Source organism: Loxodonta africana, chromosome 3 (genome assembly GCF_030014295.1).
Source record: "Loxodonta africana isolate mLoxAfr1 chromosome 3, mLoxAfr1.hap2, whole genome shotgun sequence".
NCBI classification, from domain to species: domain Eukaryota; kingdom Metazoa; phylum Chordata; class Mammalia; order Proboscidea; family Elephantidae; genus Loxodonta; species Loxodonta africana.
The window spans coordinates 53,263,686-53,406,733 of NC_087344.1; the positions used below are offsets into that span (position 1 = coordinate 53,263,686).

The following is a 143,048-nucleotide window of genomic DNA, read 5'->3' on the forward strand; positions in this document are numbered from 1 at the left end:
GATTGGAACTGCTGACCTTTTGGTTAGCAGCCCTAGCTCTTAACTGCTATGCTACCAGGGTTTCCAAGGCAAGAAAGATGGGGTCCCAAAACACAACCACATGCTTAGAACCTCCCTTAGAAACAACTTTACTTTACCTGTTTTTTTTTACAAGCCAAAGGTGGACCACACACAGGCCCACCTTCACCAAGACACACACAGATGGGATATAAACCCACAGCCATACACAAACACACTGATCTGGATGCGCCCGCAAGTAGCCTTGAAGAGGAGCCTTAAAAAAAGATTGGGGGGTCTTAGGAGTTGATTAATGTCGGTCTGGAGAGTGATTTGGGCAAGGGAGTTAGCAAGGGGCAACAAGACGAGGGGAGAGATTCTCCCTCCACCCTTCTCTTCTCCAAGGGAGAAGAGAAATTAATGGTGAATGAATGAATGAATGAACGTGCACTATACACACATATATATATAATAATATATATATATAATTATACATTGTAGATACATAACACATATTGTATATATCCACCTTTGGGGGTCTAGGCATCCAGGCCCCCTAGCAAAATTGGAAATGTAAACTGGGTTCCCAACTCCTATAACCTCATCTTTCACGGAAACACTGGGAAAGGCCCCTGTTATCCCTTTTCCAACTCTAAAGCTGCCTGGCCTCCCCCTCCTCAATTCTGGGACCACTGAAAGTGTAGGTTTAACAAGTTTTCAAGACGGCCCCTATTCCTAGAGAGCTCCCCCAAGAGACTACAGAACCCCTAAAGCAAGGAGAGAGGTGGGGGGGTCCTTGGGTTTGTCACATGCTGAGAAGGGCAAAGGTCACAGGTGAGGACGAGAGGGGAGGGGAACGCTGGGGCGTGTCTGCGGTGAGTCCCCCAGGCCAAGCCGAGGCTGACCCCTCCGCCGGGAGAGGGCAAGCTTGGGGCCGGCTGGGAGTGGGGGGTGAGTTTGAGGGCTGAGTTTATTTTATTGTATTTTGCCTCCCGAGCTGGGCCAGAGACGCTCTTTCCAGGGGGAGACAAAAGGCCCCGCAGTATTGGCGTCCCGCCCCGCTGGGAGGGCGTTTCGCCCCCAGGACTCCGTGTCCCGAGGAGGGGGCGTCTGGTCACTCAGGCCTCGGAAAGTGCAGAATTGCGGGACTTCTGATCACCCCACCCCCGCTCCAAACAGTTGAACTGGGGCATCCCGGGGTAGAACCTGTGAGCGAAAGAGTTGAGCAGCTCCAGTACCGGGTACCGAACTGCTCTCTCCGTCGCCCCGCCCACCCTTTTGGGCCCCCAGATCCCCAGTCTCAACTTGCTGTAGAGCCTGGGGCCACAGGACTATCTGCTGGAAAAGGGTCTGGATGGTGACCTAAGGGCCACTGAGGAGCGCGGCGTTTACACCAGGCTGCTGAACAGCGAACCGCGGGGGCGGGGAGGGAGGAAGAGACGCGTCCCTAAGGTTTGGCAGGTCCAGTTTCCCAAGCTCCAGACCCAGAAACGGTCACTCCGGGCTTCTCAGAGCTGCAGGAGGTTGGCAAGATCCGGACACCGAGGCTCAGGCATTAAACACAGAGAAAGTCATAAATCCCCCCCCCCCGCCCCGCTTGAAGTCACCGCGGGCTCTTCCCCGGTGAGCCCCACTCGCGGAAATTTCAGTGTGTGAGTGAGATGAGGGAGAAGACGTGAAATACAGCCGACTCGGACTCTGGGAGAGGCCAGAGAAAAGAGGAGAATTCAGGGAGGGATCGGCCGGAGGCAGACATTCCCACGGAGCCGGGACCGAAGAGAGCGGCCGTGGGCGACCCAGGGGCTGGGGACTCTGCGGATCCGGCCCATTCATCAAAGGAAGACACTTGGACAAAGTTGGCCTCCTCCCCTTCTCCCCCAGCCCCCAACTCCCCGGCCTCTGCTCCTTCTGTTTTAATGGACAGTTCAAATTCTCCCCTAAAACGAGGTCGAGCCTGGGATTAGAAAAGAGAAAAAAAAAAATTCGTTGACTATTTCTTTTCGTTATTGGTCCTCCGCTCCCTTCCGCCCTGGCCCCCTTCCCTCCTCATGAATAAAAGTCCGAACCTATCAGATCTCGTTCGCTGCCTCCTCCTCCTCCTCCTCCAGTTGGGCACTTGGCACAACTTACCCAGCTGATCACTCGTCCCCCTCGCTCTTCCTCTTCTCTTCCCCGATCCCGTCACCCCTCTGTCGCCTCTCCTCCAGCCCCGAAACCCGGGGAGGCACCTTCTCGGCTCCCCAAGTCTTCTAGGGGGAGCGAGTGGGAGAGCTGGCGAGTGAGAGGGTAGCGAGTGTAGTCTGGAGAGAGAAAGCGTGGAGAGGAGTGTGGAGAGAAAGAGGGAGGGCGGGAGAGGGACAGGGAGGGAGTAAATACATAAATAAACACGAAATTCACTCCGCAGCCTCTGCTCAGAAACTTTGGCCCCGAGCACGAGAGCGGCTCGCTGGCGGGTCCCAGGCTGGGGGCCCTGCTGCTGGCCACGTCCCCCCAGCCCCTGTCCGCCGCCCGGCCTCCTCTCCCAGTGCGGCCGGGCGCATCAGCCTCCACAACTTCTGGCTGAGCCAAGCCTGCCGAGGCGGACTTGGGGTTGGTGTGTTTGTTTGTTTGAACTTCCTTGTCGCCACCTTCCCTCCCCCCAACCTTCTCCCCCACCTCGCCCGCCTCCCCAGCTTCTGGACGCTTTCGGCTGCAGCCGGGGGTGGGGGGGTGGGGGTAAGGAGCGTGTGTGGAGGGGAGGGGGAAGAGGAGAAGAAAAAAAAAAAAAGGGGAAAGAAAGGGATCGCAGCAGGGGTAAAGGCAGCGGAGGGAAAGCGATTTTTGCCGACTGTGGATTCGTCCCCGACGTGCGCGAGAATGGCGGCCCTTCCCGGCACGGTACCGAGGATGATGCGGCCGGCTCCGGGACAGAACTACCCCCGTACAGGATTTCCTCTGGAAGGTAAGAGCGCCCAGACTTGCCTCGCCTTGATTCCTCTGCTGGGAACTCGAGGTCCTTGGAGAGGTGGCGACTACCAGGGGATGGTGGCAGTGGCGGCGGCAGCAGTGGGGTCCCCTTCTCCTCTGGGTCCAAGTCCCGGCACGCGACCCAGGAAGTTCCTGGGACCGACGCTTGTCAGTTTTCTGCGTCGGTTTCACCGAACCGCGGCCTGGGCTTCCCAGGTCGGGCAGTTGGCCATTCCCGGCAGGGTTCAATTCCCAGTAGACTTCTGCTCCAAAGGAAATTTCAGATCCCAGTAAATGTCGGCTTCTTCCACTACCTCAGATACTTTTTCCCTGATACTTTTTCTTGGTGTTCACCAGCTGCGGGCTTTCTACACTTGTTTTGAATTGTACCTTTCACCCCCAGGATGGTTTTCTAATCCCTTTTATTTCGAAATCTCAACAGACGCCAAAAATGTGTGATTCTTTGTATGTCTAAACTACGAAGGCGTATCCGCTTCTTCCAAAGCAGCCGCCAAAAACTCCTGCTTTTCGGCCTGGAAAGAAACTAATTTGAAAAAAATAAGTAGTAACGATTTTTCCCCCAAAACTTTTCACCCTGGGCTTTTGAACTCTGGAAATCTTCGGGGACAGAACCTTGAGACGGAGAGAGGGCAAGACAGTGTCCAGACAGGGGAAAAGTATTCATTTTGAAACGTGTCCTTGCTAAATATCGAGCGCCAGGAAGAGCAGAGAGGACCTGCGCAAGCGGATTCCCGGCTCGAGACAGAGCTGGAAGCGCACGGCCACCGAGATTCTCCCTGCGTTTTTTGTTTTTTTCTTTTTAAACTCATAAATGCCTTCAACCTGTCGCTGATGGAGTCTTTCTGCTTGTGGGGTTAGGTAGCCCAGGGTGTCATAAAGAAATGGTTAGAGATATGTGCGGCTTTTATTTTTTAATCACTGTTTTTGTAATTGTATGAGCCCCTTGTGCGTGAGAAAGAGGAGAGAAGGCAGGGAGGGGGTTGGCGGGCAGGCAGCCTGCGATCTGCGGAGGGGGTCCCTCCGGCTGCGAGACTGCACCGAGTCCCCGAATTAGACAGAGGCGAAGAGAGCGGCTCCGTGATCAAGTGCGCGTGAGCAGCCACGCAGGCGAGAGAGCGCACAAGCCCGGGGATTTGCCGTGGCACTCTCCTGTAGCGAATGAAAGTAAAACAGGCGGCCAAGGACGCGCGGCGGATTAGGACAATATTTGCCCAACATGACGAAGAATACTGAGGAGAGCCGAGTGCCGGTCGCTAAAGAGGCTCTTGAATATAAAGTTGGGCGCTCGAGAGCTCTCCAGCGCTAATGGCATATCCCGCCACGGAGACCGAGTGACTGATTTGGCGACGCACGATTTATGATTAAATCCGAGGGTGGCTTCAGACACCTACTTTTACAAAGAGAGATAGGGGAACCGGGAGAGCGAGGGAGGGGGCGGTAGGAACAGCTCAGCAGCCGGAGCCTCTCCTCGCCTCCTCTCCTCCAATTATACCGTCAGCTTCCTCCTCTCCGGCGGCTGTGAAATCGTTCTAATCTGCCAGATCTCCGCAGCCGCCGAGTCCCCAAATTGGGGGGATGGAGACCGGATTAGTGCACCGGGTGCCCCCTAACCTTCTGTGAGGAAATTGTGTAGACTTTGCATTAAGGCGTCCTCGGATGCTCTCCCCTCCCCAGCAGGCACCCGGAGAGCCTGTCTCCCTGGATGCCAAAGTCACCCACACTCGGGGACTCGGGCCCACCTATATATCAGCCTAGCAGGGCCTGGCGGGACAGTTCGTGGTTTTCAGAGGCCAAGCGGAGTATTTGATTTTGGAGCTAGCTGACAGTGGCACATGTCCCAAGCTTGTCCCAAAATGAAATTAAAGTTCTGAGAGGGGTTGGAGACAAGGGGAGTCCCCCAAGGGACAGCCAGGTGTCCCCAGAGGCAGTGGCCAATAGCATTATGTCACCAGTCCCTCGGCTTTGCCTGCCCTGCTGCCAAAGCCAGGGCGGTAAATGTTAGCGATCAAGCAGCCCCTCTGGCCCCCAATAAAATGGACCTATCTTGACCACTTGCAGCATGGAACTTACCAGATGGGCCACAGCTCACCACTTATTGGTCTCTTTGAGAGGAAGGCAGACCTTAGGCCCAAGCTGCTGCCCGGGGGACAGAGGTCCTAGGTTCTATCTGTCCCATGGTTTCTTGGCTTTCCCCCTTCAGGCTTTCCACTCTCCTTAGAGGCATTCAGATCCCCCAGGTGTGTTCTTATTCCCTGTAGTGTGGCAGGACTGGGGCCACACAGCATCTGGAGGGACTCCTACAGCTGTGACCCCTCTCTCCATCCCTGCAGGACCCTCCCTCAACTTTATGACTGTTGTTTCCTGGCCTCTGAGCTGCCAGAGCTCCAAACATGAGAATCTTGGAGATCCACTGTGCTTAAACAAAACTGGAGTCAGGGGAGCACCCAGTGTCCCCTCCCTATCCTTACCCTGTGCCACTCTTCTTCTTCATCTCCCCTCCCTTATCCAGTGTCCACCCCACTCGGACAAGGTCGGGTCAACCAGCTAGGTGGGGTCTTCATCAATGGGCGACCCCTGCCCAACCACATCCGCCACAAGATCGTGGAGATGGCCCACCACGGCATCCGGCCCTGTGTCATCTCCCGCCAGCTGCGTGTCTCCCATGGCTGCGTCTCCAAGATTCTCTGCCGCTACCAGGAGACCGGGTCCATCCGGCCTGGGGCCATAGGAGGTAGCAAGCCCAGAGTGAGTGTCTTTACCACGGAGGCTGGCAGTCAGCCTCCCCATGGTCAGGGGTCCTGGTTGTAGCCCCTCACTGCCCTGTGTCATCCAGTAGCAGCATGGGGATGCCTGTACGTTCCCTACAAAACTACAGTGGCAGAGTACCCCCTATTATTTTCCCTATTTTAAATTTCTCAGGGATGGGGATGAGTGAGGTCTAGGTGGCTCAAGATTGTGAGGCCAATGAGACAGATCGGGGAGATCCCTACATCTACCCTGTCCCCCTGCCACCATCCCAGACCAGGAGAAATTTTCCATCTTTCAGGCTCCCTCTCCTCTGGTCTTCGGTCTTGCCTGAAATAGTGAGGGGAGACATTGGGGGTCCTAATTAGGTTTCCCTTTTATTACCAATCATTACCCTTCTCCCAGCTACCTCCCTGGAAGCCAGGAACTAATTTCTTGAAAAGGTAAAGCCAATCTTAGAAGGGGGACATGGGTGCTCTTGGGAGGTTGATATTAAAAGTATCTCCCTCCCCCACCCTATCTTTCCACTCCGACTCTCCCACCTCCACCTCTGAAGCAGGTGGCGACTCCGGATGTGGAGAAAAAAATCGAGGAGTACAAGAGGGAAAACCCAGGCATGTTCAGCTGGGAGATCCGGGATCGGCTGCTGAAAGATGGGCACTGTGACCGCAGCACCGTGCCCTCAGGTGAGAAGGCAGCTGAGCCAGCCCAGGGCTGGAGGTCGGAGAGAGTGGAGAGGAGAGAGTGGGTGATGAGGAACTTGGAGGAAAGTTGGGAGCAAGAGGGCATTGGAGGGAATCAAACCAGAAGAGAGAAAGTTAGGAAGGAAGAGGGGGAAGGGGAAGACAGGGTAAAAGAAGGAAGGAAGGAAGGGGCAAGACATTAATCTAGAAGGTTGGTGAGAGAGAGCACCCCTTTCAGCTTTCTTGGAGACTTGGCCTAGAGAAATGGGTCTGTTCTAGGACAGTTGGTCTCTATGGGCTTCCTTGGACCCCCCTTCTTCTCCAAGACATTATTTCTGTTTTGCTGCCACCATCAGCCACCAAAGTACCTGGGGTGTGTGTGTGTGTGTGTGTGTGTGTGTGTGTGTGTACACGGGCATTCAGGCAGGTAGCGCCCGTGGGGGGACATACCTGAGTGTGGGGATGGCTGCTGCAGGGGCTACAGAGGCTTTAGGGTATGTGGTGGTGTAAGCTACAAGGACCGGGACACGTATAAGGATGCAACCAAGCTGGTGCCTCTGCTACAATCTTACCACCAAAAGGGGCCCAGGTGTGTGAGTCAGGCTTCCGTAAGTGGGTGGCTGTTCTTGTGCCTCCGGGTAGGGGTAACTGCTTAAGTGTGTGTGGGGAGTGAATAGGTGTGCATTCCCAGAGGAGGGGGCAGTTTCCCGCCTTTCTTTCATGGGTAGAGGCAGCATCTGGCTCCCTTGCCCCAGCAACTTATACTCGCTCTTTTGCCTTTGAATTTCTGAGGTTTAGTGAGTTCGATTAGCCGCGTGCTCAGAATCAAGTTCGGGAAGAAAGAGGAGGAGGAGGAAGCAGACAAGAAGGAGGACGACGGCGAAAAGAAGGCCAAACACAGCATCGACGGCATCCTGGGCGACAAAGGTAGGGACCCACCTGGGGCCTGCGACCTAAACCCGGCGATTCCGGCACTTGCGAGTGTGCAGGCCTGTAGTTTGCTTCCACCGCCCGAGGAAGGCGGACTGAACTTTAGCGGAAAACTCGCAGGCCCTGGGGCAGCCGAGTGCCTCCTGGGGTTTGCGGAGAGCGCCCCTTCCGTGCGCCCCAGGGCTGAGGCAGTGAGCGGAGCCGGCGCCTCCCTTGCGCGGGCAGAGCCGGGGCGCCAATGGCCTCTGTGTCTCCGGGGAGCTCAACTGCGGGTTAGTACGCTGTGCGCCGCTGACTTTGCAACCCCGGCGCACGCCTAGTCTAACCAAGGACCCCGGCGCGTGTGTTTACCTGGGCTGGCGTCTTGGCGGCTAGTCCAGGTCTAGATCAATTATTTATAGGAAACTTGGGCAAGGAGGAGGGGAGAGGAAGGAGGAGCCGGCCTGAGGCTCCCTAAATGAATTTGTTAACCAGACCCGCACTCTCTCTCTAAATGGTCCCTTGAAACCCCTCCTGACAGTTGACTGACCGCAGCAATCAATAAATATTAGCGAGGGCTGAGCGGGCCGCGGCTTCATGCACTCTCAGTCCCGCGTTGTTAGGGCCGGAACTGAGAGTTGGGGGCCAGAAGGGTGCCCTATTAGGACTCTTCCCTCTTCTGGTAGGCAGCCAGGCTGGGAGTTGAGTGCAAGCTCACCGAGGCACAGGGTAGGAGAATCCCAGTGGGGGAGAGAGATCCAGACCCAGCAACCCTCCCTACTCAACGCAGGCTGGAGTCTGAACCCATCTCCCTGCTTGTTTTCGTGATCAGCTAGGGAAGGCATGCATCTTTCAAGAGCCTGCACGCAGGGGAAGGGAATTATGGTTTTGTTTTTTTGACAGGGAAAGAAAATGTCTGTGGGTGCAGGAGTGTAGGAAGGGAGAGTCCTTCCCCACACCACCCCCCTCCCTGTGGTTCTCTTTGTGACTTGGGTAAGTGTGCACTAAGTGGGCATCTGCGGAGAGATAGAAATGGAAGACCCAGAGTCACAAAGACTGACCAGGAGCAAGAAGCAGGCCCCCAAACACACAAGGAGGCAGCGGGCAGAGAGAATTGGAAAGACATTGGCCTTGCGAACCTGCAAAACGGTGGCTTTGGAAAAGGTGGAGAAGTGCGCTGGAATCTCAGACTTATGAAAAGCATGTTTTGCTCCAGTTTCCTTCCAGAGGCTTCTCCCCCCACTCTTGTCCCCACACTCCTAGCCCAGGTCTCCCTTCAAGTTCTCAGTAGTCCCTCCCAACCTTGAAGATGAACTTCACAGACAAGCCTGCTTCCAATGACAACCCCCAGAGAGACCCAGTCCTGGGACAGGGAGTGGGGAGGGGGTACAGCTTGTGACACAGCGGCTGAGAGCAGGGGAAGGGGCGGGCTATTGACATTCAGGGCCCAGAGTGGGGCCTGCAGTCCTGCCGGGACAAAAGAGCCAGGGAAGAAAGCAGGCAAGCTGCGCGTGGCACCCCGCTGTGCTGGGCCTTTCGAGGGGCCTCGGTCTGCTTCAGGGAGGGAACCCTACCATGCCAAGTAGCCCTGGACTTTGGCCAGGCAGCCCGGGAGCCCTGAGACCCTGTGGGGAGACCCAGTTCTTATTTTAGTTTGTACTGGAAATAGAAAAGTGGGGCCTTTTTGTGGGGGTGGGAGGTACAGAACTTGAATGATCTGTCCTGGCCAGATTCTGCACAGCAGACACCCCCTCTGAGAGGTACCCCTGCCCCAGAAGCCGAAGGAGGTTTTATTATTTTTCGAAGAGACTTTAGAAGTGCGTATTGGGGCAGGGCAGGGCAAGGCAAGGCAGGGCAGGGCAGGGCAGGGCAGGGCAGGGCAGGGCAGGGCAGGGATGTCCAATTTGGTGAGTATACGTGCATACATTTCCTCTGAGAAAGAATGAGAGGAAAGGTAAGGAAGACTATGGAAAGAGTGTATGGTTTTGGGGTCCTTCTAACTCAGGGGAGTTCAGGGGCTCCCAGCGCTGGTCTGGGTTTGTAAAATTTGCTAATAGGCTCTTCGCTGGATAGAGGTTTTTCCTGCAGTGGAACCAGGAAGCTCCAAGTCTCCAGGGGCTTAATCAGGAGGCTGGTGTTTCCAGATGGGGAAGGCTGAGAGCACCAGAGCTGGGTCTGAGGAAGAATTGCAGAAATGAAATGATCTCAGTGAAAGCAGCTTGCCGTCCAGAGACCCCCGCTGTGTTTACGTGAGGGCAGTAATGTTGGGCACTGTGACTGTCATAGACTTCCCGTGTAGGCTCCTACGCCTCTCGGGACTGCTTGCCCATGGCCTTCGGAGCCCAGTGCCATGGGTTATAAGTCTGTGCAAGTGGGATTCTTCGTAGGTGTGTACTGTGATTGTAGATGGGTGCAAATGGGCAGTAGGGTTGTTCAAATGAGAGAGGGTTGTCCATCTGTGGACAAATTGTATCAATTCCTGATGTGAGTACCTGGGCCAGTCCACAGGCATTCCAGTGAACGGCCAAGCTGGAACCCATCATTTCTACTCCAGGCCCCAGACATCAGTTTCATTGCCAAATTAAAGGCAAAAAGATCTCCTAAACTCCAAGTCCACTAGATCTCCAGAAGCTGAGGTATTTCTTGGGTAAAAGGGCAGGCAGGGGGAGGGTGCACCCCTGCAACTTTGTTTTGGCTTCTTGCTCTTGACAAATGCTTTCTCCCAGGGTTGCCCCTTTCATGGCGGGGAGCCGCCAAAGAAGGGGTTTAAGAGCTCTCTTCTTTAAGCGCTAAAGAGAGATCCCTCCCTGAGTCCGTTTTTTTCCTATCGTCCGCTTGGCATTTAATAATGTTAAGACTTATTAGAGCTGGTAATGAAAACTGGGACTGTTGAATAGGAAACTGTGTTGGAGAGGGGTGTAATAGCTTCCAGGCATGGTAAGAAACTATTTATCCGCAATCAGTCCTCACTCTCAGAGTTTGAAGCACAAACGTTAAGTTGAAGGGTTTTAAAGCAGATTAAATTGAGCTTTTATTTCCGTGCACTTTCATCTCTGAACGGCTCACTCCTGCTCCCCTTGGGCTGATATTCATGAGGCTGTTCGTATTTTTTTCCCCCCTCTTATCCTTGTTAAGACTAAGTTATTAGGATTGTTAGTTGTGAGAATTCTCAGACCACTGCCAATAGGAGCTCCGGCCATGCTCTGCTCACCTGGAGAGGGATGTGGACAGCTCTTTGCCCCCAGACACTTGACTCTTTCCTCCTCGCTTCCTTATCCAAGGACCCGAGAAGAGGCCGGCCAGGCATCTGACCAGGAGAGGATTTGAGGGGAGGCAGGGAAACAGGAAAGGAAAAGATTTTCTCAGAATCTGAGTCCAGAGAAGACTCCTAGGGGAATTTGAGAGTGGTTTGCAAAGGGTCATACCATCCTCTGTCAAACCAGCTGAGGGAGTGAGTGTGAAGAAACAAACAATAATATAATAACAACAACAGTAAAATACAATAAGAACACCAAAGCCTCAGGCATTTGACAATACAGGAGTTGATGCTGAAACTGACCAGGTCAAGGGAAACTGAACAGGTCAGATGTGGGGTTTGGGGCTCCCTGTTGGCCACTGGGCTGGAAAGCCCAGCGGGGTCACAATTAATGTGAAATAAGGGGAGGAAACCCTGTCCCAAGATTAAAAAACAAAAAATCTGTGTTTTCCTCTGAGGGTGGGGGGAGGGGGGCCAGCCGGCATCAAAGTGGAGCAGGAGAATTCTCAGTCCTCCCGGGTCTGAAAGACCATTGGAGGTGTGGGGCGTAGAGGAGGGGAGGCAGGTTTGTTTTTCTTTGAGCTCTCCTGAATTTATTTTTAAAGCAGTTAATGTACAGGTGTGGACTGGGGGGGTGGCAGGGATGGATCGGGAAGGAGGGGAGAGCCCAAAGTGTAGGTTTTCGACACTTGTAAAAAGAGGTGGGAAACAATTTAATTTGGCAGCGGCGAGAGCTGCTAATGCGGTTTTCGGTCGTTTGCTACACTGGAGGAAGCTGTTTTGATTGTGTGTACAAGGACCTGCCAAATTTAATTAGGCTCCGGGGGAGTGAATGAATAGGGGAAGGGGGGCACTGCTCCCCTCAGCCCACACTGTTTCCCCCCTCCCCGCCCCCAGCTTCACACCTGGAAGGGGCATTGTTTACGGGACAGGCAGAACCGGGACAAGAGGAGGGGGAGGACAGGGACAGGGGACTTGGAAGAGGGATCCAGGGAGGGGAGGCAGAGTGTCCATTTATCAAGAAACAATCTGCATTGATTTAAACCAACAAGTTCCCTCCTCTGTAAATGTGTGTTTAGAGAAAGGTAACTGACACTCCACCAAATCAAAGGATTACCCCGGGTTGGCAATCTAATCAAACAGAGTCCAGGCGGGATTTGAGGCTGTTCAGAGTGGGATCAGCTTCGCATAATGGGGGCTCCGAGGAAGACGGGAGGGTGTCAGGCAATTCCCCCGGCTTTAGGCGACGCCCGGTGGTGGATATTCGGAGACCAGAGGGAGAGAGGGAGGGGGCGAGGGAGAGGCTGGGCGCGCCGGGGTGGTGGGGGGATGGGGTGAGCAGAGAGAGGGTGCGGAGGGGGGACTATCCTCGCGGAGGGGGCTCCCGGCGACCGGGTGAGCCCACACTGAGCTGACAAGGCTCCCCCTTTCTTCCCTCCATCCCCCCAGCCGAAGAAGAGCGAGGGGGAGGCGGGAGCTGAGCCTAACGAAGAACAACAATAAGGAGATAACTATTACAAAGGCAAACACTGGGGCTCGCGCGCTCGCAGCCCCAGAACCTGCAGTAAATAAACAAAGTCGGCAAACTGTTTGCCAGATAAACTCGTGCCTAAATCGAGTGTGACGGGCAAGGAGAGAAGAGACAGAAGGAGATAAGGTTGGAGGGGGAAGGAACGAACATAATCTAATAGAAGACATTTAGAAAACAAACTTGAAACAAGGGAGAACAGGCGAGCGGAGGGTAATTATCCGCCCCAGAGAGCTGGGGAAGCCGTTCAGGGCTCTAGGGTGTGGGAGCCGCGCAGGAGCCGTGTGCTGGGGCACAACTTTGGAACTCCACGGGGAACCAGGACATGGTCCCGGGGGCGGGGGGGCATGGAAAGGGGCTTGGATCCCCGATTGAGGTTCCCGCGCAGCCCCCAGTTTCCCGAATGGAGGCATTTCTAAACCGGGCGGGGTCCCCCCGCTGCGAGGGCGTTCGGGTTGTGTTCACCTCCGGGCACGCACCGCCACACACCGGCTGTTTCCAGGCGTTTGTATCTAAAGGACGCGTATGCGCGGCGCGGTGGTGAAAGGAATTAGGTATTTACCAGTTTGAAATAAGCCTGGCTAAGAAGAGAGAAGAGAGAGAGAGACATTGAAAAGATGAGGTTGGGGAAGACTTCAAACGAATTCATCATTTGGAATGGTGGAGGGGAGATTTACCAGACAGTATTGGGAAGTTATTTAGATATTAATAACACATTTTCCTGAGGCGCGACCACGGAAGCCATCTGCGCTGCTCTCTGAGCTATTTGGCTGGGTGAAATATGGGCGTCTCAAATGTTGGGGAGAGATAACACAATCAGGCTAACCCTGGTCCTAAGACTGCATCGCAGCGTTAAACCGGGATTAACCTCCCCCCACCCCCGTCACCCCCTCCCCTTTCACAGCTTTCCAAATTTTCAGTGGAATTTACATGGAGGGATTTAAAAGCACATATAACAGTAGCCTTAAAGCAGTAAGATGGTGTTTTTTGTTTTTGTTTTTTTTTTAGAATGCCTTTCTGAAAGTGATAGTTGTCATACACCACAGTATATATAGAAATATTGTATAAAAACATACTTTTTTTATATCGGGAGAGAGGACTGAGAAAATGAAATTTCCTTCCAGGTTATCTTCTTGGAGTTTCTATTTGCCATCATTCTACCACCATGTCGTTGAGGCTTCATTCCTACCAGGCTCTGTATTGGGCTCCTAAGGATATAAACATGAAATATACAAGGCCCTGGCCCTGGAAGCTCATGGTCTAAGGCCAGACAGAACTCACACCCCAGAAAAGATGCCACCTGGTAAGGGGAAGCGTTTGTGCTATTAAGGGCTCCCACAGTCAGGGAACGCTCCCCAGAGGCTTTGGGCCTTGAAGGCCACAACTAAGGGGGGCACATTCCAGGAATTCCAGAGAAATAGTCCTTCTCCCCCTTCCCACTGCAGGGCAATGGAGCCATTGGGAAGTCTAGTTGAGGATAAGGGTGATTTGAAGATTGGATGCGGCCCTTTTGCTGTCCTGGGCTTTCCCTCTCCTTCCCCCACTTCCCCCAAGTCTGACAGAAAGAGGAAAAGGTGGAAATGGGGTCAACGCTTTCTGACCTGCTCTGGAGCGATTTGGCCCCGGCTGGGGTCGTCAGGGGGAGGGAGGGAACTCGCCTTCCCAAATCGAATCAAGGCAGAACGGTGACCTAAGGGGGAAACTTCGCCATTAGTAGATTAAAAAAAAAAAAGAGAGAGATAGATCTCTCCAAAACTTCAAACAAAGGTGGGGGGTGCGAGGCAGGGAAGGAGTCGAGGAAAGAGGGGTGGGAGTAGGGTGAGGAATGGCTAAGAGCATGTGAAGGCGTGGGGCCTGGCAGAGGAAGAGAAAGGGTCGAGGGCAAAGGGGAGGTGGGGGGCAAAGGAAGGGGCTTAGGGAAGGGAATGTGAAGGGGAAATGGCTGCAGGGACACTTGGAACTTCAACCCCCAGGGAGAGGAAAAGCATTCGCAGTTGCCGCAGTCTTTGGAGGGATGAGGGGAAGTGGCGTGCTCCCCAAGTCCAGCTCCAAAGAGGCCTGAGGGCAACTGACCGCCACTTGGGCGCGCGTGCCTGGCCCGCGAAGCTCTCAGCACGCTGTCGCCACCTGGCCGTTTGGCAGCTGTTTGAGGGTAGACCGTGAGGCGTGTGGGGTCGGAGCGGGGCTCTGCATGCGGGCTGCGGATGGTTTGGCCCCATATCTCCCTGAGTCTGTGGGTCAGCTAATGCACCTTTCCAAGATTCGGTGGCCCGCGTCCGGGGGGTGCGCGGGGCCTTAGCCGGGGCCCGGACCAAGAGAGGGGTGGGCAGAGGCCACGGAGACAGGGAGCCACCGACATGGGACGAGGGAGAGTCAGAAAGGAAGAGCGCGTCAGCAGAGAGGGCGGAAAAATGCAGAGTTGAGAAAGACCGAGTGCGGGCTGTGATGACCTGCCCAGAGAGTTTGAGGACGCTCAGAAATGCTGAGGGACCCAGAGAGGCGCTGAGCAGCCAGAAGACAGACAAAGAGACGCAGTCACAGAAAGGCTGGCCTAGGGACCGGCAGATCAGGAGAGACAGCGGGACCTAGAGACAGAGCCCGCGGGAGAGCGCGGGCGGAGAGGGCGAGCGCGCAAAGCCGGGAGACGGCGGGAGGCAGGCGGGGGCGGGCGGGCCACGGCCGTTCTTTTGATCCTCCGCGGCTTCCCCTTATCAGAAGCGCTTTCGGTGACACCGGCACAAAGGCAGTTTATCATATTACAGCGCGCCCGGCGGCTCGCTGCGATCCCACCGCTTAATTAGAAGCCAGCGAGCCGGGCTGGCTGGGCAGGAGGGCGGCCGATCCCCACGCAGGGGCCCGGGCCCCGAGCTCCCGTTCCGGACGCTGGGAAGGGGCCGGCCCGAGAGCCTGGCCCGGCCAGGAAGAGGAGCAAGAGGTGCGGGAAACCCTTATTCAGGACGTCGCGAAATAAACAGGCCAGCCGGGTTTCACTCCGGAGAAAGAGATTTACTGCCTTTCAGTTTAGCAACCGCCCCTTCTAAGTTCTCGGCTTTGGGGAAGGGAGGGCACGCAGGCCACCATCCCCACTCCTCGGCTTCGGCGCTGCAGCCTGGAGGGCCATTGAGGGGTGGGCTCCTCTGAGTCCAGTTGGCACCCGCCAGTTCCCCGCAGTTGAGATTTTGTCTTCCTCCCCTCCCGCCTGCTCTTCGGGTCTCCATCTGAATGGGGGGAGGGTGCTCGACAGGAGAAATCCGGAGGGACAAAATGAGTGGTGGTGGGCCCCCCTCAGGAAGCCAGGACTGCAGTGTTATCTTGCCCCAGATAGACTCATTCTCCACGTAATCTTGGACAACTCATACAACCTCTCTAGGCTTCAGACTAAGACAAAAATTCTTATCCTTTTGGAGGATTCTGGACGCTCTTGAGAATCTGATAAAACCCAAGAAACTGGCTATTCATACGTGTTCACCCAGACAGAATTTTTCCGGCAACATAAAGAGGTCTCTGGGCCTTCAGAGGCTGGATCCCCCTAAGAACTTCATATCAGCATGGTCCAGGTGATTCCAGTATTCTCAAGGGTGCTTCTGATTCCCAGAGTGGGAGCCCAGGATGTTGGGATGGGTCCTCGGGTGGCGGGTGAGTGGGGCAGAGAGGCTGCCCTGTGCCTGAATCTTGCGGTGACCTCCTCTTTCCAAAACAGAGGCAGTGGACCCCCCCATTTGGTTGTTAGAGTGGTCCTTTCCGGGGTGTTTAGATGCTGTACTCCCTTGTGTGTCTACCCCACAAAAATAAATTTTCCTCTGGAGGTGAATTATGTGAATTTATTTATTCAATCTATAAAAATTTATTGACAACCTACTATGTGCCAGGCATTGTGTTAAGTGCCTGGGAACACCCGAAAGGTCCCTGCCCTCATGCGGTCCACAGCCAGGTCGTTAAGACAGAAAATAAACAAGCCGCCAAATACACAGATTGGTCTCAGTGTGTGTGTTTGTGTGTGTGTACCTGGCTGTCTGTGTGGGCTGGATGTTTGTGAATGTTGTGTGTGTATGTTTGTGAGTCTTTGTGTGTGTTTGTGCCTGGCTGTGTGTGAGCACAACAGCAGGGTGTGTATCGGCTGATGCTGGATTTGGCAGGCAGTCCCCAGCCTGACCTCCGGCAGCCCAGAGTTGCAGGCATTGGCTGGGACCTAGAAGGGCCTTGGTCTGAGAGACAGAGAGACAGAGACAGAGAGAGAGACAGACAGAGAGAGGTGGAAGGAGGAGCAGCCGGTCACGGGGCTCCCAAGCCTCTTGCCTTCACTGCGTTCTTTGTCCGATGTCGGCAAAAGACCAAAGATCAAAGAGGCCCCCCCTCACCGGACAGAAGAAGGGGTGGGGCGACAGGTGCGAGAAGTGTCTTGGAAAACTCCACCCTGAACTTTTCTGGGGTCCACTCCATTAAGACCCTGATCCAGCAGAGCCCCAGCCCAGCGGGTAGCCACCTTCTGTGGGGCCCTGCCACAGTTCAAGCCAGGACTCTGACAGGTGGAGAGGGATAGCTGTGGCTGAGGGTTCGAATCCAGACTCTAAGTGGCCGGGAAGGTGGAAAGAGGCAGCATTGGGGCAAAGTTTTATATGCATATATAGGTGGTGTGCTGTCTATACTTTTGCGTGGAGATTGTGGGTCCGAGAGCAAGTCCTGTTCCATGGAAACTTATCCTAGAGTCCACATCGGCTTTTGCTGGGCTGCATAAACAAAGAAATGGCATGCAAGCTAGAGTCCGACTTCAACAGGACAACTTCGGGGTTGGTAGGAGTCCGGAGGAGTCCTAAGGACATTTTTGGAACTGTCTCATTCCTCAGTGGAAATCTGCAGAAGTGCCTCTATGTCCCCCGCTCTCTTATAGTGGCCGACCCAACTCACAACTGTGGTCCAGCCGCAGAGATGCAGAACCCGGAGCTTTCCGGCCCCCGACTTTGAACTGAGAACCCCTCCCCACCATCCCTGCAATTTCCTTTCTCTCCTGGCTTTTGGGCTTAGATTTACCCTTTGGAGGGTCGAAATATTCTGTAGAAAATAGAAATTCCGATGTGTGTGTATGGGGGGAGAGAGGACACAGCAGATATAAACTCTTTCTTGTGCTTTTTGTCCCCCTCAACCACGGTCACCGTCCCCTCCTCCTCCGTCCTCCCCCTGCTGCCTGCAAACTTCCAAATTCAAAATCCCCGCCCCCTCCCAGCTTTGGCGCTGAACGAAGATTCTGAATTACTGAGCCGACGTTTCTAGAAGCCCTAGCTGGACTATGTTGGAGGTGCTGGGAGTGAATCCTAAGAGGCTCCGGGCCTTTCTTTAATAAATGGGCCCTGGACTTCCCTCCCTGGGGGGTCGAATTTCATTCGGGATAGGGCTTTCCCTGCGGTGGCCCCTGTAGACGAGCACCGAGAGGTTCAGCTGGAAGCGCTCAGGGTGGTTACAGCTTTAAATGCCTCTTTGCAAACCCCGCCCCCTCCAAAAAACAAAAACAAAACAAACAAAAGTCTTTTCTCTCCCGACTTGTCCTGGATTTGAATCCCAGAGCTGGTTCTCTGGCGTGGAGCTTGGCGTCAGGTCGTTCTGGTACCGAAGCCTCAGTTTCCCTATCCGATTAGTGGGGCTAAGCGCCCCTCCCCCGCTTCCCGGGGCAGGAGGGCACAGGGCCGGGAAGGCTTTTGGAACCCGGTCGTCGGGTCCGAGGAGGGGGACAGGGAGGCTCTGGCCTCGTCCCCTCCTCCCCCGCAAGCCCCCTCCCGCCGCCCTCTCCGGCAGCCCCGCTTGCTCCTCGCGCCTCAATGGCCACTTTAGAAATACAAACAACTTTAGAAATAAAGTAACCAAGCCCCCGAAAGGGGCTTTGAAGGGGCGAATGCCTGGTGGCGCTTTACTATGGTGTGGGCAGAGGCCCCGGCCTAATCCCGCTTTCATTTTCACCGACGGCCGCGGGGGAAGCGCTCCCGGCCTCCCGGCCCCTCAGGAGGCTGATTAGGCCACAAAGAGCCCCCATTATCCCGAGAAGAAAACCGGGGGGCGGTGAGGGGCGGCGGCGCTGGGGAGCGGCCCGCCCGCGCCCGGCCTATTGACTTAGTGGATGAAGTCAAGAGCGGGCACGCAGGGCGGGGGAGGGGGAGGGGAGGGGAGGGGAGGGGGAGGGGAGGGGGAGGGGCCGGCCCGTGCGGGAGGGGCAGGGAGTCGCAACAAAACGGGACGCTCAAAACCCCACAACAGGCCCGGGTGGAGGGCTTCGTCCGCTGAGCTACTGCTGGGTCAGCTGCCCCTCGCCCCCGGTCCGCGGGAAAGGGGGAACCAAAGGGCCAGCCCTTTGCCACCGCAGCCGCCTGGAGTCAGTTTTATTCTTGAGGGGCGGGGGGATTGGGAAAAAGAGAAACTTACAGATACTGAAGCAATGTGGCTGTCGCTAAGTGCTGCAGGGCTCGAGCACCCAGCGCCGCCTCTCTGACTTTTTCTTCCTCCTCTGTGAAACCGGGGAGTTGGGTCCCAAAACTAAAACCATTTTCGTAGAGTCTGAATCCGACTCATAGTGACCCTACAAGACAGGGTAGAACTGCTCCATAAGGTTTACAAGGCTGGGATCTTTTTCTCCTGCGGAGCGGCTGGTGAGTTCCAACGGCCGACCTATTCATTAGCAGCCTAGCGCTTAACCACTGCGCCATCAGGGAGCCTATAGAGTTGGGTCCAGAGGTCTCCAAAAGTCACCCAGCTGTGGCCAGCTGAGGGTTTATAATGGGTGATGTCGGGTCAGGCAAAGGTGCTCCTCTCAGATGCTCTAGAGGAGGTGCCTGAAACAGGGAGGATAAAGGAGATAAAGGAGGACCCCGGAGCCTGAAAGATCTGGCTAACTTTGAGTGAGGTCCTCTGAGACCCTCAGTGCCCTCTTCTGTTAAATATACCCATGATGACAACCTCAAAGCCTGCTGGGAAAAGTAAAAGATATAATTACAGAAAATGCAGGGCAAATCAGGAGGCTGGATAAATATTACTCACCACTCCCCACCGGCTCTTTCTCCTCCAAGGCCTCTTTCAATTAGAGGCCACTCCTCTATGACTGAAGAATAATAGAGGCCTTGAAACCTACAGGGCTATAAGTCCGTAAGTGATCACCAAATTTGGACAGAGGGCCCAGATGCTCAGCCATGTGAAGGAATGAATAGGGTGTTGCCTCCTTATCTAAAATCTGAGACAAGGAGAGAAATAAGTGGTCTCTGTGAGCCGTTCCTCAGCCAAACAGACAGGCCTCAGCCAAGGGGGAAGGCAGAAACAGACAGAGCCAGTTCTCAGGGCCCAGCAGATAGGGTTAGATGTGTGGAGGGACTTTTTTCCCCTGGTGGGTTCTGTCCCCTCCCAATAGAGGTTGGGCAGGGAGGCTGAGTCAGCCAGGCAGGGAGGGTGGGAGTGAGCACTACTGGGTGATTGAAGGAGACTATGGAAACATCCTCCATGTATAAAGGAGGCAGGTAAGGGTGTGTGACACACCCTCCCAGCACACCTGACTGGCCCCCAATCCCATCCCCTCCCCAACCATAGCTGCCCACCATCTCCTTGAACTAGGGACTAGGTGTAGATCATGCCTGGAGTGACTTGGAAGTGCTTTGAAGGCATCTTGGCTCTTCATCCATTCATTGCACAAATATGTGTGGGCTATGCTGGGCTTCATACCCCTAGAGTCCAGGTTGTGACTGAGTTAAGGAGTTTGGACTTACTCCAAGGACAACAGGGAGCCATGGAGGGGATTTCAGCAGGGGTATGACAGACTGAGCAGAGAATGTACTGGAAGGTGTGGGGAGACCTGCTAGAAGGTCAATGCTGTGGCAAAGGAGCGGAGTTGAGGTAGCAGAGGGGATAGAGAGCAGAGAATGAATGGAGAGATGTTCATACCACTTCAAGGTGAAACCCATGTGAAATTGTTCACCATAGATTAGTAAGTAAGCAAACCTAAGCCCGTGCTTACCTTGCTTATTGGATAATCTCCCCCTGCTACTAGGTCAATGAAAACAAAAACAAAGTAAAAATAAAACCCGTTGCCGTTGAGTCGATTCTGACTCACAGTGACCCTATAGGACAGAGTAGAATTGCCCCCATGGTTATCCAAAGAGTGGTTGGTGGATTTGAACTGCCAACCTTTCAACTTGCAGCCCAGCTCTTAACCACTGTACCACCAGGGCTAGGTCAATGAAAGGGACCTTGGAAATCCTCTCCAGGCTAAGATTCCAAAGGGGGGGATTAGGATTGAACAGGCCTTAGAGGTCATCAGGTCATTTCACAGATGGAAAAGCTGAGGTCACGAGGGAGTGACATGAGGGAGGCCAAAGGAGGGAAAAGTAACCTACCTCCCAGGTTTGCTGGCAGTTGTGCTCGGAGGGGAGTAAAATAAGTTGTAAGAAGCCTCAACCCTGGGAATTAGGAAGGCATGGAGGTGAGGGCAACCATGGGAAATATGGCCCATTGCCATTCCTGCAGTTTGTATTTAATCATTAATTAAATTTTAATGTGAGACATGCTCATTAGGTCCATTCCACAGAGGGGAAAACTGTGGCGTGGAAATAGGTTAGCCCAAGAAAGTAGGGGGAGGTGGGTTCTCCCTTAATGGGGTCTGCAGGACCCTGATGCCTTCACCCAGAGAGGTGTGAAGGGCACAAATCCAGCTGCTCTGCCTGCCCCTTTGGGGCAATTGAAGCCCCCAGCACCCTCCTCGTTCTTCATAGACTCTAGATCCTTAGACCCAAGAGAGACTGTGGCTCAAACCAGTACATCCCACTATCCCCTACACTCCCAACACCCATGAGCACCTCCTGGGTACTTGAGACTTGTCTTGGCCCTCAGAAAGGTCTATTCATCTTCCTGGGAGGAGCCCTTTTAGCAGCAAAGAAAAAACAAAGCCGGGAAGAAGAAGGACCACGGTATTGGGGCTAGGGTTGGAATCCGGACCCTTATGTGAATGGCCCAACGCATAGGCCCCGGCCCTAGCACCGTTTGCTGTGTAACCCTGGACATGCCGCTTCACTTCTCTGGTCCGGGCTCCGCTAGTCTGGACAAAGACAGAGCAGGATCAGCTTAGTGGTTTTCAAACTGTGTTCTTTGGAACCTTGGGGTTCCGAGCAAGGGTCTCGGAGGGTGATGCACTAGGCTAGGCTCCTTCCTCTGGGCACATTTGCACTGGACCAGGAAGCATTGTTTCCCTTTGGTAGAGGAAACTCCCATGAGGCTAGGCTTTGTACAAGGGAAGAACAGGGACCACCTTCCTTCCAGAGACAGCTCTGGCAGAGGGAGGATGGGGGAGAAGCTCTGTTTATCCTCCTGGGATCAGAGCCCCAGGCTGTGGTTATTGGTCTTCAGAGATAAGCTGATATTGCTTATCTGCTGACAAACAACTCCCCTCCCCTCCTGTTTTCCTGATTAGGGAACTTTCTCTCCCGGCTGCGAGGTCTCTTTGGAGAACTGGCAGGGCTGGTCTGCAACACTGGGGGCTGCCTCTGGAGTCACTGCCCACTTGTTGTGTAACCAGAGGAGGCAGCTACCCTCTCTGTGCTTTACTGGGGGGACTGGTGGTACGGCTGGGTCGCAGGGTCATTCTAGGATGGTCCTGGAAAGGAGGGTTAAGCATGGGAGGTGGAAAGACCCTTGAGCCAGGAGGGCAGAGTGGTGTGCCCCAGAATCACCCACATGCTTTTTGCAGACCACAACTACCTGGGCACTTTCTTGTTTGGGGGACACCTGAGGGCAGTGGCATTGGGCAAGCTGACTGGATCATTCTGATGGCTACCCCAAATGAGAGCCATTGATCTTGTACAACTCCTCGTTCTCCAGATGAAGCAACTAAGTCCAGAGCAAATTAAGAGCACTCAGAACAGGAACCTGGTCTCCAGACTATTAAGTCAGGCACCATGAATGGAACATTCTTTCAAAGTCCCTCACCTTTTATCATTGTCACCTCCACCTACCCCTACTGAGGGTCTGCTCTGCAAGAGCACCATACTAAAAAGAATGGGTCTGACCCTGTTCAGCTGACCCTAACCCCTGCCCACACCTTGGGGATGGTCTCCCAGAGACTCCCCTTTATCTCAGCTCTGGCCCTTTATATCCAAAGGCAGCTGCAGTGCCATGAAAGGAGCCCTGGATTTGGAGTCAGTGAGATTCAGGCTCAACATCCTGCGTGGGTCCCCTTAGCAAGTCACTTCCTTTCTCTGAGCCTTAGTTTTTTCATCCATCTAAAAAAAAAAAAAAAATTTTTTTTTTTAATGGGGCTAAGGATGGAAACCCTGGTGGCATGGTGATTAAGACCTATGGCTGCTAACGAAAAGGTCCGCAGTTCGAATCTACCAGGTGCTCCTTGGAAACCCCATGGGGCAGTTCTACTCTGTCCTGTAGGGTCACTATGAGTCGAAATCAACTTGACGGCAATGGGTTTGGTTTGGTTTGGTTTGGTTTAATGGGACTAAAGTTAACAAAAGGAGTGAATGAGTAAAATGCAGAAAAGGTGCCTGGCCCATCAAAAATGTGTGATTAAAATGAAATAAAAGACCTAAAAATGATTTGTATGGAGTAGGTAACACACAAAAGTACATAAAATGAGTATTTCCCAAGTCAAATGCACATTGTTTTATCAGGAATTCTAAGATAGTTATTGTGAGGGTGGCACAGGACCTCGCAATGTTTCGTTCCATTGTATATAGGGTTGCTATGAGTCAGAACCGACCCGACATCACCTAACAACAACAACAAGATAACAATAAAACCAACCAAACCCATTGCCATTGAGCTGATCCCAACTCACAGTGATTTCATGTGTTTCAGAGTAGAACTGCTCCATGGGATTTTCTTGGCTGTGATCTTTATGGAAACATCGTCAGGCCTTTCTTCTGAGGATCCACTGGGTGGGTTTGAACCGCCAAACTTTAGGTTAGGTCCACCCAGGGCCCCAAGATATAGTATATATGTGTTTTTTCATATATGTTATTTGAAAGGTTTATTACACTAATATGTGCTTGTAAGTTTTCAAATCACAAATAAAGTGTATAAGAATGTTGAAATGACAAATGTTTTGCTATATCTGTTTACCATAAAAAAAAAAATATATATATATATATGTATAATTGAGACTCTTCCCCAGTGATGACTGTGTTGAGTTTGGGGTATATCCTTCCAGATTTATGTATCTGTCTCTATCTTGATATATATATATATATATAAAGGAAAGTGACATCATGTTAACTTAGCCTGGGTACTATAGAGGCTCTAAAAAGTGATCATGAACCCCTGGAACTGAATTCCCAATCTGGGTTCATGTAGGAATGTATGCATTTCTTTGGGGGATGGATCCTTAGCTTTTATTGGGTCCACTAGGGCTCAAGGCTCTAAAAAGTTTAAGAATCCTGAGTTAGAAGTTTTGCAGGTGTTTGTGCTCTCTAGGAGGGGCAGGCAGAAGCCCCTTCCTCTCCGGCCCCTCCCCCATATCTCTCAGTTCCCCCCTCCCTCTCGTGCACCTGCCTGGGTTTCCGGCTGCTTCCCCTTCAAAGTGCCGGCTGGGCTTTACCTGTCTCTGCTGCAGTGAAAAGCGCATGGTTTGAAAGGGGAAGTGGCATTTCAGGCACTTAATTAGACCCAGGACAAGAATAGAGCCTGGCTCTCGGGTCAGACCAGCGGGGATTGTTGGGAGATTAACACACAGGTAAAAGCATCAAGGTTCACAGGCTCCTTGGCAGGAAGCCACCAGAGAATCCAGGGCAGTGGAAAGGCTGGGGGAAAACTGGGAATCACAGTCCCCAGGGAGGTGTGGGCAGGGAGGGCAGGGGTGGGAGGTGTGGGTAGGGGGGGCAGGGGTGGGATGAGAAGGGGGTGTGGGCAGGGAGGGCAGGGGTGGGAGGAGAAGGGGGTGTGGGCAGGGAGGGCAGGGGTGGGAGGAGAAGTTAAGGGCTCTCTAGCTGCACCGTCCTCTCCCCCACCACTGATGCCTGGGGAAGGTGGAGTTAGAGCTACCATTTTATCCCCATGACAGAAATTTACTGAGCACCTATTATGTCCCAGGTACTGTTCCAGGGGCTGGGAGCATAGCCGTGAGCAACATAAGGCCCCACTTTCATGGAGCCCGTGTACTCGGACTCAGGGAAGACAGGCAGTGAGCAAGTCCACAAAAAAGGAAATACTTATAGAAGGTGGGTAGAAGTTTGAAGAATATAAAGCAAGGAGCCAAGAGATGTGATAGAAGGGGAGGGAGTGATGTTAGACGGGTCATCAGGGTGGTCTACTTGAAGGAGGTGGTCTTTGACCTGAGACCTGGATAGCAGGAAGGAGGCAGCCAATTGTTGAGCACCCACTATGTACTTAGGATAATGGCAGATTGAGAGCTATATGCCAAGTACTGGGGGAAGTGCTTTGTAGAAACGAATTCATCAAATCCTCCCACCAACCGCTCGAAGGAGGGATTGTTAAGCCACCCATTTATAGATACAGAAGCCGAGACATGGGGGAGGTTCCTCTACCCTTTAGCACAGAGACAGCAAATAGTAGGTCCCTCTCATTAGAAGCCTGTGCTATCAACCCTGCCCACCTCTTGCTACGTGTCAAGAACTGTGCCAGGTGCCTTATACACTTCATCTCACTTAACCCCCAACCCTGCCACTTGGGTATCCGTTATCCCAGTTTACCCACGAAAGCAGAGCTAGAGCTGTTCACTCAGCTGCCTAGAGTCACACAGCCATCAAATGGCAGAGCCAGTCATCGAGTCCAGATAGCACGAGCTCTCCCCACTGCAAGGCACAGCCCTTTGTGCAGGCATCTGGATTAGGAAAGCCGTCTGCTAATTCCAAAGGGGCCTGTGACCCTGGGGTGTGGGTTCCCCTGTCTTCTCCAGAGTGAGGGGACTGTTCTTAAGAGAAGAGCCATCAAGAGGGCTTGCTGATTTGTTTTCTTTAGGGAGTGCCCCACCCATCTTTTTTACTTACATTTGGAATTATAAATTGAGGAGTTTCAGTTGGCCTTGGGAGTATGTTTGGAAGGTAGGTGTTGCAATCTCCTGTTAAGGGAGAGTTCTTTCGTGTGTGTTATTTTGTTGCACTGTTGTTGCAACTATGCCAAGTGTGCGTACATAATTGCTGGCGGATCACATTTTGGGCATCAGAAAGAGCTGGTTCCTGGTTTGATTTCAGATGGAGGCGTCTTCAGTTGAAGGTCCTTGAGTGGCGCTGGACTACTAACTTAAAGGTGGATGGTTCAAACCCACCCAGCAGCACCACAGAAGAAAGGCCTGGCAATCTGCTTCCATAAAGATTGCAGCCAAGAAAACCCGATGGAGCAGTTCTGCTCTGTAACACATGGGGTCACCATGAGTTGGAATTGACTCCATGGCAAAGGGTTTGTTTTTTGGTGTTAACGTGGAGGGAAATCTTGTGATAAAAAGATATGAAGTGTGACGATTGAGTTTGAATGTGTTCAGGGATGTGTGGATGTGTAGATATGGGTGTGCGTCTGTTGTGTGCCTGGAGAGCAAGGGCTATGTGAACCCGTGACTGCGCCATTTCCACCATGTACAAGTTCAGGTCTGTGAGTTTGTCCGTGGCTCTAAATGTGTCTGCCCCCATTTCACAGATAGAAAACTGAGGCTCAGAGAGGTCAAGGCATTTGCCTGAAGTCACCTAAGTAGTAAGTAGCTAAACCAGGAAGGGAAACCAGGGCTGTCTCCAGAGCCCAGCCCTTTTTCCCTGCACCCCAGGGAAGGTTTAAGCAACAACAAAAGGTTTAAATGCCAGCGCGCGCTGTCCTGGGGCCTGGCGGACGTGTGTGTGCTCACATGCTTGTCCCCCTCCTCATTCCAGCGTCTCAGCCCCTGCCCTTTCTCTGGGCCCCCAGCCCAGCCCTGTCGCATGCGGTCCTTTCTTTCTTGGGATTGCAAACTCGCCAAAGATTAACGCCCGCCCGCAGCTGGCTGCAGCCCTGAACAATGGCGAGACCTAGGAAGTGGAGAAATTGCCAGAGGAGCACAGCAGCCCTGTCCAGAGAGGCAGGTTCACGGGGTCTGCCCACTTGACTTGGAGTGACCTGTCCCCCTCCCCCCGCCCCCTTGCAAACTCCATGCACCCGGCTGGATGGCGAAAACAGAGCCACTGATGAAACTCTCACTAGAAAGAAAACTTCTCGCGAGCCCATCGCCTTGACCGGAGATTCGGCAAACGTTAAGGTAGGGGAAATCGCCAATAAATAATCGCCTGTGGAAGGAGGAAGGGAGAAGAAGAGAGGCCTGGAATCCCAGCTGGGCGCTGCGACCCAGCCTGAGCTGTGTCAGCTCCACCTCTGTTCCCCTTAACGGACGAGAAAGCAAGACAGAATCAGGAAAAACCTACGCACATGGGTGCAACACCTTTCTCTTTACTAATTCTCCATTCACCCACTTCCTCCTGGGGACGGGCAAGGATGGCAGACGCCACCTGAGAATTTTGTGGGCTGCTACCTAGGCTAGTGAAGGAAAAAGAAAAACATTGGGTAGGCTGAAAGCTAGTTTGTACTAATTTGCAAGGTTATCCTAATTTGAAGGAGCCCTGGTGGCGCAATGGTGAATTAAGCTACTAACCAAAAAGGTCGGCAATTCAAACCTACCAGGAGATCCAAGGGAGAAGAGGCCTGGCGATCTGCTCCCTGTAAAGATTACAGCCTAGGAAACTCTATGGGGGCAATTCTACTCTGTCATATGGGGTCGCTATGAGTCAGAATCAACTTAAAGGCACCCAACATCAACAGCAAGATATTAATTCAAGGTGAACAAATCATGCTCACTTCCAGCTGGGATGCAGCTCTGGAAAGCAAACTTGGAATTGGGGAGGGCTTACCACGTGCTGAACACAGCCTGCGTTCATTCTCACAGCCTGTGAACGGCATAGGTTTCACTAGTCCCACTTTACAGATGAGGAACTGAGGCATAGCGAGGTAAAGTCACTTGCCCAAGATCACAGACTAGAGAAAGAGGCAGAGGAGGAATTTGAACCCAGGGACCCCCATGCCCCACCCCAGCCCTGGGGGCTCAGGAGGGGCTTATCAAAGGGAAAACGAATCTTGCTTTGCACCTGCCTGCAATCCCACATTGGCATTTGCTCTTAGGCCAGAACCACGTGTTTGTTCTTTTCTTTTTGGCATAATTATTATTTAATTTTAACTCTATTATTTTGTCTGGAGCTGGTCAGGCTCATACAAGTTCCTTCCCAATTCGTCCCGCCACTTCAAAAAATTAAGAATAATATTTTAAACGAAGATGACATAACTCCTCTCTAGCAGCCAGAAGCCGGTCTCCCTGGATTCCACTTTCCACAGTCAGAAACAAGGGCTGTGTGGCCAGTCCCAGCCTGTGACTAGGGAGCTTAGAAATGCAGGTGGCCCGTCCCTCCGCAGATGAAGCCACTTAATTACCACGCAATCAATATGCAAACAAGTGCCAAACTGGGTTTGAATCAAATTTCTCATTGGGGACCCAGTAGGGGAGGAGAATCTAACAGAAGGGGGGCTCACCAGGGGTGGGTTGGCAGGGAGGGGGTCTGCAGGATGAAGAGATGGGCTTCAGCTGGGACCCAGTCACCCGAGAACCACACAGAGGCCCACGGAGTCCCCAGTGTCTGGCGTGGGGCCCGGCTTCCACTGAGGGGAGCTGGGGTCCATGGCTCAAGGCCGCAGTCGGGAGGGTTTCCAGGCCTGTCAGCTGAAGTCTGGCGGCCTCCACTAATTCATTTGACTCGGAAATCTCAACTTGACCAGGTTCCCCCTCCCCTCTTTAAAACAAACTCATTAAACTTGTCAACACTCATTAGGCCAGTAAAACATTGAACTAGAGCCACTGGGGAGGCTTGGAGTGTGTGTGTGTGTGTGCGTGCGCCTGGGAGCATGTACTCCAGAGCTGAGCCAGGCCCTGGGAGACCCATCTCCGAGGCATGGCAGGAGCAGGAGAAGTCACATTTGTTTGTTCATCGATTTCCTTCCTTCCTGCGCTTGCCTTTGATTGAAGGTGGAGCAGCGTAGGGGTTGAGGTGCAGGCACCAGAGTCCGACTTGGTTTGGATTCTGGCTTTGTCCTACTGGCTGCCTGAGTCAGCAAGTTCTTTATCCTTCTCTCTGCCTCAGTTACTTAATCTGTTATATGGGTATTATAATAATAGGACCCATTGCAAGTAAAGCTCATAACAATGCCTGGCATATTTAAGTGGCCAGCGATTGGCAGCCATTATCATCATGGTTATTGATGACTTAAAAGGTAAGAGGCAGATGACTTTCAAAGTTTGTTGTTAGTTGCCTTCAAGTGGATTCTGACTCATGGTGATCCCATTTGTTACAGAGTAGAACTGCTCCATAGGGTTTACTTGGCCGTAATCTTTTATATACATACATATATATATATACACACACACAGACATAATACATACATATATTTTTTTCCTTTGGTGAAAATATACACAGCAAAGCATATACCAGCTCAAAAATCTTCATATGTACAATTTATATTGATTGTACTCTTCAAGTTGTGCAACCATTCTCTCTCTCCTTTTCCAAATGATTCCACCACTATTAAGATAAACTCACTGCCCCCTAAGCTTCTCCTCTAACCTTTTGAGTTGCTGTTGTCATTTCGATCACATATAGATAATTCTTTAAAAGAGCACAGAGCTCAAGGCAGACATTTGCTACTAATTAAGTTAGACTATTGTTTGGTTTAGGAGCCCTAGTGTTGCAGCATGTAAAGTGCTGGACTGCTAACCAAAAGTTTGGCAGTTTGAACCAAACGGCTGCTCTGTGGGTGAAAGATGGAGCAGCCTGCCTCCGTAAAGATTAAAGCCTTGGAAACCCTATGGGGCAGTTCTACTCTGTCCTGCAGGGTCAGTAGGAGTCAGCATTCACTCGACAGCACTGCGTTAGGTTTTGGGTATTGCTTGGTTTCAAGATTACTTCAGGAGATAGTTTTGGTTTTAGGTTGAAGATTTAAAGAGTATCTCAGGGCAGTAGTTTCAGGGTTTTGGCTGTAATCTTAACAGAAGCAGCTCTCCCGGCCTTTTCTTACCTTGGGGACCACTGGGTGGGTTCGAACCACCAAACTTGAGGTTAGTAGTTGAGCACAAACTGTGTCACATATAGTAGTTGAGCACAAACTGTGTCACATATTTAGAGCTTTGAAATTTAGATTTGGAAAGACTCACGTTTGAACTGCAGCTTTGTGCTGCAGGACTCTGGACGAGGGACCGTTTCTCTGAGCCTCAGTTTCCCCCAGTAAAATGTATGTTAAGAAATAGAATCGTGGTGAGAAGTGAATTAACGCATGTAGAGTCAAAACTAGAGTGGCATCTGGCACCGTAGGAATCCCCTCTTCTTCGTGTACCCCCATCCAACACTGCCCCCGCCCCCGCCCCCGCCCCATGCAGCAGAAAATGCCAGGCCTCTGTCCCAATTGCATTCCTTTGGTGGGGAAAATCGGGCTTAGAGGGGCTAACTCCTTACAGCCCCAACCAAAACTAAGGAGGCTATAGGCCTCTAGAAGACAGGCTGGCGATTGGAACCCCACGCCAGCCTGAGGGAGGAGGTCCCTGTAGTTGGAGAAGGGGAATCCTCATTTAGAGAAGGAAAGACTGCTTTGGGGAAAAAAAACTGCCCCCACTCCAAGAAAAAACACCTCCAGTTTTTGAAAACTGCCTGTTGGGAAGGAAGCCAAGTAAGCCCCCAGTCTAAAAACGAAATGAGGGGGCAGGGCTCCCTGCCTGATGCTGCTTCCAGGCCATGCCATCCTTCTACGAAATTCTTCCCAATTCCTCCTCTTACCCGACTCCCTACAGCTATGAACACAGCCTTCCTGGCCTCCTCCGACGGGACCCAGCTCCAGCGGCCCCCGGGACACTTAAATGGAGACAGATTTCAGGGCCCTGATGAATAGTGGTTTTGTCTGGGCTCCCTTTTAGGATCTGTGGCTGTAGTTGTGGTGTGTTCTTTTTCCCTTTAAAGTGGGGTGTCTACAGACTCTCTCTCTTTCTCTCTCTTCCCCCTTCCCCTTCTTATTGAGAATGCCCCCTTTTAAAAAAAAAAAAAAAAAGCCGGCCTTCTGCTATTTTTCTTCTCTCTCTGAAAATGAAACATCAGCTATTGAAGCGGATTAATGAACTCTTCCCAAAAGTTTATTAAGGGAAGGTTAGACAAAGGCCCCAAGGCCCGCAGGCAACTGAGCAGTCAGTATATATACTGGGCCCTTTTGTCCCCCCAGGGCCGACGCATGAATACCTCTCAATGACCCTCTTCAGAGTGACAAGAACAAGCCAGACAACGGCTTGTTAAAAGGAGCTGTGAGCTGTTTCTCTTCCCCCAGCCGCAGCTCCGGCCTCCACTTCTCCTGCATTAATGTACAGCTGCAGCCAGAGGGATAATCGGTTGGAATTCTGTCGGTTTTGTGTGGGTTTTTCTTTTTTCTGAAATACACCCTGCCTCCTCCTCCTCCTCCCTGCCCCCACCTGCCCCTCCTACCCCATCCTTCTCCTCTCCCCTCCCCCCCAGCAGTCCCGGCGCCATATGTTGTTGTGCACAGCCTGCCTGGGTCTTTGAGGGACCCCAGGGTGGGTGTTTCTGGAAAAGACAGAGAGCAGGAAGGTTGGGAATGGGGTTCTTGAGTCTCTGCCCCTCTCCCCATCCTCAAAGCGGTAACTACCAACATCTACTATGTACCAGGGACTGGGGTAGGACTTTCTGTTCTGTCGTTGCTCACTTCATCTTTTACAAGGTAGCTGTTATCTGGAGTCCCTGGGTGATGCAGAGGAGCCCTGGTGGCCCAGAGGTTAAGAGCTCAGCTGCTAACCAAAAGGTTGGTGGTTAAAATCTACCAGCTGTTCCTTGAGAACCCTATGGGGCAGTTCTACTCTGTGTTGCTATGAGTCAGAATAGACTTGATGGCAGTGGGTTGGGTTTTTTTGTTTGTTTTCTTTTGGACAATATAAATGATTAAACATGCTCTGCTGCTTATCCAAGGGTGGGAGGTTTGAGTTCACCCAGAAGGACCAGGGAAGAAAGGCCTGGTGATCTACTTCTGACCAACCAGACTCTGCAATCCCGATGGAGCACAGTTCCACTCTGGCACACATGGGGTCGATGTGAGTTGGAATCAACTCAGTGGCAACTGGTTTTTAGGTATTATTTCCCCCGAGTTATAGACAGGAAGGGGCACTGGTGGTTCAGGTAGACTTCTTGTCTTCCCTGTGGGACACCCAGGTACAGTCCCTGGCCGCTGCGTCTCAGGCACAGCTACCACCCGTCTGTCAGTGGAGGCTTGTCTGTTGCTATGATGCTGAACAGGTCTCTGTGGAGCTTCCAGACTAAGATGGAAGAAAGACCTGTTGATCGACTTCCAAAAATCAGCCAGTGGAAGCCCTGTGGATCACGATGGTCTAATCTGCAACTGATCATGGGAATGGCACAGGACTGGCAGCATTTCGCTCTGTTGTGCATAGCGTTGCCATGAGTTAGGGGCTAATGACAACAGAATATACAGGAAACTGAGGAAAGGGAGGAGAAGTGACGTTCTCAAAGTTCCACAGCATGGACGAGCTGGGATTTAACTCCAGGCCCGGCTGACGCTTGAGTCCAGACCCTTGCTTCATGTCGCCCTGTGTTTCAGTTGCTGCATTTAGGATGAGGGCTGAGGCCAAGGCAGATCTTCACCCCACTTACATCACGGGCTTCTGGTGAATTGACCAGACATAGCTCGGTCAGCTCAGAGGGAATCCATGCGTTCTGAGATGAGGCTGTCCACAGGAGGCCTGAACCCTGGGACCCATGGCTGGACAACATTGTGGGAAAGATGTGGGGTGATCGGGGTGTTGGGGTATGAAGGGGCTCTGGGAGAATTCTTTCTGAACTATCAGTGCTAAAAGAGAGGGCATTGTAATTAGATAAGTCAGAAGCAGAAAAATCCAAACCTCTCTTCCACTGGGCTGGGGAGTATGTATGCATGTCTGTATGTACGTGTGCATTTGAGTACGTCCGTGGATGTGTGTGTACATTTGAGTATGTATATGGGCATGTATGTGTGGGCATGTATGTGTTTGCACATGTGCGCGTGCGTTTGAGTCTGTGCATGGATGTGTGTGTGCATGCATGTGAAGGTGTGCAAGTGTGTGTACAGTTGTGTGCCTGTGTGTGTGCTACAAAGTCCCTGACATGGTGAGTTTGGTTCTTGAGCTTCCACATTCTGTGCCAGGTTATACTTCTTTGGGGGAATTTTATTCTGTTTTGACCCCCCTTTTCAGTGCCTGAAGGAGCCTTGGTGGCACAGTGGTTAAGTACTCGGCTGCTAACTAAAAGGTCGTTGGTTTGAACCCACCAGCTACTCTGTGGGAGAAAGATGTAGCAATCTGCTTCCCTAAAGATTGCAGCCTTGGGAATGCTATAGGGCAGTTCTGCTCTTCCTGTAGGGTCTCTTTGGGTCAGAATCAACTCAACAGCAGTGGGTTTTACTCAGTGCCTGTGCAGTGCACTCTGCAGACTTGTTGTTTCGTGCCATTGAGTCAGTTCTGACTCATGGCGACCCTGTGTACAAGAGAACAAAACACTGCCTGGTCTTGTGCCATCCTCGCAATCATTGCTATGCTTGTTGAGCCCGCTGTTGCAGCCACAGTGTGAATCTATCACTTTGAGGATCTTCCTCTTTTTCAATGACCCCCTACTTTACCAAGCATGATGTCCTCCTCCAGGTACTGGTCCCTCCTGATGGCATGTCCAAAGTACATGAGACGAAGTCTCATCATCTTCACTTCTAAGGAGCATTCCAGCTGTACATCTGATTTGTTTGTACGTCTGACAGTCCAAGGTATATTCAATATTCTTCGCCAACACCGTAATTCAAAGGCATCAATTCTTCGGTCTTCCTTATTCATCGTCCAGGTTTCCCATGCATATGAGGCTACTGAAAACGCCATGGCTTGGGGCAGGTGCACCTTAGTCATCAAAGTGACATCTTTGCTTTTCAACACTCTGAAGAGGTCTTTTGCAGCAGATACAGCCAATGCAATATGGTGTTTGAATTCTTGACTGCTGCTTCCATGGGTGTTGATTGTGGATCCAAGTAAAATGAAATCCTTGATAACTTCATTCTTTTCTCCATTTATCATGATGTTGCTTATTGGTCCAGTTGTGAGGATTTTTATTTTCTTTGTGTTGAGGCTAGTCCAGACCTCTTTGCTTTCAGCAAGCAAGGTTGTGTCATCTGCATTATCACAGGTTGTTAATGAGTCCACCCCCAATCCTGATGCCCCATTCTTCATGTAGTCCGGCTTCTTGGAATATTTGCTTAGCATACAGATTGAATAAGTATGGTGAAAAGGTACAGCCCTGACACACACCATTCCTGCTTTTAAACCATGCAGTATCCCCTTCTTCTGTTTGAATGACTGCCTCTTGGTCCATGTACAGATTCTGCATGAACACCATTAAGTGTTCTGGAATTCGCACAATTTGTTATGATCCACACAGCCAAATGCCTTTGCATAGTCAATGAAACACAGGTAAACATCTTTCTGGTATTCCCTGCTTTCAGTCAGGATCCATCAGCAGTGATATCCCTCATTCCACATCCTCTCCTGAATCCAGCCTGAATTTCTGGCTGTTCCCTGTCGATGTACTGCTGCAACTGTTTCTGAATGATTTTCAGCAAAGTTTTACTTGTGTGTGATATTAATGACATTGATAATTTCCACATTCTTTTGGATCACCTTTCTTTGGAATGGGCACAAATATGGATCTCTTCCAGTCAGATGGCCAGGTAGCTGTCTTCCAAATTTCTTGGCTTGGACAAGTGAGCACTTCCAGCGTTGCATCCATTTGTAGAAACATCTCAATTGATATTCCGTCAATTCCTGGAGCCTTGTTTTTCGTCAATGCCTTCAGTGTAGCTTGGACCACTTCCTTCAGTGCCATCGGTTCTTGATCATATGCTACCTCCTCAAATGGTTGAATGTTGACCAATTCTTTTTGGTACAGTGACCCTGTATATTCCTTCCATCTTCTTTTGATGCTTCCTGTGTCATTCAAAATTTTGTCCATAGAATCCTTGAATATTGCAACTCGAGGCTTGAATTTTTTCTCCAGTTCTTTCAGCTTGAGAAATGCCCAGCGTGTTCTTCCCTTTTGGTTTTCTAACTCCAGATCTTTGCACTTTTCATTATAATATTTTACTTTGTCTTCTCAATCCACCCTTTCAAATCTTCTGCTTGGCTCTTTTACTTCATCATTTCTTCCATTCACTTTAGCTACTTGATGTTCAAGAGCAATTTTCAGAGTCTCTTCTGTCACCCATGTTGATCTTTTCTTTCTTTCCTGTCTTTTTAATGACCTTTTGCTTTCTTCATGAATGACGTCCTTGATGTCACCCCACAACTCATCTGGCCTTTGGTCATTAGTGTTCAGTGCATCAAATCTCTTCTTGAGATGTTCTCTAAATTCAGGTGGTGTATATTCAAGGTCATACTTTGGCTCTGGTGGACTTGTTTTAATTTTCTTCAGCTTCAAATTGATCTTGCATATGAGTAATTGATGATCTGTTCTACAGTCAGCCCCTGGCCTTGTTCTGACTGATAATATCGAGCTTCTCCATCATCTCTTTCCCTGGATGTAGTAGATTCGATTCCTGTGTATACCAACCAGCAGGGTCCATATGAATAGCCACTGTCTGTGTTGTTGTAAAAGGTATTTGCAGTGAATAAGCCATTGGTCTTGCAAAATTCTGTCACTCGATCTCCAGTGTTGTTTCTATCGCCAAGGCCAAAGCCATATTTTCCAACTACTGATTCTTATTCTTTGTTTCAAACTTACGCGTTTCAATCATCAGTAATTATCAATGCACCTTGATTACATATTTGTTTAGTTTCAGATTGCAGAAGTTTGTAAAAATCTTCAATTTCTTCATCTTTGGCTTTAGTGGTTGGTGTGTAAATTTGAAAAATAGTTGTATTAAGTGGTCTTCCTTGTAGGCATAAGACGATTAGCCTATCACGGACAGCAATGTACTTCAGGATAGACCTTGAAATGTTCTTTTTTGACGATGAATGTGATGTCATGACTCTTCAATTTGTCATTCCCGGCATAGTAGACCATATGATTGTTTGATTCAAAGTGGCCAATACTAGTCCATTTCAGCTCACTAATGCCTAGGATATCAATGTTTATGCATTCCATTTCATTTTTATGACTTCTAATTTTCCTAGATTCATAATTCGTACATTCCATATTCCGATTATTAATGGATGTTTGCATCTGTTTCTTCTCAGTTTGAGTCGTGCCACATCAGCAAATGAAGGTCCTGAAAGCTTTATTGCATCCATGTCATTAAGTTCGACTCCACTTTGAGAAGGCAGCTCTTCCCCAGTTGTCTTTTGAGTGCCTCCAACCTGGGGGGCTCATCTTCTGGCACTATATCAGACAATGTTCTGCTGCTATTCATAAGGTTTTCATTGGACAGTTTTTTTAAGAAGTAGGCTGCTGGGTCCTTCTTCCTAGTCCGCCTTAGCCTGGAAGCTCCGCTGAAACCTGTCCGCCACGGGTGACCCTGTTGGTATTTGAATACTGGTGGCATAGCTCTCAGCATCACAGCAATATGCAAACCATCACAGTACAACAAACTGACAGATGAGTGGTGGCTGCGCAGGGTAGGTGCTCAATAAATTCTCACTAAATCTAGAACTTTCCTGAGTCATGTGAGCAATGGAGTGGAAAGGGGCAGCCAAGCCTTTGCTGAGAGTTGAAGGCTACTGCCTCCCTTCCCTTTCTACTTCTGTTCCTCCCTCTCCTCCCCATCTCTCTCTTAGTTTGGGTAGTGAGGGGCCCTGCCTCACGATCAGAGGCTAGAGCCTCAGACCTGTGTCATTTACCTTCGCTATCTAAACAGCTTCCCTCACAGCAATGTGGTAGGTATTTGGGGTCATCCTCCCTGCTGTTTTTATTCCTGGGGGGAGGGGTGGTAAAGGGAAGGAGAGGGGACTTAGGTAAATGGCCAGGTGGAGGAAAAATTGCTCTTACCCAGGAGCTGAGAGCCCAGCCCCCAAATCCTGGCACCCTCAGCGGTAGGGGGCAAACTGTCCCTGATTACCTGGGACTTTCCTGGTTTTAGCAATAAAAGTCCCATATCCTAGGAAACCCTTCAGTTGGTTGGTCACCTACTCCCTGGTTCCATAGGGCCCAGGCATGACACCTGTCAAACGGGGTATCTCAATCCCATCCCACCTTGGTGAGAGGACTATGTGGGGGGGGGGGGGTGAAGTGAGAGGGATCATGAAGGGACTTTGAAAAGCCTGATGAGGTGTTAGGGTGAGGTGTTCGGCTTTGCAGCAGATACCCAGGTATCTGCACTTCAAGTTAGGGTGAGGGGGAGTCTGGACGCTAGAGGCCTACATCTCCCTGAGCTGGACAGAGCTCAGTGACTGAGCCCAGGTGCATACTGGAGTCCGTCAGGCGAGAAGACACCAGGGTAGGGCCAGACTCTAATTTGGGGCAGGGACCATGGCTCTTGGATTTCTATCAATCCGGGTTCAAATCCTGCTTCTGCCACTTGGTGGCTGGCTCAGCCATCACCTGCCTGGAGAGTGGAGATTCTACTTCTCAAATCCAACTCTGCTCAGCTCAACACATGGTAACTGCTCTCTCTTCGTTTCTGCTTTGCTTTTCCCCAGACCCCTTCTTTCTTCCTGGCTTAATGACAGACTTAGGAGGGAAGAAAACCGAAAATCCAGATGCCAAGTCTGTTCAGAGAGACCAAAGGGAACGGGTGGATGAGGCAGGGGGGCAAGGGGAGGTTGTTGAAGAATCATCATAATTTAAGAAATCTGCTTCCCCTCTTGCCCCCCAAGATAAGAGTCACTATTTCATGGATGATTCAAGTCGAACTTCCCCCAAGGGAGGGCTGTGACCCCTGACCCCTATAACCTGTACTTAGCACTTTCAAAAGTCCCCAGTACCCCCAGAGAGCTGACCTGGGCTGGGACCAAGGCAGCAGGGCGGGCAGGGCTATAAACAAGCCTGGCTTCTTGTGCTCAGGAATCCTGAGTGAAAAAACAGAAGGGAGCTCAGAGGTGGGGCCCAGGCCTAGCCGGTGAGCGTGGGGCTGGAGGAGGCAAGAGGATGGAGTGGGAAGTGGAGGGTGGAGGGCCTGAAGGATGATCAGAAGGTAGAGAGGGGAAAAAATGGGGCAGCTGAGCCCCAAATAAGAAGAGTATTTTCTGCCTTTGACCCTCAGTTTTCTCAACTGTAAAATGGAGCTAAAAATACTTTCTTCATAGAGTTTTTTAAAAATGAAATAATGTGGGTGAAAGCAGCTCACATGGGCCTGGAGCATATGTAATAAGGGCTCAGTAGTGCTGTAGGGTCAGATGGGGGAAACGTGATAACGTAGAGGCACAGAATTAGGGAGGGGTGTGGAGAAATGATTGAGGATTTAAATAACTGACATTTGGTTGCCAGGTCATCACTAAATTCTTTGTTGAGCACTAACTAAATACCAGGCACTGGGCTGCAACAAAGGAGCCCCAGTGGGGCAGTGCGTAAAGCGATCAGCTGCTAACCAAAAGGTTGGCGGTTCAAACCACCTGCTGCTCTGAGGGAGAAAGATGTGGCAGTCTGCTTCCATAGAGATTTGCAGCCTTGGAAACCCTATGGGGCTGCTATGAGTCGAAATAGACTCAATGGCAGTGAGCTTCGTTTTTTTTTTTTTAGTTTGGGGGCTGCAATAGAGGACAACATGAGGACGCCCCTGCCCTCTGGGGCCCCCTTGTCTGCTGGAGGAGACAGACCAGGAAGCAAATACGCCCCTATTCAGTGTGAAAAGTGCTGTGCTCAGGGAGGAGGACACTAAAAATAAAAAAATAAAAGGAAACCCTGGTGGCGTAGCGGCTAAGTGCTATGGCTGCTAACCAAATAGTCTGCAGTTCAAGTTGCCAGAAAAGTGCTGTGCTCAGGGAGGAGGACACTAGCGGTGGGAAATTTGGCTTTGGAGGCTATGAGATGGAAAATCATTTGTCTTGATTTTTTAAAAACCTCACATGCCCTGTGTATCTTTCTGGAAACTTTCTCATCTCTGCTTCCATTCACCAACACCGCACACCTCAAACATGCCTTGGGTGTGTCCACATCTCCCTGTTTCAATTTCAATCCTCCCCATTTTCTTTATAGGAAAACAGAGGCTGGGAGAAAGGAATGGCTTTTCCCAACTCTCCCTCCCAGGTCTATGGGAAGCTGGCACTGGGTTGGGTTCCTGTCCCAACTCAGCCCTTTTCCTTGGGGTATCTCTGTAATCTCAGATAAGAAACTACCTCTCTGAGCCTCAGTCCCCTCATCTTTAAGAAAGGGCTAACAATATTCGCCTCCCAGTGTCAAAAAAGCCAAGCGCCCGGTGCTGTGCCTGGCGCATATGAGGTTCTCAGATCGTGTGCGCAGGTGTCAGAGGCAGGTTTTCGGCCTGCACACAGGGGCCTGGGCTCAGGCTCCCAGGGCCCCAGGCCTGGCCTTTGAAGCTTAGTGCAGCAGCTCCCATTACTGCAATTAATTACCCCAGGATAATGCTGTGAGGCCCTGCCCTCTGCTGGAGCCTTCAAGTGGCAGGGGGTGGGCTGAGGTCGCAGGGAGGAGGGAAGGGTAAGTGGCTGACTGTTTATGGACACAGGAAGCTTTATTGGTTTTACACTCCAGCCTATTTTGAAATCAAAGAACATTTCCAGGGGAGGCGGGTGGACGCTGGTTGCTTGGACAAGGGAGAGGGGCTTTATTTATTTATTTTTGCCCCTGGGTTGAGTATAACCTGGTCTCTGCCTGTGACAGTGTCTTCAGCAGGGTGGATTATCCAATAGGCAAGGTAAACACAGTGATCACCGTGCTTACCATATCGTCTGTAATGAAGCTGTTCACTACAGATTAGTAAGTAAGCACAAGTGAGCCTGTGCTTCCCTTGCTTACTGGGTCATCCGTCCCTGTCAGGCACTGTAAATTTGAAAAGAGGCTTTGATTCTGTAGGAATGTACTGTGGAGTTGGGAGAGAAACAGGTGCCAGCCAAGCTGGGAAGCAGAATCTTTGATGTGGTGAAAAAATTGGAAATTTTCTGGTAAGCAAAGTAAGCATTGTGCTTATCTTGTCTGTTGGATAATCTGCCCCTGGTCTCAGGGGCTCTGCTCTGGGGCTGGCCAACATGGGCTGGCACTTGGCTGGGGCAAGGGTGGGTGTTCAGGGGCCAAGGAAGGTGCCTGTCTTCTGGGAGCTGCTGGCAGGCTGGGGAAGACCTGTGTAGGGGGTCAGCTTTGGTTTCCTGAAGCCTGAGGTGAGCACACCTGAAGCATGTGATGGGAGCTTTGGGAAGGTCACTTGTCCTCTCTGATCCTGGGTGACCTCATCTTCAAAATGGACCTCAAGATGACCCTGCCTCAGCCACTTTGGATGTGCGCTAAGTGATGCACAATGGTGACAATAACATTTTAAAAACTCAAACCGGCTACCATCGAGTCGATTCTGACTCATGGCCGGCCCATGTGTAGAACTGCTCCATAGAGGTTTCTTGGCTGTAATCTTTACAGAGGCAGATTGCCAGGCCTTTCTTCCAAGGTGCTGCTGGGTAGGTTTGAACCGCCAACCTTTAGATTAGTAGGGACCTCTGAGGATAACATTAGGGAACTTTTATGTAGTCTTGGAGTTTGCTGTTGCTCATTTGTTCCTACTTTTGTTCATTCATTCAATCATTCATTCTTCTTGTGAGAGAGGCTGCAACTAAGATCAGACTTGACCTTAGACTTGGCGGCTCCATGCGTGTCAGAGTATAACTGTGCTCCATAGGGTTTTCAATGGCTGATTTTTCAGAAGTTGATCACCAGGACGTTCTTCCAAGGCACACTTAGGTGGACTTGAACCTCTAACCTTTTGGTTAACAGCCAAGTGCTTTAACCATTTGCAGCACTCAGAGACTCCAAAAGAATATAGAAAGGAAAAAATTTAAGTCGTCCTTTCCCTCTCACTCCCCAGAGTTAAACATCATGAGTAATTTGGGAGCCTAATCTTTTAGCCATAATAATGGACTCAAACATACCAATGATCATGAAAATGGCGCAGTACCAGGCAGGATTTCATTCTGTTATATATACGGTTGCCACGAATCATGAATAGGAGCCAATTTGATGGCAACTAACAACAACAGCAATCTTTTAGATATTCCTCTGCAAAGAAATACACACATCTATATACATAATTTTTCTTTTGGAAAAGTGGGATTGTGCAAAACACACTGTTCTAAACTTACCCAGTCAGCAAGGTGTCAAGGGCATCGTGTTGTGTTAGCTGCTTCCTCCTCGACATCTCATTGTCAGTCTGATAGGTGAGAATTGATATGCCTGACCCTGTGCTAGTCACGGAAACCCTGGTGGTGTAGTGGTCAAGAGCTACGGCTGCTAATCAAAAGTTCGGCAGTTCAAATCCACTAGGAACTCCTTGGCAATTATATGGAGCAGTTCTATTCTGTCCGATAGGTCACTTTGAGCTGGAATTGACTCGACGGCAATGGGTTTGGTTTTGGTTTGGTGCTAGTCACTTCCAGCTGTCAACTCAGGGATCTATTGCTGCCCCTATTTTACAGATGGTAAGACTGAGGACCAAACCAAAGACTGAGGACCAGAGATGTAGAATGGTTTACTTCAGGTCTCCAGCTAGAAAGTAGCCAAGTTGGAATTGGAATTTGAGATTTCTGATTCACACAGTCTTCTGGGTGTGCAGTTCCTTGGGCAGACTCCAGATAAGAACTGTAGTGCAGTCTGGCCTCATGGTGAGACCTATGCAATGCTGACATTCTCCACGACAGGCGGGAACAGCTGTGTGACTTCAACACAGACTTGAAGTTAAGGCCAGCTGCTACCAGCCCATCTGAGATGGCACCCTGGTGCCACAGTCTTCCCTTTTCCCTTCTAGTGAGAAAGAACAGAGAAGAAAGGGAGCTTAGAAAGCCTCTACCTTGTCCACTGGCTTTGAGAAAGCGGGAATCCGGTGTTGCAATCCCTTTCCCAATGCAGGATCTTAAAACTCACAGGTACCCCAGATCATTGTACCAAGAGTGGGATTTGGAGCTGAAAAGAAGCTTCTCCTACATCGGGTCCTCCTGGGATGTCAGCTCTGGAGGCATCTTGTCTGACCCTCTCACTTTCTCAGATAGAGGGGCAGAGGCCCCAAAAGTTAACTGACTTGCCCAGGGTCACACAGCTAATTAGTGGCAGGGCTGGGGCAGATTCCATCTTGCTGGAAAGATGATCTCATCACTCCGAGGCAGTGGTGACCCCTTTTCTGGCCCCCACACGGCCTTAGCCACATGTGGGTTTTTCCTTCCCATCTGCTGAGAGCTTTCCAAACCCAGAGGCGGCCAGGAGGCACAACAAATGGGGAGCTGGTGGCCTGGAAAAGGGAAGCTAAAGGCTGGGCTGGGGGAGGGCAGAGAGTAAGGCAGCCATGCTGGGAGTCCAGCCACAAAGTTATCACAGGCTGTGATTCACAGCCCTCCCATGTGGCCAGCATTTTACAGTTTACAAAGCTCCTCCGAGACTTCTGCCTTGTGTGCACCACACAACCCTTTGTGAACTACCCTTGTCATCCCTGCTTTATACATGGGGAAACTGAGGCTCCGAAAGTGATGTCAGTATCTCAGTGACTACACATAAGTGATGGAGTGGGAGACCTGGTGGGGGGCTTGGGGACCATCTAGCTCTATCTCCCCATTTTACAGATAAGGAAGGTGAGGTACTGAGGAGGGGAAGCCAGGCTCCAGACCTGTTCCCTCATCTGCTTACCTCAAAGCTTTTTATTCTGGGGCCTGTTCCCCTAGACACACACTGCCCACTAGAGATGTAGTGGCTGAGTCTCAGAGCCCAAGGGGGACCTTTCCTAGAGAACACTTGGGCTTTTTTGGCAGGACCCAGCTGGAGATGCCACACATTGGCTCCAGGGATCCTAAACATGGCAGTGCAGCAGTTAAGCCTCCAGACTCTGGAGTCAGCTGGACCCAAGTTCCAATCCTGACTTTGCTGTGTGCCCTTGGGGAAATTGCATCATCTCTCTATGCCTCAGTTTCCTCATGTGTGACATGGAGTTCCATTATAGGTGGTGGTGAGGGTTAGATGCATGAACCGAGCTTAGCAGAGAGCCTGGTGCTCAATACGCGTTAGCTGCATATTATTTTTATTATCTGGCAGACTGAGAGGAGCTGAGAGTGTCCCAGCTCTCAACCTCAGGTGGCCCTGACAGCGCCCCAGTGGCATGTGTCCTTCCCCAGTCCCTGCCAGCACAAGGAAGACTGAGAGATGAGACGATCTCGTGCCAGAGCAGGAGAAACGTGTGCATGAGCAGGCTCAGGTGGCGTCCAGTGGCAGAAATGGTGACGTTTTCCTATAGAAAAAAGAAAGCAAGGAAGTGGTTCATTCGCACCTCTTTTTTTTTTTCCCTGTAGGCTGTCTTGATTCAACTCATCCTGTCTCAAAATAATAATTTAATTTGGAAGAAAAAAAATCTACTGCCCCTTCCACCCCCCACAACATACACAGTGGCCTGGTTACTGTTCAGGGGAGAGAGCTCCTGAGTGCTCTCTGGCTCTACTGAGAGAAGTTGTAGGGGAATCATCCTCTCTACCTCAAGCCCCAGGAGGGCTAATGCACAGGGGAATTCACCTGCAGGTGCCGTATTCTCTGTAATAACTGCCCAGCAGACTCCACAGCGGGGCCTGCAGCCTTACCCAGTCCAGCCCCCTATCTGAGTAAACACGACCAGCTTAGTGACTGGGAAAGCCTTGGGGTAGGGCAGGGGGTCAGTGGGGTCTGGAGAGTGACTGTAGGAGGCAGCTGGCCAATCCCAGAGCCTGGACACCTCCGCATCCCCTGGCACAGTCCTCAGTGTTCAACCCTTCACCCAGGTGGTGTGTGGCAGCGTTCCACATGAAGACAGGCTTTGAAAGTCCATTATTTGAAACCAAGGAAGCCAAGGCCTCACAGGCCTCTCAGGGTTCTCAGAGCAAACAAGCTTTTGGCAGGTTCAGGGAAAAGGAAACAGGATTCAATTTCCTGTCCAACTCACCTGGGGGAAAATTCAGACTCCTTGGCTGTGGGGGCATCTGGGAGCTTGGCTCTCATGGTTGGCTTAGAGGGTGGGGGCCCTTTGGGGTTATTGAGAAAAGCCCCTGAGACATTCTACAGTTTCATCGTAGGAGCTGGTTCTAGGGTTTGAGGTCTATCAAAGTTGGGAAATTCTTCCTTTGGTCTGACTTTACTCCCTCTTGCTGCAGATCCAAAGACAACAGGACCTCAGCTGCTTGTCCCTACCTCAGCAACACAGTTAAGTAGCAGGGTTTGAGTCCTGACCCTTCCAAAGCTGACTGTGTGATGTTAGGCAAACTGCTTTGCCCCTCTGCACCTGTTTCCCCATCTGTCAAATGGGGGAAAATAATAATACCTGCTTCCAAGTTTCTTGGCCAGTTGTAAAATTCTACAAGAAGGGAAGGGGTGTGAGAAATTCCTTCTCTGCCTGGGCTTAGTTTGCCTCCATCCTTCAGAAAGAAGGAAGGGTGCATCAGTCTGTACATACCCTTGACTTTGCAGCAGCACCAGAAAGGGAGACTTTTCCCTAAGGAGCTAAGTCCTCACATGACAATGGAACAGCACAAGGAGGGCAGATCCCAGAGGACAGATTCTGGAGGGCCCAGTTAGAAGGACTGAGATGAGACATAAGGAATGCCCCCTCAACAAAACTTCTTGGGGAGATTTGAGGACCACTGGAAAGAACTCTGAGCATGCTATAGAGGCAGGGGGATGCTATGAATGACGCCCCCCAGCCCAGCCCAGGAGCTCCTGCCACCTGCCAGCCTTGGCTGTAACACCTGTCTCTGAGCTAGCCCAAGCAGGACCAGGGGCTGGGGAGGGTCCAATCTCTGCTCTTCTTCTTCCTACCCAGGGCCGATAGGGCACATGGACCTTTCCAGTCCCCAGCCTTCCACTTCCCTCTGAAATGTCCATGATGCCCTCTCCATCAGTCTCCTAGCCACGCTGCTTCTGGGACTGAGTGGAGAGATGGGAAAATTCTGATCAAAACCCAGGAGCCCAGAGCAGCAGCTCTGAACCTGACCCTGCATGAGCATCATGTGCAGAGCTTTCAAAAATCCCAGTGGCCAAGCTGCACCCCAGACCACTGAAATCAGCATGTGGGGGGAGTGGGGGGAGGGACGGGGGCAGTGTTTTTTACAGCTCTCCAGGTGATGCCAATGAGCAGCCATTGCCATGTTCTGGTCCAGAGACACACTGTGCGTGTTCCAGACACATGGATGCTGGAGCCACACCCTCCGAGCTCCAATGTCCTCACCTGCAAAAACACAGAGACAACAAAAGCATCCTGCCGAGCCGTCAGACAGATTAGAAGGGAGAACATGTGGGAAAGTGCTTGGCACCTAGTAGGGGCTCATTAAATGCTTGTTAAAATAATAAGGGCTCCCATTTATGGAGCCCCTATTAGGTACCAGGTATTTTACGTACACCTACGTAAGCTTTTCTCTGGACGAGGTAACTCCTTGGGTAGACACGTCTTTCTCCAGAAACGGGGTTGTCTTTGTCCTGGTTTTGCGCAGCTGGGTGTGTCTGGAGTTCCTGAAGGAGGACCCCGGCTTGTTCTTGTTTGGACGCATCTTAGGTAACCTTAGACAAATAGCGACTCAGCTGCCTTGGCTGGCAATGTGTTTCTTCCCAGGCCAGGCTCGCTTCCTCAAGTTTCTTCCCGCAACATGTCAGGGCCCACGAGGATGTGGCAAGCATCTGTGTCAGTTTTCCTTGGGGGCCCTTGGGAAGGGTTGGGGTCTCTCCTTTGCCTCCCCTTCCTAAGACACTTCCTTTGTCTGAGCATCCACCTACCTCCTGGTTGCTGGAGCTTAGAGAGGCTAAGCAACTAGCCCCAGGTCACCCAGAGTCCAAATCCCCTGTACTCTGTCTTCAAAGCCTTATCTCCCTGGCAGCCTCTGGTTCCTTTTGGGGGCAGAGGAATGATGCTTCTGAACCGTCACTGGCTGGACACGACCCTCAGATTGGGTGCTGGCATCAATGGCACTCCTAGGCTTGCAGGGAGGGCCAAGAAGTTCCGCTTTTGATCTGACTTCGCTCACTCCTGCTGCATATCAAAAGACAGTAAGACCTCAGCTGCTTGCCCCTGCCGCAGCAGTGAATCCAGGGCATCTTTAGAGTTCCAGAGTTGGCATCTGAGTCAGCATCCTCAGGACTTCTCCTAAAACAGTGCCCTCCTGGCAGGCCCGTAAGTGGGTCCCTCTCTGGGGAGGCCTGCTCTCAGCCCCCCTCCACCCCTTGCTGACACATTCCAAGAGTGTCTGGGGGTCTCTGGGACCAGTCTCAGCTCTCCCACGTGTGCTGTGTAACCTCTGGCCAGTCACAGCCCCTCTCTGGGCTCAGTTTTCTTATCCGTAAGACAGTGAGGCAGGACCAAATGATCTCTCAGGTTGCTGCCAGCTTGAGCTGACTGAGGCTCTTGGAATAGAAGGGAGGGCTCAGACATCTGAGACCAAGTCGGCATGAGGACGCTGACCCCAACAGGACTGTGACATGCCTGATCCGAGTTCAACTCCACCCTCTGCCACTTAGAAGCTTTGTGAAGATGGATGCAGAGCCTGGCCTCTCTGAGCCTTGGTTTCTTTATCGGTAAATGAGGTACTTATACTTGCAACATTGTTGCATGGGTTAAATGAGCTAATGCACAAAAAGCCCATAACAGTGCCTGGATGCGAACAATGCTTCCTGGGAGCTGTAACTAGTACCGATGATAATGAGTCCTCTGCATTTCAGAGGGAGTCCCTGGGTGGTGCACATAGTTAGCACCTTTGGCTACTAACCACAAGACTGGCTGTTGGAGTCCACCCAGAGACTCAGAAGAAAGGCCTGGCAATCTACTTCTGAAAAATCAGCCATTGAACACCCTATGGACCACAGTTCCAACCTGACACACGTCAGTCGGAATCAACTCTACAGCATTTTGGGGTCTTTGTCTGTAAAATGGGGATAATAGTATCTACCTCACAGAGCTATTGTGAGGACAAATGAGACAATAAGTGCCAGTAAGTTGGTGCCTGGCAAATATTTCCAGTTATTTGCGTGAACGTGGCTGAGATTTCCCCCACTTAACCCCCACCCGATAATGGGATTGCAGTTGGAACAGGGGTGGGGATGGAGGCAGGAGGTGGCTTTGGATTGCCCAGCTCAGGGAGCCAATGACATTCTATTCCACATGTCCTGAGTGCCCAGGCCCGGGGACCTGCCATGTTCCCTGAACCCCCGCCCCCTCTCAGCCCAGAGCTGTTATCAGGCCAGCAGCACCCTCAGTCCAGCGCTCAGCCCCAGCCTTGTTCTCCAGCATCCCTCCACCCTCTTGGTTCTCTTGGGGCCAGAGCTCTCAAATCCTAATTCATGAAACCTGTTGATTCAGGACCCAGATCTGCAGCTCCCTGGGGCATCTGTCTGTCTGTCTAGCTGTCATGCAGAAACCTCAGCTGGCCTGCCTCCAGGGCCGGGAGGGCTGTTGCAGACAACAGCCCAGACGTGGGTGACACCAGGTTGCACCCACCTGGTTCCTCGTCCCATCAGGCACCACTTAAGAGAATGTACCCCTAAACGTGGAGGGCCAAGGCCGTGCTAGAGATGCCTTCAGAAATGGAAATGGGGCCCATTTGTTTATAATTTACTCCCTGACACTTAACGGGAACCTGATGGGACCAATAAAGGCCCTGAACTCACCCAACTCCTACCTCAAAAGTGCTGGAGCCCGTCCAGTTCTCTCGAGGCAAATGCAACTCTAAGTGGCACAAACCGCTCTCCTTCCCCCACCCCAGGATGGCCTCCCTCCTGCTAAACTTTTGAAAAGATCCCTCACTGTTCCCAAGCTCCATTGGGCCCTGCCAGCCTTTCCAAGCTGTAGGGCAGGAAGGCAGGGGGGCCTTGCTTTCGAGGTTGAGGAGGGCTAAGGAGGCAATATGGGAAAGGACTAGAATATTCTGGGTACAAGGTAGGCAAAGAGAGGGGGCTGGTGATGGCAGGAAACCCAGTTTTCAATTTTCCTCAAGAGAAAAATGAGTATGAGAGACAGAATAATTTTCCAGCATGCAGGCCATAAGTAAAACCTCCTTGAGACATTGTGAGTTATTAAAGAGGAGGAAAGAAAAGGAATTGTAAAATCAGTTTGCCTTTAGCAGAACCGTACAATGCACTCTTATTTCCAGGGGAATCTAATTAGAGGGCAGGCGGCTGAGCCCGGCTCTGGGAAGGGATGAAAGCCGGAGGTTGGGCTGGGTGGGAGGAGGGCTGTGAGGGCACAAGTTGGGCCTTGGACCACAAACCTGGAGAGACGTTTTGCCTCCTAGCATCAAGAAAGGGCCAGCTGGCATGGATTTGAATCCTGAATCTTGGCTCTGCCTTATGTCTTTGGGTGGGCAACTTCATCTGAGCCTCAGTTTCTTCACCTGAAAATGGGAATAATAAAATTCCTTGTTGGCATAGTTGTAAGGATGAAATTAGGGACTTTATAAACAGAGTTGGACACATACCAGGTACTCAGTGAATGTTTGTTTCTGTCCTTCCTCATTCTCTGTGGTTCCCAGCCTCCCCCCACCACCAACACTAATCCCTCCTCATCCTGGGCACCCCAACAATGCCCTTCCCTTTCAGAATCTCCCCTCGCCATCCTCTTCTACCACTACCCCTCAGAATTTAGCAACCAGGTCCCCTAGCCTCCTGGTATTACAGCCTCCGAGGTTGCCAAGACACACACCCGCTTCAGGATACGTGTTGTTGTTGTTAGCTGTCAACCCCTGCCTCACGGCAATTCCACACGCAGCGGAATGAAAGGCTGCCTGGTCCTGCACTATCCCCATGACTGGTTTTGGTTTCAGTCTGATGACTATCGTGATCCATAAGGTTTTCATTGGCTGATTTTTGGAAGTAGGTCGCCAGGCCTTTCTTCCTAGTCTGTCTTAGTCTGGAAGCACCCCTGAAACCTGTTCAGCATCACAGCAACACCCAAGCCTCCACTGACAGGCGGGTGGTGGCTAAGCACGTGGTGCATTGGCTGGGAATTGAACTGGGGTCTCCTGCATAAAAAAAAGGTGAGAATTCTGCCATTGATCCATCAATGCCCCTGAGGATACATAAGATTCATTTAATCAAAGATCTGCTTTTTTGTTCAGGAATATGTAACAAAGTGAAAGTTCTTGGAATTGTAAGCAGCACACTGGTACATGAACATACACGGCACGGCCACGGCGAACAGTTGATGTGTGTCCTTCCACGTCTAGTTCATAAAGCACAGGGCCCAGCACCTTCCCGTGACGTCCATGCTTACCTTGGATGCGTGCAGCATCTTCTCCTTCCAAATGCAGCCCCAGGGCAGAGAGCGCTGGTCTTAAAGCAGTATGGCACTGGGGGAGAAGGGAATGAGGGAAAGGAGCATAGAATAAGAAGTACTGATGTGTGAATGCTCTATTTCCAAGGCTTTTCACTGCCCTTGCTTAGGGGAGATGGAGTGGCAAATGGAACTTGTTTAGATTCTGGTATTGCCACGTATAGCTGTGTGACCTTGAGTAAGTCGCTGCCTCTCTCTGAGCCTCATCCTTAGAGGTGGTTTTTAGATCAGTGCCTACGAGCTCTCAGTGTTGTGTGGATGCTGCTGCTTATCTGTGCAAAGCACAGCACCTGGCACAAGGTAACCAGTAACCAGTGGCCATGGAGTCCACTCTGACTCATGGAGGCCCCGTGTATGTCAGGGTAGAACTGTGTCCCACAGGGTTTTCAGCGGCACAAGGTAAGAGCCTCGTAAATGCCTGTTACCACGGTTTCATCTCCAAGGTGAGGACCCCTGATTCCAGAATCCCAATCCCCTGCCCTCAGCTCCTTAGATGAAAAAGTGTTGTCCATCCCCAAATACGTAGAAGCATGATCTGACCTTCTAAGAACCAGCAAGCCTTCAGATTCCACCACCTCCCTGTTATTTGAATGTAAATAACCTATGGCTGGCCACATTTGGGGGAAAATAACGTTATTTATTCTACCAAGATTCAGCAAACTGGGCTCAACGCAATAATTGCCCCAGGGTGCGAGTAACAGATTTTATTTTTATTGATCAAAAAAAAATTTTTTTTTTTTTTTACAAAAACACATCAAACTAGAGAAGGCGTAAGCAGCAGGATCAAATTGGATTTTAACTCCTTTAAAAAGCGAGTCCCTCCAGTGACCCATTTCCAAAGATGTCCAACTCTTAGGGGTGGGACGCTCCAAGTCCAGGGTGGGTGGGGGATTCCACCAGCAACGGAGGCTTGCCGTGCAGACATCATTAAGATGCCCCACTTGCATTTGGGCTGCCTCTAAGTGGCTCGAACATCTGGATGGAGATGGGGGAATTCAGCGGAGTGTCTGCTTGTTGGTTTGCAGGGCTTTGACGGTCTGGACCTCTTGGAACTGTTCAGCTGGCTAGCTGGGGCTTTCAGCACTGGGAAGGTGCCTGGCATTGCATAAATACATCTTTAATGACATTACAGTGCAAGATGATCCCAACATACCCATCAACAATCGTGTTGGCTTGAAGATCACACTGTCATAGGCACTGTTGGAACATTGCAGGTTATTGCACAGATCTGGGCATATACCTGTTGCCATCGAGTCAATCCCAACTCATAGCAACCTGTAGGACAGAGTAGAACTGCCCCGTAGGGTTTCTAAGGCTGTAATCTTTATGGAAGCAGACCGCTACATCTTTCTCCCATGGTGTGGCTGTTGGGGTCAAACCGCTGACCTTTTGGTTAGCAGCCGAGCAGTTTAACCACTGTGCTACCAGGAATCCTTTCTGGGTGTATAGAAGAAGGAAGTTCATTCATTCATTCTTCAATACATATGTGCTGAGCACTTACCACGGGCTGTGGAAATAAAGCAATGAACAAAGCAAATAAATGCCCTTGTCCTCACGGAGTGGCAACCCTGCTCCTCCAAATTGTTCACGCAGGAGGCAGTTGTGTTTCCGGACTTGAGCCTTTTAAAGGTCACTCTCCTGTTATTGTGACAGCTCTTTCCACTTGCAAATACCAGTGACGCATTTGAGTGCTGCAGGTGAAGGGAATGATGGCAGCGTATCAGAAAGGGGGCTTAGAGAAGGAGCCAGGTGCAGAGAAGGGGGTAAAAGGTGGACCCAGAGGCTGAGGGGAGGGTGCCAGGCTGGGCCTCTGGTTAGGGCTCCAGGCCTCCCAGTCTGTGGTCTGATGACTAATCTGATGACCTAGCAACCAGGACAGAGACCACAGACAAGAAAGGCCACCTGCCAAGCTTGCCCCGCTGGCTGGGGCCACCTTGGGCTGAGCATCTTCTTCCCCTCAGTGTGATCTAACTCCAGGCTTTTAGAGCCACAAGGGCTGAGAACTTACCCCTTCTTTCTTCCTTTATTGCATTACATGACAGAAGCGAACTGGTAAAAGAAGATGAAAGCATTCAACAAGGCAAGTGCTAATCACCTTTGAAAAACTTCAGTAGTTATAGAATCACAGCTTCTTAGAACCACAGATCTGTAAAATGTTAGAGCCAAAAAGAAACTCTTTAATCCAACCCCTTTGCTTTACAGGTGAAGAAACAGAGACTCAGGGGCTGCATACCCGGCCCAGGTGACACAGCTTGCCGGAGCAGTCCCTCTATTCGTCCCTCTCCCCTGTTTCTGACCACACAGCCTGCCTCCTTCCACCTTCTGTCCTGCTCTTTAAGCTATTTTGCACAGAGACTCACAGCCATGGAGCCCCAGATAAGCCCCTAGCTGTTTTTTGCAAATATCTTTTAAAGCCAGAGGCCATGTCAGTCTTGTTTTCTGCTGTATCGCCCAGATCTCGCTCAGTACCTTGCCTATAACAGGTAGTCAATATTTGCATATTAAATGGATGCATTAATATCTTGAGGGCCATGACCTTAAGTGGGAGTCTTTCTTTGGCTTCTTCTCCTCATGGTGGTTTTCTGTGGACAGGAGTCTGGGCAGGGAGGAGAGGGCACAGGCCAGGGGTCCTCCTGCCCTTGATGGGTACAGGTGTGCCCCTCACTTGGCCCTCCCATCACCCGCCTGCATCCCACTGCTGGATCCTGGCTCCAAGCCGGAGTCTACACAGGACCAAGTTTTCCAGGGCCGGGGTGTCCGCCTGATATAATACGTAACAGTAATTAAGAAATAAGCTGCCTTGCCCAGCTTCACAGCAATCATTTGGCTAAGTAACTACCATGGTCCAGTGCCTCAGAAATCACCATTAGAGTACGCTCCTTATGGCCATAAAATTTCTCGTTTTCTGCCTTTCATCAGTCTCCCCCTGCAATCTTCGCCTTGCTTTATTTATACATTCGTCCTCAAACAATGGCAATAAACTCTTTCCCAGAGTGTTGCAAATCAGAAATTTGTCCACATTTTTCCACCACCTTCCACTGTGGACCTGCTCTGCCTGGGAACGGCCCAGCCGGGCCAGCTGGAGAGGGCTGGGCTGCCTTAGATTGATGGGACACAACAGGGTGGGGTAGCCGGGGAGAGGGGGCGGGGAGGAGGCAGCGGGAGAATGCACCAGGAAAGGCCTTTCGCTGCCCAGCGACCAGTGGAGACATCAGGGGCCCATGCCTGGCTGCCAAAGGAGAGGCAAGAGTAGGGAGGGGGGATAGAGGGCTAAAGATCCCCACCCCCTTCTTCTAAGAGAGGAAAAGGGGGCCTGGGGCCTACTGGGAAGCAGGACTCACCCAGGCAGAATTGTGACAAAATCAGTTCTTCCCCTCCCCTTGGAATCAGATGATCTGAGTGTCCTGTAGCCCAAACTGCACCCCCAACTTAGAATCCCAGTCCCTTCTAGAACCCCTCACTACCCCCATCAATCATTCTTTCATCCAACCACAGGTTTTTACTGAAAGCCGTACTGCGTGCCAGTCACTGTACTGGGCTCTGGAGGGTAAAATGGTGAATAAGTCAGACACAGCCTAGGCCCCACTTCTCAGGGTTGTTCATAGAGGCCCAGAAGGACCCCTTGTTTTTAGGATGGGGAACATGGGACTCGGGGAAGGGATTATTCTCATCAAAGGTCAGATAACAAGTAGGAGGGCAAAGCCAGGGACGAACGTCAGGGTTCCAATCCAGAGCCCCCTAGTCTCTCCACCTGGGAACCCTCTTCTGGACAAGGTAATAGTCCTCTCCTCTGGCCAGGGTGCTGGATGCCTGTAGCTGGCTTGGGGGGCGGGGTGGGGGGTACTTCTGCAGCGACTATCTGTTTTAATCTAGAGTTTCTGGAGGTAGCAACTGGTGGAGAAGTACCTCAAGCTGGTGGCTTTGGTGTTGGTGTCTATAGAAGGCCAAGTCTGTTCTGTTATGTGGGCTTCCCAGGTAAAGCTTTTTGTTTCTAAGGGGTGTGTGTGGCCTCCATTTAAGCGACTTGCCCCAGTGATGGGGATTGTCTGGCTTCCATTCTTAATGATTCTAGTTGACTTTCACATCCACATTCCAGGGTCAGGCCACAGCACTGTCTACCTTTAAGAGGGTGGTTCTCTTTAACAGTAGCAAGATCCAAGACGTCCACTGTTTCTGTTATAGTAGATGTGAATCTCTGTAGTTTTTATCAGTGTAGGCATGTGGGGCACCAGTAGGTGCCTACCATTACCTGTTTGACACATGGTTCTCCATGCACCTTGACAAGTAACATAATGTTAGGTTTCAGAGTTTTCTGGGGGACTACCTAAAAAAAGATGGAGGCAGCGATATATGGAAGCTTGGGTGGACACATATGACTCGTGAGGAAAAAGAAATCAGCGCAGAGTCCTGGGAGAGAATCCATGACTTTAGGGGAACTTGAGTTAGTTATCCTCACGTGTGCCCGTGATGACTAAGGTCCACGGTTTCTCTATTCAGCTGATGACTGCAATTCCCATTAGGGGCTGTTATTACGAACGTTCCAGAATGATGGGAGCCACAGAGCAGTTCCCAGTCACCCTGCCCTGGGGTAATGCTCGGTATAGTGGAAGATACATAGTTCTCATCCTCAAGAAATTTTATTGTGAAGGCAAATCTCAACCCGGGGGTGTCTCCAGTTTGATAGGGGGAAACAGAGTTCCCATGTTCAAGAAGCTCAAATAAACTTCTTACAGGGATTCAGGGAGAGTTCTCTGCAGCTGTGGCAGCCATAGAAAGTTTCATGGACCAGGTGGAATTTGACTCCAGATTTGAAAAAATTGGTGGCGGGGGTTAGACAAGTGTTATGAGGGCACCCCAGGCTGCGTGTGATCACAGAGCCCAGTCTTTGGAGGAGAGTGAGCCCTAGGTTTAAGCCCAAGGTCAGCTTTTCCTAACAGCTGAGTCTGGAGGCAGGGTGTCGGATGGACGGAGGCAGGCTGGGGCTAGAGGTCCGGAAGCAGTTTTCCATCTCTGTCTCTCTGCGGGCTTTCTGACTGGCAGCAACCCCACCGCCTCCCAGGGCTCCTGCATTGAGGAGAAGTAGCAGGACAGTGAGGAAGGGGAGAAGGAGGGCCCCGGCAGGCTTGACTTCTCAGGCATATGGTCCTTTCACAGTTGCTTTGCAGGGCACGGCCGGGTGGTCAGACTGCCTTTTCCTTACCATGTGGGGCAGCTTCATCTGAACACGGGGCCCAGCTGCCACTGTTTCCCCTCTGTTGATTTTGAGGCCTCTCCCTAGGCATCCCCCAGCCCAGCTTCCGGAGGATCTGTCTCCCTCTTTGGGCCTTAGTGCCTGCCAGCATCTATGCTTCAGCTAGATGCTTACCTGAGACTGCCCCACCTTCTTCTCCCTATGGGCACCATTTGCATCCAGGACAGCTTACATTGGGGATGGGATGAGATGTGGGGTTTGTGATTGTGGTTGGGTTTGTGCAAAGCCTCCACCATAGGAGAATAAGGAAGGCATGACAAAGGGGGATTTATTCATTCATTCGTTCGTTCGTTTATTGCCTTTGTGCTTTGTACCAGGCGAACGTGCTTGCCTTTGAGGGATACTGAGGTGAATAGGTCCTCACTGTATAAGGCACTACTATTATTAGCAATGTATACAATAACTATTACTATTGCTAACACATCTATTAGCAATAATAATGGTTGCTGTTGTTGTTAGGTGCCGTTGAGTCAGGTCTGACTCATAGCCACCCTGCATATAACAGAACAAAATGTTTTCCGATCCTGCGCCATCCTCGCAATCGTTGCTATGTTTGAGCCCATTGTTGCAGATACTGTGTCAATCTATCTCATTGAGGATCTTCCTTTTTTTCACTGACCCTTTACTTTACCAAGCGTAATATTCTTCTCCAGGTTCTGGTCCCTCCTAATCATATATCCAAGTTATATGAGCCAAAGTCTCACCATCCTCACTTCTAAGGAACATTCTGGCTGTACTTCTTCTAAGACAGATTTCTTCGTTCTGTTGAGCATTTCCCCCTAACCAGACACTGTTCTAAACCCTTTTCTTGCAGTAATTCATTTAATCTTTGTTCATGACAATCCTATGAGGTTGGCAGTATTATTTTTCTCATTTTACAAATGAGGAAGCCGAGGCTCAGAGGAATGAAGTAACCTTCCTAAGTTAGTGGTACCATTACTGGTACCATTTTGTATTTCTCAATGTTCCCATCCATGGAGCCACACCAACACTGTGAGAGGTAGATAGAGTGACAGTTCTTATTCCCAGTAACAAGAAGGGAAAACAGAGATCCCAAGAAGACAAGTGACATGCCCAAAGTCCCACAGCAGGTCAGTGCCTGAGCCTTGAGTGCTAGCCCCCTACTTGCCAGACTTCCATTCCAAATGAGAGCTCTCCTTATTTGGGGTTTGGGAGACACAGCTAGTTGGTCAGCCCAGGAGTTCCCCATCACCCACGGGTCTCAGAGCTCAGCTCTCAGATGCTTTCCTTCTCTTCCCTTCCTTCTAACTCCCATCACTAGCCTCAATTAAGAAATGAAGAAAACGAGGTTCAGGAGTTTAATAACACACTCAACATCTATAGCTCATGGAAGGAAATCTCGATTTCAAACCCAGGTCCGTCTGACCCACAGCTTCTGTTCTTGCCACCTGGCCCTGTGTCTGCTCTTGGCTGCCTTGGCCATGTTCTGTAAGAAAGGACCAATGGGCAAGGTCTCTTTAAGGAGCTGACACAGTGAGTTTTGCTGTCCACCCAGCACCAACCATTGCTCTTCCTGCTTGTTAGATGACTTAGGTGAGTAAAAGATGGAAATAACCAAATGAAGAAGTGAGTGAAAACAGGTGATTATTTTCAAGATTGTCTTAAAAATCACAAGAAGAGTATAAAAGGGAATCGTGAGCTGAACTGCTTTCAGGGCTTGTTCCTGTCAAGTTCACAAGTTCTGCATGGATGGTTGGGAGGGGAGCCTCTGGGGCCAGACTGCCTAGGCTTAACTGTGACTCTGCCTTTTACTGTTCTGTGACCCTGGGGAAGTTAGTTACTCCTTTGAACCTCAGTTTCCTCATCTATGAAATGGTGCTAATGATAATACCTCTTAGGATTGTACTGATATTGAAGGGGCCTGCCTGAAATGTCTCGCCTCTTCCCTTTCCCTAATCCATAACGGTGCCCTCTCCAAAACCCCACAATTGCTGCAAAGACATGATCTTAGAGAGACCAAATTGGTAGAGCTGTTATATCTTTAGCTTCAAGCTCTTGCTTTAAGGCAGGCAAACCTTAGTTTTGAACTCTCCACACCCAGGAATCTTTCCTGACTAGGCTTCCTTGGTTCATATGGTGCCAACCCTCTACATCCCCCTCTGCTCTCCCATAGGTGATTGGTTCTTGGTTCGCAGCTGGGTGCAGAAGAAAGAGCTCTGGATTCATACGACTGTTGTCAGTTGCCATTGAGTTGATTTCAACTCTCAGAGACCCCATGTGTGTCAGAGTAGAACTGTGCTCCATGGGGTTTTCAAGGAGGTGAACTTGTGGAAGCAGATTGCCAAGCCTCTCTTCTGAGGCACTTCTGGGTAGTTTCAAACTGCCAACCTAGTGAGCGCTTAATCATTGCACCATGAGGGCTCCTTGGCAACGCAAATAAACCCATTGTAATCAAATTGATTCTGATTCTTAGTGACCCTTTTGGGCAGAATAGAACTGCCCCATAGGGTTTCCAAGACTGAAATCTTTAAACCTGTAAAACCCATTGCAGTCTAGTAAATTTCAACTCATAGCAACCCTATAGGACAGAATAGAATTGCTCCATAGGGATTTCTGAGGCCGTAATCTTTACAGAAGCAGATTGGCTGGTGGGTTTGAACCTTTCAGTTAGCATCTGAGCCCTTAACCACTGTGCCACCAGGGCTCCTTTGACAATGCAACAGCACAGTGCCATTTCAAGCAGTACTACTTCCTTCTTCCTCAATACGCCTTTTCCTGGAGGAATGTATAAAGAGTGCCCTCTAGTGCCTAAGAGCAGTACTGTGCTGTCAAAGCCAACACCATAGTCAGAGAATACCCCACATGGGCTCCGGATTTTATAATGCAAATTATCTATCTATTGTTCAGAGTAAACAAAGTGAGCCTAATGGAGTGAGATCAGGATTTGCTGGAGAAGGAAAAGTTTCATCAAGTTTAGGTTAGGAGACTGAAGGTTCCAACCCCTCTTTCTCTGTCCTCCTTGAACTAAGCAAACAACAACGAAAACTCATTACTGTTGCATCGATTCCAACTCATAGTGACCCTATAGGACAGAGCAGAACCGCCCCATAGGGTTTCCAAGGAGCGGCTGGTGGATTTGAACTGCCAACCTTTTGGTAAGCAGCCGTAGCACTTAACCACTATACCACCAAGAACAGGAGATCTGCAGTGAACAAAAAGGACAAAATCCTCACCCTCCCTGTGCTCTAACAATGGCCAGGACAGAGTAGGGTGGGACAGACAATACACAGAATGGCTTGCAAATCCGATTGTGATAGGTGGTGTGGGAAATACAAAGCAAGGAAGGGAGCTTAAAAAAACAAAACAAAAACAAATGTTGCCTTGGAGACCCTATAGGAAGTGGGCTAGTAGTTCCCATTATCATCTACTTTTGACCCATATGGAAGTAACAGACCCCGAGGGAACTGCATCTGGTCTGTGTCTTCCATACCCTGCTCTCCTTGGCCTGGCTGAGGGGGCTGGTGGGGAGGGGGCACAGCCTATCCAAATGTCTGTACGTGCTGGGGGGATCCAGGGAGAAATCAGGGCCTTATTAAGGCACGTGAGGGCCCTAAGCACCTCTGCTTACTCAGGAATTCAAACAGGATATGTGAGTTACATATATACCTGTATATATATGTGCGTGAGTGTCTTAGCCATTCATGATGTAACTTATTTCAATGCGACTGTAATAGTAGTGATTGAATGCAAAAGTGGCATATCCCGTTTTAGCAGAATGAGATGAACCAGAGTATAAAATTTTTAGTGGATGTGGGGTACTAAGACTTTTATTATGTGCACATTTTCTACAAAAAGAATATTCCACACATTCCACAACAAAGCGAATGAGTCAGTGAACTTAGTGGTTTTAACAATCAGTGTAAAATTCTGTTATCTCCCACAACGAAAAATTGACTTTCAGCAATTTTGCTTTAAACGGCTCGTACTTCAATTTGATGCTTATTTCATAATAAATGCCATAATTATAAAAGAACAAATGAAAAGATGTCATAAAAGAAAATTTAATTATCAGAAAACAAAGATTACCACAAATTACTATATATTATTTTTAGATAGATCTTTAATCTCTAACATATTATAATTACAGACATTTCTTTCTAGTCTTTGCTCTTACAAATTCGTCAGTGATTTTTATCACAATTAAGCTGCAGAACAATATCTACTTCCATACATAATAAGGATAATGAATCGAGTCTTTCTTGAATCATTGTTGTATGCTTGCTTTTCCTTGTGTCCTGTCTGCCTGGCATCTATGGGTCTCTGCTTTGGACAATTGGTGCCCCTGTTTTGTTGATGCCCTAAGCATGTGCTTACCTTAGTTATTGGGTAATCTGTCTGTAGGAGAGATAAAGAGGACTACCCTGGGGCAGGGCTAGCGGTGGGGTGAGATGGGGGGGAATTTTGAGCTAATTCACCAGCCACCAGCTGGGCTGGTGGAGAGAGATTGAAGGGGGTGTTCAGGACAAGTTCTAGGTCAGAACCTGGATGCTGGCCTTGCTGATGCTGACATGGGCACCAAGAGGAGTTCAGATGGAGTGGAAGTGGACAGACAGTTCACTTTTCTCCTCAGCCCTAGGGGGCTTTACCTAGGAGACCTAGCCTGCCTCTCAGTCCCATCCCCCGTGGCCCTGCCCTTGTGCTTGGTCTGCTGGCCCTGCAGACATTCCCAAGCCACTGTTCACCACAGGTGCTGGAACGTTCCAGCTGAGCGGCTCCAGCGGAGGGGCTGGGAGGGCTCCCGCCAAGGCCGGGCTCAGGCTCCAGGCCCCCAGCTGAGCTGTAAATGACTTTTCTATTTTCTGAGACCTGAGCCCTGGCCTGTTTGGTATTCAGGGACGCCAGGCCCATACTCTCCAGCTCTCAGCTCTGCCCGAATTACTTGATTAAAACGCATATCAACTATTATGTGATTCGTTTCTCTGCCGCAGCTCCTCACCGGGCCTATGTTAAACTGTAATAAAGACTGGGTTGGGAGGAGGTAGGGAGGGGGGAGAGTGACAGTGAGGGGATGAACATCTCTGAGAAGGCGACTTAGAGAGGACCCCAAACCTCAGGGCAGCTGCCAGCTTCCACAGTTCTAGGCAACAGGAGTTTTGGAGATGGGTCACCACTCTCCTGCCTTCTGAGAGAGGAGTAGGCCTAGAAATCGTGATCACCTCATTTCAAGGCTTTTCTTCTGGCAAAAAAAGGGGTAGCAAGGGAAGATTGGGGAAGGGGTGCAAAAGAAGCCAACTTGGTTTTCATGATCAGAAATACAACTCGCCGTCAGGGGGAACTTGCTTAAGAAGCCAATAGTGAGCACCCACTATGTGCCAGGCACAGACCCTGCTGCAGTCAACCACCTTCCGGTCCAATGGAACCAACAGACCCACGCACAGGCGAGTTTGGTGTCTCCCCATGAGCCTTGAGAGCCCCAGGGATGGGCATTGACATCAGCCTGGATGGCCCAGAAAGGGTTCCAGGGGAAGGTCACACACACACATGCTCCGGGTTCTGCAGGAATGCCAGTAGTACGCTCCATGAAAGGCATCCAAAGCAGGAAAGGCATTCAAAGCAAAGCGAGGGTAGAGAGGATGAGAGCTACCCCCCAGTGATTCTCTATTCCCCACCATCAACCTGGCCTGGGCTAGACATTGCTGCTGCCCACCCTAAGCCTAGACAAACCAAACTGTCCTGCCAGCTCTCCCCTCCCGCCCTCTGCTCTGCAGCCTTTGTGAGTCTTGCAGCTGTCTTCATCTTTTATCCCTGTCCTGGACACGGATTCAGCTGGAAGCGCTATTTCTTCTATTGGGCTGCGAACTCCCCAGGGCAGGGGTGGTACCTCCCCCATCAGATTGGGAGCTTCCTAAATCAAAGGCTGCTTCTCCTCCATCAGATTAGGAGCTCCCAAGGGCATGGTGCCAGGCTTCTCCCTCAAACTGAATGCTCCCCGAGGTAGCTGCTATGTGTCTTCCTTGCTCTGTATCAGAATCCCCACTTCCCTAAGCAGAGAGAGAGTGCATGACCCCAGAGGGAGGGTCCTTCACCATCTCCCTCTCCCTTGGGGCTGCCTCCCGACCAGCATCTTGCTCCATCCCACCTACCTTGTGACCTTTCCGTTCTTTTGCTGCTTGAGGGCAGGAGGGCTGGAGCTGTGGTTGGCCAAGAGGCAGCCAGGAGACAGCAGACAGAGCACAGGTAACTCTCTTCCTGTCCCCTTGCCACCCCACTGCCTGCTGCCACCCCAAATTCAGTCTCCATGTAATGAATGCACTTCGGTGTCCGCTCCCCCGTGCCGGCTGCCCGACTGCAATGAAAGGCGACCAGCTCTTCGTGCGTGGAAGACTGAACCCTAGCCAGCAGGGCTGCCTGATGGCAATTCCACATAATCCTGTTGGTTAATTTAACCCTGAGGCTAAGAGGTTCCCAGGGGTTGGGGGTGAGGAAGGGTGCCACTGGGGAGACCGAGGTATGGGCAACATGGCAGCATCAGAGCTCTTTGTGGCCCTTCTCGTGCTTCTTTGGTTCATCATTCCCCACCTCTTTCTGGCATGTTCTGTCATCGTTATAATTGATAATAATAATAATAATCCCTCATAAGCCTTTTACAGGCTACAAATTACTCCCATTGTCTTTATTTCATTCCATTCCCAAACCAATCTAATGAGGTATGCAGGGACGTATTATTATCCTCACTTCTAAAAGCTGAGAAAACCTGAGGTCCAGAGAGGGAAAGCCACTTGTCCAAGGCCACACAGCAAGGGAGAGACAGCCAGGAATAGAGGACTCAGGCCAGGACTCTTGATTAGACCAGGGCTGCTCCAGAGGGCCTCAGAACTCTTTGCCAATACGTCACCTTCTCCTTGCTCCTCTCCAGCGATGGAGCTTGGGTTTATTGGCTGTGTGACTTCCATCAGGTGACTGAACCTCTCTGAGCCTGGCTTACTATTTGTAGAAGGGCCAGTAGTCTCAGCCCCACAGACCTGTCATGAGGCTGGTACAGTGAAGGCCTCTATAGTGGAGGTCTCTTCCCCTGGGCTCTGCCCAGGGAAGAGGTGGGGGCTCTTTTCCAGGGGCTGAACCCACAGACTGCAGTCCTGGCCTCTGGAGATTTCTCTGGATCTCCCTGGGCAGCAGGACACAACCTTGCTCTCCCCATTTAGCATCCAGAGGGTTGTTTTGGCAACGCCAACATCCCAAGATCATTAGATCCTTTTACACAACACAGACTCACCCCCTTGGGCCCTGCTTTGCCTTCTCCAGGCTCTCCTTCAGTCTGGGTATCTCTTTGGGTTTGCAGAGTCCCCGGAAGACTGCTGAATACCGGGTGAGAGGGACGGGGAGAGGAGGAGGAGGAGGTAGGCCCCAAACTTCATGGTGAGTCTAGAAAGCTGCAAGCAGTTTGAAGGGCAGAGGTATCAGATGCATAAAGGACATGAATGGGGGCTGAGGCTGGGGGCTTAGCAGGGTCCAATGACAGAAGCATTTCTAATTTTATCCCACAGCCAGAGTAAACCAAATGTTGGTCATTTGCTAACTGCGTTCACAATTTTGTTCACAGCCCTCTAGCCTGTTCTATTACTTCCTTAATACTTTACTTTATATAAAAGCACTTTTAAAAAGCTTAATTCAAGGAAACAAATGGCTTTGTAAATGGGAAAGCAAGCATCGTTTCCCATAATTATGAGAACTCGAAAAACAAATAGCATAAAAGCCAACAACATTGTTAAATTCTGCCTGGAAGCTGTTGCATGCAGAGGGCTCTGAGCTTGAGGTCTGCCCTCTCTTCATTAAAAACGGAGAACAGCAAGTGCTAATGACTGTCTAGGACTCTGCCATCCTATATGGTGGCCACTAGCTGCATGTGGCTATGCACTTTTGAACTGAATTGAAAAACTCAGCTCCTCAGGTGCGCTAGGCACATTTCAAGTGCTCAACAACACGTGTGGCCAGTGGCTACCATATTGAATTGCACAGCTCTAGAATATTTCCATCATCACAGATGGTCCTATTGGGCAGTGCTGCTCTGGAATTAAACGGACACTTAGTTAGATTGGGGCTTTCCCCAGGACAGAGCTGTGCCTCTTCCATCAGACTGAGGGGTCTTCTAGGACTGGGGCTGTGTCTCCTCCCCGCTCTAACCTCGCAGCTCTGAGTACAATCTCTGACCATAGATTTCCCTCCTGACAGCCCTGATCCCATGCCTCTCAGCTCTTGACAAAGCTCAAGAGTCCCTTCTGGAGGGGGCAGACCTTATACCCCATTCCTTATGAGCGGGTTGGCTTCCCTTCCTGCCTGCCAGTCCCCACTTCCTTCTACTGATACCCCAAGGGTTCTCTGTCCTTGTCACCATCAGAAGATAGAGGTTATGCAATGAGTTTTTGATACCCAGAGAATGAACTCTTGGAATTAGTTGTATTTGGCTCAGAGCCCCAGATGTGCAGGGGAAGGGGTCCCATAGGGCCAGCCGTGCCCACCATGGCCTCCTCTCAGTGACTAGGGCATTCCCAGTTGAGAAAGGGAAGAGGAAGAGGTTAGGATCTGCACTATGCCTTTAGGGATGAGGCAGGCAGCAATGAGGGGAGGTCTCCCTTGCCACTGGCTCACTTGCTATATGATGTCACAATCAGAGACAGCCTGGCAGTGGCCAATAAGAACACAGGGATGACTTCCCAATGGTCAAGATGGAAGGATGGAGGGAAGGGGAACCCGAAATAGAGGGGCATTGCCCAATTATCTGCCCTGGGGGAGGGGTGATAGGCAAATGACCTTCCAGCACTCCCAGTCCACCCTCCTGGCTCTGCCTGGTGAAGCAGCTCCGTAATGGAAATGACCCATCAGGTCCTTTGACACTGTAGGTTTTTGCATGTCCTGCTCTTGCCTCTGCGTGGAATGCCATTCCTGTCACCTCCAGTTGACATCTAAGAGGCTGTATTAGATTTTTTGTTTGTCTGTTGTCACTTGTGGGAGAAGCCTAGTCCTATTCCTGTAATCAATATTTGAAGCAATGGAGGAAGAACGTGACCGTGTTGGTGGAACTGGGGTGGGAAGACAGGAGAGCAAGATTTCCAAGCCATGTGTACACTTACTGAATGACTTTGGGCAATTCACGTTGCTTCTCTGTGACTCAGTTTCCCCCATCTGCAGCATGAGTACATGGTCTTTAAGGCTCTTCAGCTTTGACCCAGACGGAGGGCTCTGTGAGCACAGGGGTCCAGTCCTGCCTTGTCACTGTGTACCTAGCCCAGGGAATGACACAGAGCAAGTGTTCAAGAAATGCTTTAGTGAACAAATGAAGGACACAGAATGGAAGTACCTCAGGAATACCAAAGATGGAGAAGGAAAGGGAGGGTGAGAAAAGAGGAGAAAGCTGGACAAAGACAATCTCTAACAGTCTGCCTTTTATTTTCTCTCCCCCCTTCCTTTGCTGTTCTCTCTGGCCTGCCTCCTCCATGCTCCCCACAGCCCCCAGGGGAGCTGCTGAGGGGAGCTGGGAAGCTCCTTGCTAGCTCCCCTTCTTCAGGGAGGGGAGCGTGAACCCAGATCAGTCCCCAGGGCATTCTCAGCCCTGACAGCTCAGACCTCGCTCAGGCCCTTCCTGCGGCCTCCCCGGAGCCTGGATGGGGCAGGAGCAGATTCCTGGCCTGACAGCCCCATCCAGGGCCGGAAGTCAGCCGACTCCAGCTTCCTGGACTCTCTTGTACACAGAAGCAGAGGCCTTTACCCACTCCAGGCTCCAGTGTGGGAATTGTAGGGGTGATGGGGTAGAGGCCATGGCCAAGGTCATGCAGGCGAGCTCTCCTTGGCCAATCCAAAAAACCACTTAAAGATCTTGGGACATCCCAGGAAGGATGTGTGTAGAGGTCTCTTAATCCAAACCCCTTAAGTTACAAATGCAGAAACTGAGGCCCAAAGAGAGGTGACCTTCCTGGGATCACACAGGCAGATGGGGCAAAGCCAGGCTGGAGTCTGCTAGTCCTGGGTACATACATATCCTCCGTCTCTCCTTTCCTCCCTCCCTCCTTTCCTTCCTCCCTTCCTTCTTTTTTGCAATATTTTTCTGAAATACAATAACATCATTTTTAAATGCTTATCATTAAAAAAGATACTAAAATATAAACAAGCGTAAAGAAGAAATCAAAAGCCCTGTTACCCTGAAGGTTGTCATATGTTAACATTTTGAGTGTAACATTCCATAATGTGTCATGTGTTCTCGTTCCAAATGTGGGACTGACCTACATGCACTGGTTTGCACCTTGCCTTTTTCTTAAAGCCGGGTTGATTGAGGTGTACAGTTTTGATATACAGTTCTATGACTTTTGACAACTGTATTTCATTGTGAAATCACCCTTGAGCTCTATGTCATGGACATCCTTCCATGTCAGTGGAAATAATCTAAATACCCAACTATAGGAGATTGCTTAACTATGCCACACGCATTCAATTGGTTTTAAGCCAATCCCCTAACGCTGGGCATGGAGGTTGCTTCCTATTCTTGGCTCTGGTAGACGACACTGTGGTGAACATCCTTCGACTTACTTCCTTGAACTCAGAAGGGATCTGATCCTCAGTGGAGAGACTACTCTGAAGATGAGCACAACTGTGCCTTTGTGCCCTCCTATCAGACCCCAGCACCCTGCCTCACTAACCCCTACCCTCTCCCCCTCTCTCTCTAGGGAACCGGCTTGATGAGGGCTCAGATGTGGAGTCGGAGCCCGACCTCCCTCTGAAGCGCAAGCAGCGCCGCAGTCGGACCACATTCACAGCAGAGCAGCTGGAGGAGCTGGAGAAGGCCTTTGAGAGGACTCACTACCCAGACATCTACACCCGCGAGGAGCTGGCTCAGAGGACCAAGCTGACAGAGGCACGCGTGCAGGTGAGGAGGCGCCTAGGCGTTCATGCTGTGGCAGATTCCAGAACCTGGGTTGGTGACACTTGTTCAAGGTGCCCAGGGTCTGCATGTTTAATGGGGCCCCAAGGAGTGCTGCAGCAGGTGGTCCCAGGACCATGAAGACAGGTAATACTACTGATACTTGGTGCAGAGTAAGTGGGCACCAAATGTTGGTTGACTGACTGGCTGACTGAGCAGTGGGCAGCCCAGGGAAGCCAGGGGTGTGCAGTGGGTCTCCTTGGATTGCATTTATCCCTCCAGACAACAAATACTTCAGGAAGAAGAAGGAGGAGGAAGGGACAGAGAGGGAGGGAGAAAGGAAGGGGAGGGGAAGGAGGGAAGAAGAAAGAGAGAAAGGGAGGGAGGGAGGGAGGAAGGGAGGGGAGAAAAGGGAAAAGAAAGAAGGAAAGAGGGAAAGAAGAACAGAAAGAAAGGAGGCAGGGAGACAGAGAGGGAGGGACAGAAGAAGAGAAAAAGGAAGGGCAATAGTTCAGCCAGAAGAGAAGGCTCCGGGGATATAAAAATCTCCTCCAAATCTCTGAAGAAGGCTGAAAGGGATTAGGAGGAAAATTCCTGAACCCGCCTAGCTTCCTAAGTGGGTAATGAGCTTCCAGTAATGGGGCACATGCAAGCAAGCTGAGCAGGAATGTTCCTGGTATCGGGAGAGAGAGGGTGAGCAGACCAGACCCAAAGACCTTGGATCTCCTCAGCCTCAAGTGTGCTGTTCCTCGCGCTGAAGGAAGGGACAACGGGGAAGGATTGAGGACCTGCTGGGGTGCAGGGACTGCTCCCTCCTGCTGTGTGGCCTGAGTCTAGGAGGGGAGGGAAGGAATTACCCAGGTTGAGCACTCAGATTCCAAGTGCAGCAGGCTGTGCACTCGTGGGAGAGTCCCTAGGGATCTGGCTGGGATGGACTAGGGCTGGAGGGTGGGGGTGGAGGAGGAAGGGCCTGGTGAAGTCTTGATGAATAGCTCTTGTGGGAGTCTGTTCCCGGCCTGTCTGCTCCATGGATGGGGAGGGGGGCTGCTGAAGGGCTGCCCAAGACTGCAGGCCAAAGGGGCCCTTCCATCCAATGGTGCCAGTGGACACCAACTTGGCGCCAGCCACCGTGCTGGGTGCTTTTCACACATGACCTGGCGGGACCCTCGGACCACCTTGTCAGATCAGTATGGTCACTCTCAAGCCACAGAAGCAGAAACTGAGGCTCAGAGAAGCCACCTGCCCTGGGACACAGAACACATGGTGGCTGAGCTGGGCCTGGAACTTGGCTTGCCCCCCCTGAGAAGGAAGGTGTTGACTGGGAACCTGGAATTTGAACGCAGAAGGAAGAGTAAGGGAGCAGTGGTAGCTCAATGGTAGAATACTCTCCTTCCATACAGGAAACCCAGGTTCGATTCCTAGCCAAAGCCCCTCCTGCATACCCACCACCTATCTGTCAGTGGAGGCATGCAGGTTGCTGCGATGCTGAACAGGTTTTAGCAGAGCTTCCAGACTAAGATGGACTAGGAAGAAAGGGCTGGCAATCTACTTTCAAAAATCAGCCACTGAAAACCCTAGGGATCACAGCGGTCCAATTAGCAACCGAACATGGGGATGGTGCAAGACCGGGCAGCATTTTGTTCCATTGTGTGTGGCGTTGTCATGAGGTGGGGGTTGACTCCGGTAGCTAAGGACAAACAAGGGAGAGTCCTAGAAGCAATCTGTGGCTTTTAAGGGCGTTAGGAACCAGTGTATGTCCCTTGGCCCTCCGGATCCCCACCCTGGAATGGGGGACATTAGCTGTCTGTGAGGGAGACTCGGGGGCAGAGGGCAGTCAGCAGAAGCCAGCTCATCTCTTTGCCCCCCTCCCTTTGAGGGTGACATCTGAGCCTGCCCTGTACCCGCTGCCCCCCCATTCCTCCTGCAGCTGTTCTCCTGGGCGCATTCCTGGATGCTTTCTCATTGCCATGTCTGGCAGCCACGGCTGCTTCCCACCACCTTGAAGCTGGCTATTCCCTGTAAAATTTCCTGGCTGTCAGGGCAGTGCTTTTATTGGCCCAGGGGACCCAAAAGCAGGTGTCACTCAAGGTCCAAGGAGGGAGGGGGGCTAGGAACAGGGGAGTAGCCAGAGCCCAGGCAAGTCCATAGTGAAGGGGCCAAGGCAGAACCCCTGCACCACGCTGGTGGCCCTATCAAACTTGGGGCTCCACATAACTAGAACTGTGTCTCCCTCCTCAGGCTATGAGCTCCCCAGGACTTGAGCTGTGTTCCTCCGCAGGCTATGGGCTCCCAGGATTTGCTGTGTCTCCCTCCTTAGACTATGGGCTCCCAGGACTCGAACTGTATCTCACTCCTCAGACTACGGGATCCCCAGGACCTGAATTGTGCCTCTCTCCTCAGACTACGAGCTACCGCAGGGCCTGGACTGGGCTTCCTCCTCAGGCTGGAGCTGTCCTAAGGCAGAGTCTAGGTCTTCTCTCTTGGCCTGAGAGCTTGCCCAGCAGAGGAACAATACATGTTGAGTTTTTAAAGATGGACAAAGGCTGAACAAAAAGTCAAGATAGAAATCATAGACCGTTTGGCCTGGAGAAGAGCAGACCTGAAGGACATGGCTGCAGCAGGTCTGAGGAGCCCTGAGGGTAGGACCAGGCCTAACAGGAGAAAGTCCCATGTCCAATATAAAGGTCTGCAGGGACGAGCACACAGGACTGGGGCTCCATAGGCCTGGGTTTCCACCATGCCTACCTCTGGTTAGTTGTGTCACCTTCAACAAGTCAGCTTCCCTTCCTGAGGCTTAGTTTCCTCATCTCTAAACAAGGGAAGTGAACTAAACGATCCCTGAGTCCCCTTAAAATTCTGGGACCTTAACTTAATGCCCATGATGGCTGTCTTGGGAGGTGATGAGATCCCCATTACTGGAAGTATTCAAGCAAAAACAGTGTCCAGTATATCAGAGACCCTGGAGAAAGGATTTCTGCTGTGGTCAGTGGGGTAGGGTTCTCGAATGCCCCTAAGCATTCCTAGATTTTATGGCTTTATACTTTGAAGCCTTGGTCAACGACTCTAGGAGTCTGTAGTTCTGGGATTCTGCATTCCCGTAACATCTCATTTCAGTGGCCTTGGCAGATGGGTGAGGTAGTGAAACAGTTAAGAATGTGGACTCAGAGCCAGACGGTCTAGGTTTGAATTCCAGCTCCATCATTTACGCCTCCACTCTCAGTTTCCTCCTCTGTAAAATGTTAATAATAGGGCCTACCTTGTGCCATTGTGAGGATTAAATAATTAAGTGCTTAAAAAAATAAACAGCTGGGAAGTGCTTGGCACCCATTGCTGTCAAGTTGATTCCGACTCATAGAGACCCTATAGGACAAGGCAAAATTGCCCCATAGGGTTTTCAAGAAGCTGCTAGTGAATTTGAACTGCTGACCTTTTGGTTAGCAGCCAAGTTCTTAACCACTGCACCACCAGGGCTCCGCCTGGCACATAGACATGCCATAAATGTAGGCTATTATTAAAGGAGCCCTGGTGGTGCAACGGTTAAGCGCTGGGCTGCTAACTGAAAGGTTGCCGGTTTGAACCCACTCAGCTATTCTGTGGGAGAAAGACCTGTCAGTCTGCTCCCATAAAGATTACAGCCAAGAAAACCCTGTGGGGGCAGTTCTACTCTGTCACAGGGGGTTGCTATGAGTCGGAAGCAACTCAAGGGCACACTGCAACATCATTACTAAAATGCCATCTGCTCTTGGCGGTTCCAATTTTGGCCACTCTTGCAACTCCAATTTCATTCATTCAACAGTCATTTGTTGAGCACCTACTGTGTGGCAGACGCTGATCTAGGCAGACAAAATTCTCTGTGGTCCAGGAGCTGGTGTTCTAATAAACAAGCAAACAGGTAAACATTACGTCAGGTGGGGTTCTGATTACTAAAATGCGGCCTGTGACTTCCCTCCGGCCCCTGCTCCCCACCAGAGGGGTCAAGCCTCCCTTTGAGGGGTCAAGCCTCCCTTTGAAGCCTACTGGGCATTCCACGTCTCCTTTGATATCTGGCAGAGTTGCCTGCAGAAAGTGTGAACCACCGAGAAGGCCAGGAAAGGGCATTGTCAGGCAGGAGCACACAGGCCAAGGGCGGGACCAATGACTTCCTCTGGAGGACGGTTCATTTTTAAAAGGCTAGTGGCCCAACCACAACCTGGCATGCAGCTTTCTTGGAGGCAAACAAATTCGTTTGTGTCCCCAGTGGCCACAACTCTGTATTTTTATCCTAGAAACATAGGCTGCAGGGCTGACAGCCCCCAGCTCACCCCAAAGTGGCTGTCACACCTGCCTATGAAAAATCCCTATCTTTGGGTGGTCAGCACCAGAAACAAGGCTGTGTGCAGCGCTTCACATTCTGGCCCCAGTTCGGAGCCCTGTGGTTTGCTTCCAGTTTGCTGCGTGGAATCCCACTTCTCAGGGTTTCCGTGAAGACCAAATAAAATAAGATGGTGATATTCCACCAATATTTATTGCGTACCTACTATGGGATGAACCCCTGGGTGGGGCAAATGGTTAAATGTTCAACTGCTAACCAATAGATTGGAGGTTTGAACGCACGCAGAGGCTCCTTGGAAGAAAGGCCTGGCAACCTGTTTCCAAAAGGTCACAGCCTTGAAAACCCTATGGAGCATTTTTACTCTGACACGCATGGGGTCACCATGAGTCAGCAACTGGTTTTAGAAGGACTCAATAATTAACAACTTTATATCTTTTAATAACATCAGATAACATTATGGTGCACCTTTTATGGGCCAGGCACAGTGCTAAAAGCTCACCATAACCCGATGAAGGGGTTCTCTCCATTTTGTGGTGAGAAAGCTGAGAGTTAATGAGGAAGTAACTTCTTAAACGTGCAGTTAATAAGCGACTGCTGGACTTGAACCCACGACTGACTGCTGTATAGCCTCATGTTCTTCGCCTCTGCACTGCATTCAGAGAAAGAGAGGCCAGATGCAACTCATCTCCCGGCTGTGTGCTGCACCAGTGCTAGGTGCTGAGGGACAGATCGAAGATGAATAATAAAACTCAGGCCTTGTTTTCAAAGAACTCATCACTGATCAGGGATTCTGGGAGGGGCCAGGGGCCGCCCTGTCCCTCTTGACGCCTCCATTTCCCCATCTGAAATGGGCAGCATGCACTAGATCCCTTCCAGCTTGGGCCATCGGAGGATTTCTAGTGGAATTATAATTGCACTCGGCCGGTAATGTTCTAAGCAATTTGCATGTGTTAACTCAATTGAGGGCCAGCACCTCCTACAAGGTGGGTGCTACTGTTAGCCCCTTTCCCCCCGAAGAAGCTGAAGAACAGAGGGTGACCTGGTTTGTCCATTTTAGCAAGGGGCTAGACATAAACCCACAACCAACCAGTTGCTGTTGAGTTGATTTCAACTCATGGTAACCCCATGTGTGTCAGAATAGAACTGTGCTCCATAGGGTTTCCAATGGCTGTGACCTTTCAGAAATAGATTGCCAGGCCTTTTTTTCCAAGTCACTGGTGGTGGATTTGAACTGCCAGTCTTCAGTTAGTAGCCGAGTACTTAACTATTTGCACTACCCAAAGAAACAGAGACAGGAGTTAAACTCAGGAGGTCGGCCTTCAAGCCCCTGCTCTTAACCATTAGCTAAACTTTATGAGCAGGGAGGTGCCTATTGGGATGGAGGTGGCCCTGGGGAAATAGTACAATCAAGGAAGGAGAGGTGAGAGAATTGGCGGTAAAGGATGTGCCCCTTCTTCCGGGAAGTCCTCCTGGATTCCGAGAGGTGAAGTTAAAAGCCCTTCCTCAGAGCTCCTTATAGCACCTTACATAGCACCCTGCATGAGGTTGCTGCACTGAAAGCAGTTGTTCTTTCACTGTCTGCTATGCACCCAAGCAGAGGGCAGCTTGAGGGCTAGGACTGCATCCTGTTCATCTCTCTTTGCTCAGTGTCTGGCTTGGTGCAAAGTAGAATCCCAGTAAAGGTTTGGAGATGAGAAGGAGGGAAGCGAGGAAGGAGGGAAGGGGAAAGAAAAGAAGGGAAGGGAAGAGGAGGTGAAGGGAAGGGAAGGAGAGGAAAGGAAAGGCAAGGGGAAAGGAGGTGTTTCAGTCATCTAGTGCTGCTATAACAGAAATACCACGAGTGGATGGCTTTAACAAAGAGAAATTTATTCTCTCACAGTCTAGTAGGTTATAAGTCCAAATTCAGGGTGTCGGCTCCAGGGAAGGCTTTCTCTGTCAGCTCTGGAGGAAGGTCCTTGTCCTCAATCTTTCCCTGGTCGAGGAGTTCCTCAGGCGCAGGGACCCCAGGTCCAAAGGACACGCTCTGCTCCTGGCACTGTTTCTTGATGGTATGAGCTCCCCAACTCTCTGCTTGCTTCCCTTTCCTTGTATGTCTTGAGAGATAAAAGGTGGTGCAGGCCACACCCCAGGAAGCTCCCTTTTGGATCAGGGAGGTGACCTGAGTGATCCTTTTCAACACAGGCCGAGATTATGATTTATAACACATAGGAAAATCACAAAATGGAGGACAACTACACATGGCCTAAACAAGTTGACACATATTTTTCAGGGGACACAATTCAATCTATTACAGGAGGGGAGGGGAAGGAAGAAAAAGGGAAGGAAATGGAAGGGATGCTTCCAATTTTATTCAGCACTCTAGGTGACAAACCAGAGCAGCATGTCCTAAACTTAAGTCGTTCTCTGACCATCTTCACGATTTTTGCCCCATTCACATATTACCTGTATTGTTATTTACCTGTTAATGAAATCAATGTACTTGAATAAAAGCGTTTATCACTCCCATGAAGAGAAAGTGATCAATGGTGAAAACACACACAAGGGACAAGAAAACACCATGATTAAAGTCTTGCAGGAAAACAGCTCCGGCAAAGACTGTTCTCTGTGTTAAAAAGGGAGATGAGCAAGTGTTAGAAAGAAGCTAAGGATGACTCAGCACCAAACCAAGACCTTCTCTTCCACATGCCTGGACTTTCTCACCACCTGGGATGTCTGTGTCACTCACCATCTGGGATGTCTCTCCAACACAGAGTGGTAGGAAGCCCACCCTTTGGGAAACACTGAATCAATGCAAAGATGTTCCCCACCTTCCCCCAGGAGCCAGGGAGCTAGAAAACACTGCCCATTCCTCCTTCAATTCGGAAGCAGCCCCGTTCTGACCCATCACCATCTAGGACACCCCTGGGGAAGCCCTTTGAAACCCTCGAGGAGCTGGGGAGGAGCCAGGACTTTGGTTAATATCTTCGGGGCTCCTGACTTGTCAGCCTCTTCTCCCTTCACTGTGATACCTAAATGGGTGGAAGCCAGCTGCTCTGTTCATCTGGCCTGTTTCTCCCCTCGGAAAAGACTTGGAAAACACAAATGACACCAGAGGCATGTAAATGCCCCTCCACCCAGCTGAGACCCATCCCTCATGTCAGCAGACATGGTCCAGAGGTATGGGAGATCCAGTGCCTGGGGAGCTTCAGATCTTCACCCCACAGGAGGAGACCCCTGACTGAGCCCAGTGGCCCCAGCCCAGGCAAAGACACACCAGAGCTGTCCCTGCCTTTCCTTGTTCATTCATTCATTCATTCAACCATTCAACAAATATTCATTGAGCCCCAGGGGACTTGGAGCCTGGAGAGGGAGATAGAAAAGCACAGCCAAGAAACAAGAAAATAGAAGGATGGCTTCTTTGTGAAGAAGAGGGGAGCTTGCCTTAGATACAGTGATTGGGGAAGTGGAGAAGGAGGGGGCATTTCAGCTGAGCCCTGAAGGTTAGGAACCAGCTGCAGGAAAAGTGTTCTGGAGAGAGGGAACAGCATGTGCAAAGCCCTCAGGTAGAAAAGAGCCCCTTGCAGGCTCCCCTCCCCATTTCGCATACTTATTCTCCACTTTCTCAGGGCTGTCCCAGGGAACCTGTCCAGATCAGAATAAGGGATTCTTGCAGGCCAGGCTACAGATTAGCTACATGCCATTGGGCAAGTTATTTGACTTAAATGAGCCTCAGTTTTTCCTTCTGTGAAATGGGAATAGGACAATTCGTCTAAAAACAAAATACAAAAACACCCAAACCTGTTGCCACTGAGTCCATTCTGACTCACAGCTACCCCACGTGTTACAGAGCAGAGCTGCTCCGTACCATTTTTTGGCTGTAATCTTTACAGAAGCAGATTGCCAGGCCTTTCTTCCACAGTGCTATTAGGTGGGTGGATTTGAACCACCAGCCTTTAGGCTAGTAGTCGAGCACAAACTATTTGTGCCATTCAGGGCAGATATGTGACGCGCAAGCGCTGAACCTGACAGAAATGAAGACTCAGAAATATGAGGTTATTTTCCCACTAGTGTTTAGTAAATTCCTGGTTGTGAGAGATGGGGGCTTTCCTATTTCAAGGAGGATCGTGCTGTGTAAGCCAAGTAGGGCCTCAATTTCCAGGTAAAGAACTCTCACATTTGAGTCTGGAGGGTGGTTTCATTCCGGTGGGTTCCTCTGCAGCTTCCTCCCTGGGGGCTTCCTGGAGGAGGTGGGGAAGAGCCTGTTTGGAACGAGGCTGGTCAGGCCAGGCACTGGGCGTCACTCGAGGCACAAGCACCTGCTGTGGAAAGAGCCCTGGATGGAAGGACTCACCTTGTTCATGTGACACTCTCTCTGGGCTTCAGTTACCTCATCTGTGACAAGTGGAGATGACCAAGCCAACCCCCCACATTGGGTGATCATGAGGACAGAATGGGGTTGTGTCTATTAAAGTGCTTTGTAAACCGTCGCAAGCTGCACAAGGTGAGGATTTCCTCCCACAGATGAGGATGCTGGTAGAGGCTGGATGACGGCTATGCTTCAGCTCTATGCCAGGAGCCAGCTGGGGCTGAGGGGTCTCCATGCTCTGCTCTTGCTCCCCCAGGTCTGGTTCAGTAACCGCCGTGCCCGTTGGCGGAAGCAGGCAGGAGCCAATCAGCTGGCAGCATTCAACCACCTTCTGCCAGGAGGCTTCCCGCCCACCGGCATGCCCACTCTGCCCCCCTACCAGTTGCCGGACTCTACCTACCCCACCACCACCATCTCCCAAGGTGAGTGCCTGCCCGCCTGTCTGGCATCTCAGCCACTCCTGCCCCTCCCTCCCTTCCTTCCACTCACAAGGTTTTTTTTCCATGCCTGTTTGTCTGCTTTCAAGTGGGCAGAATATTAAGACAGAAATGGCATGGCCCTGCCCTTGAAATTCTTGGCTCTGCCAATGGGCCATGGAGCATTCAGGTGGGGATTGACAGGTAGCCTCCATGCCCGTGTTTAGAACAGTGCTTCTCAAACTAGCCTGTGCCCCAACCTCCTGGGGCTGTGGTTAAAATGCCGGTGTGGGATGGGGCCTGGGACTCTGCATTTCTCACCAGCTCCCTGGTGATGTAGTCGCTGCTGGTCCACAGATAACACTTTGAGGAATGAGGATTCAGAGTGTCCTGATACAGGACATTGAGCAGACCAAGCTTTGCAGGGAAAGGATGAAAACATTCTCCAAGGCCTTTGGGACCATGCAGAGCCGTAGTCTCTGATGTTTTAAGGAGGGAATGGGATGAGTGTGTGTGCGTGCATGAGTGTGTGTGTGTGTGTGTGTGTGTGTGTTGAGGAGATACCAGGGTAATCTTTTTTGGATAATTTTTAGGTTCTGTAAATAAAAATTCACAGAAAGACTTAAAATAATTTTCTGAGACCTCATTTTCTTGTGCCTCCTGCTTGAAAGTTCCAGGGTGAGGATGGAGTAAAGGTCAAGGCCCTCCTCTGAGAGCTCCCCTACCAGGGGCTGAAGGGATAGGTCTCCCTGGGCTGGGCCAAGAAGGGCCAGGCCCCTGAGGCCTGTCTGAGGCACCATTTGGGTCTGGGTCACTCACTTGGTTGCTCAAAGTAGAAGATTCCATTCTGGCCTGGAAAGGGGTAGGCAGATGGGGGAAGGTGAGTGGGTGGGAGAACTAGGGGATTAGAGGGCCTCTGGGATGGGAGGAAGGTTGGGTCCCAGAGGTGATCATGAGCCTTGTAGGGGGAGAAGGGCCCTTCCCCACCCTCCCTGGCTCTTGCTCCTCTTCTGCCCTCCCCTTCCCCAGCAAACACCAGGAACCAGTTGTTCGTCTCATGAAGCATCGGGCATCCTCTCAAAGGGCTGGCAGCTGGAATTTGAGAGCTGAGGATAAAGGCAGGGTACCTCTCCTGTGCTTCTTCATGAGAAACTGAAACTGTGACAAGGATGACAGGGTCCCGGGCCTGGAAGTCTGTGTGGGGGGCCCTGGCAGAGGGAAACAGCAACATGGCAGCTAGGAATAGAAATGGCTTCAAAGTTAGCACACACCCTGGCCTTGCCACCTTCCGCAAGTGCCCCAACCCCACTGAGACTCAGTTCCTTCATCTGTAAAATGGGATCATATTCTTGCTTCATACCCTTAGACAGCATTTGTAAATGCGCCTGGCCAGTGGTCGGTGCTCACAAAATGCTCATAGGTTAAGCCTGGGTAGATGAACAGAGGCCCAGGAGGTCAGACTTTGAGCCCAGCTAACATGTATTGAGTACCTAATGTGTGCCAGGCACTAAGCAACAGAGCAGGTGAGCAGTCACCTAGAGGCTGTCTGGAACGTTGGTTGGCTGTCAGTCAAAACTTGGTCAACCACTAGTTCCCTGTCAAGAGCCAGGCCACCAGGTCAGTTTGTCCCATCCCAAATAGCATGGGAAGGTGATCCCTTCCCTCCAAGGGGTACAGGGTGGGGGAAGGAACCTTATGGTTTGCATTCTGCACAGGAGGCTCTTCCCCTGCCCTCAGAGTCTTGGGTCTCTCTACAGACGGAGGCAGCACTGTGCACCGGCCCCAGCCCCTCCCGCCATCTACCATGCACCAGGGAGGGCTGGCTGCAGCGGCCGCGGCTGCTGACACCAGCTCGGCCTACGGAGCCCGCCACAGCTTCTCCAGCTACTCTGACAGCTTCATGAACCCGGCGGCGCCCTCCAACCACATGAACCCCGTCAGCAATGGCCTGTCTCCTCAGGTAGGCATTCTCCACCCCTTCCCCAGAGCTGGGGTCCCATCGCCACCAGTCCAGCAAGTGAGGGCTCTGGGTGACACAGGTTGGTGCTCCCTTGGGGAAGACAGGCAACACTCAGAAGGTGTCATTCAATTCACTGGATCCCCATGGAACCCCTGGCTTTTGAGTACCATGAGAGAGTTGAAGTGGGAAGCCGGGATAGTCTTTCCACCTTCATTTTTCAATGTTCTGTGATCCTTTGTCCTGGATTTATCTTCTTCAAGCTGCAGACCTCGATAATGCAGTGGGCGGACACGGAGAAAGGGTTTCCATACTTCTCATCACCTAGAAACAAATAGATATTGTCTTATAGACTTGGTCTTGGCCTGACAGCCACCCAGAGCTCCATCTTGGGTTGTTTAGTCCATAAACGTCAGGCATTTTCACCGCATGGCTGGAAGCCTCGTCCCATCACTTCCTGTAGAACGCTGTCTGTGGTTGGGGTTCCACTCCAGAATCAGGAGTCCTTCCTGCATTCCATCTTGTGCTCCTCCCCCTCCCTGCATTTCACCAGGAGTGACCATCATGGAAAGGTGGAGCTGCATCCTATCGGTGGAGAGAATTGTAGGTGGGGCTCTAGACCGAGAACTCTACTCTGATTGGGTCTTTGGAGCTCTGCTCGCTAGTGTGGGATTGGTTGCTAGTTGTGTCAGTCATTGCCTGATAGTACTTTTAGAAGTCACTAGGGCTTCCTTTAGATGAAATCGGAAGACCATGCTGGGGCTGAGGGTGGTTATTGATGTGTTTGGGGAACAGGCCTTGATGATGCTGGAAGTCCTAGTGAATCTGAGGAACTGATGAGCTCATTCTTAACAACTGCTGTGTTGCTGTTGTTGGATGCTGTTGAGTCAATGCTGACTCATAGTGACCCCATGTGACAGAGTAGAACTGCCCCATAGGGCTTTCTTGGCTGTAGTCTTTACAGACGCAGAATCTCTAGGTCTTTTTTCTGCACAGCCAGAGTAGATTTGAACTGCCAACATTTTGGTTAGCAGCTGAGCACTTAACTGTTGCACCACCAAGGCTCTGTAACTGCAGAAGGCTCTCAAATATCCATAGAGACTGGTGGTTGAATCCAAGACTGGTTTTATCCTGTCTCCCACCTTCCTCACATCTGTGGTGGGAAAACATGTAATACAAACTTATTTGTACAGCCATAGCGTGGGCGAAAGGGAGAAGGCCTGAGAGTCAGAGCCTGGGTTCAAAGCCCAGCTCCACTGCTCAGGGAGATTAGGCAAGTCAGCATCTCTGAGTCTCGGTTTCTCCCTCATTAAACAAAGAGCCTGTTACTGACTTCCTAGCAAGGGGGGTCCTCCATATTCAATGTGATAATAGGTCAAAGCACCCAGCACAGTGCCTGGCACAAAGTTGGTGCTAAATACGCATTAATTCTCTTGCCTCCTAATTGTCAGGACAATATGATTAATATGGAAAACCTGTTACCTAAAGAAAAAAAAAAAGTGAGAGGGGGAAAGAGGTGGTGTCAACAAGCTATGGTTTAAGGGTCACATCTGTCCAACGACCTGTTTTTGTAAATAAAGTTTTATTGGAACGTAGACATGTCCAGTTGCTTACGTATATATAGCTGCTTTCATGCTACAACAATAGAGTTGAGTAGTTTTGACAGAGATGTTATTGCCTACAAAGCCAAAAATATTTACTATATGGCCTTTTACAGATGAAAATTGCTGACCCCCACTCTAAAACATTCCCAATAATGTTAATTTTCTGCTTGTTCTGGGTTCATTCATGTTTGCCTCCATTAATTTATGTAGCTGAGGGTTAGTTGAATTTCAGCACCATTATTTACTTGTGGGGAAGATCTTCAGCAAGTCCCTTCCCCTTTCCATGCCTCAATTTTCTCATCCTTAAATGGGGTTAATACTGGCATCTACCTCATAGGGTTGTTGAGGATTGAATGAGGCCATCTGTGTAAAGCACGTAGCCCAGCACCTGGCACATGGTGAGTGCTTGGCAAACATTAGCAGCTACATATAGACCTCCTCACAGTGATGCACCAAGTCCTCTTGGGTCCCATATTATGGGGGTGACACCATTGACCTGGGCTCTGAGGTGGCTTGCCAGTCACAGAGATTATCCTCACTGAGCCAGCCCTACACTCTTTCTTTTCTGGTGTCCCAAGTGACAATATAGCCTATAGACCAGAGTGTTTTCCCAGCTGAACCTAACTGGCTTCTTTGGGGTTCAAAGCCATGGCCTCTGTCTCACTAGTGTCAGGCGCCAACTGGCCAAGCTAACCTTCTAGAGTCAGGAGTTAGACACAAGATCCCAGCGCCGGCTGGGTAAGGGTGGCTGCCGAGACCCCAGGTGTCCATACCAGAGGATGTAGTCTAGGCCCCGCCTTGTTGTAAGAAGCAAAGTTGGAGGGGCACCCCTTGGAAAGCTGAAGAGGGACCTTGAGGCTATGTGGGCTAGCCATCTCACTTTACAGATGGAGGGCTTGGTGGCTTGCCAATGGCCCCAATACAACACTGGCAGGGCCAGGACTAAGAGTCCAGGGTGTAGCACCCCCGACCACCGCTCTTCCCAGCCCACCCTGCCTCAGTGTGGGCTGAGGTTTATCCCCCAAAGCAGCACTGCAGTCACAGGACAGAGGAGAGACTAGCAAAGAAGGGGCTCCTGATCCCTGGAGTAGGTCTCTCTGGGTGGTGCAAATAGTTAAGAGGTCAGCTAATGACCAAAAGGGTGGCGGTTCAGACCCATCCACAGACACTTTGGAAGAAAGCCCTGGAGATCTGCTTCCAAAAGGTCACAGCCATTGAAAGCTCAATGGAGCGGTTCTACTCTGCACGCGTGGGGTTGCCCTGAGTCGGAATCGATTTGATGGCAACTGGTTTGGGTGTCTTTTTGTTTTGTTTTGTTTTGACCTCTGGAGTGAGGTTTGGTGATGGGATTGAAGGGCAAGGATGCTCCAAACACTGTTTGAGCCCAGAAATGAACCCCAAGGAGGGAGAAGAGAGGAATAAAAACTGACCCACTAATGTGAGCAGCTAGACCAAGCTGAACCTTCTTCCCTCGTGGCTGGAAGGGTTTGGAATTGGATGTGGTGGTTACTGCCCTGCTTTGAAGTTCCTGAGCTGGCTCCTCACTCCTTCTCCCAACCTAGGGTTTCCCCTGAAACCAGAAGTGAGAAACCCTCAGAAGCTTCTGTCCCATTTCTCAGGGCTGAGAAGCCATGATGAATTGGGCGAACCTCTGAGAACAGCCCATAAGTTTCCACCAAAGGTGTGAAGACAGATGGGAAAGTCTGACAGGGCAGAGGGGACCAGAAGGTGAACAGCTGCTGGAGGACGGGCAAGGAGGCTGTGCTTAGGGCAGATGTGAGGGCAGGGGTAGGGGAGCAGGGGCAGCCAGGTGTGCTTCTGTGCACGTGAACTGCTGAGGCTAAGCTTCAAACACTTCCTGGAGGCAGGAGGTGGCGGGGGCAGGGGTGGGTGGTTTCTGGGTCTTGTACAGAAGTTCCTGGCATTTCTAAGCTCTAGCTCTTCTATGCTCCCTCCTCTGTCTAAGCAGGCAGGCTTGACATCTTCAGCACATCGTTTGGGGCTTTGTGGAAGTATAGGGGGACCCCCCGCCAAGTGAGGGTCATCTGCAGGGAGATGTTGACAGATCCACCTCTCTCCCCAGCAGGATTCCCCATAGCTCACCTGGGCAGGAGGGAGGGATGGGCCTGCTCTGGGAAGGGGTTTCCTACCTGGGCTATGGGACCGTCACACTATCCCATTACCAGATGGCAGGACTCTGCCACTGTCACCCAGATAGTCTTGGTTCTTGAAACTAGAGGGTGTTTTGTGCTTGCACAGTCCAGAGGGGGTTATGCTGAGGGGATGAAGTTGGGGCTCTGTGAGGACCTGGTTAGAGCCCCATAAAAGAGCTGCTCGTCACCCATGCCAACGCCGCCCATGGGGAAAACGTGCCTTCTGCAGTGGACTGATGGGGGTCCCTAGTCTCAGACCCAGCCTGGGCAGTGGGTGCTGCTGAGCCTCGGGGAATCCACAGAGAGACTGCCTCGTGGAGCCCCAGGGAAAACCCATTTACTCATGGCAGCTCTCGGCCTGTCCGCTGGCTTGGAAGGCATAAATACTTTAACAAGTATTTATGGAGTGCCTACTATGCACCAGAGCCCTGGTGGTGCAGTGGTTAACAGCTCGGCTGCTAACCAAAACGTCGGCAGTTTGAATCCTCCAGCCACTCCTTGGAAACCCTATGGGGCAGTTCTACTCTATCCTATAGGGTGGAGTCAGAATAGACTCCACTGCAGCCGGGTTTTGTTTGTTTGTTGTTTTACTATGCACTAGGCACTTTCTAGGCAATTAGGAATAAATCAGTGAACACTGCCTTAGTGGAGCTGGCATTATAATGGGGCAGATAGACAATAAACATGATTTTCGTCATCTCCTTTGCTCCTCTCTGGGGCTTAAAATAAAGGAACCTATAAAAGGCATTCGCATATTTACACCCTCTCCCAAACTAATTCATACTACACTGAACTATTTACATACTCACACTACACTGAACTAATGAAAATATTCTCTTAAGCATGCAGTTGATGACATGACCATGATCACAATGAGTCAATCCTTTTTGTCCTCTTTGTCTTCTTGGTTCTCTTTTCCTCTTTCCCTCTGCATACAATAGTTATGGTGACAGCTTATGTGGAGTGAATGCTTCCAGTGGGCCAGGCGTGGGTGGGCCAAGTGTTTTACCTGCTTTCTCTCATTGGATCTCAGCAGTAATATTGTGACCCTCATTGTACAGAGAAGGGGGGTGAGTACCTGGGTGCTGACTTGTCCAGGGTCATCCATCCACCCATCCATGCATCCATCTGTCCATCTATCCATCCATCCTCCACCAACTATTTATTGAGCTCCTACCATGTGTCAGAAGGAACTCTGGTGGCGCAGTGGTTAAGTGCCTGGCTGCTAACTAAAAGTTCAGTGGTTTGAACCCACCAGCTGTTCTTCGGGAGAAAGATGTAGCAGTTTACCTCCACAGAGATTACAGCCTCGGAAACCCTGTGGAGCAGTTCTATCCTGTCCTATAGGGTTGCTATGTGTTGGGATCAACTTGACAGCTATGGGTTTACCATGTAACTGAGGGCATTGGTGGTTCTGTGGTGCTATGGTGCTGAACAGGTTTCGGGAGAGTTTCCAGAACAAGACAGACTAGGAAGAAAGGCCTGGTGATCTCATTCCAAAAATCAGCCACTGTCAACCCTATGGAACACAGCAGTCTGATGATCCCATTGTTCACTGGGTCACCATGAGTTGGGGACCAACTCAATGACAGCAACACCACCACCACCATTTGCCAGGCTTTGTGGTAGGATCTGGAAAGTAGCAGAACTAGGATTTGAACACAGCCTAGCTCTATAGCCCACTGTGCTTTTCTGTCATATCCACTCCATGAGGTTGGTCCTATGGTCCACTTGCGGAAGATGAGGCCCAAGGCCACAAGGACAATTAAGCTGGGTTCAGAGCCAGTATCCCTAAGCACCAAGCTTTCCTCTTCTCCCTCGACAAGTAGGAATAAAGCTCAAGGCTGGAGTAAAGGGACAGTCTCCCAAATGACTCTCAACACCAAGCACCCAACGCTGCCTCGAAGCATCACGTGGGGCCTCCAGGGAAGCCAGTCCAGCAAGGAAAGACACCTCCATCAACTGGATACCAGCTGGGTGCCAGATCCATGCTAAGCACTTAAATGAAGCCATTTGAGCCTCGCAGCAACCCTGTTATTGTGTGCCGTTGAATTGATTCCAACTCATAGCTTTTTTTTTTCATAGCTACCCCATAGGGTAGAGTAGAACTGCCCCATAGGATTTCCTAGGCTATAAACTTTATTTTTTAAACTTTATAAGGATTCCTGGTGGCACAGTGGTTAAGAGCTCGGCTGCTAACCAAAAGGTCAGCAGTTTGAATCCACCAGTTGATCCTTGGAAACCTTATGGGGTAGTTCTACCCCGTCCCATAGGGTCACTATGCATCAGGATCAACTCAAGGACAACTTAAAACTTTATGAATGCAGATCACCAGGCCCTTTCTCCCATGGAGTGGCTGGTGGGTTGGAACCAACAATCTTTCAGTTAGTAGCCAAGCACTTAACAACTGCACCACCAGAGCTCCTTGCAGCAACCCTACACTTGAGGAAACAGGCTCAGAGAGGTTAAGTCACTTGCAAAAGGCCACAGAGCTGGTGAGTGGCAGACATCTGTCCCACCCACACACCTCACTGCCCCTCTGACCCTCAGCAGTCCGCTTGGCTCTAAGGCACTTGGCTGGGCCCCTCATGCTGTGGATGCTGGAATCCCTTCACCTCATTCTCCTCTTCCTCTTTGTGTCCCCCCCCACCCCCGCCCCACGTTTATTGGTGACACCGCGTTTATAATAAGCATTTAAAATGAGTCTTGCTGGACCAGGGATGAGAAAAGCAGAGGGAGCGGGAGATTTGTCGGCAGAAAGATGGGGAGGGGGATGGTGGGGTGTTAAATAGCCCAGAATTTTTTTAAAAACTGATGCAAATCACTGGTAGGAGAGAAAATTACGTGCAATTACGTCCTGATATTGGAAGGTTTTGCCTAGCCCAGGCAACAAGATCTCATTAACAAGCAGAAAATAAGATTGAAATGGTGTGTAAAAGAGCTGAAAAATGAATTTGAATGCCGCGTTTGTCCACAATTACCCCCTCCTTCACACATATTTTATTGCAATTTTTTTATTATTCTTAATCTCTCCATTCCTCAAAGCAGATTGGGGACATCCTGGCATTACCGGGGCGTCGGGAGGAGGTGCGGAGGATCTCCTCCTTCCCTGAAAGGAGACCCTTCTCCCGCACGTTTTCCGAGGTTGGGTTTTGGAGGGATCAGGACTCATTTCTCCGGCTTAGCGGGTTGTAGGAACACGGGGCTTTAACCCCGGCCACACTCTCCTCTGCGCCCCGCCCAGTCCTTCCTTCTCTTCCCTTCCCGGTCGCCTCTTCTGCTGGCTGCTTCCTTCTTCTCCGCCTCCCTTCCCTGTGCCTTCTTGGGGTTTCTTCTAGGCTTTCCCTTTCTTGGGAAGCCCCCCACCTTCACGTTCCACATATGGCGGGAAGCCTGGGAGTTCTGGTTTGGCCACTAATTGCATCGCTGTGTGGCCTTGGGGCAGCTTGCTTAGCCTCTCTGGGCTTCATTTTCTTCATCTGAAGGTGGGGGTGGTAATTCCTGCCTCTCGGGGGTGCTGTGAGAATTCAGGGAGGTTTGGAATGCAAAGTGTCTGGCACAGAAACCAGTTGCTGTCGAGCCCACTCTAACTCATGGCAACCCCATGTGTGTCAGAGTAGAACTGGGCTCCATAGGGTTTTCAGTGGCTGACTTTTGGGAAGTAGGTTGCCAGGCCTTTCTTCCGAGGCACCTCTGGTTGGACTCAAACCTCCAACCTTTTAGTTAGCAGCTGAGTGCACTAACTGCTTGCACTATCCAGGGACTCCTGCCTGGCACATAGTAGGTGCTTCATGACTGTGCGTCTCCCCCCTACAACCCGTGCTCTGGTGTCCTTTACTCACATCCCCATCTCTTCGGGTCTTTCTTTCTCTCCCCGCTTCCTTTCTTTCCGTTCCCTTCCCTCCCCTGCTCTCTTCTTCCTTTCTTTTCTCTCCCGTTCCCTCTCTCTCTCCCTCATCCCCTTCAATTGGCTGGAAAATACCTGGGGTTGGTTCCCACTCCAGGACAACAAAGGGCGTTCTGCTGACCCCAAGTCTGGGGAAGAGAGCGTGCTGGGGTACAGCTGTCGTTGCTGGGTGCCATCAAGTCAGTTTTCAACTCATGGCGACCCCCTGTAACAGAGTAGAACTGCCTGATAGAGTTTTCTAGGCTGTGATCTTTAAGAGAAGGAGCCCTGGTGGCGCAGTGGTTAAGTACTCGGCTGCTAACCAGAAGTTTGGCTGCTAACCGAAAGGTGGTTCAAACCCACCAGCTGCTCCACAGGAGAAAGATGTGGCAGTCTGCTTCCGTAAAGATTAAAAACCCGTGGCCATGTAGTCCACTCATAGCGACCCTATAGGACAGAGTAGAACTGCCCCATAGGGTTTCCAAGGAGCAGCTGGTGGGTTCACCGTGTTTAACCACCGTGCCACCAGGGCTCCCCATAAAGATTACAGCCTTGGAAACTCTATGGGGCAGTTCTAGTCTGTCCTACAGGGTCATTATGAGTCGTAGTTGACTCAGTGGCCGTGGGTTTCGCATGGGAATCTTTATGGGAGCAGATCATCAGGTCTTTCTTTCTCTCGTGGAACCGCTGAGTGAGTTCGAATCGCCAAGTTCTCAGTTAGCAGCTGAGTGTTTAACTGTTGTGCTACCAGGGCTCCTTGAGGTGCAGTTAGCACCCCGAATTCTGCTGTCTCTCCACCCTACCTTGCCCCCAGGCTTTGGGAAGGGCGAGCTGGGATAGAAGGAGCAGCTGACTCAAGTTAGAAGGACACAGGCTCTGAGTGGTTTTTCCCAGGATTAGAAGTAAAGCTAAACTGAGTCACCTCCCCACACACCCACTCTTCTCTCCCTGTGACCAATGGTGATGGTGCAAGGTGAGGGGGCAGTTTGTGCAAAGGGCCAGAAGTCTGTGGCCAGAATTCCTTGGACGTGGAGCTGAATGACATTTGTCAGCCTCTGCCCTCCCCACCTGGCTTTCACTGAACCCAGGAACAGCCCAGCTGCAGAGACCCCACAAGTCCCTCTTCATAGCCCTGGACAGCGTGACAATTGGGGGACGTGGGTCATGTCCAGTCTGCTCGTCAGCATCCACCCACACTCCAAGCCCTCACTTGCCCCTTCCACTTTCCTCCCAGCCCGGCCAGCCCCAGGGTGGGAAGAGCTGCCAGGGTGGGGTTGGCGAGAACAGAGGTATCAATTGATGGCTGGCTGTAGTCCTGGGCACCCCCACGGGCATCCTCCGAGCCTTCTAGGCCCCGGGGAGACAGACCTTGCCAAAATCCTGCTCTCACATCCAGCTCTGCCTTTGTCCACGGTTAACCTACCTCAGTGGGAAAAGCTGAGTTATTTCCCCCCTGGCAGTCCTCACCAAACAAAACCACCTGCTGGCGTCAATCAGAGGCCCCGGCTGCAGCCACAAGGGAAAGGCCAGGGCAGAGCCTCCTCATCTTCTGTGAAAACAGACCCATGTTTATGTCTCTGCCTTTCTTACCTCTTTTTCCTGGGTGGAAGGGAATGAGGCGGGGTGGGGAGAGGGAGGAAAACCTTCCCAGAGAGAAAAGCAAGACCAGAATTGGGGACTTTCCAGACTGGTGGCAGCAGGTGGAGGGAGGGGTGGTGCTTATGTGTTGGCTCTGCTAGAAGCGGGGGTGTCTGGTTTACTGCCTGGCACTAAGGGTGACCTTGGGGTCATTCGATCATCGAGGGAGAAGCAACCCTGGTCTTTCCTCCTTTCCCAGAAGACTGAGTGGGATTCTAGAAAGATGGAGTTTGAGCCCATTTCCCTGAGTCAGAACAAGAGTGGAGGATCAAAGGCCACTCTGGGACTCTTTTTTGCCCACCACTGAAACACTGCATCATCTAAACTCCACACCCTAAGAAGGAATGTGTGGGGGGTCTTACCTCTGCCCCCTAAACAGGCTGGGAAGGGCACATTCAGCCTGCTTGGGACAGCTAGATGCTTCCATGCACCACTTGTCAGGGCCTCGGGTCTTCAGCTATGGCCACGGGAGGAGCAGCATCTGTGCAGGATGGTTTATTTTGGTAGCACCTATAACGCAGTGCCTACCACATAACGTTGTTGTTGTTAGGTGCCATCAAGTCCATTTTCCACTCATAGCAACTGTATGTGACAGAGTAGAACTGCCCCAGAAGGTTTTCTAAGCTGTAATCTGTACAGGAAGGAGCCCTGGTGGCACAGTGGTTAAGCACTCGGCTGCTAACCTAAAGGTCGGCAATTCAAACCCACCAGCCACTCCATGGGAGAAAGATGTGGCAATCTGCTTTCGTAGAGATTACAGCCTTGGAAACCCTATGGGGAAGTTCTACTCTGTCCTACAGGGTCACTATAAGTCAGAACTGACTCTTGGCAACAAGCAACCTTTACAGGAGCAGATCACCAGGTCTTTTCTTCCTCGGAGCCGCTGGGTAGGTTCCTCTCAGTTAGCAGCTGAGGGCTTAACCGTTTTGCCACCAGGGCTCCAGCACATAGTAGGCCTCCAACGACTGCTGGCCAATCCCCCAGGTGTGGTGCAGGCCTAGTTCAATGTAGTTATGATCTGTTCCCAAGAGGGTTTCGAGGCAGCTGATCACTTAGCTTATACTTGCTGTCTTACATACCAGCCCCTTCACGTTCATTTATCTAGCTCCTGGTATTAGCACAGCATATAGGGAGGCTCGAGAAAAGACAGATGACTGTCCTTGTAAAGTACATTTTAGGGGAGACAATACTTACCCAGATAGCAGATAGAGAATTCAGTTGTTGACAGTTGAGTGTGATTTATGGCCAGTCAGGAAGAGCAGAGGAAGCTTGGAGATGGAAAGGCATAGTCAGAGAAGGCTTCCTGGAGGGGTGCCCCCAAAGGAGAGGCAGGATTTGCTCAGAGGAAAATAAGGGAAGAGGTGAGAGGTTGGTGCAGACTGGATGGCAGCCAATACGCAGGCAAATGCTAAAATAGTCATTAATTTAGAGCTATCTTGGGCGCAGTAGGATGATCACCCAGATCAGAGTTTGAATTCCAGCTCCTCTACTGGCTGGGCGACCGTGGGCGAGTTACATAAACTCACTGACCCTCAGTTTCCTCATCTGTGAAATGGGACCAATACCACTCACCTTGCAGCATTATGAGAATTAAATGAGACTGTTGATGTGAAACACTCAGCACCATGGCTAACACATAGTAGGAGCTTCATAAATGACCATTTCCCCCCTCTGCTTCTTCCTGCCCTAGATAGAGACCACTGGTGAGTTCTGACTACGTTTCTTTTCTTCCTGGGACTGGAGGCCCAGCCTAGCCCAGTCTGGAGCCTGGTCACTAGTTGGAAAGTCAGGAGACCCAAGTTCATGCCCTGCTCTGCCTCTGACCCAATGAATGGCCTTGGTAGATGCCTCCCCCATCTGGGCCTCAGTTTCCTCAGGAAGGAGATGGACCAGCTGCTCAGGAAGGAGCTTCCTGCTCAGAGTCAGCGATTCTGTGGGTTCTTTGTACGCAAGCATGAGTCACAGCCTCTAGATCTGTGGGTGGGAGCTGGCGCTCCTCTCGGTCCTGCTCCTCATCCCCACCCTCTGGGGCCCCAGCCTGGGCCTACTGTGGCTTCCCAACAGGCCAGGGGGGTTAGCGGTCCAGAGCTGCCTGGCTCGGTGGGAAAGAATGCAATAGAGGATTTGTCCTCCTTCCTGATTAGCATGGGGGGCTCGGGACAAGACAGTCCCGGCAGATAGAAGGGAGGAAAATGAGGGAGATTAGCAATTAATACAGTGGGCAGACTAGGAGCTGTACAGCTCATCCCTGGGGTCCCTGGCTGGAGGGAGGCCGCCAGGGTGGCAGGGCTGCTGAGGCCAGACAAAACCCCAAGCAGGGGATATGGGGTGACTTCGAGGGTGCCCAAAGGGCCATGCTCTCCCCTTCCTGCAAGGCTTGACACCTCCTGCTCCCTAGCCTAGGATCTTTCCACCGCCCCACCCCATCATCTCAAACTCACCCCAGTTGTTCTTTAAGACGTGGCCTCCTTCCAGGAAGCCCTCCCTCACCCCTTCAAGTTGGGTTCATGGTTCTCTTTCCCTATGCTTACTTCTCAGTTGCATTTATCACACTTTATCAGTGTATTAAAGTATCTGTATTATTTGACAAATATTATTAAATAATAATAATAATAATGGCTAAAAATTTTGAGCACTTACCACAGGCCAAGTACCATCCTAAGCCCTTTACATGGATTATCTCATTTAATCTTCACAACATCCCTTTGATGGAGGCCCCGGAATGACTTGTTTTACAAATGGGAGATGGGGAGGGGTGGCGGACATGGGCACTGAGCCGTTTAAATGATGGGTCCAAGGTTGAGTTGCTAACAAATGGCAAGGCCAGGATTTGAACCTAGGCTGCCTGGCTCCAGAGACCATGCTTTTACAGTGTATGTTATTAAAATGGCCTATCTCTCACTAGCTCGTGAGATCTCTGAGGGCCCCAAACACGACCCTTTGATCTTGGTTGGCCCCATTGCCCGCTGGAGGCAGGAGACCAGAGGGCTCCAGAGTGTGGGCTGTGGAGTACCTCTGCCTGGACCTAGTCCACAGCACTGTCCCCTCCTACCTGTGTGACTCCACACAGTTTTCTGTAACTTCTCCACCTCAGTTTTCCCCTCTGTAAAATGAGGGTAATAAGAGTTCCCATCTCTTGGAGCTAATAAGCAAAGCACATAGAACCATATCTGGTAAAACTCCTAGTTGCCATCGAGTCAGTCCTGCCTCATGGCAGCCCTGCGTGTGTTAAATAGAACTCTCCATAGGGTTTTCAAGGCTGTGACCTTTGGAAAGCAGATCGCCAGGTGTCTTTTCCTAGGCACTTCTGGGTGGGCTCAAACCACCGATCTTTCAGCTAGTAGTTAAGTACTTAACCATTTGTACCACCCAGGAACTCCTCTGGTACAATATGGGCTTGCTATTTGCAGATGGGGTTGCTGAGGCTCTGACAGGCGCTGTGATGTGCCCAGGGTCACAGAGTGAGGTAGCGCAGCGCCCAGACCCAGACTTTCTGTTGCAGAATTAATTTCCCCAGGTCTTTTCAGCCATCGCTTCTAGTCTTCATTTCCCATCTTCTTTCCCCTTAGCCTTGCTCATTTTGTTCTCCTGCTCCTTTTACCCTCCTCCCTGGATTGCTGCCCCACCCCAGCCTCAGCTCCAAGGCTCCCCCCACTCCCCCCCACTCCCTCTCTCTCCGCAGCTGTGAGCATTTCTCTAACACCTTTGGCAGAGGGAACAGGTGTTCTGAGCGACACCAGGGAGTGCTGCGGAGGGGTAGTGATGGGGAGGAAGGCTCCTCCCCCCGGGGTTTCTGGGAATATCCATGAGCTGGGCCAGTGTCCCAAGGGTGCTGTTGGAGCTGTCTGAAAGGTCAGGCCTCAAATGCCACCCTTAACTCCTGGGCAGCCTGGGCCCAGTCACTTCCCACTCTATGCCTCTCTTTCCTTCTGAGTGGTAAGGGCAGAACTTTCTTTAGAGGGGAACAGCCTCCAGGCAGAGGCAAGTCCCCCGCCCCACACTTCCCTAGCTCAGTCCAGCCTGGCCTAGCCAGGCCTGCCTTCTACATTCTTTCTCCTCCACTCTTGCCTCCAGCCTAGAACTTTCTCTTGGGGGCCCAGCTGATTGGAAATTCACCTCTAATTTCCTTTTTGCACACTCCCTCTGCTCCCCATTTCTCTCCTTTCTGCATTTCCTTCCTCCCACTCCCCAGTTAAGGAGTCCTGGTGGTTAAACGGTGGTTAAGTGCTGGGGTGCTAACCAAAAGGTGGGCAGTTAGAACCCACCAGCTGCTCTGTGGGAGAAAAGACTTGGCAAACTGCTCCAGTAAGGTGAAGATTACAACCTAGGAAACTGTACGGGGCAGTTTTACTCTGAGCTATAGGGTCGTGGCTAGTGAGTTTGGTCTGGTGCTCCCCAATTCTTCTCTCCCCTCTTTTCCTTTTTGGCTCCATTTCCCCCCACTCTGCTTGCACCGCAGCTCAGATCCCCTCCCCCTGAGCCCACCATCAGCCTCAGGTTCACTGCTCCTGACTGCTTCTCTATTTCTTCCTCCCTCCCCTAGACCCTTGCCTTCCTCTTTGCCTCTCTCTCCTGCTTTCTTTCAGACCCTCCCTGCCTTCCATCCTTTCCTTCTTTCTCCCTTCTGCCTTCCCTTCCCTCATACCCAGTCTCTCCCTCTCTCTATTCTTTCCCCTAATCTCTTTCATTCTTCACTTCATCTCTCTCACCTCGCATTTTTTCCCAGCAAACACCTCTTTTTTCTCCATCTTCAGCCAGCCCACCAACCCCCCCCCCACCCCGTCCCCTTTCCCGTCACTCCCTCGCCCACTTCGTTCCTCTTCCCATTTCTCCTTCCTAAGTCCTCAGCTCTCTGGGACCTGCCCAGCTCGCTAATGGTGGGCTCTGAGGCAGGGGCTCGGGGTGCGGGTCCCCGAGATAGGGCTGACCGGTGTCCAGGGCGGGTGGGGGTGGCGGCGTCGAGGGGGGTAGTGATCGGCTGGGCTGGATCCTCCGCCACCCCTCCCCGCACTCTGCCACCGCCGCCGCCGTCGCCGCGCCTTTGATCCATGGCCCGAGGCCTCCTGACAGTGGAAAATGCGGGGAGACAAAACCACTCAGTCAAAGTGATTCCCAACAACTGTCTCCCCGAGATAAGGACGCGCTCCGGCTCGGCGGCCAGCTTAATTCCTCCTGCCCAGGCCTGGGATCCGGGAGCAGCCAGCGAGCCGGACCGCCCCCCGAACGTTTGGAGCCGCCTGGGCCCGCCCGGCGCTTAGCAGGTCCGTGCGCCAGGTCCGTGCGCCGGTCCTGCTGCCGCCACCATCCCAGCGCTCACGACGGCCGGCCGGGCGAGGGACCCAGCTGACCAAGTCAGCGGGCCAGGGCCTCCCGCTCTGCGAGGAAGAATCTGCGAGGCCCTCCTTGGTGGCGCGCCCTGCGGGCTTCCTCCCCATTCTCTGTCCATCATTCACGGGTCTTCATGGGCCCCCTTCTGCCAGCCTTTCCCTCGGCCTAGGATATTCTCACCCTCCTCTCGCTTCACTTAGCCAGAGCTACTCATCTCTGGAGTCTCCTCTCAGAGGTCTTCAGCAGGAGAAGCAGCAGCCTAGGTGGCCTTGCCCCCTCCCACAGCCCCTGTTCTCCCCCTCCAGGTAGCCCTTTGCCCCTGAGTTCTAACCTTCTGGATCCTGCTCTCTCCCGGTAAAGCAAGGACCAGGCTATCCTGCTGGCCTCTGTGTCCCCAGCAGGTAGCTTGGCATATAACGTTGTTAGTTGCTGTTGAGCCGGCTCCAGCACATGGCGACTCTGCGTAAAGCAGAAGGAAACATTGCCCAGTCCTGGGCCATCTTCATGATTGTTGATATGCTCAGGTCCATTGTTGCAGCCGCTGTGTACTTTGAGTGCCTTTCAATCTAGGGGGCTCATCTTCAAGCATTACATTGAACATTATTCTGTTGTGCTCCATAAGGTTTGCATTGGCTAATTTTCTGATGTAGATTGCCAGGCCTTTCTTCCTAGTCTATCTTAGTCTGGAAGCTCTGCCGAAACCTGTCCACCATGGGTGATCCTGCTGGAATTTGAAATATTGGTGGCATGGCTTCCAGCATCATAGCCAAACACAAGCCACCACGGTATGACAAAGTGACAGAAAGGTGGTGGCGGCACACAATAGAGTCCAGTAAACAGTTGTGGGCATGCGTTGGACACTCTCTGAGCATGTGGTCTGTGCCAGGCTCTGTGCATGGAGGATACCAGGTGAGCTAATCCCGGCCCTGCCTTCATAAACCTTCCAGTTAGTTCAATGAGAGACAAGCAGACCACCGCAACACAGAAGCCTCCAGAAAGGAAAGGGTACCAGGGCTGAGCCAGGGAGGGGCTGTGTCCCTAGGCACCCTCTTGCAAGGGAAATGCTCTCCTCAGGGCTATCCAGCCTGGCTGAGCTGGACAGACCACCTCAAGGCCCAGCTTTGCTTTCAGACCAAGTTGCTTGGCAAGCTGGGGTCCGATGTGGAAATGCAGGAGTGGGCAGCAAATCAGATTATGTAAACAGAGGCCAAAAGAGAACCCTCATGATCCCAAGCTATATAATCTCTGTGGGGCCACTGGGGACAGAGGGAGCCAGTGTGTTTGGGGTGATGGCAGGGGGCAGAGATCACCGAGAAGCAGCATTCAACTCAGAATAAGGAAGGGCTTTCCAGCAGTCAGAACTGGCCAGGGATGGAAGGGGCAGCCTTGTAAAGCAGTGAGCATCCTGTTTCTGGGGGAATGCAAGCAGAATCTGGGCCACACCTGTGAAAACTGTTGGAAGTGGATTCTTTGAAGGGTAAGGTCAGTGGCGCCGAAACCTGTGCATCAGAGTGACCTGGACGTCTGTTAAAAATCTAAATCCCCAGGCTCCATGCTCAAAGGCTGACTTAGTAGTTCTGTAGGGGCTTGAGATCTGTACTTTTAAGAAGACCCCATCCAATGCAGCTGGTCCAAGGCCTGGCACACCTGAGGCTCAGGATTACAGAGCTCTCACCTTGTCAGCCTTGCCCAGGGGAGTACAAGGCCCTAGCCTCAGTCTGCCCAGGGAGTCCCGTGCCCCCAAACATCACTGGCACCTCTACCTCCCTTAGTGCGTGACTGGTGGCGGAATCTGTTTGAATTGAACAGAGAATCTCCTCCAAGCAATCTCAGAGCAATCTAGGGGTAGCCAGCCCACTGCCCCATTTTACAAAAGGAGATACCCACAGTACCCCTGCACATTTTTCATTGCCCAGGAAGACTCGGGCTTAGCAGGGCTTTATTGAGGCACGGTGAGTGTGGCAATGGCTTGATTGTTCCAGGGGGTCAATTTATAGCATTTACAGTGGCCTCTGCCTCTGCTCCCAGTTGCCTCGGTGATCTCTGCTTTTACGCCATGCCCTGGGAAATCTCTTCAAGCATCTGAAAAGAACCAACTGGTAAATGAGCACTGGACAGAGAGTCAGGAGACCTGGGTGGGGCGTGTGAGGGACACCCACCTCTGCCTGCCTCCTGTCCCTCTATCCTGCTCGGCAAGAGTCAGGGGCCAGAAGGCGAGGGTCTGTTGGGAACGAGTAGAGAGATTGGGGGCTCAGGACTTGGCTCCCTGGATCCCTGGGGACAACTGATGGAGCTGGCCCAAGGCCAAATGAACATGACTTTTTTGCGAGACTGGGGGTCTCTGACCTGAGGAGTTGGAGGATTAAGGTCCCTTGAGGGTGCTGGCAAGTGTCTTATCACAAAGGGGACATGTCCAGGCTGAAATTGAGACATGATGCCCAAGGCAAAAGTTCTTGAGTCTGCCCCAAGGGACTTCCTTCCCCACCACAGACAATGCCATTGCCCACCCCAAACTCTCAATCATCCTCCCTTCCCTGAGCCCCCAAAGAAGCGGGGCTGCTGTTCCAGAATCATTACTTTCATAGTAACAGCAATGACATGCCCCCTTTGTTTAGAACCCAGTGGTCCACGAGGTTACCCCCATTAGCTATTTTCACTGAGTCCTGAGGACCTGGAATCATTGTGCCCATTTTACAGATTCAGAGAGACAAGTACAGAGCAAGGGGCAATGTCAGAATTCAAACTTCAGGTCCATCTGATGCCAAACATTAATTTCTCTCCTCCGTGCTGTGCAGGCAGGAAAAGCAGCAACTGGACTAGAGCCTTGCTGCTCCAGGTTTGCTCTCCTCTTGAACCTGATCTCAAGGGATTCACATTCATATGAAAGTTTGAGAAGCACTGGCTGAGATGACCTCATCATCCCCTCCCCATTGCAGTGACAAAGTGGACCACCCTGGACAGCAGAGGAAGGAGAAAGGAAGGGGCCTGGGAGGGGACGGGGCTTAGCCAAGGTCCCTTAGGGCCCTGAGGAGGAGGCAGGTGGCGGGGAGGTGGGCTGAGGGCACCCCAGCTCTGCCCTGTGCTGATAACTAGTTGGGCCAGGGCATGTGGCTGGTACTTAGGCTGTCTGGCATGGCATCAGCGTGGCAGGCTCAACCTCGTGTGTGTTAAGCTTCTCTGGCTGATTGGAGAGGTGCCTCCTGCAGAAGTGGGCAGGGGTGGCAGGCAGAGGGGCAAGGAAGGGGACAGACAGGTCAACAGACCTATAGAGAGGGCCAGGATGTGAGATCCTGGTGGAGAGAAGGGAGGTGTGTAGAGAGGACACTCAAAGGACCAGGAAAGAGAGGGATGGAGAAGAGTAGTGGGCAGAAGGAGAGCAAGACAGAGACAGGAAGAGAGAGAGAGACAGAGAAGGCCACACGGAAACAGAGAGAACAAGAGACAAAGCGACACAGAGACACAGAGACAGGGACAGGGAAAGAGAGAGAAACAGGGAGGAACCATCTCTAAGGGAATGAGGAACGATGGAGCTTCAGAGGCCACACTTGGAGGGAGGAGGACTTACAGACACAAAGTAGGTGGAGGAGCCCAGACAGGAGGAAGGACCCTAGAGCCTGAGGGGTGAGTGCAGAGGAGGGCTCAGAGAAGAGGGAGATAGAGCCCCGGGCTCTGCAGTCAGATGCACCCGAGTTTGAACCACAGCCCCACCACCTTCTAGTTGTGAGGCCTTGGGGAGGGAAGGAACTTCACACCCTGTGCCTTGGTTTCCCCCATTAATGGAGCTGCAGCGGAAAAAGGTCCCTTTATCCCCCAACACTATAACGTGCCAGAGTCCAGCCCCCTCTCCACCTTCCCTTCAGCCCTTCTCCCACCCCCAGTCCAGGTTTCCACAATAGGGGCCAGGTGAAGGGGCAGCCCAGCCTGAATCCCAGATGCCCTGCTCTGAGCCCTGGCCTCCTGGTGTGGCCTGGGTTGGTCCCAGGGCCCCCAGAGCCTGGGGTGAGAAGTCCTGCCCTTTCAATGAGTGTTTCCCTTTAGTTCCAGATGCCACCCTGACAGGTGCTCGCCTGTGATTAATGTCCCCACCCCTAGGCCTGGGACCAGCCCGTCCTCCCCAAGCCAGCACTGGCGGGTGGGTCAGCATCACAGGGCCTGCTGCCCCCACCCCCGACCTGGCCTGGACCTCTCACCGGGAGCAGAGAGCAGCCTCCCCAAAGCTGCCCTCGGAAGAGCTGGTTGGCCATGGCTGAGTCTCTGAGTTCGAGTCTCTGCTCTCCTGTCTGGGTGATGGCGTTCGCGATCTTGCCCTTCTGTCACCGGTGAAGGAGGCTGTGTCACCAAAGTGCCGGGGCTCCTAGGGGCAAGGCAGAGAGGCCACTGGGGGCATCCTGGGAGGTCCACACAGTCCTGCTCACCAAGTCGTTAATGGTGGACATGGGGCACACGAGATTAACTTCTGCTCTTTCAGTTGTGTGGGGAGCTGAACTTGAGGGTTGTCAGATCACACATGCAAATACAGGCTTTAACAATTTGAAGGCCCTGTGCACAGTGGCTGAGGAGGGGACCTTGGGTAGTTGAGGGTAGAGCCAGGGTTAGGGGCCTTGGAGTTTGGGGGACTGTGCTCAGAGGTAGGGACCATAGTTGAAATGTCGGTTGAGTTAGAATGGGTCATGGTTGAATTGGAGAGTATTATTTAAACTGAGGGCAATTGTTGTGTGATCTTGGACAGATGGCTCGACCTCTCTGTGCCTCAGTTTCCTCATCTGTAAAATGTGGATAGCAGGAGTACCCAGTTCACAGGGCTGCTTTGAGGAGTAAATGAGTTAACTCACATAAAATTCTTAGAACACTACCTGGCACGTAGTAAGCACTGAAGAAATACGAGCTAGGATTACTGGTTGCCATCGAGTTGATTCCCACTCATGTTAACCCCATGTGTGTCAGAATAGAACTGTGCTCCGTAGGGTTTTCATTGCTTGATTTTTCAGAAGTAGATCACCAGGCCTTTCTTCCACGGTGCCTTTGGGCGGACTCAAACCTCCAACCTTTTGGTTAGCAGCTGAGTGTGTTAACCGTTTGCACTACCCAGGGACTCCATACTAGGATTATGAATGGTTAAATTAAAAAGGGTGACGAGCATCAGGGTCATGGGGTTGCTTTGTAATCAGAGCTAGGGGCCCAAGTTGGAGTTGGGGTGCATGCAGTATGGTGCAGGGGCTCTGTTCTGGTTCCCTTTTCCTCCCTGCCCAATCAATCCCCTTCCCGTAGAACCTGAGGCAACACCTCCCCAGCCCACAGCACCATAAGCAGAGCCGCTATCTCCTTCTGCGTCTCTGCCAGGCCTGGGGACTGAAACAAGACAACATCTCTCTACGGCCGTCCTCAGTCTCTTGTTTGTTTGGTACGTTGGAGCCGTGGGCATGTTTTTTTTTTTTGCTAATTTTGTGGCTGCCTTTATCAAATGGGGATTCACAGGCTCTTTATCCTCGATAAGTGGATTAGTCAGTGAGCTAAACAAGGAGGTGTCGAATGCTGGGGCTGCTCCAGAGAAGATATTTGTTTTGCAAAGAATGGAACCTGCATTCCCTGCCCTGTGTGGGCGAGGCAGGAAGGCGTTGCAGTAGCTGGAAGGGCCCTCTGTGTACCCTCTCCTGGGACAGGGTAGTCTAACTCATGGGAAGTTTCTAGAGCCCAAGCAGGGAGTTGAGATGAGGCTGGGTCCCAGGAGGAAGGGCCCCTGGGTCCATCTGGGGAGGGGAAAATGAAACCTGAATTAAATCCAGATAAAAAAAAATTTTTTTTTTTCTTTTTACCAAGTATACCAGGAGCCCTGGTGGCCCAGTGGTTAATTCCTCAGATGCTAATCAAAGGGAAAGGGTCGGCAGTTCAAACCCACCAGCTGCTCTGTGGGAGAAAGACAAGGTGGTCTGCGTTCATAGAGATCACAGCCTTGAAAATTCTATGGAGCAGTTCTACTCTGATCCTATAGGGTTGCTGTGAATCAGAATCGACTCGATGGCAACAGGTTTGCCCAGAGTCCCTGGGTGGTGAAAATGGTTAAGTGCTTGACTAGTAGCCAAGTGGTTGGCATTTCAAACCCCTTCAGAGGCTCATTGGAAGACCCACCTGTTGATCTGCTTCCAAAAGGTCACAGCCTTGAAAACCCTGTGGAGCAGTTCTACTCTGCACACATGGGGTCACCATGAGTTACAATCAACTCAACGGCAACAAACAACAACAACAAGCAAGTATACCTACCCATTGCCTTTGAGTTGATTCCAACTCAGAGCAACCTATAGGACAGAGTAGAACTGCCCCATAGGGTTTCCAAGGAGCACCTGGTGGATTCGAACTGCTGACATTTTGGTTAGCATCTAAGCTGTCAACTACCAGGGCTCCAAATATACCTAAAACTAGCAGAGGTATATTTTGAGTTGTGTCACCTTCCTGGGCTGCAGCTTCCCCCTCCCCTTCTTTTATCCTTCATATGCCTTTCCTCTTCCTTCGCTTCCTTTTCCTTCTGCCCTTTCCCTTTCTTTTTAATTCTTTTCTTAATCCCTCAAATACCTCCAAGAGCCCCTGCCAGGCCCTTTGCTAAGTACTGTGAATTTAAACGTGGATAAGACATGGTCCTTGCTCGTGCTGAGCTCATAGTCCTACTGAACAAAACAAATGACTCAATCAAAACCAAACCAAATCCAGTGCCGCTGAGTCAATTCCAACTCATAGCGACCCCATAGGGTTTCCAAGGCTGTGAATCTCTATGGAAGCATCTTTCTCCTGCGCGGCCACTTGTGCTTTTGAACCACCGACCCTTTGGTTAGCAGTCGATCGCTTTAACCACTGCACCGCTAGGGCTCCTTTAACCCAAAATACCAAACCTGCCGCTGTCGAGTCGATTCCAACTCACTCGTAGGGACCCTATAGGACAGAGGAGAACTGCCCCACAGAGTTTCCAAGGAGCTCCTGGTGGATTCGAACTGCTGATTTTTTTTTAGCTGCCGTAGCTCTAAACCACTACGCCACCAGGGTTTCCAGGGCTCCTTTAGGTCCCCCAAATATGGCAGCAAGAAGTGATTTCCAGTTGCCTCCTGAGCCTTGGTGATTTCTAAAGAGATGGCCATCTGGTACACACAGGGCTTCTCAAACTTCTCTCCCAGGTACTCCCGGTAATAGTTAAACTGAGCGTGATCCCCCGAGATCCCTAGGGGTACGGGTGGGGTAAGTGCAGAGTTTCATATATCATCTTTAAAATACATGTGAACTTTGTGTTCTTTGCCACTGTGGGTCCATATTTGTTGGATAGCAATAATGTAATAGGAGCCCAGGTAGCACCATGGTTAACATTAGCATCATGTCAAGTTGGCTGTCCAGAAAGCTGTACCATGTTTAGCCTGTGACTTTGCATCACACGTGGTGGCTGATTGGATGTTGGGACTGAGGGACAAGGCGAAGATGAGATTTGGAGTCCGAGTGACCAAGAGGGCGATGGAATCATAGATGGAAGCAAGGAATCCAGGAGGAGGATCTGGATCAGAGGAAGGTATGTGGAGGTCAAGTTCAGGAGGCAGTCAGGAAGCCATTCAGGGCAGAGATCAGGGTGGACATGAAGATTTCAAAGGCATCTCTCTGCAGAGACCCAAAGATGGAATAAGATGCTCGGAGAGAAAGATGCTTGGTCTAGCTGTTCCTGGATGAGAATGTTGGGAGAATCAAATGTTCTATTTTTCCCCTCCATTTTTAATCACAGTGGCCAGGATATCAGGGCCCCTGGTCTGTGGTAGAGCAAGAATCTGGATGAGGGGAGAGGGGCAGCAGAGACTAAGAAGGAAAGAAAAGGATGGAGCATAGCATTCCGGGTCCTCAGCTGGGCCTTAGCAGTGTCTGTCCTCCCGAGCTGCCTCCAGCTGAGTGTGATTTTGCTATTTATTTACATGTAATTATTGCTATGAGGTGCAGATATTAACGCTGTCAAGAGCAATTTGCTCTGACATTTTTCACTCGCTCAGTGCCCCCCGCCACTCTCGATGGAGCCCAAGGCTCTCCCTGCTCGGGCAGCTACATGCTCGGTGGCCTGGCCGGGAACCACCCAGCCGGCAAGGAGTGGCGTCAGCGAGCTCACCCGGCTCCTCTGCAAACTCATTAAGCTTCGAAATTGAATTTGGTCTGGGAGAGGGCTGGCTGGGCCCCTCTCCACTGGCCTACGCTGTCTCTAAGGCCTCCCTGTCCTGCTGAGCTTGCTGGGGCAGGGGCCGTGGCTGAGGCTGGCAGAGGGTGGTGGAGTCAGTGGGTGAGGACAGTGGAGGAGAGTCATTGTCAGAGAGGAGGGGTGGGCACAGCCACCCCAGGCACAGCCCTGAGGTGGGGACAGCACGATGAACCAGGTGGCCTTAACTTTGGGAGCATTATTGAAATTCACAGCTGTACCTACTTAACAAAGAGATTTTACTATGCAGCCAGCCAAGCACCTAGCCCCCCTGCAGTGGATGGCACCATGGGGGTACGAAAAGGTGCTGCTGTTGGTCCCTTAGATCCATGCTCAGAAAGAGAATCAGCTTTGGAGTTACAACCTTCTGGGTTCGAATCCCAGCCCCACCACTTATTCATTGTGTAGACCTGGGTAAATTAGCTTTTTGGATCCTCGGTTTCCCAGTCCTTAAAATGGAACATCCTACACCCATATTTCACTGAATCTGAGCTGACTTGATGCTGGCCCTTTCTTGATCTCATTGGACGGTGTCAGCGAAGGCTTTGCACACAGCTTCACCATCACTGCTACCTGGCTGACAGCCATAGTGGGACACCATCGATTGTAAAATACAAAAGTGAGCTCCTTAGAACTAATGTCTTTCTGACAGGTGAGATAAGGAGTGAATGGCAGTGCTGCCTGAACACAAACCAAAAAACCAAACCTGCTGCTGTCAAGTCGATTCTGACTCATAGCAACCTATAAGGTTTCCTAGGAGTGGCTGGTAGAATTGACTGCCAACCTTCTGGTTAGCAGCCATAGCTCTTAACCACTGTGCCACCAGGGCTCCTGCCTGAACATAAACCCAAAGCCAAACCCATTGCCGTCAAGTCATTTGCAACTCACAGCAACCATACAGGACAGAGGAGAATTGCCCCATATGGTTTCTAAGGAGCACCTGGTAGATTTGAACTGCAGACCTCCTGGTTAACAGCCGTAGCTCTTAACCACTACACCACCAGGATTTCTGCCTGAACATAGTAAGCGCTTGATAACTGAAGGCTGTGATCAGTTTTCCATTTGAGTGTTTCAATAACCAGGGGCTATTTTATAGAAAAGGAAACTGAGGTGCCTTCCTTCCTTCCTTCATTTGACTTGAGGGACTTGGCCCCTTGGAGCAGGCAAGAGGGGCCTGAGCTATCACGGCCGTGAGTTCTTAACGCATTGTGATATGTGCCAGCTTGTCTGCCCAGGTACTAACGAGGCCTCCCTGCCACCACTCAGTCCCTGCCATGGCCAATCTGCGTCCTCGTCTCTGGCAATTACTCAGGAGGAACCCCCCCATGAGAGCCCAGGCCTCCCCTTCCTCCTCCTCTCCCAACCTGTGCTGGGGCCTGAGTGAGGAGGCCGTCTCCCTCCTCCCTCATCCCTCCTGCCTCCCTCTCCTCCCCTCAGCTCAACCAATTAGGGCCCTGACACCTGGAGCCCCTGACAAACTGTTTCTGTCACTTGCTCTCTGTCTTTCATTAGGGCCGCGGGGGAGGAGGAGCGTGCAGGGGAGGGGGAGGAGATGGGATCTTTCATGCTTAGTAAGGCCAGATACATTAATTACAAAACGGCCATTTGCCGCGTGAAAGTGTGCTAATTAAATTTATGCAATCATTATCTTTAAATAGTCATATCTTTCCCTGCGATCGGCCCCTTCCTTCCCCAGCCCCGCTGCTGCTGCGAGCCCGGTTACTCTAATCCCCTGTCCGCCATTTATAGCGCTATCAGAGATGGTCTCTGAATCCCGCTGCACTCTTCTAACTCCAGTGCCTGTAGGGGACCAGGAGCCCTTGGACCCACCCTGGCACGGACACCCTCAGGCTGTGCTAACCCAGGATTCGACCGGGAAGAGGGAGGCCAAAGCCAGCCCCCTCCAGTGTTTTCAGATATTTCTGTGTATTTGGAGGTTGACATCTTGTAGACCAAACATCGGAAATTTGTATTTGAGTGTGCATCAGAGAGTCTTTGACTTCTTGGAAGTGAGAGGGAAGTTTTTCTGCCCATCCCTCACCACCCCCCCAACTTCCAGATATTCTTTAGCTAAGCCCCCAAGGCCACGGTTGAGGGAAGGTGTGGGTATGTCACCAAACCCCACCATTCATTCATTTAACTCTATGCCAGGCTTTGACTAAAAAAAAAAAAAAATTCACTCATTCACTCACTTGTTTAACTAATGTTTGTTGGACACCTAGTATGTGCCAGGTACTGGGAATAAGACACCAGCTCTGCCCACAAACAGCTCCTGGCTAAATCTAGAGAAGAAATGGCTACAGAAGAGGGATGTCTAGGGTCAGGGCAGCCTGTGCCCAGGGCCGAAGTTTGGGCCACAGTAGGGCTGAGCATTTTCTCTGCGTAAGGCTCAAAACCCAGAGCCTTCACAGCCTTTTCTCACTTAGCCTTTCAGAATCCCTCTCCACGCACTAGGAAGTTCTTATCAGAGCCTTAACTGAATCCCTTCTGCTGTAATTTCAGACATGACCCCCCCCCCCATACTTTCCTCTTCAATCAAACAGAATCTGTCTCTTGAGTCTTGTTGGGTGTGAGATGTTGACCTCCCACATGGAAGGAAGAGATAACGTGATGGGGTTTTAGAGGGGGTAGCCCTCACCCTGGTCAGAGATCTTAGTCAACGGCCAAACCAAGTCCCTTCTGAGCCTCAGTTTGTACTATTGGTGAGGTCATCGACTAGTGGGGCAAACAGGACATGGGTCCATATACACAAATGCAGTAGTCATATGCACACATACATGATACGCATGTGCACACACAACATGCAGTACTCACATGTGCACATGTAATATTCCCATGTACATGTGCCTGCATGTACGCACACAGTACTCACAATTCACAAATACTATATATAGTACTCACACATGCACATACACAATACTCACACAGGCTCACGTAATACATGCACGCACATGCAATACTCACATAGCTCACACATGCACACACAATACTACCATGTGCACATGCATGCGTACACACAGTACTTACACACATGCACACACAATACTTGCACACTCATATAATATTCCCATGTGAATATGCTGCACACACATATCATACTCACACATGTACACACAATACTCACATGTACTACTCACATGCACATGAATGCGTACACACAGTACTTACACACATGCACACACAATGCTTGCACACTCATATAATATTCCCATGTGAATATGCTGCACACACATACCATACTCACACATGTACACACAATACTCACATGTACTACTCACATGCACACATGTACACATTCAGTGTCACACATGCACACACGTATACATACATCACACATGCACACACGCAGTACTCCTGCCTGCACATGCACATGCGCACGCACACATAGTTAATGAATGACCCAGAGCCATCTATGGTGAATGAAGGCCACAGCCAAGCCCAGAGCAAGAGCACTGAACTAGAAGTCAGGAGTTGTGGATTCTTGCTGCAGTCCTGCCACTCATTCCCTAGGTGATACTGGGACAGCTGCTAAGCCTCAGTTTCCACATCTGAAAAATGGGATAACAATGTTTCATAGAGTCATTATGAGGCTTAAAAGAAAATGCTTTGTAAACTGTAAGCTGCTGTGCTTGTGCAAGAGAATGGCAGAAGCTGGGCTCGGAAAGCCTTCAGGGAGGGGTGGTGGGAATGAATGAGGGGGAAGGGGACTGGGGAGGTCTGGGGGTGGTAGGATGGGAGGGGAGCTTGCTGGTCAGCCTGCAGCCCCAGCTCTCCTGGTTGGCCTGGGCTTCTGCTCATGAAGTTGGTGATGGAGGGTTGGGGAGCGAGGCTCATAAGCAGGGAGATGGAGGGCGGAGGGGGACAGGAGACCTGCAGGAAATCTTGTTTGGAAGCTCCAAGTCAGCACCCGAAGCCCATTACCGCTGTCCACAGGGGGCAGAGAGAGGGGAGGGGCCCAGATCTTCTTAGCAGAGAATTGAGAAGGAGCGTGGGGGAGTGGGGGTGGCCGGCTGCCTGGGTGGGTGATTTCTCGCTTGCACTAATCCCAGCATGGAGCTGGGGACATGCAGAGAGAAGGGCGGGGGCATGTTTGTGTGATGTGTGCCTGGATGTCCGTTGGGGGTAGAGAAGGGTGTGTGTGAGCACGTAGGCTTGTATTCAGAGCTGGGATTGAATGTGGAGTTGTGATGTATGTGTGAATGTGTGTGGGTCTCTTTGTGTGCACCTGGGAAGTGTATGGATGGTGTGTGTGTGTGCACCTGGGAAGTGTGTGGATGGTTTGTGTGTGTGTGTGCACCTGGGAAGTGTGCGGGTGGTTTGTGTGTGTGTGTGCACCTGAGAAGTGTGTGGATGGTGTGTGTGTGTGCACCTGGGAAGTGTGCGGGTGGTTTGTGTGTGTGTGTGTGCACCTGAGAAGTGTGTGGATGGTGTGTGTGTGTGCATCTGGGAAGTGTGTGGATGGTTTTTGTGTGTGTGTGTGTGTGTGTGTGTGTGAGCACCTGAGAAGTGTGCGGATGGTGTGTGTGTGTGCATCTGGGAAGTGTGTGGATGGTTTGTGTGTGTGTGCGTGTGCACCTGGGAAGTGTGTGGATGGTGTGTGTGCATCTGGGAAGTATGTGGATGGTTTGTGGGTGTGTGTGTGCACCTGGGAAGTGTGTGGATGGTTTGTGTGTGTGTGTGTGTGCACCTGAGAAGTGGATGGTGTATGTGTGTGCACCTGGGAAGTGTGTGGATGGTGTGTGTGTGTGTGTGTGCACCTGAGAAGTGGATGGTGTGTGTGTGTGCATCTGGGAAGTGTGTGGATGGTTTGTGTGTGTGTGTGTGTGCACCTGGGAAGTGTGTGGATGGTTTGTGTGTGTGTGTGTGCACCTGAGAAGTGGATGGTGTATGTGTGTGCATCTGGGAAGTGTGTGGATGGTTTGTGTGTGTGTGTGTGTGCACCTGGGAAGTGTGTGGATGGTGTGTGTGTGTGCATCTGGGAAGTGTGTGGATGGTTTGTGTGTCTGTGGGTGTGTGTGTGCACCTGGGAAGTGTGTGGATGGTGTGTGTGTGTGCACCTGGGAAGTGTGTGGATGGTTTGTGTGTGTGTGCAGTTTTTCATGTCTATCAGTCCTTGTGTGTTCATGTTAGCAGGTCTCTATGATCCTGTGTGCACTCCTGTATACATGGGCACGTGTCTAGTGTATTTTGTGTGCATGCTCGTGTCTTTGTCCACATGGATGAGGATATGTAGCCATATGTGTGTGTGCTAGTAGTAATTGTGATGATTTTAGAGCAGTGCTTCTCAAATTTGGCTGCACACTGGAATCACTTGGGGACCGTTTCAATATCCTGAAGCCCAGACTCCCAGATCAGCTAACTCAAAGTCTCTAGGAAGTGCGGCCCAGGCATCAGCATTAAAAAAAAAACCCAGGTGATTCCAGTGGGCAGTCAAGGTGGAGAACCAGAGTCTGAGTGGAGCAGCCCTCTTCCCAAGAAATGTCCCCAGCCTCAGCCTGCCCCAGTGGGGCCACCTGAGTACAGACATGGACTCTAGGCCCCAGGCCCCTAGGGAACAGGGCAAGCAATGGGCTGGGCTGTCCTAAGTCATCCCTCAGCCTGGGCAATTCTTGGTCCCTGGAGACGTGTTTCTTTCAGTTCCGGCAAACATTGCATTCCATTCCTGGTAGGCTGTGCCCTTCCTTCTCTGCCTAACAGTGGTAACAGGCTGCCCTCAGGACGCCCTGCCTCTTCCCTCTTCTGGAAGGCAGGGGGATGAATTAGCAGGGCTGGAGCGGACTCTGAGGGTTGGAGACAGAAGCATTCTCTGTGCCCAGCCAGTTGGGTCCTTTTGCGCAGCCATTAGTTTAGTGTGTGACTGAGCCTCAGTTTCCCCATCTGTGAAAAGGAAGCAATCTCCATGGTGTCTCCCACATTTCGTGTATGCATTTAGGCACCGTTGCATATAAGTGCGTGAGGGGTAAGTGTGTTTACTGAGTCTAAGAAAAGGAGGTGTGCCAATGTCAAGGACTGTTTACTGGGATTTTAATGAAAAGCAATTTAGTGTTCCAGACAGAAGACGTTTTCAGTCACCTCATCTCCCTTGGTTCAGGTGTGAGTCATGTGTAGTGTGGGCTGCTCTGTGTAGCGTGCACTGTGGGGAGGGAGTATGGGGGTGTGAGGTCCAGGCCTTGCTAAGTCTAGACTGGAAGACTTCACAGATCCTCCGTGTCCTGAAACGCCACCTCCATGAGCACATTCAGGCCAGAGAGGGAGTGTGACCAGTCAAAGGTGACACTGCACCTGAGACTCACACCTGAGGCTCCCTTTCCAGCTTGCAGGTCCGGCTTCTGCATGGGGGCAGAATGATTATTCATTCAGAAAATGCCCACTGGGTGCTGGGCCCCTCAGGGAAGAAGAGCTAAGTCTTCCTGGAGTTTCCCTCAAGTGATCATTGCAATCTCAGGCCAGGGGCCCTGTGCCCTCCCACTCCCCTACTCCACCGTTCTCCTCCAGGCCAGGAGAAGGAGGAGGGTGGAAGGGAGAGGGGGAATGTTAGCATTTACTGAGAACAAATGATGGATGTGCCAGGTACTGATTAAAGCATCTTAAGTGCATTTATTCATTTAATTCTTACAATAACTCTATGGATAAAAAAAAAAAATTTTTTTTGGATAGCTACAATTATTACCGTTCCCATTATACAGATGAGAAAACTGAGGCATGGAACGGCTAAAGGTTAGAGATATTGCCTAGGGTGACAGGTAGTGATGCTAACACAGATATTCTTGCCCTCCAGTCGCTGCTCTATGGAAGCCCCCCCTGAGCCCTGACTGTCCAGTGTCCTTGCGAATCCACCGCTCCTCCTGGAATCTCAGGGTTCCCTCTGGCAATGCTAGTGGAGCCCCCTAACCGGTCCCCTGGTCCCTGTCCTTGGGCTGATTCCAGCCTCTATCCCATCTCCAGACATCACTCATCTCCGGCTGCTGTGGCTCCCTCTCCCCTCTGCACCCTGTCGCGCCCCCACCCACCCACCGCAACCCCACCACGGAGCCCGATGATGGCGATTGCCCCTCCTAATTGCAGCCGCGCTCCCAAAGCCACGTTCGGTTATCACAGAGGGTGCAGATCTCACAGCTCAGCCTCCTCAGACCCAGGCCCTCGGGGCCAGCTCAGGAACGGAGGGAATTAATTACATTTTTCCCATCCCCTTCTTTTAAAGTAGGGGAGCGCGCCGGCGCGCGTCCCGGGGGAGGGGGCGGCGAGCAGAGGCTGTGGAAGTGGGGCTGGCACCCGGCTTCCCTGCCCCCGCCCTGAAACCAGCCAGCGTCTCCCCAGCGGGCGGAAAGGAGGGTGCGGCCGGCCCTTATTGATTTAGTCTGGCCCAGGCTGGGACTGATTTGGAGCAGAGGGAGAGGAAGGGGCTGGGGGCCGGGCGGGGGCAAGGGCGGTGGTTGGAGGGCAGGAAAAGAGAGGAAGGGACGGCTGTCAGTCAGGCTGACGGACAGCCCGGAGATTTGCCTTCAGATAAAACCTTACAGATGTGGAGGTCGGTATTGATTTTGAGTTAGTAACGGTAACGTACCAAGAAGTAATACATTAGTGAAAGCAAGGTCACCGGGAAAAAAGTAAAACCCACCGGGGGAGAGGCCTTAGCATTCTTGGAGGAGGTGGATGACCGCAACAGGCCAGGACTTCCTCAAGTTCAAAAGTTTGTAGGCCCCAGACCTCAGCTGGGCCCCCAACCCTGGGCAAGAGTTTCCTGCTTCCTAGGTGAAGCCAGACTCCCAGAGGTCCCAGGCCACAGGCCAGTGGTGGGGCGCTCCACCTTAGGGTTGCAAAGAGCCTCTTGCTCCAAGCTCTCCAGTCCAGCTTGTTGTTGGGGAAGGAGCACGGCTAGGAGTCAGGGAAACCTGGGTTCAAATTCCAGCTCTATGTGACCTTGGGTGAGCTTTTTCACTTCCCTGTGCCTCAATGTCCCCATCTGCAGAATGGGGATAATAATAGCCCATTGCCTGAGCATTCAATGAGATGACCAGTGTATAGCTCAGGGCCTGTGGTCTTCTCTCAATAAGCGCTTTCCCCTCCTACCTCTGTTTGCCTGGGTCCCATCTCCTTTGCTTGAAAGCTGCCCTGCCTGGAGATAGGGGGCTGGATAAAGTGGAGGCCCTTTGATCCACAGGCCTCCAGGACTGTGGGAGAGAGTCAGCATATGCTGCACATCCCCCATTCACACCTACCCCAGATGTGGATTTGATTTGATGTTCCAGGGCAAATCCCATTGAGCAAATCCCATTATAGGAAAGCTCCCTGGCCCGAGCAGTTTCTGAACTGTCTGTTAATGGCTCAGGGTCCAAGGCCCCCTGAGCCACTGGGTACCACACAAGCCCCTTCCAACAAAGGGCTCTAGGAGGCCTTGCAGCTCCCAGGATTTTCACTGTCCGCATTAGCCTTCTTGTTATTTCTTAAACCTGCTAGGCATGTTCCCACCTCAGGGCCTTTGCACTTGCTGATTCCTCTGTCTGGAATGCTCTTCGGCCACATCTTCCCCTAGCTGGTTCTTCTTGGTCCTGCTGGACATCATCTCTTTGGGGAAGTCTTACCTGACTCACCCACTTACCCCCTTAATTTTCCTTCATAGCACTTACCAGTATTGGAAATTACATCATTTATTTGCTCACTTGTTTGTTGCCAGCCCCATCCCATAGCACCTCCTTCACTAGTCTGACTGCTCCAGGAGGGCATGAGCTTGGTGTTATTCATCTCTGTGTCATCAGTGTCTGGCAGTGTCTAGCCCAGAGTAGGGGCCCCATGAACATTTGTTAAAGGAATATGCATGTATTCACCAAGGCTTTTCTGAACTAATTCGATGTAGCAGGCACAAAGTAAGTGTTCAGGCTACAAAGATGGTTGACACACAGTCCATATTGTCTTCAAAGAGCTTACAATCTAGTGGTATCCTCGGCCTGGCACATAGAGGTCTCTCCATGAAATATTTGTTGAATAAATGAATGGATGAAGAATGTCTTGAGGAAATAACACATTGTTTGGCACCGCTGGGACGTAAAGTGTGAGGCTGGGAGGTACTTGGGCAGGTAGGCAGAGGTCAGACAATGAGAAGCCTTTGCCGCGTTAATCCGGAAGGTACTGAGGAGCCATCAATAACTCTGGGAGTGGTGGGGTCAGATCTGGCAGCGGCTCTGTGTAGAGCTCTGTCTTCTTACAGACTGAATACTGGGTCTGTGCACAGTCCCGTCCCAAAGCACCTTTTCCTTTCCCTAATTGCCTCCCACATTACCCCCTACCCATCTGTCCCTTCCAAAGCACCCTCATCCTTTCCCTAATCACCCAAGCATCTTGGCCTCAGTTTCTCCCACCCATCTGTGCCTCCTGGGCCTGGCATCCATGTGATGTGCCAGAGGGAAGGTTCAAAGTAGGATCTCACCAGAGCTGACAACCGCCACCAAGAGTCTCCCCTATCCACGTGGCCTTCAGAAGGGAGGGAAATGGGGTCTGTGTGTTTTCCCTGTGTCCCTAAATCTGACCTTAGAACCCAAGCCTTCTTTGAAGGGAGAGCAGGGTTAGTGTTTGTGTAGGGGATGGTGGATGACCTTCTTAATTTAGGTGGAGATTTCTAGATTGAGAGCCTGATGGGCTGCCTGCCATATCCCAGATGTGTCTCCGATGGAAAAAAAATCCAGGTCTCCTAACCCCTGGAACAGAATCAGATTCTGCAGATCCCCTTCCAGGCCTGACAGTCCGGAAGCAACAAGCACTAGCATCCCCCTCCTTACTTTCTCTCCCACCACCGTCCCTGTCCCTGCATCCATACCGCTGACCCTACCATGACAAAGGCCTCTGAAGTGCATTCACACAGAGGGAGTTTTGGAGACCTCTGCTCCCTGCTCCCTAAGAAAGCACTATTGCCCAGTCCAGATGTCACCCAGCCGGCTTCCTGCCTCCCTGGTAGACTTTCTCCCTCCTCCTCACAAGCCTGCTCCTGCCTGTCCTTGCCATCTTAATGGGGTTGATACACCATTCAGACCAACCTAAATCCCACCAGCTGCAGTGAAAAGACCAGCCAGTCAAAGTCCTGGCAGGGCCTATGTCCTTGATTCTGGCTCTGGGAGGGGCAGGGGGGTGAAAGGATAGAGGAGGGTGACCCTAGGGCTGAGGGGAGTGAGTTCGGGAGCAGTGAGGGAAGGAATTGGGGAGACTTTACTCAAGGCTTTCCAGAGGAGCCAGCTGTGAGACCTCAGCAGCCTAAGCCCCCCAGGGAGAGGGATCCCACCTCCACTCACCCTCCACCAGCAGCTGCCCAGGAATCAAACTTCTGCTGGTCCCTGGAGTGAGAACCTGTGAAGGAATCAGATGCCTAAAACTCATCCTGAGAGTCAGTCTTGGAATTTAGCAGCCAAGTCAGGGTCAAGGGGCACTGGACTCTGCTCTCTCAAAGACCTACTGGGAGATCTGGGGAAGCCATGGCCCTTTGTGGGCCTTAGTTTCTTCATCTGAGAAATGGGCATCATAGCTCTGCCTCACACATCTCTGTAGGGCCCTGGACTGAATTGGATCACGTGAGTTAACAGCTAAGAGGAAAGGGAAGGAAGTGGAGAAGGGGCAGGACTAGGGAAGTAGCACTGCTATTTCCTGAGTACTTACTAGGCACAAGACTCGGTGCAAAGCACTGGCCCATCTCACCTCATCCTTCCAGCCCTGCTCTGAGCTAGGTACCATCATCATTTCTCTTCCTTGGGACTGGGGCTCAGAAAAGTCAAGGGAGACTCCCAAGGTTACACAGCAGGTCAGTGGCAGAGCTCAGCATCTACCCGTGGCCAGAGTCCAGGGCCTTGACCCCATTCCACAGTCCATGCCCTTGACCTGGCCATTCCACAATGCCTATGGCAAGGACCATTCAGAAGCGGGAAGATAAAAATTTTCAGAAGGTGTCTAGTTGGTAAAAAGATAATCGCTCAAAGTTCCAAACCAAAAGGAAAAAACAAACAAAACACAACATTGCTGTCAGGTCAATTCCAACCCATGGTGACCCCATGTGTTACAGAGTAGAATGGCTCCATAGGGTCTTCTTGGCTGTAATCTTTATGAAAACAGGTAGCCAGGCCTTTCTTTTGCAGCGCCACTGGGTGGGTTCGAACTGCCAACCTTTAGGTTAGCAGCCAATCACAAACTGCTTGTGCCACCCAGGGACCTTGCTCAAAAGCCCATGGAGTGCCTTCTCCCCAGGAGGCAGGGGGGAAATTGAGGAACACTGCATGGATTGCAATGTGATTCCTTAGCACAGTGCAGGGCAGATTATCAGCAAAGCTGTACTCACCTGGCACTCAGGGCCACCCTCCCATAAGATGTAGCATCACCAGGGAGGTCACTGGGGTCCTGAGCCCAGCAGGTCAGGCCAGCAAGGGCAGGCAGGACCTGCCTCTTCCTCCTGCTCTCTCCTTCCTCCCCTGTGGACTCACCAGGAGATCCATGCTCCCTGACATTCTAGGAACTGCTGTTGCTACACCACCTCACCCCACTCTCTTCTGGAGTCACCTCCTCCAGAAGCCTTCCTGGACTGCCAACCTGGTTGGGTGCCCTCCTCTGGGCTCCTGAAGCCCCTGAGCTCCCTCCATCACACCCCTCCTCACTCCATGTTTTATTGGTCTGTTGCCATTGCCTCATCTTCCCCTCAGACCATTGCTCTGAGGGCAGGGACTGTGACTCTTTCTCCTCTGCAGTCCCAGGGCCAGAGTCACCATCAATGCATGTTTGTTGACTGAATAAGTGAACACACAAATGGACTGGCACCAGGCTCTTTAAGCTGAGTTTCTAGAGCTGAGCCTCCCTTGCCAGTCAAAGCGCAGCACCACTGAGTTCCCCTTTTCCTGAACCAGGCCAGATAGGGAAGCTGGTAATGGTTATGAACACCTGGGAGCAGACAAGATCACAGAAAGGCCCTGTGACACTCTTTGAAAGCATTGGCTGTACACCCTGGTGCCGTAGGGGCAAGAAGCTTGGTCCACAGAAGCTGAGAGCAAGCCTAGCGCAGGAAAGCGGGGTAAAGCCCCATGGACCTGGAGTCCTCTAACCTTTGTGTTGAGGATGAGGGCATCTCAGCCTGATGGAGGAGGCCTAGTTTGCTGTGCTTCGGAAGCTCCCTGTCTGGTAGAAGAGACACCATTGGCTAATTGGTTCATTCATTTGCTCATGCTTAGAGTCATTCATTCATTCATTTAGTAAACAGATGCCGGGTACCTCTTAGAGCTGACCCTAGGGATATGGAGGTGAATGAGCCCTGGTGGTTTAATGGTTAAGCGCTTGGCTGCTAACAGAAAGGTTGGCAGTTTGAACCTACCCAATGGCTCCATGGGAGAAAGACCTGGCAATCCGCTCCTGCAAAGATTACAGCCAAGAAAACCCCATGAGGCAGTACTACTCTGTCACATGGGATCACTATGAGTCAAAATTGACTTGATGGTACCTAACAACTGCCCCCCTAGAGTTCCATGGGTCAGGACCTAGCCAGGAGAAACCACAAGGGCAAGCAAACCAGGTAAACTGAGGCCTCCATGCTACGGAAACCAGGAGGGAGCAACCCCAGCAGAGGCCTGTGAGGGGCCATCCTGACATCAGTGCCATGCAATCTCCTATCTGCAGGGTCTGCCCTCCGAGCCCCCAGGCCTGCCTGCCTGCCTGCCTGGCCCTGACGGTCTCTCCCCCGCAGGTGATGAGCATCCTGAGCAACCCCAGCGCTGTGCCGCCGCAGCCACAGGCTGACTTCTCCATCTCCCCGCTACACGGCGGCCTGGACTCGGCCTCCTCCATCTCCGCCAGCTGCAGCCAGCGGGCCGACTCCATCAAGCCAGGAGACAGCCTGCCCACCTCCCAGTCCTACTGCCCGCCCACCTACAGCACCGCCGGCTACAGCGTGGACCCCGTGGCTGGCTACCAGTATGGCCAGTACGGCCAGAGTGAGTGCTCCGCCCCACCCTGCCCCCACCCAGGGGTCTCCTGGTTGATTTCTAGAGAGCTGCAAGGGGGTGTGGGGCGGGGGTACCCATTTCACAGACCTGGAAACTGAGGCCCAGAAAGGAGGAACAGTTGACCTAAGAGTCTCAAACCCAGATCATCACCTGGCCAGACTCCTTAGAGCAACTCTGTCCAGTAGAAATATAATGCCAGCTACAAACGCAGCTAAATTGTTCTAGAAGCTACATTTTAAAAGGTAAAAAGAAACAAGTGGAATGATTTTTACGTTAGTAAAACTGCCCCCCCAATATTTTCAAAATATTATTTCAACATGTCATCCATATCAAAATTGAGATAGTTTACATTTTCAGTCTTGGACCAAGTGTTTGAAATCCTGCGTGTCTTTTGCACTTACAGCGCGTTTGAAGTTGGATACTAATTTTCATTGGGAATAACTTGGTCTGTATTTAAACTTCATAAAAATATAAATGAAAAGTAGATTCCCATACCCAAGGTGTTCCAAACATATTTAAAAGTTCTCTAATAACTAAGTAATTAGATTATCAGTTTTTAAATTTAAATTACTCAAAAGTAAATTAAATGTAAAACTTTGGTTCCTCAGTTACCCCGGCCATATTCCAAGTGCTCAAGAGCAGCGCGCAGCCGGTGGTTGCCCTGCTGAATGGAACGGTGTTAGACAGCCTGCTTCTTTCTGACATGTGTGGGCACGGGGACAAGCCCACTTTGAGTCCCTTTCAGCCCTACACCCTATCAGCCTTGTTTCCTCAAACTCTGAACTAGTGTCATGTGCCCACTCAGCCACCACCCCCTGTGCACCTTGCCTGGAGGTGTGGATGGCAGACGCTCAGACCAAAGGCTGGAAAGGGCAGGCCCCAACACAACTTCTGGCCGGCACTGATGGGGCCAACAGCAGGGCAGGCCAGGGCGGGACCGGGAGCCTGAGGTCACCCTACAGGTCAACTCCCCTCCTGCCAAAGGCCTCACCTGCTGGTGTCAAACTAATCAGAAGGGTGTGTGTTGAGGGGGCAGACCTCCAAGCCCGAGGGCATCCTCTCCCTCAGCTGCCACCCTGGCCTGGCCTCCCTGACCTCAGCTTCCTGACCCCTCCTCACCCCACTCCTCCTCCCATGGCCTTGGCCTCCACGGCTAAATGAGGGCCAGCTGTGCCGACCTCCACCTCCCAGCTGTGAGGATGGCCCCTTCCTGTGCATGCGTGTGTTTGCAGGCATGCATGTGTACCTGTGAGTGTGAATACCTGTGTTAGGAATGTTATGGTTCATGTATGTACATGTCTGTGAGTGTCCTGTGTGCATGCACTGTGTCGGAGTATTTCAGCATACAGGTGTTAGCGTATGCATCCTTGTGTACAGGTGAATAGGTACAGGTGTGAATGTGTGGGTGGCACATGTGGGTATAGGTGTGTACGACTATTCACACGTGTGAGTGTAAATGAGCAGATTGTGTGCATGCAATGTGTATATGGGGTTGTATGTGTAAATACACACATGCACACATGCTCTAGCATGTGAGTATATGTGGCTGTAATACATGCAATTGTGTGTTTCCATGTGCAGTCATTGTGTACATACGGTTGAGTGTGTCCGTGTATTGGCTGTGTGTGTTTGGGGTATGTGCTGTGGGTATGTCATGATGTGGATATGTAGAATACACATGTGTGCATGTGTGTAGATGTATGTGGGTGTGCAAATATGTGTGGCTGTGTGTATGTGTGCAGATGTGGATTCGGGCAAATACACATGCTTGAGTGTGTGTGATTGTGTGTGGATCCGGGTGTACATGCGTACGTGGACATGTATAGTATGTGTGCACATGTGTAAATATGGGGGTGCGTATGTTTGAGCATATGCATAGCTGCGGCTGTGTGTATAGGTGTGCATTTGGGCATGTACATAGGGTGTGTCTTAGTGAACAAATGTGTGTGAGTGTGTTTGGACAGGGAGCAAGTGTGTGGATGTACATAACACGTGTGCATGTATGTTTGAGTGCAGGGTGCACACATGTGCACAGGAGTGTTTCCAGAGGGGCCCAGAGAGACCCCCTGACCCAGGCCATGTTCCCAGGCGGGGAGCAGGACACACATGCTCTTGATAAAGATTTGAGAGCAGCTCCGGCGGCAGCAGCAGCCCTGGGCCTGAGGCAGGCGTTAGTCACACCCGGAGCCCTGTGCCCTGTTCTAGGGGTGCCTGCCCAATTCGGAAATAAAATTAACCCCAAAGCCAGCACACGGGGCAGCAGGAGAGGGGGCATCAAAAGGGAAAGGCCCAGGAGGCGAGAAAGGGGTGTTTGTTCCCCTTTGCCGGGGAAAAGCTGGAGCAATTTTCTCCTCCCCGCCTCCCTCCCTCCTTCCCCTCTCCCTCCTGCTCTACCCCTGCTCCCCACCCCCCACTCCTCCTGGGACAGCTCAGAGCTCTTCCTGGGCCACATTCTCCAGCCTTACCCCACAGGAACCCCAGCACAGGTGCCATCCCATGCCACAGAGGCTCCCAGGGCAAGCTGTGACGGGTAGGAGGGAGGTTTACTGCTCTGTGACCAATTAGTGTGGGCAAGTCACCTTGGCTTTCTGAGCCTCAGTCTTCCCATCTGGGAAATGGAGGCCCAGGGATTGGACCCAGAGATCTCAAAGCCCTTCCATTGTATAGTAAAACCTGCGAAAGATAGAACGTGTGTAAAGCGGAAACCTGTCAGAGAAGGAAAGTCAAATATTTTCCACTAAAACAAGCGATAGAAAAGTGGTAAGACTGCACCCTATTAAAGGCAGAAACCTTCCAAAGACCTGAAAAACAAGGCAGTTCTGTCAAATTCCGGCTCTCACAGGTTTCACTGTACCATCTGCCTCACCTTTGGCATTCTGGGCATGTCATGTTCCCGCTGACCACCTGCCCACGTAAATGGGTGACTGAATACATCTGTGATGGGGCCCCCACAGCCCCTGTGCAACAGCCACATGTCCCAGCCCACCACTGTGTATACCCAGGTCCACCATCATACGCTCACCTCTGTCCCCATACAGTGAGTCCGTGTGCTTGGGCCTCTCCAGCCCCCTCAAGATACTGCTTATTAAGAGCTCATGTGTATAGATGTGCTGTGCACTGGGCAAAACACGCGTTCCTCGTTCCCTGCAGTCCTCAAAAACCCCACCCCAAAGCCAAAACGAAACTCACTACTGTCGAGTCAATTCCGACTCATGGCGACCCCACGTGTTACAAAGAGGGACCACTCCATAGGGTTATTATTTGTCCCCAGGTTACAGATGCAAAAACTAAGGCTCAGAGAGGCTAAGCAAGTTTTCCAAGGTCACACAGTAGGTGAATAGTACACTCAAGGTCTCCTAACTTCAAACCCAGTTCTCTTTGGGCCCAACCACAGACTTGTACAACACACCCAGTGATGATACACACCTGGATCCACTGGTGTGTGGATTCACATTCACTGCCTCTCTTGCACCTATTCATGGATAGATCCATGCAGAGATTTATTTGTATGGGAGTAGCCAATAACGTGTGTATATCCATGGTGTCTTAGTTACCTACTGCTGCTGTAACAACAACAAAAAATACCCCATGTGGGTGACTTCAAGGAACAGAAATTTATTTTCTCACAGTTTAAGAGGTTAGGAGTCCGAATTCAGGGAGTTGTTGCTAGGGGGTCCTTCTTTGTCTATTTCCGCTTCTAATACCTGCCAGCAATCCTGGGAGTTTCTGGGTCTGTAACTGCATCTCTGCGTGTGTCCGTCATCATCTGGCATCTTCCCCTCTGCATGTGCCTCTGTGATTATTCTGATCTTTTTATAACTCAGAAGGGATTAGGTTTAAGACCCACCCTGCACTGGTATGACACCCATTAACACAACACAATAAAACCTCTATTTCCAAACAGGGTCGTATTTACAGACACAGGGGTTAGGATTTCAACACGTATTTTGAGGGACACAATTCAGTTCCCAACACATGACTACAAAGATATAAACACAAAAATGTATGTGTATAAAGGAAGAGTGAGTTTATTGAGCATCTACTACGGGTCAGGTCTTTCATCCTCACAGCCACTGGGTACATGGTTAGGCCCATTTGGCAGATGTGGAAATGAGATCCCAGAGGGGTTATCTGTTCAAGGTCACCCCGCTGGTATGCACTGACGTGTACCTAGCCACACCGCTCTAAGACGGCCATGCTTCCAGGTGTGTGTAGAGAGTACACATGGACCAAACTCTTCAGCAGCTGAATCCATCTCCTTTCCTTGGGCCTCTCATCTTCCCAGGGCCTGTCATACCTTCTTTTCCTGCTCCCAGCCACCGTCTGTCCATCTGTCCATTTGTCCATCTCTCCCCATCCCTGGGGATAGGGTGGGAGCAGGCGGGTAGGGACGGGGCACATGGCAGATTAATATGGCCCCGGTGTTCCCAGAGGTCAGGGCCGTACTAATGATGGGGCTGATAGAACGCAGAAGTGTGAAAAGAATTTTAATAGATCTGACAAGTCTAATAAGAATTTGTGTCTAGAAGGGTCCTCCTCTGGGGCCGCGGGCTGACGAGGCGCTGATGGCTGAGATTTGTTTACTGGTTGGCATCGCCTCCACAGCTCCTGCCAACTCCCGATTAATCTAATTTGAAATGTTTAGAGCCCAGGCGCGGGCTCAAGGCAGAGGAGGGGAGACTCAGAGAGACAGAAGGACAGGAAGGGCCATTGACAGAGGCTGTAATGAGAAATGTCACAGCCCTGCCCTCACAGACCCCTTGGCTGGACCCCAGGGAGGGGCAGGCTCCGAAACTCGTGGGGTGCCCTTGAAGTTGGTTAGGTCATTGGTAAAGTTTGGCTTCTTGCATTTCCTTGCCCACCTTGATGGAGCTTGGATAAGCACCTACTATGTGCTGGGCCACAGGCTCCACTGGGGGAAAGAGGAGGAGGAGTCATACAGAGGGGTTAGACGCACAAGTAGGATGCATTCAGGCTCTTCCACCGCCTGTGCTGTGCATAATTCTGGGCCATCAATCTTTCTGTGCCTCAGTTTCCACATTTGTAAAATGGGAACAACAGTACCTAAAGCATGGGGCTGTTGAAAGAATTCAGTGAGCTAATGTCTGCCTATAAGATCACTATGAGTTAGAATCTATTCGACAGCAACAGGTTTAATGTCTGCCCAGGACATAGTAAGTGCTCAGTACATGAGGGATCTCACTGTGTTGGTTTCATCGTTGTTATTCAGTCAGCTCTTTCAGCCATACCCGCAGGCATATCCGTAGAGGTTGGGATCAGAGTTAGCATGGTGTGGAATAAGTGGGCAGGCAGCAGCCTTCTGGGACACAGGAGAAATGTCATCTGATTTGGTGGCTTTCCCACATGCCTTGAACAAGTCACTGACATTTCCTAGAGTGGAAAATGGGACGAATGCAAGATCTGGGGTGTATACTCTAAAGTACTGTGTACACACGAGGGGATAGTCTATAGGAAGCTGCAGGGTGAGGCTCATGGGGCTGGTTAGACGCTGGCATCAGCCTGCTTGGGTTTGAATCCTGGCTCCACAATTTATGAGCTGTGTGGCCTTTCAAGGTATACAATCTCTCAGAGCCTCAGTTTCTTCATCTGTAAAATGGGGATAATAATACTGCAACCTCATAGAGTTGTTGAGAATTACATGAGATAGTCCACATGAAGTGCTTAGACAAACAGGACTGGCACAGAGCAAGCTCTTAGTAAATGTTAGCTCCTCCTCCTCCTAGTCTTATTCTCACTCTGAGAATAAGGCCACCTGAAGCCCAGGTAAGACTGGCTCCAAGCAGCAGAAAGTGGTATGACCAGAGCTGTAGAGTTCCCCTAAGGCCACATGGGAGCTGTCCCCTACCTCTACGCAGCATAAGGGGCAGAACCAGGGCAGGGCAGAGCCTGGCCACATGACCCCCACTCCACTGAATGGGAACCTAGAGTCTGTGTGGCCTCAGAAGGAAGCTGGCAGTACCCCAGGGGCTCTGCTCAGGCCCTGTGCAGGCATTATGTGGCTCTTATCACCCACTGTGGTGCCTGGCAAGCTGAGGGGCTCAGGATCCAGATATCCCAAAGAGAATCCAGAGGATTTGCACATCTTTTAGGAATCTAGGGGGCCATGTCTCGAGCCCTCTCTGCCCAGCATCTTAAAAGACATTATCTCATTGGATCCTCGCAGAAGCCCTTGAGGCAGGCTGGAATTTGTTCTCCCCATTTTGCTGTTGTTGTTGTTAGGTGCGGTTAGGTTGGTTCTAACTCATAGCAGTACTATGTACAACAGAACGAAACACTGCTGGGTCCTGCACCATCCTCACAATCATTGCTGTTTGAGCCCACTGTTGCAGCCAATGTGTCAGTCCATCTCCTTGAGGGTCTTCCTCTTTTTTGCTGACCCTCTGCTTTATCAATCATGATATCCTTCTCCAGGGACTGGTGCCTCCTGATAACATGTTCAAAGTATGTAAGACAAAGTCTCGCCATCCTCCCTTCTAAGAAACATTCTGGCTGTACTTCCAAGACTGATTTGTTAGTTCTTCTGGCAGTCCATGGTATATTCAATATTCTTTGACAACACCATAATTCAAAGGCATCCATTCTTCTTCAGTCTTCCTTATTCATTGTCCAGCTTTTCACATCCATACGAGGCAATTGAAAATATCATGGCTTGGGTCAGCTTACCTTAGTCCTTAAAGTGACAGCTTTGCTTTTACAGATGAAGAAACAGACCAAGAGAGGCAAAGTAATTAATTTGTTCAAGCAGGAGGTAGCTGGGACTCCTGAGCCACCTCTTCTCTTGTTCTTTACCTCTTTGCTCCCATTAAGCATCACATTTTTTACTAAATCCCAGGCCTAGGACCCCACTGCTTTTTAGCCCACATTTATTGAGCACACCGTGTGCCAGGCACAGTGCTGACCACTTATCTCATTTAATTCTTATAACCACTCTTCAACTTAGGTCGTATTCTTATCCCGTTTTTACAGACAAGGAAACTCAGGCTTTGAGAGGCAAGGTGTTGTGCCCCAAATCACACAGCTAATAAATGGCAGAGGCAGGATTTGGACCTAGGTCATTTGAACCACTAGGCAAAAGCACGTCCCATGGCTCAATTATTGGTCCTGCTCACCTCTCTTCACTGGGCCTCACCTTCTGGCCACACCTATCACCTCCTGGCCCCACCCACCTACCCTAGGCAGGACCTTCCAACCTTGGAGAAACATGTAGAGCATTGCAGGGTCCCTCGGTGGGCAGGTGACAGAGCAGGCGCTGGGCTAGGCCTCGTGATCCCCAGGCCTGTGCTATTTCCATCTTCCTCTTGCCTCTGCATCTCAGAGTCCCAGGAGGATGGTGTGGCCTCAGCTGCAGATCCGGCTTAGGAGGTAGCATCTCTGTGCCTCAGGAGGTCTTGGGCACATGCCAATCAAATCACTTGGTCAGGGCTTATTTCTGCTGTTGCCTCGGGCAGGCACAAGTAGTTAGAGTCAGGACAACACACCTGTACATGCAGGCCCAGTGATCACACCTGCACACACACACATACACATATGCATGCACCCTGATCAGGTGAGAACTCACCTCTATACAGTACCTGTACAATCACAGACATTCCCACTGTTTGTCTACTTGCACAGGTGCACACTACTCACACACACATATGCACACGTGTGTGCAAGCATTGCTCATGTGAGTGCCCCTTACTACCACATGAATAGTCTTGTTTCTACTGTTGATACACACGCACAAGTGCTTGCCACTCAGGTGAACACATACCCTCTGATCCCTCTCCTCAGGTGACCAGAACTGACTAGGGCTGTAGATCTCAGCTCCCTGTATGTCAGGGTCCTGATTCTTCCTTCTTTCTGGACCTGTCAGCTCACCTGCAAAAGCTGCTTTTGCATTTTGAGCCAGGGATCTTGCTTTGTGTCTTCCATGACCTGGGCTCAGAGTCCAAAGAAAGTAGAAGGATCCTGCCCTCATTATTACCTAGGCTCAGTGGGACTCATTGGATGTCCCCCAGAGTGGAGACATGTAGAGGGCTTGTTGGAAGGGTAGACGAATTTTTCTTCATCCAACAATGTGAAATACCCTTCTGTAGCTCCCTACAGAACCCATGAGAGAGCTGGGCAGATACTAAGTGTTTACTAAATATTTGCTGAATGATTGGATAAGAGGTAAGAGAAGGAACTTCATGAAGAGACGAATGGATGGATGAATGGATATGGATGGACGGAGGGAGGAAGGGACAAATGATGGATGGAGGGATGGAAGGATGGAGGGAGGGAGGGAGGGATAGACGGACGGACGGAGGGATGGACGGACAGATGGATGGATGGACGGATGGAGGGGTGGACGGGTGGATGGATCGACTGACACATGGATGGATGGGTGAATGGATGGATATATGGATGGATGGATGGACGGACGACGGATGGATGGATATATGGATGTGGGGTGGATGGAAGAATAGGCAAAAAGAACTACCATTTCTAGCAGTTTCTCTTTTTTTTTCAGCTGCCGTTGATTACCTGGCCAAAAACGTGAGCCTCTCCACACAGCGTCGCATGAAGCTCGGGGAGCACTCAGCGGTGCTGGGACTCCTGCCTGTGGAAACCGGCCAGGCCTACTAAGGCCCCTGGGGCGACTTGCCCCAGCCCAAGCCCCAGCCACACCCTTATTGACCTCTAAGCCTCCCAACTTCAGTCCCTTTTTCCCCTGGGGTCCCAGGAGGCCAGGAAAGGAGTCCCATTCCCTTCTCATGGGCAGCCCTCTGGAGATGTGCAGCCAGTCTGTCCATTCACTTGTGGTTAGGGACCCGGCATGACCTCTTGGAGTCTGTCCACTTTCTCCCCAGTAGAGTTGCTAACCAGGCTGCAATGCTCCACCACCAGTTAAATCCTTTTGTGGCCTCTGTGTCATGTTGGGCATAGAGACTGGGAGCTCACCCTGAATAATGCACCTTGGGCATCCAGAAGATGATGGTGCCAGAGACAAGGTCCCTGGAGCCCGGGGGACTTGACAGCAGTGAGTGATCTGGCCATAGGTGTGGGGAAGCCCCTGGGGACCTCCCAGTGGAGTTAGCAGGGTTGCACTCACGCCTCCCCCAGTAACCCCGGGGGCTTCAAGACCCACCCAACATATCTGCGGGCCCAGGCTGGGAGACCTGAAGACGGAAGTGCTTGACCAGGGGGCGGGAACATGTGGGGCGGGGCTTGTCAGCCATTGGCCAGCCCTAGAGTATAAGAAACCAATCCAGGCATCAGGAAGCGGGGACTCCTAGATTGGATCCCAAGTTCTAACCTTGCCCCATCCCCCATGGGGCCTTGGGAAGCCTGCATAACCCTTGGGTTTTCTCATTGATGGGATGGGAGGGGGCAGGGAACCAGTTCTGAGGACTTAAGAGTCAAGAGGCATAAGGCGGCTTGGAAGGGGGTTTTCTTAATGGAGTCCCTTTGTTTGTGGGTGGCAAACCTTTGTTGCCAGAAGCGTCAGCTGCATGCCTTCAAATTCACAATCCATGGAGTTTCGATTTCTCACAGAGACTCCAGTGGAGGCCGAACCCACTCTGCTTGTCCAGTCCTCTGAGAAGTCGGCCTCCATCTTCCTGTGGGCCCCTTTAAGCCACTAGGGGTGCAGAAAGCTTCTCTCAGAGCTTTGAAGAGGTTCTTGGACCAGGCAGGACCGCTTGCCCCACAGTTAAGACCACTGATCCCCCTTGGCATTGTGGTGGGACGCATGTCTCTGCCCCTCCTAGAGTGGAATCTTTCAATGCTAATCCTCTCTCGACAGAGACCTTTGTCTCCAGCTCCAGCACAGCTGGGCGGGGGCAGATGTGACCATTTTTCAAGCAACCACCCTGGGCAGAGGGTGACACCAAAGGTTCCAGAGAAGAGGGAAAAGGCACCTTCCTTGACCACTCCAGTGGCTTCCTCAAACTCCATTCTGTTTAGGAGCTAGGACCTTTGGGGATGGTTCAAGCCCCTGATTACTCCTCCCTGGAGCTTATCACCATCTTCGCCTGTTTATCAAAATTATATTCATCTTCACCATCATCACCATTATAATCTACCCTTGGACCACCTTTATCAAGTGCTGCTGGGTAAAGGCACTTGTGATGAGAGACACAAGCACTGTATCCATTGGACCAAATTGCTTGTCCCCACCTAGGTGCATGAGGCCACCTCTTTGCTCAACCTATGCCTCTTGCCCTCAGCCAACAAGAAATTCCTCAAGGAAGGGCTACTGTTTTGGGAACTGACCTGAGTTCCTCCCTACACAGAGGTGGCCAGGGCCCTGGGAAGCTGGGCTGGCAAGATGCTAGGACACTTTCCTGCTTGGATGTCGCTTCTGGGCCAGATGCTCACTTGTTTCTCATCTCCAGACTTATAATGTCAAGCCTGACCTAGGCCATATCCAGGGTTGCTCTGTATTCAGTTTAGAGGAATTTATTAATTGGGGACAAGCAGACTTTTTGGTAGCAGAGGACACCCAGGTGTGTGTGACCCATCAAGGTTTCAATTGGAACATCCACAGCAGAAGAATTTTGGTTCTTCAAGTTCTGGACAAAAAGGAAGACTGTCTTGGTAACCCTTGGTAATCTACTTCATGATTTTGTAGCTATCATGGCCAGGAATCTCTTCCTTAAGATCGATCACAGTTTTCATCCACATTCCTTGAATGGTCAATCTTTCTCCCTGGAGGCCTGGCTCAGAAAGTGTCTGAGTCTCCTTACACCCTATGTTACTCAGGAGCAGGAATCTCAGGCAGGTGACATCAAAACCACCCAGCCCCATCCCCAGAAGGTGACATTCCAGTGCTAGGATTCCAATCCCAAATATCTGCTCTCTATAGTAAAATGGAATTGAGACCTGCTTGGGACTAAACCAAATGATTTTTCATTGGGTTCAATACCTCTGGAGTTCTCCCAAGCCACTATCTTGGTAGAAAATGGAACTTACTCCTCTAGAGGACCCACCTTCCCTCAGAAAGAGGCCCTTGACCCAGACAGGTTTTCCCTAAACCTCATGTATTAATGTTTCTAGCCAACTCAGTCTAAAAAATTCAGTCTTGGGTTAGCAGCTTGCAACTTCACCAGAGAGATGACATTGAAAAAGAGGTACAAGGCCTCAAACTGTTGGGGGTTGACCATAGCCTGAGAAACAAGGCCCAAATCCCAGTGGCCAGGCCATCCCAGAACAACCCCTATCCATCCCTGTAAATAGAGTCTGTAGCAAAATAAGAGATGTTTCTTCCAACTTATCACAAGTAGCTGTTGGTCCTACCTATGGGGGGCCCCCCCTCTTCAGCGCTCATTGTACATTAGTTGGAAACTTGGTGATGTGCTGTTCGTTTATAGGAAGTTGACTTTTTATATATATAATAAAAAAGAAAAGAAAACACCCACAGTACGTGTTGTGCTAGGGCCAGGGACCATCTGTAGGGATATATCTGCATATCGTGTGTTTCAAATTATACATTCCAGGATCTACTGGGTTCTTTCATTTTTGTTGCTTTGTTTTTTTCATTTGGTGTTTCTCTCTTGCTATGAAAAAAAAAAAAAAAAAGTAATGTGTAAGAACCAAGCTATGCTTTTATACTCTAATTTTTAACTTGATTTACTCTTTGCTGTTCCTTTGCCAGAGGAACATGAAAGAGCAGAGGAGACAGAGAGATAGGGGGATGAGAGAAGGAGAGAAGAATGAAGAGAGGTTTGCTCAGAAGAAAAATGATAAGGTCAGATTTCTAATCTGACTGTGGACCAAGAACAGGACAGGACCAGACTTTGACTATTCCACCAGAACCCAACATCGTTGTAGATGGAACTGGCGAAGCATTCCAATATTTGGATCCTGGAACTTGGTGGAACTCCATGATTGGCCAACCAAGAAGGCATTCATCCTCTGGGGCCTTTCTCAAGTGGATGTTCTCTCAAGCCGCTCGATGTGCCCTTCACTCTTGGACACTTTCCAAGGTAGACAGGTCTTCTCTCCTCCCCTCCTGCAGAGGCACCAAACCAACACCAAATGGGGTACTCTAGCCGCCATCTTGAAATGCTCAGAGGCATCTGTACTTAATGCTTCTTCTGTCGACTCTAACATGGCCAATCCCCTACCTGGGAATTCCTACCTGCGAAATATCTACATAGCACTCTAGATCATTCCTTCTTCCTAGTAACTGCAAGTTTGTTGCTTCCATGTGGAAGTGAGTGTGTGTGCGTGAGAGTATGAGTGGGGTGTGCGTGTGGCCGTGAGGGTGTGTGTTTAAATATAATCGCACCATAATTTATTCAGCTATATGGAGTAGTAGACTAGAAAGAGAAACTGGTATTTGCTTTAACTACCTGCTGCTTGTAAGCGCTTCCTCTGTAACTCAGGCGTAACTGTTATACATTAAAAGAAATTAAAAGCATTCTGGAGGTTCTGTGTGTTCAGTTGATCACCATTATGTGGCTGCCCTAAAAGGGACTGGGCGGTGACCCAGAAGCCCTTTGACCTAATTTAAAGGGCCAGAGTAGGAACTGTATTTCTCTTGAACCCCACTCTGTACCCTACTCGCAACCAGCTTCTCGGCACCTAAACCAAAAAGCCAGTTGCCATCAAGTCAATTCCGATTCATGGCGACCCCATGTGTTGCAGGATAGAACTGTTTTCCATAGGGCTTTCATGACTATGACCCTTCAGAAGCGATCACCAGGCCTTTCCTCTGAGGTGCCTCTGAGTGGGTTCGAACTGCCAACCTTTCAGTTAGTAGCCAAGTAATTAACCATTTATGCCACCCAAGGACTCCTAATGACTGCTTAATCAATAGTCGATCTATGGATGCTTTTGTTTAAGCACCTCGCTGAGCTCGTGGGAATAGGACAGTGTCAGAGAATGAGCTGAAACCTCAGTTCTCTTTCACTGGCACAAACTTCCCTGCTGCTAAGTCTAGATCACTCTGTGGCATGGGATGTGTGAGGTGAGGGCTTAGAAAATTACATATTGCCTTAGAAGCTGAGCCTGATATACTTTGTGGGCAGGGGAACTACTGAAGAAGAGCTCTTAAGAGAAATCCATAAGGGAGGGAAGGAAGCGAGATAGGGCATGGTTTCAATTGGAGCCTGGCTCCACTCGTGCTATGGGGAATTACAGAGCCTGAACTGTGGCAGAGAGTAGCCCTGCCTTGAGGTAAGGGGCACGGCCTTTTGTACCACAGACTCAGTCAGTAAAGGACCCCTAGTGCCACAATGGTTAAACTTAATGCCCAACTGCTAACCAAAAGGTTGGCAATTCAAACCCACCCAGTTGTTCCATGAGAGAAAGAGCTGGCGATCTGCTCCCATAGAGATTAAAGCCTTGGAAATGCTATGGGGCAGTTCTACTCTGTCACATGGCATCACTAAAGAACAAAAACAAAAAAACTTGTTGCCATTGAGTTGATTCTGACTCATAGCAACCCTATAGGACAGAGTAGAACTGCTCTGTAAGGTTTCCAAGTAGCAGCTGGTGGATTCAAACTGCCAACCGTTTGATTAGCAGCCAGGCTCTTAATCACTGCACCACGAGGGCTCCATGGGATCACTGGAAGTCAAAAATCAACTTGATGGTACCTAACGACAGCAATCAGTTGGTCACAGGCTGCTGGCTGTCCCTGTGGGTGTGGGTGGCTGGGTCCAGGGCTTAATTGCCCAAACATCTCTGATTCAAGTGGCTCTTGTGGGCTGAGGGCACTTCTCCAGAGAAAGGTACAGCTATGAGCCCTTAGCAACAACACCGACATCAATCAGAGGTCAGGTGTGCTGGCCCAGTAAAGGGGATCTGGGCAGCATATGGATGGCAGCTACTACACAAATGGAACATTCTCTAGAATAGACCACATATTAGGTCATAAAACAAACCTTTGCAGAAGGTTTGTTTTATGACCTAATATGTTCCCCGGCTCTAAATCAGGGTACCCATGGCATTGCAGGGTGCTGATGTTCTTGGATGATCTTCTGAACAGGAAAGAGGAAGGGCGGGGGAGTTGTTGAGAGAAATCTGGACATGGAAAAATGGTAAGTGTTCCTGGTTGACCTGGGCCACTCATCCTGGCCCAAGTTATCCAGGGCAGACCCTGGGGGGAGGTTGGGTCCTCTCAGGGTCTGTGCAATCAGAAGTCTGCCCCCAGCATCCCTCTCCACACAGAGTACTTATAGTGTGATGAGCCCCATACCAGCCCCCTGTGAAATCTAGGCAGCTTGATATCAGAGCCAGTGCTCCCAGCCATGTTCTACCCCGTGTCTGTCCCCCCACCTCCCTCCAATCCTGCCCCCTAATCATTCAGCAAGGCAGTAAGACAAGGGGGTAAGTTTAGAACTAGTCGAGTCCTTCTCTCAGCTTTGCTTTTGACTCACTGTGAGTCCTGAAATAATCTTCTCTTGGAGTTTATTGCCATTTTTTTAAAGGCAGTCTAGATGATCTGTAAGGATCTCCCAGGTTACTATCACTCCCAGGTTACTCAGTAGAATCCTATGACAATAAACTGAGCCAAACAATATAGGACAATACAAGTTAGGTTTTTACTTAGAAAAATAGGGGTAAATATTAAGGTAACCACAAAGAGGTATAACAACTCCATAACTCAAAATAAAAACCAGGAAAGACATAATGACTCAGCAAACACAAAGTCAACTACTATGAAAATGAGGAACACACAATTTAAAATGGAAAAGTCTCAGCACAAAAAAGTAAGTGGAAAAATGAAATTGTCAACAACACACACAAAAAGGCATCAAAATGACAGCACTAAACACTTACTTATCTATAATTACGCTGAATGTAAATGGACTAAATGCACCAATAAAGAGACAGAGAATCTCAGACTGGGTAAAGAAACACGATCCGTCTATATGCTGCCTACAAGAGACACACCTTAGACTTAGAGACACAAACAAACTAAAACTCAAAGGATGGAAAAAAATATATCAAGCAAACAGCAAGCAAAAAAGAGCAGGAGTAACAATATTAATTTCTGACAAAATAGACTTTAAAGTTAAATCCACCACAAAGGATAAAGAAGGACACTACGTAATGATTAAAGGGACAATAGACCAGGAAGATATAACCATATTAAATATTTATGCATCCAATGACAGGGCTGCAAGATACATAAAACAAACTTTAACAGAACTGAAAAGTGAGATAGACACCTCCACAATTATAGTAGGAGACTTCAACACCCCACTTTCGGAGAAGGACAGGGCTTCCAATAAGAAGCTCAATAGAGACACGGAAGACCTAATTGCTACGATCAACCGACTTGACCTCATAGACTTATACAGAGCACTCCACCCAACAGCTGCAAAGTATACTTTTTTTTCTAGGGCACATGGAACATTCTCTAGAATAGACCACATATTAGGTCATAAAACAAACCTTTGCAGAATCCAAAACATCGAAATATTACAAAGTATCTTCTCAGACTGCAAGGCCATAAAAGTGGAAATCTATAATAGAAAAATTAGGAAAAAGAAATCAAATACTTGGAAACTGAACAATACCCTGCTGAAAAAAGACTGGGTTATAGAAGACATTAAGGAGGGAATAAAGAAATTCATAGAATGCAACGAGAATGAAAACACTTCCTATCAAAACCTCTGGGACACAGCAAAAGCAGCGCTCAGAGGTGAATTTATATCGATAAATGCACACATACAAAAAGAAGAAAGAGCCAAAATCAGAGAACCGTCCCTACAACTTGAACAAATAGAAAGTGAGCAACAAAAGAATCCATCAGGCACCAAAAGAAAACAAATAATAAAAATTAGAGCTGAACTAAATGAATTAGAGAACAGAAAAACAATTGAAAGAATTAACAAAGCCAAAAGCTGGTTCTTTGAAAAAATTAACAAAATTGATAAACCATTGGCCAGACTGACTAAGGAAATACAGGAAAGGAAACAAATAACCTGAATAAGAAACGAGATGGGCCACATCACAACAGACTCAACAGAAATTAAAAGAGTCATGTCAGATTATTACGAAAAATTGTACTCTAACAAATTTGCAAACCTAGAAGAAATGGATGAATTCCTAGAAAAACACTACCTACCTAAACTAACACATTCAGAAGTAGAACAACTAAATAGACCCATAACAAAAAAAGAGGTTGAAAAGGTAATCAAAAAACTCCCAACAACAACAAAAAAAGCCCTGGCCCAGACAGCTTTACTGCAGAGTTCTACCAAACTTTCAGAGAAGAGTTAACACCACTACTACTAAAGGTATTTCAAAGCCTGGAAAATGACGGAATACTACCTATCTCGTTCTATGAAGCCACCATATCCCTGATACCAAAACCAGGTAAAGACACCACAAAAAAAAGAAAATTACAGACCTATATCCCTCATGAACATAGGTGCAAAAATCCTCAACAAAATTCTAGCCAACAGAATGCAACAACATATCAAAAAAATAATCCACCACGACCAAGTGGGATTTACACCAGGTATGCAAGGCTGGTTTAATATTAGAAAAACCATTAATGTAATCCACCACATAAATAAAACAAAAGACAAAAAACTCATGATCTTATCAATTGATGCAGAAAAGACACCCACTCATGATAAAAACTCTCAGCAAAATAGGAATTGAAGGAAAATTCCTCAACATAATAAAGGGCATCTATATACAAAGCCAACAGCCAACATCACTCTAAACGGAGAGAGCCTGAAAGCATTTCCCTTGAGAACGGGAACCAGACAAGGATGCCCTTTATCCCCGCTCTTATTCAACATTGTGATAGAGGTCCTAGCCAGAGCAATTAGGCTAGACAAAGAAATAAAGAGCATCGGGATTGGCAAGGAGGAAGTAAAATTATCTCTATTTGCAGATGACATGATCTTATACACAGAAAACCCCAAGGAATCCTCCAGAAAACTACTGAAACTAATAGAAGAGTTTGGCAGAGTCTCAGGTTATAAGATAAACATACAAAAATCACTTGGATTCCTCTACATCAACAAAAAGAACATCGAAGAGGAAATAACCAAATCAATACCATTCACAGTAGCCCCCAAGAAGATAAAATACTTAGGAATAAATCTTACCAAAGATGTAAAAGGCCTATACAAATAAAACTACAAAGTACTACTACGAGAAACTGAAAAGGACCTACTTAAGTGGAAAAACATACCTTGCTCATGGATAGGAAGACTTAACACAGTAAAAATGTCTGTTCTACCAAAAGCCATCTATACATACAATGCACTTCCGATCCAAATTCCAATGTCATTTTTTAATGCGATGGAGAAACAAATCACCAACTTCATATGGAAGGGAAAGAAGCCCCGGATAAGTAAAGCATTACTGAAAAAGAAGAAGAAAGTGGGAGGTCTCACTCTACCTGATTTTAGAACGTATTATACAGCCACAGTAGTCAAAACAGCCTGGTATTGGTACAAAAACAGGCACATAAACCAATGGAACAGAATTGAGAACCCTGCTATAAATCCATCCACATATGAACAGCTGATATTTGACAAAGGCCCAGTGTCCGTTAATTGGGGAAAAGACAGTCTTTTTAACAAATGGTGCTGGCATAACTAGATATCCATTTGCAAAAAAATGAAACAGGACCCATATCTCACACCATGCACAAAAACTAACTCCAAGTGGATCAAAGACCTAAACATAAAGACTAAAACAATAAGGATCATGGAAGAAAAAATAGGGACAATGTTAGGAGCCCTAATACAAGGCATAAACAGAATACAAAACATTACCAAAAATGACGAAGAGAAATGAGATAATTAGGAGCTCCTAAAAATCAAACACCTATGCTCATCTAAAGACTTCACCAAAAGAGTAAAAAGACCACCCACAGACTGGGAAAGAATTTTCAGCTATGACATCTCTGACCTTTGCCTGATCTCTAAAATCTATATGATTCTGTTAAAACTCAACTACAAAAAGACAAACAACCCAATCAAAAAGTGGGCAAAGGATATGAACATGCACTTCACTAAAGAAGATATTCAGGCAGCTAACAGATACATGAGAAATTACTCTCGATCATTAGCCATTAGAGAAATGCAAATTAAAACTACGATGAGATTCCATCTCACTCCAACAAGCCTGGCATTAATCCAAAAAACACAAAATAATAAACGTTGGAGAGGCTGCGGAGAGATTAGAACTCTTATACACTGCTGGTGGGAATGTAAAATGGTACAACCACTTTGGAAATCTATCTGGCGTTTTCTTAAAAAGTTAGAAATAGAACTACCATACAACCCAGAAATCCCACTCCTTGGAATATACCCTAGAGAAATAAGAGCCTTTACGTGAACAGATATATGCACACCCATGTTTATTGCAGCACTGTTTACAATAGCAAAAAGCTGGAAGCAACCAAGGTGTCCATCAACGGATGAATGGTTAAATAAATTGTGGTATATTCACATAGTGGAATACTACGCATCGATAAAGAACAGTGAGGAATCTGTGAAACATTTCATAACATGGAGGAACCTGGAAGGCATTATGCTGAGTGAAATTAGTCAGAGGCAAAAGGACAAATATTGTATAAGACCACTATTATAAGATCTTGAGAAATAGTATAATCTGAGAAGAACACATACTTTTGTGGTTACGAGGGGGGAGGGAGGGAGGGTGGGAGAGGGTTATTTACTGATTATTTAGTAGATAAGAACTACTTTAGGTGAAGGGAAGGACAATACTCAATACATGGAAGGTCAGCTCAACTGGAGTGGACCAAAAGCAAAGAAGTTTCCAGGATAAACTGAATGCTTCAAAGGTCAGTGGAGCAAGGGCGGGGGTTTGGGGACTATGGCTTAAGGGGACTTCTAAGTCAATTGGCAAAATAAATTATATTATGAAAACATTCTGCATCCCACTTTGAAGTGTGGCGTCTGGGGTCTTAAATGCTAACAAGCAGCCATCTAAGATGCATCAATTGGTCTCAACCCACCTGGATCAAAGGAGAATGAAGAACACCAAGGTCACATGATAACTATGAGACCAAGAGACAGAAAGGGCCACATGAACTAGAGACTTACATCATCCTGAGACCAGAAGAACTAGATGGTGCCCGGCCATAACCGATGACTGCCCTCACAGGGAGCACAACAGAGAACCCCTGAGGGAGCAGGAGAATAGTGGGATGCAGACCCCAAATTCCCATAAAAAGACCAGACTTAATGGTCTGACTGAGACTGGAGGAATCCCGGCGGTCATGGTCCCCAAACCTTCTGTTGGCCCAGGACAGGAACCATTCCCGAAGACAACTCATCAGACATGGAAGGGACTGGACAATGAGTTGGAGAGAGATGTTGATGAAGAGTGAGCTACTTGTATCAGGTGGACACTTGAGACTGTGTTGGCATCTCCTGTCTGGAGGGGAGATGGGAGGGTAGAGAGGGCTAGAAACTGGCAAAATTGTCAGGAAAGGAGAGACTGGAAAGGCTGACTCATTAGGGGGAGAGTAAGTGGGAGTATGGAGTAAGGTGTATACAAGCTTATATGTGACAGACTGACTTGATCTGTAAACTTTCACTTAAAGCACAATAAAAATTATTAAAAAAAAAAAAAAAACTGAGCCAAAGGTTGAAGGTAGCCCAGAGGTCACACACATGCCTCAGAACTGTCCATCCCGGTGTTGGGAAAACAACACAGTGTTAGGTGCTTAATGGATGTTACCAAGGAGCTCCCAGACCCAGCCCCTGCCCTTGGGGACCTCCAGACTGTTCTCTGACCCCCTCTTAGGCAGCCTTCCTAGAAGTCCCAACCAATAACCTTTGTTAACATCTCATTGGCCACCTCTAGCTTCCAGGGAGGAGGATATTGGTGGTTCTGTGGTAGAATTCTTACCTTCCACAAGGGAGACTCAGGTTCCATTCACGGCCAATGCACCTCATGTGCAGCCTTCACCCAACTGTCAGTGGTGGTTTGCATGTTGTTATGATGCTAGCAAGTTTCCGAGGAGCTTCTAGACTAAGACAGACTAGGAAGAAAAGCCTAGCGACTTACTTCTGAAAATTAGCCAGTGAAAACCCTATGGATCACAATGGTTCAATCTGCAACTGATCACGGGGATGGGGCACCATTTCGTTCCATTGTGCATGGTGTCGCCACGAGTTGGGGGCCAACTCAACTGCAGCTAACAACATCAACAGCTTCAAAGAAAACTAGGAAAGGTAACCTTCTGCCAAGGGACATTCCTGCCCAAAATAAAATCAGGGTTCTATGTCTAAAGGACTAGAGGAGAATGGATATTGAACAGACAAGTGTATTAGTCAACTATTGCAACAACATTGCTGCATGACATAGCAGTCTCTGTTCCTGGGCTCATTGGTCATATATCTCTTATGGTGCATGAGTATCACAACATTTCTATTAGCAAAATTTACTAGTGAGAAAAAGAGGCTCCTCAGACAGGAGACGAAAGGAGCCACTGGGGTGGGGCACAAATGACAGAGAGGCTAGGGGTCCTTAGTACAATCCCACCTGTTATGTAATTGAGTCTAGCATATCTGGTCCTTCCAAGAGTATGGCCTCCAGAATGCCACCCCTCTCCTCCCCAGGCTGCCACTGGATCATTTTCCTACTCCTGATGCTACAGGCTGTTGGGGGAAGTGGGGACTCTATACCCAGAGGCGCCAGGGAGAGTATGCTCAGAGCACTGGTTACCTCTGCTCTCTCCCCTGGAAAGAATCAGGAGTGAGCTCCCTCAGGTGCATCCCACTCTTAGTCCTGGATGCTCTCTGTGTGACTGTAGGCAAGTCACTTCCCTTCCCTCTAGACAACCTCACCTATCTCATCCCTTCCAACAGAAATAAAGTCTGCCCCATTGTATCAGGGTAGAATGCAGTAACCACCAAGCCCCAAATCTCAGTGGCTAAGAACAACAAAGTTTGATTCGTCATGCATATCTGTGTCCACTACTCCTGGTAGTCAGGCAGGGACTCTGACTGATGGGGCAACCACCATCTCATGTGCTACTGGTTGCTGGTACCAGAAGAAAAGAGAAAGGTGGTGGGTCATGCACTGGCTCTTAAAACTTCTACCCGAAGTGACACAGGGCACTTCTGCTCACACTCTATTGGCCAAAGTAAGCACATGGCAACTAGAAACTAGGCAGGGCTGCCTTCTGCAATCTGACCCACACGAGAGCCTCTATCCAGGGCCAGACATCCCTGAAGGTTACCCATTCTACTCCATGAAAGACGCCAGCCTGGCAACCCACAGGTGTCAGTCATGCTGTGTCGCCTCCCAGAATTTATACCACATTCATTTCCTGAAGAGATGGACATGTTAGCTATAAATGTGAGCTTTAGAGAGGCCAAAACAAATATTTATATGCTAGGTACTCCATATCCATTGTTTTATTCAACCTTCTCAACATTCTGATGAGATAAGAATTGTGGATTCCCTTTTACAGATGAGGACACAGATCCAAAGAAGTGATGTAACTGGTTCCAGGACCCCCAATGGAAAATTAAGTAGAGATTCAAACTCAGACCTGACTGGTTCCAATGCCTTACCCATTATACCGGGCTGCCTCCCAAAAGTGAAGATAGACCACTAAGTGAACTAGAAAGTCAATGCTCCTTGAAATGACGTGCATCAGTCATCAATTGCCACAATAATGCTGCATAAAAAACCACTTCAACACTCAGTGTTGAGTGTAATTAATGCCACTGAATTGTACATGTAAAAAATGTTGAAATGGATAATGTTTTATTTATGTATTTACCACAATAATAATAATAATACCCAGTGGCATACAACAAGCACTAATTCTCATATTCACAGGTTTGTAGGTTGACTATGGTTTGGCTAATGAAGTCTTAGATGGTGTGGTAGGCAGAATTCTAAAATGGCCCACAAGATTACTGTCCCCTGGCATACATGCTATAGGATCCTCTCCCCTTGAGTGCAGGCAGGTTCTGTGAGTACGCTGGGATAGTCACTCCCTTGATATGGTTATATTATATTGCAAGGTGACGGGATAAACACCCCTGTTACATTATGTAAGACTTGTGTAACAGAGTGGAGTGAGATTCTTCTGCTGGCTTTGAAGAAGTAAGCTGCTATGTTGTCAGAGGGTCATGTAGCTAGGAATGGAGGAAGCCTCTAGGAGCTGCGCATGACCCTGTCCTATATCCAGCAAGAAAGCGGGTACCTTAGTCCTACACAAGGAACCGAGTTCTGCCAACAGCCTTAAAGAGCTTAGAAACAGATTCTTCCCCAGTCAAGCCTCCAGATGAGATCACAGCCCCCGCTGACACTTTAATTTCTGCCTGGTGAGACTCTGAGCAGAAAACTCAGCTATGCTATGCCCAGATTTCTGACCTACAGAAACTGTGAGATGATAAGTGGGTGTTGTTTTTTTAATCCACTAAGTTTGTGGTAAAGGGTTATACAGCAATAGTAAATTAATATAGATGAGCAGCTCGGCTTCAGGCTACAGGTCTGGCTGTGTTTGTTCTGGGGGCACACACAGAAGCGACAGTAGCCACTGGGTCATGATTACAGATCACCAGAGCTCAAAGGGACCAATCCCCCGGCACAAGCACATTTCAAGTTTCTGCTTTTGCCAGATCCTCTAACATCCCATTGACTAAGGTGCGTCTTGGGCCACACCCAAAGTCAAGGGATGAGAAAGAACATTCCATCCATCTTGAGGCATGGAAAGGATATGGATGTCCAATTCCATTACAGAGTAGTGAAGAATCCCTCTGTATCGTTCTACCCACTGGATGTCCTTGGGTACCCAGGTGACCAATAAGCTATTGTGTCCTTGGTGGATTTGAGGGGCCCATGAAGCCCCTGACAAATGCATCCATGGAGAGGAGGCATCCAGGAAAGGGAATTAAGGCCTGAGAGAAGTCAGGTGGTGACTGTTGAGGCTGGCAGGTTACCAGGAGCAGCTCGGCATAAAACTGACAACAGCAGAAGCATTCCCAGGCAGAAGGACCTAGGGAAGAGCTACAGCAGGGGTGGCAGCTTCCCGGGGACTTTGGACATCCACCTGTCCCAACAGAATTCCCTCCTTTTGTGACGCCAGGATTGAGGCCAGCCCCTTAGCTACCCACTCCATAAGGACTAGTGTTTCCTCTGGGCTGGGCGCTTTATATACATGATTTCCCTACAGTGCTTAAGAGAGCAGACTCTGAAGTCAGACAGCCCATGTTCCAAGCCTGGCCCTGCCCTTGGCTAACTAGGCGACCCTGGGCAAGTGGTTGAAATTTCTCTGAGGATCCAGTTTCCTCATCATCTATAAAACTGGGATAATGCTGGCACCATCCCCCAAGGTGGCTGTGAGGATTAGATTATATCATACAGTAAAGAAACCAATTTAACTTGCTTTAGCCCTGTATAGTCAAAACTTATTTGACTATAAACCAAAAATAAATAAAGAAATAAACCCATTGCCATCGAATCAATTCTGACTCATAGCGACCCTTTAAGACAGAGTAGAACTGTCCCATAGAGTTTCCAAGGAGTGGTTGGAAGATTCAAACTGCCAACCTTTTGGTTAGCAGCCGAGGTCTTAACCACTGTGCTATCAGGGCTCCTACTTGACTATAGGACCTTTTATTGTAGGAATGTTTATTAACATTATAGGGAGGTGCCTGGAGCTTTCTAGCAGCCAGTGGAAAATGGGAAAGCAAAGATGTCACTTTGATAAGAAAAGTGTACCTGACCAAACCATGGTATTTTCAACTGCCTCACATGCATGTGAAAGCCCACAATGAAAAAATTTTATTTTGTTGTTGTTGAGTCACTAAGTCCTGATGTCAATGAGAAAATAAGAAACTTGCTAAGGAAGTTTGTAGTAATAAGTAACTACTCAAGAACAAAGTCATAAAATATATAAAGATGTGTTTTAAGTTGATTCTCATAAAGGTCTTCATACAGGTTGACAGCAGTTCAGTAAAAGCAACTTTGGTGGCAGGTGGGGAGAGGTAAGACCATGATATGATCTAGTCACCCCTGGTGATATCAGTTGATCCAAGGATACATTTTGGAATACCTTGAGAGGAAGGGGAAGCCCATCAAGAAAATCACCACTATCATGACGTTTTCTCAACTAAACATTTGATAAATTGAGTGGCAAAGAAATGGACACTCTATACCCTGGAGAATTTTTAGAGTGTAATTATATACTTAACAGATTTCTTATAGACAGCATTTTTGGGTTTCACAGCCCACGTTCCAATTGTGACAGAGATTTTTTTTTTTATTGTGGTAGTGTACACACACACACACGTTAGATCAAGAAGCAGTCATTCAAACAGAACAAGAGGATACTGTGTGGTTTAAAAGAAGAAAAGGTGTGTGTCATGGCTGTATCCATTCACCATACTTATTCAATCTGTATGCTGAGAAAATAATCTGAGAAGGTGGACTATATGAAGAAGAACAGCACATCAGGATTGGAAGATGACTCATTAACAACCTGTGATATGCAAAAGATAAAACCTTGCCTACCAAAAGTGAAGGTAACTTGAAGCACTTATTGATGAAGACCAAAGACTACAGCCTTTAGTATGGATGGCACCTCAAAAGAAAGAAAGAACCAATACCACCATGGACCAATAACATCATGATAAATGGCAAAGAAATTGAAGTTGTCAAGCTTTTCATTCTTCTTGGATCAGCAATCAATGCCCATGGAAGCAGCAGTCAAGAAATCAAATGATATATTTTATTGGGAAAATCTTCTCGAAAAACCTCTTTAAAGTGTTATAAAGCAAAGATGTCACTTTGATAACAAAGGTGTACCTGACCAAACCATGGTATTTTCAACTGCCTCACATGCATGTGAAAGCTGACAATGAACATATTTTATTTATTTTGTTGTTGTTGAGAATATACACAACAAAACATACACCAATTCAACAGTTTCTAACTTGCCATTTAGTGACATTATTAACATCCTCCAAGTTGTGGACCATTCTCACCCTCCTTTTCTGAGTTGTTCCTCCCGCATTAACAAAAATTCATTGCCCTCTAAGGTTCCTGTCTAATCTTTCAAGTCGTTGTTGTCTATTTGATCCCATATAGACGGTTCTTAAAAAAGCATAATGCTCAGGGCAGACATTTTTTACTAGCTAAGCTAAACTATTGTTTGATTTTAAGAAGACTTTAGGGGATATTTTTGGTTTAAGGTCTAAAAATCATCTTAGAGCAATAGTTTAAGGGGCTTATCTAACCTTCGTGGATCCAGGCAGTTTGAAGTCCTTGAGAATTTAGTATTCTGTTCTACATTTTCTCCCTTTTGATTAGAATTCTTCTATAGAATCTTTGAACAAAATGTTCCGTAATGGTAGCTGGGCACCATTCAGTTCTGGTCCTACGGCAAAGGAACCAGTTGTTCATGGAGGCGATTAGCCACACATTACATATCCTCTTTCTATTTCTGACAGTCCTTCTTTCCCTGTTGCTCCAGGCAAATAGAAACCAATCGTTGTGCCTTGGATGGCTGCTTGCAAGCTTTTAAGATCCCAGGCACTATACAACGAACTAGGGATAGAAACAAACACTAAACAAATTATTGCCTCATTAGCATGTGAAAGCTGAACAAAGAGTAAAGAAGACTGAAGAAGAATTGATGCCTTTGAATTATGATGTTGGTGAAGAATACTGAATATACCATGTAGTGCCAGAAGAATGAACAAATCTGTCTTGGAAGAAGTACAGCCAGAACGCTTCTCAAAAGCAAGGATGGGGAGACTTCATCTCACATACTTCGGACATGTTATCAGGAGGGACCAGTCCCTGGGGAAGGACATCATGCTTGGTAAAGTAGATGGTCAGCAAAAAAGAGGAAGATCCTCAATGAGATGGATTGACACAGTGGTGGCAACAATGGGCCCAAGCATCACAACGATTGTGATGATGGCACAGAACCGGGCAGTATTTCATTCTATTGTACATAGGGTTGCTATGAGTCCGAACCAACTCAACGGCACCTAACAACAACAACAACCAAGTTATTAGGCCAATTAGCTGGCGTGTTCCATAAAACCATGACCCTAAACCTCCAAATCAAGGAAACAAATCCCTTGAGGTTTTTGGTTGTACCTAAGCAGGCTCAGCAGTTACTCTTTTTTTGCCGTTGTATTGTTGTTGTATGTCTATCACACAACTTTTGCCAATTCAACTTCTTACAGGTGTACAACTTATTGATGGCAATTACAATAATCAACTGTGTAACCTTACCTTTAATGAATGAGATTTTTCCATCATCATTAACTCCCCATTCCTCCCTCCCTCCCTCCTGCCCCTGGTAACCACTGATAAACTTTTTTCTCTATATATTTGCCTGTTCTTATCTTTTTATGTAAGTGAGATCATACAATATTTGTTCTTTTATGATTGGCTTATTTAGCTCAGCATAATGTCTTCAAGCTCCATTCATGTTGCAACATGTATCAAGACTTCATTTCTCCTACTGGCTGAGTAGTATTCCATTGTACGTATGTACCACATTTTGCTTATCCATTCATCTGTTGATGGGCATTTTGGTTGTTTCCACCTTTTGCCTATTATGAATAGTTCTGCAATGAACATTGGTGTACCAGTCTCCATTCGAGTCTCTGCTTTCAAGTCTTTTGGGTATATACCTAGGAGTGGAATTGCTGGATCATATGGTAGTTCAATTTTTAGTTTTTTGAGGAACCACCACACTGTTTTCCACAACAGCTGTACCATTTTTCACTCTCACCAGCAATGGGTAATTTTCCCACATCCTTACCAACATTTGTCATTTTCTGGTTTTTTTTTTTTTTAATTTTGCCATCCTAGTGGAAATGAAATGGTATTTCATTGTGGTTTTGATTTGCATCTCTCAATGGCTAATGACGCTGAGCATCTTTTCATGTCTTTGGTGGCCATTTGAATGCCATGCCCTCTTTAGTGAAATGTTTATTCAAGTCCTTTGCCCATTTTATAATTGAGTTATTTGTCTTTTTGTTGTTAAGTTGTCCAAGTTTTATATATATTTTGGTTATTAGATTCTTATCTGATAAATGGTTTCCAAAGATATTCTCCAGCCAGTGGCTTGTCTTTCCACTTTTTTTGTAAACTCTTTTAATGAACAGAAGTTTTTAAATTATTATGAGGTTCTATTTATTTATTTTGTCTTTTGCTATTTGTGCTTTTGTTATTATGTTAGATAATGCATTGTTGAAAGCCAGGTCCAACAACATTGCCCTTGTTTGTTCTTCTAAGAATTTTATTGTTTTAGTTTGCACATTTAGGTCCTTAATCCATTTTTAATTTGTTTTCATGTATGGTGTGAGGCATGGATCCTGTTTCATTTTTCTGCATGTGGAAATCCAATTATCCCAGCACCATTTATTGAAGAGACTCTTCTTTCCCCATCAGATGGACTTAGCGCTCTTGTAAAAAAATCAGTTGACCAAGATGTATGGGTTTATTTCTGGACTCTCAATTCTATTCCATTGGTCTATGTATCTATTGTTATACCAATACCAGGCTGTTTTGATTACTGTAGCTGTATAGTATGTTTTTAAATCAAGGAGTATGAGTCCTCCTACTTTGTTTTTCTTTTCAATATTGCTTTAGTTATTTAGGGCCTCTTGCCATTCCTTATAAAGTTGAAGATTGGTTTTCTATTTCTGTATGGAAGGCTGTTGGAATTTTGATTGGGATTACACTGAATATATAGATTGCTTTGTGTAGTATTTGACATCTTAACAATGTTAAGTCTCCCAACCCATGAACATGGAACATCTTTCCATTTTAAGTCTTCTTTAATTTCTTTCAGTACTGTTTTATAGTTTTCATTGTATAAGTCCTTCACGTCCCTGGTTAGATTTTTTTCCTAGGTATTTTATTCTCTTAGATCCTATTGTAAATGGAATTGTTTCCCTAATTTCCCTTTCAGATTTTTCACTGCTGGTGTATAGAAACCTAACTGATTTTTGTTTGTAAACCTCGTGCTCTGCAACTTTGTTGAATTCCTCTATTAGCTCTAGGAGTTTTCTTGTGGATTGTTTGGGATTTTCTATATATATAGGATCATATCATCTGTGAATAGAGATAATTTTACTTCTCCTTTTCCAGTTTGTTGTTGTTGTTAGGTGCTGTCGAGTCAGTTCTGACTCATAGAGACCCTATGTACAATAGAACAAAACACTGCCCTGTCCTGCGCTATCCTCACAATCATTGTTATGTGTGAGCCCATTGTTGCAGCCACTGTGTCAGTCCATCTTATTGAGGGACTTCCTCTTTTTTGATGACACTCTACTTTACCAAGCATGATGTCCTTCTCAAGGGACTGATCCCTCCTTATAACATGTCCAAAGTATGTGAGACGTAGTCTTGCCATCCTTGCTTCTAAGAAGCATTCTCGCTTCCAATTTGGATACTTTATATTTCTTTTTCTTGTCTTATTGCTCAGGGTAGGACTTTTAATACAACATTGAATAGATGTGGTGAGAGTAGGCATCCTTGTCTTGTTCCCAGTTTCAACGGAAAACTCTCAGTCTTTCTCCATTAAGTATAATGTTGGCTGTTGGGTTTTCATCCATGCCCTGAATCATACTGAGGAATTTCCCTTCTATTCCAATGTTCTTCAGGGTTTTCATCAAGAATTTTATCAAGTGCTTTTTCTGCTTCCATAGAAATGATCATGTTGTTCTTTTCCTTTGTTCTATTGATGTGGTGTATTGCATTGATTGATTTTCTAATGTTGAACCATCTCTGCACTCCTGGAATAATTCCACTTGGTCATGGTATATTTTAATACGGATTCTGTTCACTAGTATTTTGTTGAGGATTTTTGCATCAATATTCATAAGAGATATTGCCTATAGTTTTCTTGTGGTGTCTTTGGTTTTGATATCAGGGTTATGCTTGCTTCACAGAATGAATTAGGGAACGTTCTGTCCTTCTCTGTCTTTTGGAAGAGTTTAAACAGTATTGGTGTCAATTCTCTAAATGTTTGGTAGAATTCCACAGTGAAGCCACCTGGTCCAGGAATTTTTTTTTTTTGAGATTTTAGGTCACTGACTCAATCTCTTCACTTGTTTTTTGCCTGTTGAGACTTTCTATTTCTTCTTGAGTCAGTTTGGGTAGGCTGTGTGCTTCTAAGATTTTGTTCACTTGTTCAAACTAGTTTATCCAGTTTGTTGCTGATACAGTTGTTCATATTATTCTGTCATAATTCTCTTTATTCCTATCAGGTCAGTTATAATGTCCCCTCTGTCATTTTCTATTTTGGTTATTTGCATCTTTTCTTTGTCATTCTAGCTAAAAGTGTGCCAATTTTATTGATATTTCAAAGAACCAACTTCTGGTTTATTGATTCTCTCCAATGTTTTTCCATTTTCAATTTTATTTATTTATGCTTTGATCTTTGTTATTTCCTTTCTTCTGATAAGTTTAGGCTTAGTTTGCTCTTCTCTTCCTAGTGTCTGGAATTGTCAAGTTAGGTTGTCAATTTGAGATCTTTCTTCTTTCTTCAAATAGGCATTTATCGCTATAAGCTTTCCTCTGAGCACTGCTTTTGTTGCATCCCTTAAGTTTTGATATGTCGTGCTTTCACTTTCATTTGCCTCTAGGAAATTTGTGATTTCTCTTGATTTTTTTCCTTGACTTATTGGTAGTTTAATATGGTGTTGTTTAATTTCCATATGTTTGTGCTTTTCCAGGTTTTTTTCTGTTATTGATTTCTAGCTTCATTCTGTGTGGTCAGAGAAAACACTTTCTGTGATTTCAATCTTTTTAAATTCATCAAGACTTGCTTTGTGACCTAACATGTGGTCTATTCTGGAGAATGATTCATGTGCACTTGAGTAGAATGTATATTGTGTTTTTGGGTGGACTGTTCTATATATGCCTGCTAAGTCTAGTTGGTTTATAGTGTTGTTCAAGTCCTCTGTTTCCTTATTGGTAGTTCAGGCATCTTTAGTGGAGGCTACACCCAAAGCCAACATACTACAAGGGTGGGGTCTCTGATAGCGATAATGCAGACCTCCATGGGGGTCCATTTGGAGTGTTCCAGTACTTCCCCCACCCAGACACTGTTGGCTGCAAGCCTGCTGTGAATTGTTACAGAAGGCCTGTGCAGTGGACTCTGCTCCCATAGTCAACACTCTACTTGCTTCCCCATGCACCCCATAGCTCTGGCCTCTGAAACCAACAGGAAAAACCTCCCTGAGGGTCAATTAGGGTTAGTGATCCCACTTCTGGCTGGTGCTGAGGACTGCTGACTGAGGCTGCTGTGTGATAGGAAGCAGGAACCTTGCATGAAGGCTGCACTCACAGCCAACAATCTACCAGGGGGATTCTGATAGCAGTAATGAAGACCTCCATGGGGATATGACCAGAGCATTCCACTCCCTCTCCAACATGGTACTTGTTGGTTTCTAGGCTGTTGCAAACTGCTACAGAAGGCCCCCACATTGGAGTCAGCACTCTACCTGCCTCTCAGTGTATCCCATAGCTCAGGCCCCTGAAGCTAACAGGACAGACCTCCCTATGAATCAGCTTAGGTCTTTCTGATACCCCTTCCAGTTGACACTGAGGACTGCTGACTGAGGCTGCTGTGTGCAAAGCAGGCGTCTTGAGTGGAGGCTACACCAACAGCCAATGTACTATAGGATGGGATCTGATAGTAACAAGGCAGACCTCCCTGTGGATCCATTTGGAGTATGACAACCCTTCCCCCAACAGATAACTGTTGGCTACTGGACTGATACAGACTCCTACAGAAGGTTCCCTACAGTGGAGTCAGGAGGTGGATTACATAAGTGGAGACTGCTCCTTCAACCACCACAGAGTCACTGGGGCTTTGAAGCCAATAAAACAAATCTCTCAGAGGTCTTTCTGGGGAGCGCCAGCCTCTCCTCTTCTTGAAACAGAGGAAAGTCTGCCTGTGATTACCCTGAATGTCAGCTCAGATATATGCAGCCCCAACAGAGCAGGGAAGGAAGCCTCAGGAAAAACTGAAGGCCAGCACCTGTCCATGAAGGGGGCTTGCTGGGTGCAGGTGTTCTGACTAAAGATGTGGTTGCAGAAACAGAGAAGGAAAGGGAGTAATAACTAGAGGGAGATAACTGTGCTCCTTGGTGCATTGATTAGTACACTATACCTCACCTGATTGGCAGTGCCCACTGGTGGACAAACTGACCACAATGTCCTCCCTAATGTGTATGAGAGAGATTGAAAGTTGAAAACCAAGACCTGGAACTTTCAAATCCTAACTAAAGCAGGGAAGGAGAAGGAGCTATCGCAGAGAGGGAGAGGAAATTGCAAGCAAAGGCAGAAGGCTCTACCTGCATAAGAATTTTTTGCAGAAAGTAGTGTGGGCAATAACACCAAATACTGGAGAAAACTAAGAAAGTTAACACTCTCAAACATTTCAATGTCCCAACAACAACAAAAAAAACACAAGACACAAAAAGAACAGAGAAACAGTGGCCCAACCAAATGGCTATGACAAAGGGAGTGAAAGCACACCTAGGGTTGACCAGATAATGAAAAAAATGGAAGAATATAATACAACAACATGAAACATAATTAAAGAACTAAGGGAAAACATAGGCAAAGA

At 49.8% G+C, this 143,048-nt stretch overlaps 1 protein-coding gene across 2 annotated transcripts; it reads left to right on the plus strand.

Moving 5' to 3' along the window:
* The first annotated feature begins 2,742 nt into the window (after positions 1-2,742).
* PAX7 (paired box 7) lies at positions 2,743-120,390 on the plus strand. 2 transcript variants are annotated; one of them, XM_003413438.4, is made up of 9 exons: positions 2,743-2,938; positions 5,474-5,709; positions 6,266-6,395; positions 7,185-7,319; positions 64,481-64,680; positions 73,588-73,753; positions 75,505-75,707; positions 111,223-111,469; positions 119,997-120,390. In XM_003413438.4, the coding sequence occupies exons 1-9, from the start codon at positions 2,854-2,856 to the stop codon at positions 120,110-120,112; spliced, it is 1,518 nt and encodes a 505-aa protein (XP_003413486.1). In that variant the 5' UTR covers positions 2,743-2,853; the 3' UTR covers positions 120,113-120,390. The 2 variants fall into 2 exon arrangements, with proteins under 2 accessions (XP_003413486.1, XP_010591364.1); XM_010593062.3 differs by having other exon boundaries at positions 7,191-7,319.
* The last annotated feature ends 22,658 nt before the right edge of the window (positions 120,391-143,048 follow it).

What these genes read in the sequence shown, in the direction of transcription:
- PAX7 (XM_003413438.4), top strand. Translation starts at nt 2,854, where the DNA reads ATGGCGGCCCTTCCCGGCACGGTACCGAGGATGATGCGGCCGGCTCCG. An exon ending in CACCACCACCATCTCCCAAG is followed by an intron (nt 73,754 to 75,504) that starts GTGAGTGCCTGC and finishes GTCTCTCTACAG; the next exon opens with ACGGAGGCAGCACTGTGCAC. An exon ending in GTATGGCCAGTACGGCCAGA is followed by an intron (nt 111,470 to 119,996) that starts GTGAGTGCTCCG and finishes TTTTTTTTTCAG; the next exon opens with CTGCCGTTGATTACCTGGCC.